Genomic DNA, 144,179 nt, shown 5'->3' with positions numbered 1-144,179 from the left:
TATCTTGAAAAAAATGTTTCTCAGCCTCCACATTATTAAATGGGACAAGTAAGTACGAAAATGGTATACTTCCGCCATTTTAAAATAATTCCGGCACCCGGTCTTGATACGAGTATGAGACGATAATGTCTCAACAGGCAAGTGGTATGAACTGACTAAAGCGCAGGGAACCTCTGTGCCCAGGGCACCAACAATAATCCATCAGGTTTTTTGCCATCATCACAACTTATATCTGATAGCTTAATGAGAGCATGTTGTACCTAATATGGATGGTGGCAAGAGATCTTTTATTATTTACTACATAAAAGTTTAGACTTCTATAAAAGACTAGCTAGAATAACGTAAGTTTTGGTTGATCTAAACTACTTGAAATGAATACATTTTAAGTTTCCCTTGTATAGCGGTTTCCGATTCCCTACAATTAACTTAATGTCTTAACTTTAAAAACATTGCTGCTCAAAATTCAATTAGTATTTTAACGGCAATGGATTTCCGAAATAAATAAAATAAAAGTAACCCGGGTAAGTAATCCTCTCTATATAATCCTTTTATTTTTTGTTAAAGTCCCTTAAAAAGAGACTCATACACATTCGCATAGAATAAGATAAAGATACAGAACCCATTCAGCCACTATGGCAGGCAGTGCATTGTGTCCAAAAACATTGAAAACGCCCCACGCACCTTTGTCTCACTTCACATCCGCGGAATGTTGTTAGCTCACAAACTTTTCCCATTTTATGGTAAACTTTTAGAACATAAGGGGTAAAATAACTACTATCAACTGCTAAGTGGTATGAATTGACTGACCGCCTGTTCGAAAAAGACTACTAAATTAGATTGGTTTGTTGATGCTTATAATTCTATGCACATAGGGTTTGTTTGTTTTTTACCTACATATTACCTACTTTCAAAAGCGGTGTACCTACAGAAGAATCGTGCACTTAATAGGTCGAGTATTCCGTAAAGTCTAGCCCCATACCAACGAAAGTTAAATAAGTAAATTTTAAACAAACCACACCGCTGCTTCGTAATTTCACTTTAGACTGCACTCTTGTAACAGACTGTAATATTATGATCCGCAGACTCACGCTTAAGTTTGAAAGTAATGTCGTTAAGTAGAACGTGTGCAACTAACTTTTAAAACACCTTAGTTTATGACTTAGTAGTATATCTTGGCAACTTTGCCGGCATACCAGAAGTTACAAAATACGTCTTGAACTGTTCAATACTATACTACGTGTTAAGGGTTTCGTAGACGAGGTATAGAGTCACTTACTCGTATTTAATTGAACAAATGTAATTATTTACAAAATTATATGGGTCGTGAACCCATCAGTGGCACTCTGTCAACGACCTCCCTGACATAGCGATGCCTGCTTTGGTTTTAAGTGGGAGGTCCCGGTTTTGTTTACCGGCAGGGACAATTTAGGACTTTTTAATTTTCATTGATCTGGTTTGCTGGGATGCTTCGCCTGTGGCTAGTTGCCACACTACTAATCACGTTCCGCAAAGCTATTAGGCGTTCTGCTACGATGTCGCGTAACCCATGCCCCCAATCGGTGTCGATTAGGGGTATAGATTTAATGTAGCCCCTAGAAAAAACCCCAGAATTAGGAATATGTACAGTGTAGTAGAATAAGTAAAAAATAATAATAGCGAAGTGGTAGAATTCTACACGTAGGTAGTTTAAAAATCGTACTAAGCGTAGGGGTAGTATGTACAGAAAACTACTTAAAATAATTCTAGGATTACCTATTTTTATTTACATTACGCACTCTGCATTTCTGATTAAACATAATAACTGTGATAGAAAATACTTCCCGCCTTTCTTTTATGTATAATCTTTTAATCTAGGGTATTAACCCTATATGTTTATGTATATTACCATCTGCTCCATCGCTTACTACTGCATCATCATTTACTAGCAAGTAAGATTGCAGTCAAGAGCTAACTTGTAGTGGAATTAAAAAAACTTCTTAATCACAATCCATCAACGCGTTAAGGCCCAGCTTCTAACAGGCCTTACAAACTACTTGAAATAAATAAATTTTTAGTAGCTTTAGTAGGTACTATTGAAACGTCATGACGGCCGACTGGGGCAGTGGGCAGCGACCCTGCTTTCTGAGTCCAAGGCCGTGGGGTCGATTCCCACAATTGGAAAGTGTTTGTGTGATGAACATAAGAGTTTTTCAGTGTCTGGGTTTTTATCTGTATATTATAATTATTTATGTATTATATTCATAAAAATATTCATCAGTCATCTTAGTACCCATAACAAAAGCTACGCTTACTTTGGGTATAGATGGCGATGTGTGTATTGTCGTAGTATCAAAAAATATATATGTATATGTATATATTTGTTCAACTCTTCCAACTGTTTCAAAGGCAGATTCTACGGAATCGAAGATGGCAGGAAACTCAGCACTTGCTCTATTCCAACATCAACAAATTTAACATTCATTATTCATCGGGTTGGAGATTTAAGCGGTACCGATTGTTTCTGAGCAACCTTGTCATTAAGAGCTTCATCAATTGTATCTCGCTGTAAAAATATGTTATAAAACGAGGTGTTTTAGAATGGTATATTATATATGTATATTTACTTAAATATATAGGTGTAGGGACCTATACATTTATACATATTATGTATATATTATTGACCCTTTAGCATACGATATTGTATCACAAATTTATGTCAATTTCTTGTGCCATGCAATTTTTTGGGAGGAGGAGGAGGTTCTCGAGGTTCAGTTGTATTTTTTTTTCATGGTAGCTCGGAACTCTGTCATTTATAAAACGATTTGAATTTTTTTTATTTTTTTTAGACGGTATACTTCCCATGCGGTCCTATTTTCATCAGGTCAAGATCAATTGAAGCGATCCTGGAGAAATTGAGGGACTCTTTAAATTATAACTACAGTGATTTTAGTATTTTTTAAAGTAAATTGAGCACTCGTCACAATAAAAGAGCTGATGGTGAAGTGCTGGGAGTACTCATCAAGCATTATCCGCGGCTTCGGGAAAAGCAATATTTTGTGGAAGGTTTTGAGCAGTTGACTAATAACTTAGATATGATTGCGAACCTACGCATTAAAAAGCTTGAAAGATTTTTTTTGACATAAAGTACCGACTTTTAAGCCAGTGCCAAGTAAAATGTACAAAATTTGTGGTACTATTACTAGCCACTATTTAAAAATGAATATGAACAATATGATCTATACATAGGGACTTTCTACATTTCACTAAATATTTATTTCTTGCTTTTTAGTTGTATAACAAGTCGATTATTTTTTGTAAAATAATAATTTTGTTGATTTTAATATTTGTTTTTCCTACATTATAAATCATTTTTATTATAAATATTGACATGAACGGAACTCTAGCTTATAACCTTATAACTAAGTTGACATGCATTTTAAGAACTCGATGTCTGAAATTCTGGTTTATTGACCGAGCGAAGGGATGTCTCAGAGTTAACTCGAGTGTATTTGAACAAGATATATTTTTTTCAGAATAAGAGTAGCTTTATTCTTTCCCCAAAACAAAAAAAAAACATTCAATACGTTGCTCCGTTGCTGCGAAAAAGAAAATGAAACCAACAATTTATGCGTTACGTCGTATTTTTAATTTATTCTCATTTATTATTTTGAATGAAGTAGTTGCAATAAATATGTCGAATAAATCATGTTGCAAAGTTAAATAATAGTTTTTCTATTTTCAGACCTCTGGAAGAACGTCCAGTATCTTGCGAGCTCTTAAGATTAACCTTTTAGCACGGCGTTCTTCAGCTGTGGTCAAAAACAATAAGAAAGACTAAATGCCGGACCATAACATGTAAAGGCCTTGTGTTGGAATGGGACAAAAGATCCGTCCCAAATTGCCTGTCATCACAAATTCAAAATCAAACCCAATGATTCCACATTTAAAACATCCCGTAATAAATAATATGTACAGAGTAGTATAAGTAAAGAAAAATAATACCGAAGTGGTAGAATTCTACGCGTAGGTAGTTTAAAAAACGTACTACGCGTAGATCGTAAATAAAAAAATCTACTAAGAAAAATTATAGCATTAACTATTTTTTATTAACATTACGTACTCCGTATTTATGATTAAACTTAAGAATTGTGATAAAAAATACTTTCCGCCTTTCTTTTATGTATAATCTTTTAATCTAGGGTACTTGCCGGTGCTCTATAAAGGAAAGGATAGATAAAATTATACTTTCATCTAGGGGCTATAATAAGGAAATAGGAAACGGATCCCTAGTGGCTTGGTCTTACCAGTAAATATGTAAGGTTATCCACAATGTTTTATGTCGAAGCTTACCACTGCCATTACGATAAACTATGATCCTAAGAGACTTGTAGGAATGGAAGTACTAGCTTTTGATTCGATGGTTTTTACGGTGTAACTATAAAATCTTCGTAAGAATTTCATTGTAAACGATTTAAATTATAAAGATAACGACTTTTTTTCACAAAATACGATAGCTGATAAGGCAGTGACATCGACGGTGAGAATTTCAATGATTTTGATGCGTATATAATATGAAATTTTTGAAAAAAGGCCATTATTCCACTAATCAAATCGTCCTCAAGTAAGATTTATGTTTACACGATAAAGTAAGCAAACACCAAGACAAGACCGTCTTTAAGTTTGAAGAACATGTGTTGCGCCGAGCCCAAATGACGTTTGAATAGATGAGGGCGAGAAGAAGAATGGTTATAGACTTAATTTTAACTACCATTCCGAAGGGGTACTTTTTTGTAACAAAACACAACGAATAATATCAAAATACTAGATGGGAACTTAGATTAACTCCTGCGAAATATATGCACGGCATACAAAAGATGTAACTATAAAAATGGTTATTTTTAAGAAAACTTTTAAATAAATTTTCTTTGTTAGAGGGAAAAGTAATCGTCACATCGTTACAAAGATAAATGTTGATACTGAATAATTTATAAGTACAGAAAACACCTCTGTATATATAACAATAGTATAAAAATCACTAGAGCCTGTTTTAATAATAATTATTGAAGTAATTCAACAATTATTTACAAAGATAACATCATTTTATTTCACACTCTACACCGCTCTTTTAAAAGGCCCCAGCTTTCTGACGCATTTTTTGACAAAAATGAAGATACCTCCTCATTGTTTTAATGTTACCATCTGTAAGCTCACCATACCCCCTCATACCTTAGCTTAGCTTAAGACTGATGATCACGCATTTAATCGAGCGTGTAATTGGTGTTATTGTAGTAAAGCCAGTGACGTATCTAATTTAAATCCAAGCCAAATGAATTAACGAGAAGCTCGATCAATTTGTGGAATATTTGTAATTTGCCAGCTTCCTAACGCCGCCGGTTCGAAGCTAATCAGTGGAAAACTGATCGACAGCCTGACCTAGGGCGGGACTGGCGTGATAGATTAGTTCGGTGTCTATAATTTAATTTATAGACATAATTGACGCTTTGCTATGCGATACCAATCAATTAGTTAATTAAATTTGTGTCATATTTTAACTACACTTATTTAATTCTAACTTGAAGTTATATTTTTTGTTAAGTAATATTTTTTAAGGTTAAGGTTGGAACTATTTATACATCCTTTGCACGAAAATCATCAACGAGTATTTTAAAATAATAAGAACGACATAGGGACGCCTCCCTATGTCGTTCTTATTATTTTAAAACCTCCTCCTAAACCGTTTTTCGTTAGGTTTCCGTTAGGTTAGCTAAAAGGCAAACAAATCGCAGGAGTGACTGGAAGTAACTGATTTTTTAAGCGGTGATAGCCTAGTGGTTAGACCTTTGGCATCTCTTTTACAGGGGGCGTGTTCGATACTTGGCACGCAACTTTAATTTTTCAGAGCTTTTATGCCTGAGAGTTCTTCAGAATGTTCTCAAAGGTGTTTTGAAGTATATCCATCAGCCTTGGCCAGCTAGGTGGATTACTGCCTAAGCTGTTCTCATTCTGAAAGAAGAGCTGTTCTCTGCATTGGGTCGGAAACGGGTTGATGATGTTTATTCATGATAATGAATTGATTTCCTTACCAAGAACAAACAACTGTGGTAAGTGCGAGTACGACTTGCTACCTGAGAGGGCTCTGCCATTAAGTCATTTATTAAGTCATCTGCCGTAAAGTCATAATCCTCCTTTCCGAACATTGACCCGCTACGCTGCTCCAATGTTGCTTGGCTAGCTTTAAAGTTTATTAACACATTTTTGTAAAAGTGCTGTCGATAACAGCATTTTTTAAATCGGCGCCGGTGCTGAGAATTTTTATTAAAAGGAAAAATCCATTATGCCTATTTCTAACGTTTCTTTGTCGCGCCCCGGATTCGTGTCAAACATAATTAATCGTTACACGGCTATACTTACACTGCAGGTACACGCGGAATTTAAAATTAATGAAATTACTCCGCCTGAAACTTATACTCCCATCGTGCTTTATTTCAAGATTGTAGATCTCTGAGAAGTATCCTATAAGTGTTGTAGATCACTCAGTAAGTGAGAGTTGTAGACTGAAAATCCGCTTTAAAAGACTGACAAAAGAACGGTATTATAAAACTTGTATTTACTGCCAATTTACGGTAGTTAGGTATCTTGTATTCACTTACGAAAATTAAGGTACCTTATTGTTATATTCGAATCGGTTTAGAAATTTAGAAGTTAACCACGACACTGTTTTTTTATATTTTAAGAGCATCTGATAAAAATATCTTTTGAGATATTTTGTCCTTGTACAGATCCTTACATTTATGTACTTAGTTTAATTTTATTTTTGGTACTAAATAAATGAAATAAACTTTACTTCTTATTTGTTATTTTAATTTACAGGGCAGCAGCGTCCTCTAATTTGCGTTTGCTACTACCATCTAATCTGATCACCCACCCAACTGACCAGCGAGCAGCGTTGTAACTGTGGACAAACCCTGCCGTTGGAAGGGGCCTTTAGTCCAGTAATGGAGGGATATATTTCTATTTAATGTTTTATTGGTATTAGTAGGTTCGTTTTTATTATGTATTTACTTTTTGTTCGGAGTATTACCTACAGTAATTACGGATACATACACAACAGGTAAATAACTGTTTTGAAATAAATAATAACAAGGTAACAAGCAAAAGCCCATCACTTGTAGATACTTATGAGTGCACGTCTTGAAACAAATTTAAACATAGGGAAGGCATGAATAATTAGAAACCATGGAATGTCTCAAACTCAAAGAGAAGAAGAAAACTGAAATGGTAATAATTCAATTAATTCAAGTATTTCAACAATTTATTGGCAAATTATTTAACTATAAATAATTATTTAAATTAAAATTTAGTCTGACTCTGTTCCGCGGAGAGCACTTAAAGTTATCAATCACGGTTATTATATATATATAATATATATATATACATAATAAGTAGAAGAAATCTATGTCTAATAAGGCAAATAAAGAATCATTGTTCAAATGCTTCATTCTGAATAAGTGGGTTTAACGATCATTGTCACTTTTAAGTAACACCTCGCAATAACCGTGATAAATATATATATATATATATACCGCAAAGCATTTCATTTATTCTACTTATAAATACGTCACAAACCTTGGTAAACAATCTATAACGATTAGTTAGAAAGTGACAGAGAATAAGGAACCTCGGTTTCTTGAGGAAAATGAGTTACTAACCGCAAAAGAATGTGAATGGTATAAAATATCCAGGTGGCATTTGTATTTGTGACTAAAAGTGTCTCTTCAAGCGGAGCGGGCAGTTTCTCTACATTTCTGGAATAGAGACAAAGTGAAAGGTCTTCGCTCGGCTCCTTACTAAATGAGGTAAGCATCTCAGATTTATAGCCTTATCATTATTAGAGACCAAGACTGTACGTCTTGTAGTTGCTCCTACCATGTGCTCTATTTTATTTCTCACCTTTATTGTTGTCTGCTATCTACTAGACATTTTTCATATGTACTTATTATTAGGTATAGGTCAAAAACCTAAAAAGGTCTATGTGCACAACTATGCATTAAAAGCACAATACTCATATTATAAATGAGCATGATTGTGCGGTACAATCATTAAACACTTCATCGGTCTCCGCGAAGTTTGGCGCATACATAATTTGCATAGATATGAAAACATTATGATACATTTTATCGCACTAAATTGTATTATAAATTATTTAAAAATTTTAACCAATTACTTACTGTGTTTTATCAGTATCATCGATGGAGCGGTTAAGTGTTATTTCACTTTTATACCCTTAAAAACCAACGAACATGAACTTACTTAATACAAAGTAAGTAAATACTATTACAGAAATTAAATTGTAACTGCACGATTTCTAAATAATAAACGGAATCACTACTTAACTAAATGTTATCTATAGGTACCAATATTATAAAGAGGAAACATTTTTTTGTATGCTTGTTGGTGCCTAATAGGCTCCAAAAGTACTGCACCGATTTTCACCATTTCTTCGCCATATGATAGCTAACGTAGTAACATAGGATAAACTTTATTAAAAAAAAATCTATACATTTCATTACTTGGCGTGCATAGAAAACTATTGATGTTACTTTAATATATATTATATAAATAAAATACTCTTTATTACTTCCAAAAAAATTTGGTGACAAAGGGTGTTTTATGACACTACCAATATTATATTATAGGTATTATTGAATTAGTCGCAAAAGCAGCTTTTGTATTCAAAAATTTTATTAAATCGCTGGTAGAAACAAAAGTGGGTTACATTAGTAGGTATCGCAGTAATAATTCTTATTCAAATAAATAGTATTATCATCAAGGGTATTTATATTATATATAAAAATATATAAAGCAGTAAATAATCTTAGATTTATTCAAATCGGACATTTAATTTATTAGTTATCATGAGTTTATAAAAGAAGCCTTCTTAGCTGATACGCACTTCAGGGGATAGGTACCTCGAGTATGTACCTCGGTAACATTACCAGAAGATAGAGAGCGTCTGGAGAAGATCAGTGGTAAAGTAAAAGGAATTATACCTCAAGGACGTAGCCCCATGCATTTATGCATTTGTTATGATAAAATCCGCACCAAGTGCCTGATCTGAGTATTGTACCTACTCGATCGCATGAAAGTTAACTAAATTTTGTATGAAATCGGAATAGCGCCATCTAGTGAAATACTGTTTTCCAGTATTTTATTAGATGACAATTTGTACCTATTGGATCTATTTAGCTAGACCAAATAGATCCAATAGGTAGCAAATCTCACTTGGCACACTGATCTAAACACGAAAGTACAGTGGGTCGTAAATAGCCAAATAGCACGACATTGTCCGGGAGGCCATCGGTGTAAGGGGTTACAACCATTAGCAATACCTACAAAGGAGAGAGAGAGATGAGTTAATATAAAATTTAACAGGCAAGTTCTATTGCCTCGAGAAATTGAATTTGTATTCGTGGTAAATATGCAGCCATAGTTTGGCAATCTGCCATCAATTTGCCGACTTTACGATTTTAGTTTAGATTGCTTTTTTGTTGTTATATATTATGTTTACGATGCAGGTTGATAATAAGTTCTAGGATGGCCTTAGTGATTAGATTTTATTTGGTGACACAAGGGCAGGTTTATTTTTTGCGCTAAGAATCTGCCTGTCTGCGCAGTGAGAAAATTCAGCATTAATTTTATATAGATTTATTATTTTAATTGATATTGATCCATATTGATTTATATATCAAAAGGTTAGTAACCGAAAATGAGGTGGCCGAGGTGTTTATCAAATTAATATTATTATTAAGATGCAGATGATGTAAACCTATTTTAGAATAAGCAAATGGGGTCTCGATTTGCTTTTTTCATTTCATATAAAACAACATCCTCATACATAAAACCTTACTACAACTAAAATATAGAATAAAATATAGATATAGAACTAATTTTGACAACACGGGAATTGAAATTATTGAAGTTTTAATATTAAATATATTAAAACTTCATTTCCTGTTAAAATATGCTTGGATATTAAACGAAACTTCCAAAAATAGAATCTTAGTGAGAACCTATTCTTTTTGACAAGGGTTTAAATGGACACAAAATACCTTTTAAGATGTAATGTGTAAACAACACTAAAAGTGATCGTATTGTGCAAATGGAAACAGTAATATCACGCTAAAATTTGGCATTACTAACTCTGAAACATGTACCTCTGGGGTATACCCAGGCTCAACTGATAGACAATTTGCGAGTAGGACCAGATCCACGAAACTACGCTCGAAACAGGCAAATAGCGCCAGTAAATCCACATTAAGTAGCGAGTCCGTCGCATTTGTTCTGATTTACATACTTCGTTAGCTCGTACGACGACACATTACACTCTTTTAGACATTGCCATTGAATAATTAAAATTTTTCGTAAAATTTCCAAAACGAAAAGCAATAAAATGTTATTCCAAATTTTGAGGCGAAGATATTAGAGATATTATTAAATAAAATAAGAACCTATGACATCTGAAATAAGTTTATTAACTATTTCAGTTAGATGTAAGTTTTAATGTTTACATTTAATTATAGATTTCTTTGTTTATAAAAGCTGATATATGGGTTTATATGCCTCTAATAAAAAACTTTAATATTATTATTATTATTATTATTAGTCGGTTACGTTATAATAAGTCGATGAATATCTTTTACAGTATCTCATACCTATTTCCTACATTGGTAATATTATCGATACAAGCCGATTCATCCGAGCTTGGCTAAACCGGAAACTACACACACAAAGTTCATGGTGGGTCCTATATTATATCCGAACAAACAAAGAGAGGACAAAGCTGTGAGCAAATCGATGTCACCTTTCCTATTTACCAGAGAAGCGCACTTTGGTTGTATCATTACATATAATAAGGACCAAACTACAGAGTACGTGTCCTGTAGGTAACATCACGCTAAAATTTGGCATTTTCGGCCCGGATCATTATAGGTCCACTAGAGGCGCAACTGATAGATAATTTGCGAGCAGAGCCAGAGAAACTACGCTCGAAACAAGCAAATAGCATCAGTAAATTCACATTAAGTAGAGTCCGTTGCATTTGTTCTGATTTAGAAACTTCGTTAGTCCAGACGACGACATACGCTCTTTTGGACCTCGCAATAGCCATTGAATATTTAAAGTGCTTCTGCATTTTCTAAAACTTGTACCCGAAGGTAAATAACTTATATTATTTATTACACTGAGGTTACGAGAGTAATCATTGATTTAACATGTATAAGTACCTAATATATTAAATCAATGATTTTTTATATTTACGTCCAGACATGCTCACTGACAATGCACCAATGCATTATTATCATATTGCATCGCATTGTGTCGCATCCTATTATAAACTTGAAATTACATAAAAACTATTATCCAAGATGTGACATAACAAATCTATATAAATTTTTCAATTTCCAGACTACCGGGCTACACTTAAGATTGCATCTTTATTTACCGTCAGGATAAGTCTGCAGAGTGCAGGCAAACACAAGCGTAAAAAAGATATAAACTATTGTAGTGAGGTACATTATACTCGAAGATTAATAGCATCTGCTAGGCGAGCGCAATTCAGTTAAGATAGGTATATATTTAGATATAAGCGAGACTAAAACAAGCCTTACAAAAATGTATTGGGAACGCGCTCTGCCACAGATGTTCTTGCTATTTTAACAGTTCGCTTTACTCCAGATATTCTGCTAGGGAATTGAAGATTTTATTAGAAGTATACGTTTAGCTAGGGAACTGGTTCCGGTAATTGCAAAAGTCAGAAGTTCGTGTGTGATGTGTCATCACTTATCACTCATTGAATATAGTGGATGCATAGACTTACTATATTATCGCGTGAAGGTTAAATATTATAAATGGGAACAATATTAACAATTACCAACTTTTGGATTGCTATCCCTACGAATATTATAAATGTGAATGTAAGTTTGTTTGTTACACTTTCACGCAGAAACTACTGAACTGATCATCATGAAACTTTGGAAACATATTCTTGGAGGTAATATAAGCAATATAGGATACTTTTTATCCCGAAATTAAGCTCAGTTACTTTGGGACAGGTGATGAAAAAGTTTGACGATTTTACACAAAGACTATATAAAAAATGTTAGAAATGTTCTTTGTTAACCTTTAGCATATAAATCAACTAACAATGCGATTTTGATTCGTCCTATAACGATTACTATTTTTTGTAACTGAAAGCTGAGACTGGTCAGACAGTTCGTTTCAGATATTGTTTATGCGAATAGATTTTTTTTTATATAAGAATACACACTTGTGTATCAAAAAACAAAAACAAACGCAGACGAAGTCGCGGGCAAAAGCTAGTAATATATACTTTTGCAGAACATTGTTTGTATACAGAAAATTGTTTGTAAATTATGTCGCATTTTCTAAAGCGTTTTTAATCAGAGTTACTTAAGTCCAATAAATAGTGCGTGTGTTCAACTACCAATGGTGACGTACTAGCTTTTTTGGCGCTTAACGCTTTTTCTATGAGCCTAATAGGTAATAGAACTCTGGATCCGTAACGGTGCTACTTATACAGTTCCACAGTTGTAGTAGCATCCAGCAGGGCACATATCCCGGATAAATATACGTTGTGGTTTCAAGGTGTGGACTGGAGCGGCGACTCCGGTTGAAAACCTAGCATTGGTAGACCTTACCTACCTAGATTACCTAGATTGATTTACATATATATATATATATATATATAAGGAAAGTTGCAGAAAACCGATGGACTCAAGCAATACGTGACCGGGTAGTATGGATGTATCTACAAGAGACCTCTATCCAGCATCCTACATCGATTATTCGTAGGCCAGCTATTTAAAAAGCGATTAAAGTACCATTGATAATATAACTATCCAAAACTATAGCTAGTTTAATCTTTAATCAATAATTAGGTACAACTGGTTTTAGTTGGAGTAATTATAAGTCTCTAAATTATACTTCTTCGTCTCTTATTTATATTAATATGTTAGATAACTTGCAAAACAAATTGTCTAAGCACTTGAGGTATCGTTTTTCGGGATCCAGGCAGAATCCATTTACTTCAGACTGTCTGAAACCCCTCCAGGCTCGTCGACAGGTTCGTGATATTGTTTTTTTGTTTAAAATTTTAAGGAATGAAATTGATACTCCAAAACTACTTAGTAGAATTGGTTTTGTTTGTCCAAAAAATATTATATCTAGGCGAAAATCCCCTCCATTTTATTTGCCCTTAGTCAGATCAAAATACGCTCTTAATAGTTATATTTATAGAGCTACTCAAAGCTATAATAATAATTTCTCGGATTTAGATTTATTTAATCTTACCTACTCTTGCTCAGTTAAAAAAACATCTTTATTCTAAATTCTAACTTCTAATTGTTCTACGTAAAAGTACTTCTTATGTTTTCACATATCCACTTTGATGGATATTGTTAATAAGGGTCTTCCCTTATTTACATTATCTGTCAATAATATGTGTTTTATACATATTCTAAAGTTTCATAATTAAGTTATAAGTTTGCTGTCAATTTTAATGTATTCGTTTGATTTATTAGTGGCTACTTAATTGGTGTATGTGTTATTTTCTTTGTACTAATTTTAAGTATTAAGTATACTGTTTGGGCCTTAATAAATAAAATAAAATAAAATACTGAGTATTTGCAGAACACTTTTTTTTTTATAAACGCCTATATAAACCTTGAAAACACTTTAATTATACCATAAAAAAAGTACAACACACATTTAAATAATTTAGGTATTTATAAAGATAATACTAATACGATACCCATAATGAAATGTAATAAAAATAAACAACGTGTTTTGAGAGTTTCAAATTTATTAATTTTATTATTTTACGTTGAAACTATCTCAATTAGGGATCGAATAATTTCTTAAAAATCAACAAGCTTAGGTAATTTTTGAAACCATCCGACGTTCCTTCAACTAGCTAGCATCGCACACCACACGGTTTCTGGTGCTAGCCTTACTCTATTAGTCTGTTGTATAACATAGGTTGATTATGCAGGCTGTAGCAAGGTGGAATGCGATTATTCTCGAACTACCCTCCTTGTCTTTAGATGCACGTGCCTTGGATGTTGATGTCGATTGTCGCGGTGCTGAAGTGCTGCACTTGATGCTTCCATCCAGATAGCAGTACCTACTGCGAAATGTATGCTCGATTGAGAGCACACACAGTAAGTATATTTGATACGACGAACTCAGTACCCCAATTACTGCTATTGCAAATATTATATCTCAGTAGTCGATCAATGGAAAAATGTTCTTATTTGTTTGTTTATTCTTCCTCCACGGCCTAACTAAGCAACCAATCGACTTGTTTTTGGCAAAGATTTAGTTGAAAGCACAGAATTAAGAATATACAGAAACCGCGTACGACTAATATTGAAGAGTTAAAAACCACTCCACTTTAGAATGGTTTCTCAAACAAACGATTAGGTCACTTCATAACATTTAGCAGATGACTGCAATTATTTTTCCTCTAATGTTCTTATGTTCTAAGTTTGTGAGATAAGAACATTCCAGCGGTGTAAAATGAGACGAGCGCGGGGCGGGGCGTATTCACTGTTTTTGGACACAGTGCACTGCAGTGGTGTGCATAGAAGGTATGCACATTGTATGCAGATAACATAAAATGATAAAAATCTCCAGCACGAGTTAAATAAAACAGGCATTGTAAGAGTTATAAAAAGCCTACCCTTAAGTTTTTACAACTCGTACTGGATAAATATAACTCATTTTATATCATCTGCATACCCTGTGGGTAAACTCTATGCATGTCACTGATGCATTGCATACAATAATGGCTGAATGAGGTTTCTGTGTGTAAAGGGCAAAGAGATGAAGGAATTGCAAAAACCCGAAGAACGTGGGTAACAGCTATTTAAATATATTAATATTTGTGTGCAACAAACAGCGAAAAAGTTTGTTTGCAGCTCAAGTTTGTTTCCAATCAGCAGTGAAAGCAGCTTGTTCACAAAAGTTGTTTATTTTCTAAAGTTGACAAAACTCATTGTTGAAATACTTAGAGTAACGAGTGAAAAGTTAACACAACTTCAATATGCATTCACGATTCAGGCATAGGTACTTAACAACCAATATTAATGGACATTTTAATTATTTTCAAATTGTTCAGTGTTAATAAACGTTTTTTTTTTTAAATTCAATATCAATGTGTAATCAAGCAACAAGCTTAGAGCATAGTTTTACTGCTGTACCCAATTCGTTTCGACATATTGATTAATTATTGTAGGTAATCTACTCTAACCGAATTTATTTATCTTTGTTATAATATATTAATAACATATTAAATCAATGTTTAATAATCACAAACAAATTAGAAGGCTTTGAAGGTGTATGAAATGGCAATTTATTAAAATACCGCCACCTAGTAAAATTCTGGAGTGTTAGATCCACCCAGTCCGTTGGGTTCTCTCTCCTACGTCACATCCTATAGTGCTTTATTTACCAGCATTTCTAACAGATGGCGTAGGTAGAATGTTAGGTAGGTTTTCTCTACCAAATGTTCTACTTACGCCATCTGTTACAAATGATGTAAATAAAACCCTTTAGGATGTGCTGAAATGAAGTTAAGGGCATACACCTTTCTAAATGCAACCTGGATGGCTGAAATGACCGTTGCATTTACTAAATTCAATAAAGCATACCTAGATGGCAAAACTGTGCACAGATCGATGTGTCTACGTACACACTTCAACACGTAGTCTTTCACGCAGTAATGAACTACCTGTGCTGTAAGCAAAATAATGTTTAAATGTAAGTGGTTTATTAATCTAGAAAGATTTCTAGATTGCAGTTTGCTAGAGTTCTTTATACCTCGTTTGCTAATGGTAGTGGTGAATAGCAATATGTTATAGATAAGTTGCAGTGGACGTATCTAAGCAATTTTTCGGGTAAGTATCCAATCGGTGCTTAAATGTTTTCACCAATTTCAGTAATAATATAGCTAGCTATTATTACTTTTCATTTTCTTTTTATTTAATTAAATTGCTGTAGACTTATACAGAAACGTGGAAATAGTGTAAAAGGCATAAACATGTTTGTTAGTGGACAAAGATATGTTATACAAAATGTCTTCTCAGTTTTGAGCCTTGAATGCATTGTTTCAATCGTTTACAGCAATTGAAGAGTACACAACGTTATTATTAGTCAATAGTGCCTTAGCCTAATCATATTATTTATCAAATCATAATAATTAGAACCTAGTAAGTAGAAGCTTTATAGGTTATAGTTACAACAGGTAGTTTATGCAACAAATCATGCCTAATTAAAGTGCTACAGTTGAACACTGGTTTCCTCTAATGAGAGAGGAAACCAGTGTTCAACTGTAGCACTTTAGTGTAGTGTATATCGAGCTTGGAACTCCTCCAATAATAAGACAATAGGTGATGTTTTGACTCTTCAGTAACAGATAGCTGTGATAAACCTAAAAACCTTTGAGAATTAAATTAATATATTTTTAAGTACTCGCCATTCTACCTATTCATTAAGTGCGTTTTTTCGGTTTAGTCTTTAAACTTATTCTGAATTTTTGCCACTAAATCCGTTCTTGGTGTATCTATTCAGCAGAATATAATAAAACGAATATAATAGAACGTTGTATTGGCCATGCTGTAGGTAGGTACTCGGAAAAGTTTTTCCACATAAAATTGTCTTGGTAACAAACAGACTCTTTTTTGAGAGTTTTTCGTTCTTTATCATGGTAAAATAGATCGCGAATGTTATTTCATCTGACTTGGTTTACAATATATGTACCTATATATTGAAATACTTTATTGTACTGTATTGTAAAGATTATGTCAAAATATTAAACTTAAATCTAGGTATTTTATAAAAGGCGGTCTTATTGCTGAAGTTAAACTATTATTTCTGCCTATTTTTATATTACTGCTGGTTCAAAAAGCTTTCTAATAGTGAAATGATTTTTAAAATCAGTTCAATAGTTCCAAAGTTTATCGATTAAAAATAAACAAACAAATCTATCTCTTTTATCATAATTCATTCATCAATTCATTCATTTCATCAAATCAATCCATTACCGGTCCACGGCAGGGAGCAGGCCGTGGTCAACCACACTGGCCCAGTGAGGATTGGTGGACTCCACACACCTTTGGGAACATTATGGAGACATACAGGTTTTCTCACGAAGTTTTCCTTCACCGGTGCGGGCTGGGACTTAGTCTGTTACCCACCAGTCAATCTCCGCTTACTCCTGAATGCATAACACAAAAAGGCTGCTTCCTCCTACCTGAATGCATAGCACAGAAATGCAGCATTGTGTAAAAATTTAATTTAAAGCCAATCTTTCTTCATAGTAAGAGGTTAGAGTAATTTATAGGTAAAGTTCTATCTGGGAATTAGTTTGCAATAATCTACCTAACCCACTTTGCAATCAAGGAGTACCTAGGCATGATTAATATAGTACTACTACACACTAGTAATAAGACAGATTAGTAGTAGTACTAATCTAGTCTAACCACCCCAAACACCCCAAACTAAAAACCACCACATGTCCATCTTAGACCCCCGGGGAAAATCTTGCCTACTCCTCATATCAATCTCTAAAGCTACTCTAATCTAACTCCTATAATCTATTATAAGCCTAAAAATTCTTAATACAAATGCAATAAAACGTCACGAGCCACATATAAGAAAAAATTTATTAATATAAAATGCAATATACTACATAACTCGTCCCTTTCGATGGGTTCACAAGTAATACACTTTCAAGTAAGTCTATAATCAGAAAAAAAATAACAGTACCCACTTTAAATGTATCACGGACATAATATTATTTCCATGCCTTATTTAAGTGTAAATAGGTAGGTATATAACTAATAATAACTAGATTAAATGTTTTTTTCAGGTATGTACATCGGTCCGGCTACGTAGATAAGTTAAAACCAACGACTTTAATTCTATAAGATAATACGGATTGTCTGAATATATAGTACGCTGATTTACATAAAACTTGCTTCTTCGTATCATATTAAAATAAGCTAATTGTGTCGCACATTCAGATTATTATAAAAGCACATTTAAAAAGAAAATGTATAAGTTAAAAAAATACACTTATAGAACGTGTAAATGTTAACTGAAATATTACTTCACAAGCTTTGGAGGTACATTTTTTAATGTCTCTGAGACTTATTTGAGAAACCGACACATTAATAGTTTTTAAAATAAACCACTGCCAAAGTTTCCACTGAAAGGAATCAGATACAGCCCTAATTAAAATCAAGTGACTCCTGTCACTTGCACGTGTCGCGTATCGTAGGTACTATGCGCTGTGTTGTTTTTTTTCGAAATGGTTGTTATTAGTTAACACTTAGAAAAATATAGAATAACATATAGATTTTAATATATTTAATATAAATTTTCTAATCCAATGGAAATGCAAAACTGAAGATCGAAGTCCTAAAAAAAATAATTTTGATCTTCTTATCCAGTTTGTTTTTAAATGTGCGAAAATTAAATGTTAGAAAATCTATGTTTCTTTACTTAATCCAAGTTTCTTATTTTAACCAACGAACCTACTGGAATCTACTGGAAATACGAAGAGCAATATTTTAATTTTATTAAAGTATGAGCCGATTGTATTGTACAGTGTCCCGATAAAAATATTACACCTTAGCATTTTACTTAAACTAATAAGTAATAAATTTAATTATTACACAAATACATTGAAGGTGTAATATTTTTTTAACATTTATATTTCCATGGATATTTTAAAAACAGATCAAAGTTTAAAGTTATACATTTATATAAAGATATTGAGGTCTCTATTTAACAATATTAAATATTAGCTCAGCATTGATTGGTACCTAGACGATTATAACTGCAAATTTATAGATACCTTATTTTACAAGAGAAGGAAATTTACATACACTTTCGCAACACAGGGCCCATGAATCTGTATGACATTGTAGCTTAACCTACGAAGAGATTTTTGTGAAGTATAAACCATTATACCATTACAAATAAGCAGCGGGTCAACTAGTAGAAAATCGCGCGGGAATTAAATAAACTATATTTCGGCTATGCTTTAATATTTAAGTTCTGTGTTTTCTAATCTAAAGAGATATATATTAAAACATCATGTTATTGATATTGATGATACCAATAATGATCGCCAGAGTTGGCGCCATTAAATAAACTGATTTCATTTGATTTACTTTTCATTTTACAAATTATTTATTTGAAAACGAACTGAAGGAATACACAAGGAAATAGTTTGCGCTAAATTGTTCAGAATTTTTACTTCATTTTATTAATAAACTATTCCATTAAAATGATTAAATTAATTTATTATTTCATTTAGTAGGCAAGTAACAGTAATTTTTAAGCTTAATTATGATTTGCTTTATTGTAAATATTGGTATTTTTAACAGGGAATTTACTCTGCAACTGATGCAACAAATAAGTCAAAAATTAACACACGACTACACGTCTAGGACTTCATTAGTTATATAGACTCGTAGAGATTTTCAAGCTTTAAAATGTCATATAGATTTTGCGCTGCTGCAAATTACTAAACATTTTGTGTTTTTGATCACACAGATATTAATGTTAGTAGAAAATATTAAGCTAATTTTGCGCGATTTAATAAATAACTTTACATTCACTTTTGTATTTTGTCCAGCAAAACAGGCGGTACCTTATAACTGGTATGTTGACCAAACATAAAGCATTATATTGACGATAATCATGATGGAAACCACCACTAAGGCAGAACTGACACAGTACCTACCTACGAGTACAATAATAACATTTATACAAAACAACAATAAATATAAAAAAGCAAAATAAAAAAATATGTGCCTACTTTAAAACATTATAAATAAATATTTTGTGATTTACGTTGCATAAACTCTTTGCTCTTTATAATAACTTTAAATATGATTTCAATACATACATAACGGAAATAAACACAATTTTTAAGTGGCTCAATTAAATTTATATGAATAACAAAGTAAACAAAGGTTTATATTTAAAAATAAATATTTTGTCAGACTTTCCTACCTACTACATGCAAAATTGTAAAGAACATAACAAAATAGGCAACAATAATATGTGGAAGTTATGAAATGGTTACTTCAACAAGTCGTCAATTCCGGGAATACATTCCTCACAAATGTAGCGACTTTTGTAAGAAAATCGCATTGAGTAATAAGAATTAATCATAATTTGCTTTTACTATTTTTGGCTCTAGTCAGTACGTACTATTATACCAACAGAATTTGACGCACTACAGTTATTATTAGTAAAGTTACGCTGTTGAGACAGCTCTATAAGTTTCATATATTATTTTAAGCATCTTTAAACACCTTAAGCATGAACCCACCGATTGAAGCACTGGAATGTAATACAATCGCGTCCCATCTCAATAATACCGTCTGACACTAAACAGTGGTTGACAGTTTTATTATGTATGTACTAATCATAGAATAATGTAAGAAACATAGTGCTATTAAGCGTCGGTATACGTTTCCGAATTATTAAATTTTATATTTTAACTAGAAAAGGTAATTTTACTGACTAAGATCTGCCCTATATCGTTAAAACCACTTTATAGGACATAATTAATAAAACAATCAGATAATGTACGTTATAAAATATTAGACCTATTTCAATGCCAATTGGTTAGGTATTTTATAAAACAAGATGTTAATATATTTCACATCAAAAAACGTTAAAATAAACGGTCTGTATGTTTGGTAGTTAGTATAAGTTTAGTCTGATGAATTCATCAGTATCGATTAATCCTAGTACGTCTAGCCATAGCAAATTAAATGCGTGCTTTTATTGATCGGTAGGTTTATACTTTAATAATATTGTAAAACCTATCTACAGGTTGATTCAAAAATACACAGCCGCTCTTAAAATTCGCTAAATTTAGTTGTAAATTTATTTTAATAGGTGGTACTTATACCAAATAACATCCATATTTTCACACATATTATATTTTTCTACGAATCTACTTTGCAGTTTCCAGCCATCGTGCATAATATTATTTAATAAATATATTATATCTAAACACATCTAAAACTTGCCTTTAAGCAAAGATATTTTTATACCACAAATATTCCAATACAATACTATGACACAATACATTTAACATTATCACTAGGACTGAATAACGTACGAATCACATTTATTAATGTGTTCTTTACGATTACAATTATTAATTTACCATTTATTTAAAACATCCACACATCGATCTACACTTCATTATTAAATAATATTATTTAAAATTTAATATTATTTTTAATATAGATTATAATGACACTGTATATTTCAAGTTGTGTTAATAACTTAATTAAATTGTTTGATTAGCATCAAACAAACACATATAGAGATAATTTAAATATTATATACTTTAAATTCGATTTGTTATACATTACAGTGACAAACAACTGGGTGGTTTAAGCTTGAAGAGGATCAGGTATCCACTAGACTACCCAAATATTGTAACATTATTAACGTCATACTGTAGGTACATACAACCACAGTCAGATTTCCGACACTTACGATCTATGTATATTTATCCGAAAGTTTTGTCCAGACGCATACTGAAGTTATGACACGAAAGGTCAGTATACTTCTAAATTAATGAATGTAGGAGATTTTCTTTTTTTTATAAATCAATGTACAGATACCTACCTATTTTGATTTTAAACTAGGTACATATATTTTATGAACAAAGTGTTAGTAATTTTCTAGAGATTTTGTAAAAGTACGGCGAAGGCCTTATCAAACTTTTCAATAAATATATTTTAGAAAGTTCCTACTATCTAGTATTTAGTTGAAAATTTTGTAGAAAATTAAGGATTAGATTATAGAAATTGTTCGAAACATTTGGCAAATATAGTTTTATTAAGTGGTCATCCTCTTATATCAAAATAGATCTAGCAGGATAGATGTAGTCTAAGAATTTACAGATTTTAGTTTTTAATTAAAGCATGATTAAAATTCCTCATGCTCAGTCTCAGCAAACATTGGTATTTGTAGATATTCAAATATTAAAAGTAAAAAAAATATGGGTTTAGCAAGTTGCAGTCAATTAATGCACAACGAAAACTGATGCTAACAGTAACGTTATGATCGCATAAATGTTAAGAATTTGTTTCATTTCCATATTAACGGTATGTTTTAATGTTTACAAATCAGTATAAAACCTATGTTTGCAGGGCTTAATAACGTGAGTACGCACATTGGAGACTGTTGAACGTTCAACTAAGCAATTCGAGTGCTGTAACCTAATATATGCTCGGTAATGAATCTGATAATCAATCTGTGTCTAAGATCGCATCGACTTAAAATCACATACTTAAATTCGGGAAGACTAATATCATTGGCCCCCGGGATGTTTTTTTTTACATGGGAATAGAACGAAATGTTGCACCAGTGTGAAAAGGTACAACTTCATTGATCACTTAGCTGATATAATAGTTATGGCAGTATTTTTTTTCTGCTGTCGTTGTACATATTATAATTTTATAAATTACTTTAGATACATCCCAAAAAGGATGCTCGCCGGAAACGAACTCAATTATCCAAAAAGTCTCCATTACATTATCATGAATCTAAATACGATGCATTATATAATTTACCACAGCCTGTATTGTATATAATTACATTATCAAAACGTGAATGATCGATTTTTTTCTGTTAGTAATACAAAAGTAGTAATTATTAAGAGCTATTAGGCCAGAATCATATTTATAAGTATTGATTGCTATTAGCTGGATGATTTACACACATAGACATACTTAATTAGTAGAAGGCTGCATTACGCGGTTATCGCATGCTTTCAGCTGCTATGGGACGATATATTTTGCTAGGTATATTTTATCAAAGTTCGTCACCAACCAATGAAATAGGTTGGTTTTGGTTTCAGCTGAAATTAGCTGCTGTAACATGCTCTTGCATGCTTGAGCACCCGTTCCCAATCTTCCTACGTTGACAATAGGCATGATGCCTATTTTGAAAAACTGCCCTTAGATTTTCGGAAGCATGTACTATATCCGAAAGATTATATTTTTGCAGAAATTAAAGGTTTCGTTGGCCGTTCTCCGTAAATCAGAGCTTTAGTAAGTAAATAAATAAATACACACACACGCAATGTACACATCGCAATCTAGCCCCAAAGTAAGCGTAGCTTGTGTTATGGGTACTAAGATGACTGATGAATATTTTGGGTAAGAACGGCCACTCGGCAGTCAATAGATCGCTAGATTTAATTTAATTTATTAAAAATAAATACCAATCTCACTTCGAACATAAATAAAAATACGTTTTTTTATGATGCATAAATCTTGAATTATTAGATAAATTCAATATTTTAGTTATTCTTTCTTACTGTCATCATGTATTTTATAATCATCCTTTAAAATGCAACTTCAACTTCACCAATTAACAAATAAATGCAAAAACGGAATCAATGCTAAAATGAAAATCGTTGCGTTGGTATCTTCATAGAAAACAGCCATTTTCTATAGATAAAATATTAATCGATGCTGACAAATGTGATTCAGGCCTAGAAATGATATTATTTTTTATTTTTGTGAATTTTGACTTAAATACTTTGAATGTCTAAGTTTTGTCTAATTCTAGTTTTTGATCAGCGATAGGTTTACTATTCCTGCCGACAAGTGGCTACTGTTGTTGAAATTTCAACGACTGCAATTACCGCTGATGTTGGTAATATGCCGTAACTTCGGCAAATTGTGACAGGCCATCGACATGAATAAGACAAGTAACTGCAACAAAAAATGGTCTAAACCATCGGCAGCAAGGCTGAGTGCGAACGGCTCTTTAACTTCACTCAATAGATAAGGGTTTTTAATCCTGTAATTGCGTCACATTCATTGTATTTACTAATATATTTTACATAAAGTATGAAAAGGGTACGTAAGCAGTACAGTAACCCGTATATTTTAAATATAGATAAAATAAAGCAACGAAATGTTCTTATTACACTACACATAGGTATACAATTCATAAAAACAGAACACTGCCTTGTCCGTATAACTGTTTTCTGTGAGATGTTTTTAACTCAAAGGTGATATACACCATCATTTGAGCGACAAAAGAACGTTTTCGTAGAATAAGAGATATTGAATCTCACGAAATTAAAAAAAAAATGACAATATATATACATAGGTCAAGTTTGTGATCAATCAAGTCACTGAATGTGTAAACGACTTTGGAGATTCGAAATTGGCATTGAGATTTTTTAATGCCTACGAAATCTTTGGTGTCAACTTTGGTTGACAATTGATATTATTAGTAATCATTGAGTAAGAGTTAGGCTATGCAACCAAAATAGCCAATTCTCATTGGAGCAATGGAGAATGGAGAATAAGGTTTAAAGGAAAAGGAGAGTTGGTACCCCATACCAAACCCTATTCTCCCCATCACCGTAAGAGGAATATTATATAATATATAAAAAATGCCATCCCTTACTACCCAAGCATTCATAAGAGCTGAGTCCGCCTATATCTTTATCCTAGCGATTTTACCGGGTTGCTGTTCATCAACGTCAGTCATGTACAGACTCTAGAGGTAAAACATCTCACTTCGGTTTACAGTAATACTTCAGCAGAAATGTGTAATACGAGTATATATATCTACTTATTAGAGATTCTCAAAACATTTTAAACTGTCATTGTAACTTTTGATTTTATGAAGATACAGTTTGTATTTTACGATTATATTTTTTAATTATTATGATAAAATATGGACTCTAATCTTACTATTTATAGTTAAAACATCAAATTTAAGAGTTTATTCAAACTAATTAGGACCGTCTGAGCGACTTGCTGAAAGTCTATATAGCTGAGTGCGCTAGCATGCTAGCAAACTACGTTGGATTGCGCGGTCTAGGTTCGGAACCATTACAGTTCTTGTATTTCAGTGTGATGTTACTAGGTGGCGCTAGTGGTACCAAAACAGTAGTCATATATTAAATCTTAGTAATTCCATTATATAATTACCTATATAGTTTACAATAACAGTTCTAATAAAATCACACTCATGAATTTACCTAAAAATACATATAATATATAAACTCTCATAAACAGCAGTTACAAAAAGAATGATTCCTTCAAAAGTTTTGTAACCTCAGAAAAACCGATTGGTCACAATACAAGTCGAACTTTTATTGCACGTAACTAAATCACTCCATAGCTTTTACTTGATATGTTGTAACTTAAGAGATCCCAAATCTTAACGTCCAAATTTGTAAGCTCTTACAATAACCATTTAATCTAACATTAAAAATTTCAATTCGGTAAATGCCAACAATAATATAATCCGACAATGCAGTCGAGCAAAACCTAATATATTAATAATCTAAACATCGCCGCGCTTTACTGAACCTGATAATGTGCATGCACTAATAATATTATGAAGCAAATCTTTGATCTTCAGCAGCAGTTATATCTTTTAGTATTTTCGAGTCAACACGCTCATCTCACAAATGCACAACTAAGCACCAAAATTAGAGACTGTAAATCGAGCTCTTGAACTGAAAAAGGAATGGCAACAATAATATTGTAATATAATTACTTCAATAGGGAACATCCGATGGACTGTTCATTTATGGAGCTATGAAAATCGCAGCAACATATTTAAAACATGGTGGATCAATATAGAGCAAAATTACATGCGACTGTTGATAAAGTTCTTAGTTAGATCTCAGATATCTGAAATGTAGGAAGACAAACTTTTGTCCTTCTAAATAACACAATGTACCTGCAGCGCAATCATAAGATTTTTTACAAGAGAACACTGGGAGAGGTTGCTTTAGTTAATAAGAATAGATTGAAGTCACCATAGATTGCTTGTAACAGGACTCAATCAGAGTGGCAGTCTGCGACGCCATTGTGTGAATAAAAGGATCCAACTATCCAACAAAAAAACAAAAGACTGTAAAAAGAAAAGAAAGTGATTAAAAGATAAAGTGAGAAAAGACTGTAAAGAAAATTTTACACCTAGTTTGCCTCTTTGCTTTGTTTTTAAAGCGAGAGAGAAGGATAGAAGAGCTTATTTTTTGTGGCTCGCCAAATAATAGAAGCCTTGCACTTGCTTTTTCTAAGGATCTACCAGGATCATCAATTAAATTATTATATGCAAAAAAAATATCTTGATACTGATTTTATCATCTTCAGTATCTTGCCACAAGAATATGCAATATGGAACTTGGAATATAATAAAAATCATTATTCAACATTAGAATGAATTAATGATCATCAATTACACTTAAAGACAAAATAACTGATGATAGGTGTTATGTAAACTGCAATCCATCTTATGGGCATACACAATGCTGCTAGTGGGTACCACTGATGTTCTATAGTTAACAAATAGCGCAGAAAAACGAGATGACAGAATTCTGCATGCGATGAAGTAACGATTTAACCACAAAATAACATGCGGTCCTTCAACAAGAATATGGACCTAACTAGTTAACTAAACAGAAACATATGCCATAAACCCATGTCAATAGTAAAGTTTAAAATACTGATACGACAAAACGGAACGAACGCTTTGCCACCATAAAAGTTTATACTACTCTTTATTTTCCTTACAATGACTAAAACGGTAAGTTCTACTTCTGGGGGTAGACCCGCAATAGATCCTGCTTCGACCGCAGGTGTGAGCGAGGAGTCTTATACCGCAATAGAACCAAACAAAAACAGCGACTGTGTTTTAGAATCAACTTGCTTAATATTCTAACACCTCTACACACTTAGCACATCGATGACAAGAATCGCTTAAATTATTTAATAATTTATCTAAGAAAAAGTAAATATCCTAAAGGTAGGTGTGTAAAGGCGTTGCATTGGATTACTACGACCAACAACACAGAGAACTAACATTATTCCTACGGCACCCATAACACCGTAAGCACCGTACATCTTACACAAACGGAATGAGAGAGTTAAAGAGAAAGCTTAAAAGTAAATATATCGCAGTATATGCGTATCTTAAAAATAAACATTATATAAAATAAACACAAGTCAACTTCTTAAAACAATCGCTCGTGAAATAATAAAGTTTAGGAATACATACTTAAAACAGCACATAGTGTACCTAGTTGGTTTTAACAATAGATAATGTTTCAAAAAGACATATTTGTAAGTTGAAAAAAAAAAAATGTTCACAGCAACTGTTTCAAGAAACTAACTTAACATCAGGTAACGCGCGACGCACATCCTACTTATAAGCATACGACTAACAAAAGGTTGTGCTGGGCGTCGGTGGGAATATTTGCCGAACATCCCGCGATCAATAAATAATATGTCACATATTTCAAAATGCAGGTTGACAAAAGACGCGCGGAAGCGTCGCGTGCGCACGCACGCCGCGCGTCCTCTGCTACGCGAACGATGGCACAACTGACGACGACGGACGCTTTGCGACCGGCCGACATAAAACAAACCTCTCTGTACACAAAGCTTAGAAAAAATCTTTTACACAATAAACAACGGCAAATATAAATCGCTGTCTTATTGCAACAAAGAAACACAGCGGTAGAGGCCGAAATATAAAGAGATTTTAAAGTTTATGGTCGATTAATGTAATCAAATAAAAATAAGTTTAAAGCATTAGGTGCAATGAGTGTTGACTCGGCTACGAACGTAGCGATATTTCTTTGGCTTGCAACGCTTCGCTAACCCCCACCCCCAACAGCGCGAGCCTCCCAACAAACAAAACTGTACTAAGCTAATAACGCTAATGCATAATCACAACTTTCAACTCATAATACCACGATGCACAATAACTACAAAAATAATCAGACATTAAAGAAGAGGCGCGCGCTGGTTTTAAAACGGCTGCTTCAATTTAGTGTACATTGGCAACTGGTAATAGAATTTCAGAGCGTTGGCTCTGATTTATCTTGGGAGTGGGTGGTGGGTTCTCAGGCTATGCGTGACGCTTCGCATGTAATGCCAGATGATCGGAGCGAGAGAAGCAGCGCTCGCAGTGGCGGCAGCGGAAAGGTTTCGCTCCCGTATGTTTGCGGTAGTGTCTAGTCAATTCATCTGATCGTGCAAATCGCCACTCGCAGCCTTCCCAAGAACACTTGTAGGGTTTTTCACCTGAAACATACAATTTAAATATTAAAGCTCAATGAGATAATAGGACAGGAATATTTAATGGAAAAACCTATAACAAAATTCTGGAAATTATAAAATAATCCAGATCTGGTTGTACACAAACATTATACATTAGGGTATGATATGTATAATATAGCTTTTATGTATAATTGAGAAAATTAAAATCCAAACGGATTATATAATGTTTTACTGAATTTCATTATAACACTAGCTTTGTTTTTTTTTCCTTCTATTTATCTGTTGGTTGCGTGGTATGTGTGCATTTGTAAAAAAAAGAACATTGTTATTCACGCCATATATATATACATATCCCCGCCATTTTTCTACGATATTTTTATTGCTTTATTTTCAAAAAAAGAGTGTTTCAAGTTTCGACAGTACCCTGCCAGATATTTTAAATATATATTTTTAAAAATAAAATTATATTTTTTGAATGCCAAAATGGTGAAGTGGTCAATATAAATATTCCGCCGAATACATCTGGAACGGGACCTTCCACCAACACTAAAGAACAAATTCTAGCAAATTTTAATAATTGAATTATTCAAAATTTGTAATTAATATTACAATAAATAATTATTTCAATAATAATTAGTTTAATATACCTACTCAGGAATCAATGATACTAGGTCTAGCTTTTTTAATGTTAACATTAAGCTAACTGTTTCAGAATCATTTGGAGGTTTCATATTATGGGATACAGTCGGTATACAACTGTTGATAGTGAGGTATCAAAATACTAATGTGATACTGTTATCATAAACCCACACTCGTGTTTGAATACTCTTTTTTATACAACAGTTTCATAAATAACTATAATATTATTTAATATATTTAAATTATTTGTTATTTAAGTCGACTAGTAATTAGATATCCCTTTACCTGTATGGGTGCGTTTGTGTGCTTTGAGATGCGAGCTCTTCGTGTAGACCTTATCGCATGCGGGGAATTCGCATCGGTGCACGCGACGCCTGGGGTCCGCAGCAAGCGCGTGAGGGTGAAGTCGCGGTACATGACGTCTTATAGCCACCGGAAGAATAGTCGGATTTTCTGCAACCGCATATCGTCATGATCAGTCTCAGGCTGTTACCTCCCTAATTATAAACGTGGCATAACGTTAACGGCAGAGGGTTATGTAGTATTCTGGTAACTCTTCAACTGACTGCATCATTCAAATGTCAGAACATGAGAACACCGCGGAACTATTCAAATTTATATTTTTGTCTTTTTATTGCACAAAGCGGGGTTTATGCTAAAACATTTTCAACCAGCTTTTATTTGCGTTTTAATCAATTAAAAAATCACTTTCTTCAACGGTGAAGGAAAACATCGTGAGGGTACGTGCATGCATGAGAGTTCTCCATAATGTGCCCAAAGGGGTGTGGTGTCCACCAATATTAATAGTCCGGTAATGTGTTGTTATGACGAAAGTAGTAGTAGTAGTTAATGTAAGCTTAGATAGTTGTTTATTTAATTTTTAGTCTAAAGAAACTGACGTGGTAAATTTTAGTAAATAAAGGCACCACATTCAAGTAGCCGCCTAATGATTATAATCACAATACTTTATCATGTTCGGATTGCTACTGCAGGCAGGGGCTAACTTGTAGTGTACTATACAAAGAACTAGATAGATAATTAATATCACCTTTTGGCTCTTCACAGTCGCTGATGGATTCGATCTTCACTAGTGGGACAATCGGGGGCAAAGCTGGTAGAGATGGTAGTGATGGTACTGGTGGTGCAGGCGGTAATGGGGGCAATGGTGGTAATGATGGTACTGATGGTACCGGTGGTATTGGTGGTAATGCTGGTAATGCTGGTAATGCTGGTATTGGTGGTAATGCTGGTAACGCAGGTAACGCTGGTAAAAGTGCTTTAGGTGGTGTTGAAGGCACCGCTGAAAGCCATTCTTGTTCTAAATCTGTACATCTCCACCGCGGCTCCTCTTGAAGGTACCTCTCCATTTCGTAGCATGTCTGAAACAAGTGAACAATAAACTTTTATTAGATTATCTTTATTGGATATTTCTTATTAACGCAATCTTTAGGAGTTACCATTGCCGCTGGCAATATGTGAAAATATTGTAACATTAAGGTTTCTGCAAAAGGCATATGACGGTAAGAAAGAGTCGCAAAAATAATGCATATATAAATAATGTATAATACTATAAAAAAACGTATTTTTATTCGAAAAACAGATTGGTTTGGATTGATGGATCTATATATCTATATATAATCTATAAAACATTCAAAATTAAGCACTTGAACTTCTAAGAACTCTGCGTATATCAAGTATTTTGTGATTTCAAACTATCAGTTGCTTAGTAAACAATATTTAAAAGGTATTTCTTAATTTAAATTTTAAAAACTTTAATACGGGGAAACATGACATTAATTTTTTTTTTTATAATTCTTTTTTTTATTGATGCCTTTTGATTAATGCAGGATTTGGAGTGGTAAACCAAGCTCCATACTTTAAAATCTGTATAAATAGCAAATTATGGAACGAAATAAATAATATGCTCTTTATTGCGTACATAAAAACGCTGTCAACATAAGTAAGACCAAGAAGCTCATTGTGTTGGTAAGAAAAAGGAATCGGGTGAACTTTTTATTCGTCTTTGAATAGGTTTAATCGTATAGATACGGTACTTACTGCACAATACCTCCCACTATAAACCAACCCACGTTTTACTACAAAGGTCAACGGCCTCGTTCAAGGCAACACGGAAGGTATAGGGCACAGTGCCTCTCTAAACTTAACGGTATATTGCGTACTTCAAATCTAACGTTTTAGTAAACAACCCTCGCTTTCTGGCACTGGGGTTTAAGATTTACGTAATCGATGCACATTGCAATGTCGAATTACGGGTGCTTTATTCATTCTTGCGACTTAATTCAAAATGCTTCGGTGCTTACATATTACAATAGAATTAAAATTATGTTATGCAAAATCTTGTTAGGGTGTAGTTAGTACTTTATTTAGTCTATTTTTAACCCAGAAAATTACTGTCAATTAGACTGGCAAACTCGCGGGAATTTACCATTTAAACGAAATCTAAAATGGCACAAACGACACAGTCCGTAGACACCTAATGGAGCTAATAAATGACTCGCAGTAGAATGATATCCGACTCGGTTTCAAAGCGTGGGACGCAGCCAAATATTTCACCCATTATGTCACATCAAGTTCATTGAAATGATCTAGGCAACCTCCTGCATACTTAACACACACACGTGCATATACTTTGTACTTTGGTGGAAGGAAGTTAAGTACTAGGCAACTCCTGCGTAATAATTATTATAGCACAGTGGCATTATAACTAATCATCATTCATAGCCTATAACAGTCCACTGCTGTACCAAAGGCCTCTCCCAACGGGAGGTTTTGGCCATGATCGCAATAGATGGGTGTAATAGTAAAGAGGAAGTTGCGGCCCGTGCGCCGTTATTTATTTATTATTTAGTTATTTTACATCTTGTTAGTACGTCAGGGCCACTTACACGAACTAGATTGAACTACATAATTTATGGAATATATTATACAAGACATGATATTAATAAAGTGTACAATAGCGACACTGCGAATATTGAAGTTAAGGTTATATTCCCTTAGCCGTCTTGTACAACACCCGCGGGAAGACGAGGGTGGTGAAAACTGTATTCGGATCTGCCATCACAACACAACACACTAATAGTCAGATTAATAACACTTGCGCGTGGCAACAATGAAGTACCCGAACAGATAGCGAGTAACAGTTGCTCTCAGTACGTAAATAAGGATGCTATGATTTGATTCTCTATACAAATTACAATGTGCCGGTACAATTTGAGCTATCTGCTTGGAAGACACTGTAGGAAAGTTGCTTAGCCATGTCCATAACAGTTCAAAGTAATTGATACATTTTTTATTTGAAATTGCAAGGCATCTTGGTAACAAATGTGCAGTTAGCGTCTAACATGACGTGTTTCTTGCTCGACATTAAAAATAAAAAAATGAACTATACAAGGTATAGCTGACTTACTAGCTTACTGTCAACTTCCCTAGCGAGTTGAGAGAGCTGTGCTTATTTGTTAACATTTAGAAGGCGCAGAGTACGTTCCCCGGCAATGTAAGAATTTACAATATCTGTATTTTTACTTTTTAACGTTAACATAACAGTCATTAAAAAAATAGTTTCAAATTGTTATGACATATAACATATATAGTTAATAACGTGAAATCGCCAAATAATATTAAAATAAGCACGAAACATAAAAAAATATCACTCGCATATTTGTTTGTAAAAAACATATAAAAAGAAGCAAATAATAAGTTTAAAATAAATCGCTAAGTTACACAAGCTATATCAAGGACACATTTGGAAATGGGAAATGTAGCTTTTGCGATATGAATTCGCAGTCAAATTTATAAAAATAAATTAATATTCGCAGAAACTGTTTCGCAAAGAAACTGAGTCTTTGATTATTTGCTATAAAAACAATAAGTTCGACCAGCGGTAAATATAAACACAAAATGAGAAATAATAATAAAGCATCCGGAGCATAAGCACAACACAAATAATGGAATTAATAAAAAATGTAATAAAAACGTCAATAAAAATAATTTCCAAAATCACAAGCTTGTCAACGATCACGATATTTTAATATATATGTAATTTACATTTAAATAAAAATTATGTTTTTACCACTACTGTAAACTCTCTGTAAAGTCATCATCTAATTAATAATCAGATAAAATAACATGATATAGCATTATCATATTTTTATGACAATCACGTATTACAATAAACACAATTTTTCGTAACCTAAAACAATCCTTGTAATACGAATTCGCATTGCTATAATACGAGGAACATTTGCAGCCATGTACACTCGCATGGTCATATACTGGGCGAGCTCTTGTATGTCTACAAGTTGCCGGTTGAGTAAAGAGTATTTATTGTAAAGTGTAATAATAATAAAACTTACAATAGTACATATTATTTAGTACGCGTCATTCATTACAGATTTAACAGAGTATTTATTTAGTAGATTTATCATTAACTTCAAAGATATGAAGAAAAATATCTGTTATAAAATTCAAAATGATTCAAATTTACGCTATTTTGATAATACCAAATTTGTAAGATGATTTTTTTAACAGTTGTCACGTGCGCGATTACGCTTTTTAATAATACTAGCTGACCCGTGCAACTTTGTCTGCACCAAATCGGTTATTACCGGAAAACACAAATTATGTGTCATTTTCTAAAAATGAATCCTAGCTAGATCGATTTATCGCCCCCGAAACCCCCAGTTGTACTAAATTTCATGTCTCGTTAAATCCATAAAAATGGTTGCAGCCGATTCTTAGATTCCAATTATATATATACAAGAATTGCTCGTTTGAAGATATAAGATTATATATGTACAAGAATTCCTTGTTTAAAGATATAAGATTATATATACAAGAATTGCTCGTTTAAAGATATAAAATAGAGAAGTATTAAAACCAACAAAGTTTAATTATTGTAAAAGCACAAAACACAACATATAATAACTAGCTGTTGCCCGCGACTTGCGAAACTGCGTTTGATTTTGTTTGTTGATGTGGCATTAAATTTAGTTGTAGATCTAAAAAACATTAAAGTATGTAGTATCGCTAAGCCTTAAATGAGGGGTTTGCTGCTGTCCGCTGAGGAGTTCTGTCCTCTATCTCCAACCACAGTTTGGACAAAATTAAACACATATAACCTCTATAGTACAAAAAATAATTATTTAAATCGGTTATAATTTGTCGGAGTTATGGTGTAAAATCGTCAAACACTCATCCCAAAGGAACCGAGCTTAATGTCGGGATAAAGAGTATCCTATATTACTTCTAGCATTTCCAAGAATATGTGTACAAAGTTTCATGAGGATCGGTTAAGTAGTTTTTGCGTGAAAGCCTAACAAACAAACTTACATTCACATTTATAATATTAGTAGGATTACATGATCACCAAATAACAGATTATCATCCTCAGATTACGAAAATCGCACAGCTAAGCACAGGCCTCTTCCTCTCTTGGGTGACAAGAAATTAGACCCGTAATGATTAACCTAAATCGAACTAAGAACAGGTTGTCAAATTCAGTCTTTGGCATAGAACGATACGAGTACATGAGAATTTGGAACGTCCGCTTAGACCTTAGACCATCAATGCTGACCCAATTAGTTAGAAGGTTAAAACAAAAGTTGTTTTAAAAAGTATATATAAAATCTCTTTAGTAGTTAAAATCAATAATATAAAAAAAAACGGTTTCGAAACGTGTAAAGAATCCATGCGATAATCCGCGCACCTGCCGATTGTAACCACACTATGTAAGCCGATGACCAACAACCATAGCAGTGTTTATTCCCATGCACGTTGACAGCTTCGTATTTTACGCAAAACCGCAATTCCCAGATACTTGAACATGGCCACCCTACAAAGTCTTCCGTTGCGCGTGAGCGACTTTCACAACCGCCTTTCGAAGTTTCTCGCACTTTTCCACGCTTTAAGACAAACGAATCGTGCATCGAAACGCATTTTTCACTATCTCATAGTATGGTAATCTTTAGCAACGAAGCCTTGTAAAACGAAACACCTACCAACTGGCAGGGATAACGGGAAATAAGATGGGATGAATATAAGAGTATAATGTAAGGTAAGGTTCTCATTCGGAGAAGAGACCAGTGTCCTGTAGTGGGTCGGATATGGGTTGATGGTTAGGTACTCATGTGTTAGTACAATGTTACTGTTATGTTAGCTTAGTTACTTTGGGTAATAAAGAATACATTGGTGGCTATTGTTCCCATATCCCAAAACGTAAAATGGTAAAAAGATTTCTGTATGTAGGCAGTGGCGTTCCTAGGGTTTTGAATTTGAGCAAGCCCAGTTACCTAAAGGAAAAATTTAACTCATCATGTAAGTCACCATTCTTGTGTGCTAAATATCAACAAATCTTTGAAAAACACTACGGTTAGGGTCAGCACGCGAATTATGATAAAGAAGTTTCTATGCAATGTTTGCCAAAGAAAAAGTAATCATAGTAATCACAAGTGTTTCTTTGAGTTCTGCTCTCTTTAATTCTTATGATACCTGGTAATTTATGTCGTAACCAGCCGCGTTCCAACCATTCTTTTCATTAGAAACAAAATATGCAAAAATTTACCTATTGTTCGCCAATTATTTTTTGATTTCGCCACAGAAACAATTTGCACACAAATTGAGCTCATATTTAACAATATTTACTATAATTTGTAAAAAAACAAACCAGTAAAAAGCACTATTCAACTCAAAAAAACAATAATAAACTCCTAACATAACTAGTCTAATCAATAATAATGAATCTGTCAAGTGTCAACTAGTTGTAACGCAAACAATAACACGCGTGAAGTTGTTTCAATTCGCTCGCTTGTCATCTTCACTAACTTCAACTCGCAATCTGGCATTTGATCTCCATACTAAATTATTAAATAATCTAGATTGTCTCTGCTAAATACATAGAAATTTCTATGAGAGAGAGCAGTAAAATAAAAGCCCCATATAAGCAAATGAGTGTAAGCGAGACAAAGCAGGGCCTCCGATCGCGTACGAAGACACGCGAAGAGCGCGATAGTGATAGTTCGGCGCAGCGCCGCGCCTTTCGGCTGGTTGCTACCACAGAGTCTACCTGCCAGAGTAACGTAGTGCTTGCAGTAAAGTAGACAAAGAGTATATACATTATTAAGCAAAAGTTAAAACATTGTATTTATATCCTCATAGCTATCAAGTTTAAATTATTTTGTTAATGTAATTTCGGAATAGTCGAGAAATATTTAAAAGAGATATTTATTGTAACGCAAGCCCGGCTTTTCGGCTTGTATGGTAGTACCGCCACTGTATGTAGGCCTGTAATAGTTTTAAATGTTTGTTCTACAGAATTGGAATCAGTTAGTACATATGATTATGTGGTTTAGATGCATAATTATTATCTTCTGCAATTACATTGAATTGTAACATCTGATTATTCTAGTAATATAGGCAATCTATTATTAAGCTCAGATGATGTTGACAGCTTCGGTGACCGAGTTCGATTCCTCGCACCTATTTAATTTTAATATCACCAGATTAGCGGCAAAGGAAAACATCTTGAGGAAACCTACCTACAGCCCTTAGCCAGCGCGGACTACTAGCTAAACCAAATCTCATTATTCTGAAAGGGAACTAGAGTGCCCAGTTGTGGGCCGATAATGTATTGATCATGATCTTCATTATGAATTATCATAATAATAAAGATTGCCTGTAGTAAACACGCACTATTTAAAAAATAAATTCTTGATCTGTGTACATAAACCCGTACAACGGGGATAACATCGGATTAGATTATTAATTAGGCAAAATATCTCTGAAAATTTTCCTCGTTGGTCTAGTGGCATTTTCAGCTACCGGACCGCAAGGCCCTGGGTTTGATCGATATTTAATTTTTCTTTTAATAATTTTCAGTACCAGCACAGAGTTCAAAAATTGGCAGTAGCACCCATGTCTCTCGGAGGGCACGTTAAGCTGGGCCTATGCTCTAAAACCACTTCTTCTATGAGAGCGGTCGATTAGTGAATGTTAATAGGCGGATGATGATATCCTACAAATCAGGGGGCTGTTAAAATTATTGTTGCAGAATTATAATCCTTGTTTTCGGTATGCAAAGGTTTGGCATATAGTTAGTTAATTTGAAAAAATACTGCTGAGGCGAAGAAATACGGAAGCCCAAGGACTTATTTTAATGAACTATAAGTACCTGATATAAGTACTATCCTTTCATTAGTATACCGTCTAGTTTGCCCCATTTATTCTGATGAATTCAAAGAGACTATATTGCACAGCGGACTTTGCAAACTATTAGCAATCAGTGCAATAGTTGCAATAGTATAAGCAGCTACCTACCTTAATAATAACCTTCAAGAGTTTCGTGTCGCCGAGAAATCGGCTTATTGTTTTGAACTAGCGGTCTGCGCGACTTCGTTCGACTCTCAAAGCCAACACCGTCTAAAATTTCCAAGATTTTTTTTCTACACAAATTTTCATCCGCTATTCCACACAATCACGACCCTCCACGTCGCATCGTCCGTTTCTTTACTTTACCCCACCTGACATGAATAATTAATGTCCCCTACACCGGTCCCATACAAAATATTCACATTCTCCCAAAATCAATAATAATATTCAAATATTAATCAATATATAATCGTCAATAAGTAATAATTTGATTTTATTTGAAAATTAATTTATTTTCCTACTCATAGATGAAATCCTTTATAACACTGTACTTTATAAGCTATTTTGACCCGAGTGTTATATTTTATACGATACTTGCCAAATTTGAAAACAAAAAGATAAAAAACAGCACAACACTTAATACTCATAACGTAAAAATTGCATTAATAGCTATTTATTGTACACTCAAATATAATACATACCTTAACGAACGAAACGAAACACAAAGCTTAACCTATACATTGCTAAAATCTCTCGCAGGCAAGGTAGTAACTGGAGTGGTAATCTATTTGGTTTAGAGTGATTTTCAGCACTGATCCTCTTAGTTATTCTACTATCTATATGTTCATGTATGTAGTTACCTAAACAGAAATGTACTCGTAGTTAACAACGGAACGCCTGCATTGAACCTATTGGTTTAGAAGCTTCAGTCCTTGTCTATGACACTCATTTTGTTATCCGGTGAACAAACAATAGGTAATAGATGCACAAAAAATCTTTTGAGCGATTTCACCGTTGTTAACGTTTTTAGTGAACGTAAATAATTTTAGTTAAAGAAACAGGTCACGATTTTAGAGGCCGCTTAGGAGCCGTTTCGGTTACTAGAAGCAATAACTGCTAAACGGTCGATACTGTAACTTTTATTGAACAAATACTGAATGATCTTTTGGGGTTTAAAAATATCTTTAAGATGTGTTTATTCGAAAGAGGCCGAGAAATTTTGGTTGAAGCGGGCGGTAAGAGGCGTGTTGTGTTTGGTTTTATAAATGTTTAGTAATTTGGTAAAACCGTGAATCACGGTCACGATACGCCGCAACTGTTGGTACGAATTGAAATACAAATCTCTAGTATGCAGTGGGTATGCTACATATTTCATAGCTTTGCGTAAACCAGTCTTGTTCTCCATAGTTGGATAAAAGGATACACGTAAGTCGCAGTTTTTTTACGTAATATCCCGTAAGTCACGTCACATCCTGACAAACAAACAATGAAACCGTTTAAAAATAATAAAAACAAACGCTAAAAAACTTTGTGAGGTTGAAAAAATTATTGCTATATTTATTGAAAGGAAATGAACATGAATAGTAATAGTCTTCATAACAATGAAAATGACCATATGAAGTATTCCTAATTGGCAATTAGAGCGATGGAAAACAATAGAGGTTCATTCATGTACCTATATATTATGAATCAGTGCCATGCGATGTATGAAACAAATGTTAGCGATGAAACAAATGAACGCACCACCACATCGCATAGTTAACTTTTATTTCATACCTGACAACTAACACACAACTACCTATCTACACAACACCACAAACCAACCCACGAATTGGTATCATTTCCGCGTTCCTGTTTTTGATTGTTCATTCATTATAAAACATCAAAGTACTGTGATGTTTGCAGATGTAGAAGAGAAAAGTTCTAGTGCGTACGAAAAAATCCGTAAGGTCTTTAATTGACTTGAAATTTCAACTTACAGGGCTCGGGTCTCCTCCCACAATGAGAAAGGATTTAGTAGTCCACTATGTTGGCCCAGTGCGGATTTGTGGACTTAACACACCTTTGAGAACATCATGGAGATCTCTCAGGCATGAACGAATGAATGAATGAATACACTTTTATTGCATACCACATAAACATATAGAAAAATTAAAAGTAAAAATTTAACAAAAAATATACAATTTGGCAGCCTTATCGCTACATAGCGTACTCTTCCAGGCAACCAAAGGCGTAAAACACAGCTCAACAAGAGAGGTAGGTGGTGCATATAAATAAACATATATATTTGCACAGGTAAATAACTATATATACATATATACATATAATAAGCTTATAATATGGCATATGGCATGCAGATTTCCCCACGAAATTTTCCTTCACCGTTAAAGCAAGTGATTCACATAACTTAATATCAGATCGCTAGAGCGAATGAGGGCCGTGTTCATTACGTTAGTTTTATTTGTGTCCGGTCCTTGGGAGCAAATACGCTAGTCTACCTATTAGTTCAACCTCGCTTTATTTAACCTGTAATCCCGGTATAGGTTACAAGTTCACGGTGGTTTTGGTACAACAAGTGGCATAGATTACTCCTTGCATAGTTTTGTGATAGTCCCAACGAATTTGTCGGACTCATGCCTTCCGTTTAGCAGTTTATAAAAGGTAAGCTTACAGAATAATTCTATTATAATATTAAGGATTACTTAAACGATAAAAAAGCTTGGGTGTGAATTGCTCTAGCTTCATAGATTAATATAAATTTACTGTGAGATGGTGATAACAAAAAAAAATACCCGGCTAAGTTTGTTGTGGACTCTTCTTAGACCAGGGCGCGTTTGGAACCCTCGTAGCTTTAGGTTTAAGTTGGCGAACAAAGTTGTGTTAACTTTGTTCGCCAACTACAATGCGAATAATACAATTATGTAAACATACATAATTGTAAGCCTGTGATAGGCCTACATGAATAAAGAAAATTTGAATTTAGTCTTATTAATCCCAAGTGAATATCCAACAATGCCCATTCAGCATTCTATAATATGCTACTGTAAGTTATTATACTCGTAACAACGATGCCAAAATGGAATGTAGATGGAAATAAAGGATAATAATAAAAATATGTTACGGATGAGCCAAATTCATTCTAAATTATGGTATTTTTGACGGTGACTCATCGATGATGCCGGTTCGTAGGCCCTCTGATAGGGTTGGCGCAACTATTTCTCGATTTTTTAAATATATTTTAATTTAATTTAATTTTAATTATCGGATTTTTTTATGTTATACAATACAAAAATCGCAAGAGAAACCCGTCTAAGTATTTTTATATCCTGACACCTTTGGTAATTTCATTTGCAAATTTTTAGCAAAACTCTCTATTCATAGTTATTATTGTAATAAAAAAACTATATAATTCATTGTAGGGAGTGCATATTCAAATACAAATTCCAACATCTAATAATGAAAACCGGAGGATGCGTAACTTCAAAGCCATTTTTCTAAATAACTATTTCATAATGTACCTAATGTAAACACATTTTTTAGTTTATTGTAAGTTACCAAAATTGCGAGTTACCAAAATTTACTAAGAGAAATACCGTCTATTTATTTTTACAGTTTTAGTGTACAAGCATAAATCATAGTTTAGGTATACCCCCTTTAGAAGGGGGAGTCCCACATAACCCCCTTCCTGCACAAGGGTTTGAGGTAACAATAAAGCTTTTCCACCACTCAAATATAAAAAGTTTTAAAGCATAAACATGTGTGCTAAGTTAACTTAAAATAGAACTGAAGAAAAATATGGGCCTATTACTAATAAAGAAAATAAAAGGGTCTAAGCACATTTTTACTGGCAGCCCTTACAAGGCCCAGCGGTCACAGCCCGGAGCGGTGATAATACACGCAACATTCACAAATAAAAGGCACCACAGACTGTGTTCATTTACAAGAATTACAAACTTCCAAAGAAAAACAAATATACTTGCAACAGTATTATCAGCAAAAGTAATCAAGCACGTTCCGTGTTTTTTACTCGAAACAACCAGCGATTCATCTGTTAAATTGTATCGCTACTGAATATTATAATATAAATTATGTGGCGAAATATTCATAGAGGATTTTTAAAATTAGAAAAAATTTACATACAGCCGAATTGAATTAGATGTTTGTGTGATTATTGTAGATGCTTAATCAATGAATTAATGAAATAAATAGCTTAATTAATTTAAACGCTTCATCACATCACTTTTGCATACAAATTAAAAAATACTAGTCCACAACATCGTAAGCGAGGAAATTTTGATGCGTATGTTAATATCCGACCTCTGAACTACCTCTATGCAAAAAAACACATGTCAATCATTTGCTCTGTGAAAATTTATCCCACAGGAACCCTACATTCTCCGGAATATCAAGTAGCCTTTGTGCTCTTCCAGACTTTATATCTGTCTCTGTGCTTAATTTGATCGAAATCAGTTCAACCAATGTGGCGTGATGAGAAGGAAACATTCACCCAAACTTCCGCATTTATTATAAGTAGGTATATTAAGAATAGGTTGTTAGAATAGAATATAAGGCGGAAAACCGCAGAAAAATATATGACTTCAAAACCAACGGGTAGATTTTAAATCCTTTTTGGTGTAAACAAGCTAAAGAACCATAATGAGAATTTCAGCTATTAAGGTCTCATTCTCAAATAAATAATTACAATTCTACAAGTTATTCTTACTTTATTTATTTGGTTACTTTATTTATTTGCGTAGATGCACAAATAAATATTATAAATATATATTGTATTTTTCTAAAATCCTATAATCTATAGTTAGGATGTCTGTTGTTTAAAGCTAACTTGATTTAAACGTAAAGCGCTGATAGGCATTACACAAATGCGCCGTCTTTGGTCTGTCGTCGCCTTTACAGTGCGATCTCATCGTCACCCACTTACGTGGACAGACAAGGCCGCCGCTGCATTTCGTGTGATAAAAACCACAGCCAGTGTTGTCTTAAACATTTAACGATTTCACATAAATGCATACACGCTCGTATAGATTAGTCACACTCGATACTTTATTGCAAAATGAATGCACGTCCTCTTCGAAACTGACAATGCTCAATGTTACTTTCAATGGATAATTTCGATGATGTATCATCAGTATAACCGATGTTCAGTTGGGTAAAAATATGGGCAGTAATTTCTTTTTTTTTTAGTATAGATAAATTAAAAGGAAACAGAAAGTTAAAATGATTTGCGAAATATTAAGGTCGATTTTCGAACAATATTTAAGAATGAGCCTCTTTAAACGAGGATTCAATAATCAAATTTACATGAATTAAACTTATTTAATCAAAAAAAAAACATACGAGAAAAAAACTCCAAAATTTTTCGAAAATTCAAAAGTTTATGTTCTTTGATCTTAGTGAATTACTTCTATTTTATGTTGACTGCGTTCGATGTGACTTCGACGTCCTGAAGCAATTCAGGTAGTAGGTACTCTCGTTCAAAAAATCCCTATTAGCTCTATTTCTCTTGCTGTTCTTGAGAAGCCGAGAAACAATATTTTAGAGACTTAGCAACAAGAGTAAGCTGCTAGATTTTAAAGCGAATTGAAACAAAAGCTCATTGGGATGATTTTGTTGCACTATCTAAAACAAATTTTCGTTGTTTTATGGAAAGCAAATATTTGAGAATAACCACCACAAGTGAAATTATTCCTTATCTTACAACGATTTCATTGATATAACAAGGTAGCGTCTGCTATTCCATACACAATATACCCAGACCCATCGCGTTGCGTCGCTCGCTTGGACAATTACTTTGTTTGTTCGCTTCTGAGGATCGTGGCGCAATGTTAATTAAGTCCATAACCTTACTTCTGAGCTGGCCTCGCAAATAATTGTAATTCCTGAGATTAATGCTTTCAAAGGAACAAAAGAACTTACTCTTCAGCCTCATTATCAGTAGTCAAAGCTCCAACAGTCCAATCAAACCGATCCTGGACATTTGAAGGGTGCTTCGTATGCACCTTTGATATGGATATGAGAATGTGTCAAAGAGCAATGACAAAGGTTGTCGATAGCACCTACCAGCAAGCTATTCTTAGCAAACGAGTCACAGACAACGTTGTCTGAGTTACTTTGATTTCTAATTTATGGAAAACTCTATAGAAACCTGAACGTAACACATATAATTTATAGACTTAACAAAATATCTATCTGGCTAAAGCAAAACAAGTGATTCAGTTTCAGAATAGTGAAAACTTTTGTCTTGAAGCTCTACTACAACTAAGGTATTTATAGAAAATCTTTATGTCATCAACATATTTTCAATAATGGCAAAACGTATTACCGGTTCTTCGTGATGATAAGAATAACCTATTAGTCTTTAAGGCACACTATTTCTGAAAGTTTTTTGTTGGTGTATCCCTATTTTATATATCCCCATTTTATGTTATAAAAGAGGGATACACCAACAAAAACTCTTTCTGATTCATAACAAGACTAAGATTAACTCCAACGTGACTTTATCCACGTGGAGTTTCGGGGTAAAAAGTTTCTCATTTGTTAATTTTTTAATCTATATTTTTCGATCTTTTAACGCGGGAAACATTAGTTTTCCGAGAAAAAAAGGTATATTCTATTTCGCTGCGCAAAATAAAAGATTTCTCTATGCAAAAAGGAAAATTCACAATTTATTAAGGGTTCTTGGTGATTCTTCTTTGAAATAAAGATATCTGGTAAGTAGGATTTAATAAAGTAATCAGCTTATGTAGGACAACCGCTTGCCTAGAAGATGACGGAACCACAATTCCGATGATATTTCTGTGAAATTTTAATTTAGTCTATACTAATATTACCACACATAAAATTGTGTTCCAAGAGATATATATATAAATAAAGAAATTTGGATGTTTGTTTTGTCTCACACGCAATTCAACTCTCTCCGAGTTAGAGTCGCGAAAGCAAGGACGAGGTACTCGGCTAGAGAAGAGATAAGTTTTCTACAAAAATAATGCTTAGAAATATCTGGCCGCGATGAAAAAATCAAAAGACTTTTAAGTCAACGTTATCGTAGGAAAATCGCAAGAGAAAGTCTTCGTTGCGCACTGGACAGGAAACACGAGTGCTACTAATCTGTTTAGCCTCATAGTGTAGATAGATAAGACTATATAATATAAAGGACTGAATGCGAATATAACGCTACTTGGAAAGGCATTTTAAGAAAACGAAACGATGTACTACCAAATAGTTATAAAGTATACCTACTAGTTTTTTAATGTCATCGAAAGTGGTTTTAAAATAAGCTTTAGTTTATGTAGAGATGTGTTTAGAGATTAATAACAGCTCCTTTCTATGAATGTGAATTTTTGTTAGCCTTGTTTATAATAGGTACGACACAGTATTATTGTGTATGGTATTCCCCACCCGGTACCGTTTGCCTTGTATTTGTCTATTAATAATGTTGGTAAATTTAAATTAAAAAATTTTTTTTTTGGTTTTTTACTTTGTAACAACTAAGCGTCATCAGGTTCTCGGGCTCGATAACCAGGTCGGGCCAAGAATTAATGGGTGTTTGATTCTCATTATAATTATATGAGTACCTTTAGTTACCAAACCAGAGTAAGGAAATCGGCACTGTCTAAAACCGTGCCTAGGAGATCTCTTTAAGTTTTCGTTCGCCTTAATAATCGTTAAAGCCTAAAGGGCTTTAACGATTATTAAGGTTTTTGGCTACTAACACTGAAGAAACGTCAAAGGTCTAAGCCCTTAATTGCCCTAAAAAATCCGACAGAAAAGCCATCATATGAAACAATTATTAAAATATACATTACATTTCATAAACAGAAAACACGCAGCCTTTTGATTTCTAACAGGCACAGTGCCAAAACACCATTTACTGGCTTGTTTGTCTTTTTTAATCCGCAAGCGTTTCAAAACTGCTTCACATTGAATGGAATTCCAATTCTCTCAGCTAGTAAAAAATAGATATAGACCTCTCTCAAAAAGAGCGTGGAAAATTTTGATAGGAATATTCGCAATACATTTTATACGTATTGGTGGTTACTAATTAAGTTCATTTATTTATTGGTTACGATAAAATCACTGTCGGTCGATATTATAGTCGAATCTTTTCAGTAGAGGCGAACATAGTAACATAAAAATCCAAATCTTGGATTGTTTAGCCGGCGTAAATTGGCCATACTTTTTACTGCAGCCTTTTGTTCTTTTTTTGGTGAAAATGGTTACTTTCGGTTTCAACCTCGCCCTAGAACCTTAAGTGGTAGCTATTAAGATAAAGAGCAGGTATCTTTGTAGTTGTCCTCAATATTAGATTTTATGGCAAAGGCAAATGGAGCAGGTTGTCCCGTGTAGTACGAGTAGGTACCTACTGGCAGCATGTATCATCATTTACGCCTGTCATAAGTCAATGTGTGCTGAATACGTTGGATATGCCGCCTTATACAATAGGTATACATTTTCCAGTTGTGGGAATCGAACCCACGGCCTTGGACTCAGAAAGCAGGGTCGCTGCAAACTGCGCCAATCGGCCGCCAAACAAGTCAAGTCAAGTTAAGAACAGCTAAGACTAAGCAAACTGATTTGGCCAATTTTAACCTATTTCTTTAGGTGTATTTAACCTATTTCTCAACTAGTAACGAAATGTTATCGGAATAAGAATATTTCTTTAAATCCTTGATATTTTTTTACATTACTGCGAGACGATTATTATTTACGTTCAGCGTAGGTACAACGTAAATAATTCCGTTTTCATTTAACCCTACCCCGCGCTTTCCCCACTCACCGTGACTCCACCCAGGTGGCCTTAAGTGTGATAATTTATATAGAAACCTTCCCAAGAGATACACTTTCCTGCAGTTTTTATTCGCATAGAACACTTGGAAAGTCCTATTCAAAGATTAAAGGATTAAAATTGGCCAAATCAGTTTGCTTAGTCTTAGCTGTTCTTAACTTGACTTGACTTGTTTGGCGGCCGATTGGCGCAGTTTGCAGCGACCCTGCTTTCTGAGTCCAAGGCCGTGGGTTCGATTCCCACAACTGGAAAATGTTTGTGTGATGAGCATGAATGTTTTTCAGTGTCTGGGTGTTTATATGTATATTATAAGTATTTATGTATTATATTCATAAAATATTCATCAGCTATCTTAGTACCCATAACACAAGCTACGCTGACTTTGGGGCTAGGTGGCGATGTGTGTATTGTCGTAGTATATTTATTATTTACATGATTACAAAAGTCAAAAACCTGGAAAAAGGAAATGTTTACCTCCGTTTAATATTACACATTTATCATTTGGAAATAATAACGACCCGTGCGCTCTTTCTCGAAGAGTGGATAAAATTGTGCGAGATGATAACTTTTTGTCCTTTCCCCGTGGAGAAAATATCTCCTGCCCATGCTAGCCGTGCAGAAGGACTATCAGAACTTTTAATGCCCTATAGAAACGAGAAATGCCCAATAAATGGATTCTGTATCTAAGCTAATACAGCTGTTTAAGCATTCGTTTTTCAGTTCCGGATCACAAACAAGCAATCTCAATATACTCGACACTACTCGACGTTTACTCAACAATATAATTCGTTAAAATATATATCACCCTTACTGAAGAGATTAAAAAATATCGCTCTCTGCGTTGCAACATCGCTGTACGCTGATGACTTGCCTTGATTGATTTATGTGAAAATACAAAAACAATATTCAATTAAAATCCACCATGTTAATTGGTTTTCGGAACCATCAACGTACCTATACAAAAAACAAATCCCGACACTATGTAGCCAAACCCTTCGGAGTGTTACTGTTCAATTTTCCAGCATCGCTACTAAAACTAAAAACGATTCGATTGAGATCAGTCAAGACGGTGTACGTTCTCATTATTTACGACCTTAGTCAGCGAAACTTTAGCCTTACACACGAGAGGATCCTAGTTCGTTTCCCGGTGATGTGAAAGGGTATATACTTATAGAAAGTCCCCAGCGAGCGTCTGTAATTCTTTATGTTCAGATTTTTTTTTAAATTGAAGAACCAAAGAATGGCCTATCTTATCGTAAGCGGAAAATCCTCGCCTATAAACAGAGCAACACTTCGCAGGTCATGCTAGCGACACCTCGTGCAACGTACCGCCCTCACACGGGCATATTGCTAACCTGACCGTAACATAGCATTGCAACAAAGATGCTTAGCGGCAGAATTAACCATGAAGGTTGTATGTACTTCCCCAGACGATTTCTGTCACAAGAAGCTCAAGTACTCAAATGCGAATTAACAAGTAAATGTTTTTTTAATGTGTTTTTGGTGTGGTCTCCTGCTATGGACATCTATAGAAAGATTTGGGTATATTTATAAATGCCTTATAGGTGCTTATTAATAATAAATATTGTAATTTTTGTCGCCTTGTCACCATTATATAAACTTATTACCGGCTCACTACAGGGCACGTGGGTCTCCTCCTACAGTGAGGAAGTGATTTCAGCCAAAGTCCAGAACGCTGGCCAAGTGCCGATTGGTGGACTTGACACGCCTTTAAGAACATTCCTCACAAAGTTCACATATAGCTAAGAAAAGTCACAGGTGCGTGCCGGATTCGAACTTGGCCCCTCCGAGAGTCCTAACCATCAATGCTTGAATTGTACCCGTAACAGACGCATAAGATTCTTGCTCGTGACTAAAGACGAAGGGTTCTCTATTTTAAAGTAGTAACCTTTCGAGAGAAAAAAGTTTTGCATAAATTCACCAAGTGAATGTAACATTGTATAAGAATTCTAGATAAAAGATCACTTTTTTTAAACAAAGAAAAAAAAAATGTTTTGTTTCACAATCACAAAAAGTATTTTTCACGAACAAAGTTCGGAAATTAGTTACTCGCAAAGTTTTTCGGGCAATGACCGAATCACCATAAAATTGCGTAACATGAAAAAAACTCCGGTTCAATTAAAAAATACCCATAAAACTTGACTATGACTAATGAAATGTTTACGTGAAATGTTCAGAAGTCGGTAAATTATAAAGTTTAAAAGCCACCGACAGAGTCAGCATAATTGCAGCACGTGAGAAAACTTGCAGCATCTAAAAACTTGTTTAGGTACGTTAAAAGTATTACATGCCTACCTAACTTTGACGACTATGAGAGACGAAAATTAGTACGATGAAAATGAAATGGTTACGTGAATCAGCATAAATGCAGCCCGTGAGAAAACTTGCAGCATCTAAACGAAACACTGGAATGGATAAATTAAACGAAAATATGCCTAGGTACCTAACTTTGTCCTCTATGAGAAACGACAAACATCGAAAAAAAATTGTGAGCTTTCAGTAACTTTGAAAGGGTCCTTAATTTGTTACAGCACGAAAACAAACCGCAAAAATAAGAATTTAAATACCTTACTTAGATGTTTAAAAACAGTAATAAAAATGTTTGTTTTTTGGGTGATTCAAGCTGCTTTGAATGTCATTAATTATAGAGGATAAATGAGATTCGTTGCGTACATACACCGTGTTTTTTAACAATTAAAATTTCAGTTAAAATGTTGTGATGATAGGTGTGACTATGTTAAGTCACAATCGAATTCCATAGCAAAATATAAATAAACCTACTAAAGAGGTTTACTGGTTAACTTACTATGAGCTAAATCAATACAAGTTCTTCACGCAAACTTAAGGGAGTACCTACTTTTAGTAGTGATAAAAGATCAGTTATCTATTAAAGTAGATATTCCGTGTTTTACGTTTATTGTCACAGTAATTATCCGCAGTTTAATCCAATAGCTCTAGGCACGTGCCGAATCTCTAATAGGAGACACGGATTTAGAGCTTAGACCATCCACAGTGCTCCAATACGGGTTTGCAGGATTTGCGATTATTACTAGTGATAATACCCGGTACGCACGGTTAAACATGTTTTGCGAGGCACAAAACACAAATTTCCCAAATCCAGGCTGGTATTGATAAATTATTGACAGAATACTCCAGTACCTAATATTTTTGGACCCAAACGTAAATCTAAATCGGGATTTTTTGGACCCAAACGTAAATCAAAATCGGGATTTCGTGATTTGTAGTCTTTAATAAAGCAGCGAAGCAGTTGCATTAATCAGTTTTTTAGTTTTTTCTCCTAAGTTTGCCCTTGACTGCAATCGCACCTGGTGGAAATTGATGATGCACTCTAAGATGGTAGAGAGCTTCAAACATTCAAGTATTGCAATTATATTATACCCATAGCTCTTATTGGTTTCTACGCGACATCGTATCGGAACGACAAATTGTTTTTTAGGTTCTAACCAAGGACCGTTTACAACTGCGCATAGAGGGCACTCAAAGTGGTTGTAGGATTTTTTAATGAAAGAAACTTAACACACCTATTATGATGTAGATACTATAATAGTTTATCACACGGCTTCCGAAAGAGTATGCATGTTATACAATCGCAAATAGATAGAACTATGAATCCATAGTGTTTATGTTTGTTTGCAAGTTTCCCTAAAACATATAATAAATGCCGTTAAAGATTTGGATGTATGGGATATTATTAGAATTCTCTCATCATCACAGTAACACTGACTGTAAAGTTTGTAAACTTTTTAATATATAAAAATTCGTGCATATATATTTTTCAATGTTATTAGTGACGTCCTTATTACTTATAGATCTAGCTGAATTTGTTTCACAATTATAATCCTAGTTTTTAGGACATCAAAGTATATCATTGAAACTGTAATTTAAAAATAATACTGCTCTTAGCGATGTAAGTAAGTCACTATGTCTACTATTTTCCATGGATTTCGAAACATTTCAGTGCACAATTATCCATCGTGATACAATGATCGACGCGGGCCCGATTGTTCCGGCGCGGCGTGAACACTCAAACAATTACGCAATCAGTGCTAGCCATTCCCGGATCCCATTTGACGCTAATAGACTTGCGGATACCATTAACTCTAAATGCGATAACAGGATCGATGGGTTACACTGACTTTGCAAAAAAACAAAGCTGCTTAGTGGATATTCCATTTATTTTACACATTCTACAAATTGTTTTACTATCAACTTTTATTAGAAAAATCTTTTCCAGTTATTACAACAGAAACCTAGCGTGCACCGCATCAATGGAATTACATCGAGGGTGTCTAAATCCGGGCTTTGTGGTTTGTGTATTCACCGTTTTCACAATGGGACACTTTTCTGTGTTCAATCTGTTTCTTTAAGCTCACAAATAAATATTATAGAAGTTTACGACTGTGTTTTAAACATAATACCGGTGTTTATTACTTATTTGAACGTTAGTCGTATGTCTAAGTCTCCGGGTAAGCTTTGGAACAGCCGAGGGTCCGTAAGTAGATGTCCGTTATTTATTAAACTATACTTATAATAAAACTGTAACTGGAAGATTTCTGTACATAATATATTTTGAAATTTTTGACCGGGGGATGCTTTATAATAGATACTGAGTCCAAAACAGATTTTTGTTTAATTTTTGTCTGTCTCTCCGTCTGTCTGTCTGTCTGTCTGTCCTTTTATCCCGATAAGCAATAAGTTTCCTCCTGCAAACGGGATTTTATCAATATTACTTCATAGCTCCGTTAAATTTGCACCGATTTTAATAATTATTTTTTTATTTGAAAGTGTATACTATCAAGCATGTACTGTCTAATTTTAATGAAGATCTGATAAATATTGTCGGAGATAAAGGACATAACTCTTCACAGGTAACAGCAAGTCGCAAGTCTGAAATTTGTAAGAGACATATAATATAGTCAGAATTTTAACAAATAAATCCAATCAAACCTAACCGAACTGGGCCATATTGACGTCACGTAAGCGCTGTGGGTTGTCTACTTAAAAAATAAAATAAATCACAATCTCCCAGGACAGATTATAAATTTTTGCTTTATTTTTCTGTTCTATCATAAAAATTTTAATAATTTGCAGATGAGGGGAAATAAATGTTTTAAAACCTGTAATAGCCGATTTGGTGCAGACGAAGTTGCGCGGGTCAGCTAGTTTATTATAACGATAAAGAATTCGACTTGATGAGGTTATAATAGCAGAGCCTAAAACATTTTAATAATTAAATTGTTTCAAAATCACAAGGATATAATATAGTACCAAATGAATATTTCATTTGAAAGGTATTATAGCTACAAAGTTATGTTTCAACGTCCAGCATAATTCGCCAATTTGCCTAATGATTCGTATATATGATTCCCCAACCTCATTTAGGATTTGCTCATTTTCAATATATTCAATTGTCATCGCATTATCAATGCTTCGTTACTAATACTTATTAGTTAGTTTGTTTGTAAGATTGCTTGAAGACCATGCGGCCAGAAAATATACCAGAATTATTGCTATATATATAACAATTACTATGTTATATCTATTAATTCATTTATTATTTTTCTTTTTTTTTTTTAATTATTAACAATGCTTAAGAATAAATTAAAAAACACTATTAAAAATTTATAAAAAAAAACTTCCACCCTCCGCTTGCGGGGCTTTTGAATGCCCAAGCAACCGGTGGCCAGGGCTCCAGAGTGAGAAACCTCCTCACAATACGCGCCGTTTCAAGGACTACTGCCTTCTGTATCCGACCCTTGATCCAACAACCAAGCGAAAGCTTCTTGAGATGTTGGTCGAAGCTTTTCGCGAGAAGACCATTGACTGAAACGACTATCGAAACAACAACGGTCGACTCAACACTCCACATGGCGGTAATCTCGTGAGCAAGGTCCAAGTATTTAGATACTTTTTCCTTTTCAGCTTTCACCAGATTATCGTCATGTGGAATAGTTATGTCAACAATTATTGCACGGCGCACTGATCGATCGACTAGTACTATATCAGGTCTATTAGCTGTAATATACCTGTCAGTGATAATCGTTCGATCCCAGTAGAGCAATGCACTGCTATTTTCAAGAACTGACGCTGGGTCGTACCTATAGTAAAGCATCTCAAAATCGATAAGGCCAAACCGAAGAGCAAGTTGATGATGAACTATCCTGGCTACTTGATTATGTCTGCGCAAGTATTCGCCGTTAGCAAAATGAGAACACCCGGAAACTATATGCCTGAGGGACTCCCCAGGACGATGACACGCTCGACATATGTCTAGAGTGCCATCTTTCATAATGTGTTTCCGGTAGTTTCTCGTCTTGATGACTTCGTCCATAATTGCACAGACAAAACCCTCGGTTTCCCCAAATAGGTCACCGAACTGTAACCAGGATACAGATGCGATTTGATCTACATCTGGTCCCGACAGGGCCTTGTAGAATCTGCCATGCAACTCCTTACTCTTCCATACCGCCACACGATCTGAGTTGCTAAGTACTTTTGGCTTGCGCCAGTTCTCTTTGCCAAGGAATAGTGGAGTAAGACCCTTATCTACTGCAACGACATCCTTACACATACCCATATTCATTCTAAGAAAATGACACATACAACAATATAATAAATATTTTATATATTCATTAATAATATTAATAACCTTGCCTCTAGTTTATTTTTGGTTTTAAATATAAAAGATATGGTAATACAAGTAATATATATATATATATATATATTGTAATACAATAAACAAGTAATATATTAATCGACAATTATATTATATTATATAGTATATTTTATGTATTTTTAATATTATGTGCTAGTTTAATTAACTACTAAAAAAAAACATAATATATTATTAAATAACGTTTATTGTAGACATAAATAATAAAAGACTGTACATCAACTGCGAGTACATAACGCAACTTCGGTTTGCCGATGTATTCATAATGGCAGACTCTGGGAGGCCTTAATACGATGCTAAATGACCTCAGCAGAGTTTCTCAATAGGTTGGCCTATGAATGAACATGAAGACGAACGAGACGAAGATTACGTCTAATGCTCATGTTCCGCTTCAACCAATAATCGTTGAGAGCACTGCATTCGAAATTGTCGACGAATACGGATACCTAGGACACACAGTCCAGTTAGGTAGATCCAATTTCTATAAGGAGGTGAACCGCCAAATACAAGTCTGATGGGCAACGTTCGGTGATCATCATGGCATCTTTTTCGATCTTCGTCGAAGATCGAAGTCTTCGAACAGTGCCTTTCATGGTCGCTGACTATAGGCCTCATTAGAAGGCTCAGAGTCACTCAGCGGGCGATGGAGAGAACTCGGAGTATCTCTGAGCTCAGCGATGGGCGGGGCAGATAGCTCGGAGAACGGATGGATGTTGAGGTCTTAAGGTGCTGGAATGGCGGCCCCGCACTGGTAAGCGCAGTGTTGGTTGACCACCAACAAGGTGGACAGACGGCATCAAGCGCGTCGTGGGGAGCCGCTGGACACAAGCGGCACAAAACCGTGGAATTTGGAAATCCCGTCAAAATACCTATGTCCAGTAGGCCACGTCTATCGGTTGATATGATGATACTGTTATATGCTGTGATTCTGCAACGATCATGTCAATCATTCATAATTATTATAGGTATATACGTTTTCTCTAGTCTGGTCTGGTGGGAGGCTTCGGCCGTGGCTAGTTAACACGCTACCGTCAAAGAAAAGTACGATTTCGCGTACCGGTTAGGGTATGTTTTAAAATATATATCTGCATTCTGCATACTTCCATTCAGGTTAGCCCGCTCGCTTTCATCTTAGACTGCATCAGAACTTACCAAAAAGTAACATTGCAGTCAAGGTTGTAGCTGACTTGTAGTGTAATAATAAAAATTGAGTTCGAGATTTTTTACACTAATGTAAAAAGCAATTAATTTACTAACATAACCGCACTTATTCGCATTCAATTGTAAAAACTGTTTATTGCACAGGTCAATAGGTCACTAGGAGGTGGCAGCTCATTTTACAATTAAGATTTAAATATTATTTATTTAAAGACCGAAGACTGCCACGGATATTTTACTCAATAAAAAAAATATATAAAGATGTCTGTAAGTATGATGTAAAAGCGCTATTGATCCATTTAAGTAAGGCATTAAGACTTAACTAAGGTATCCATATCCTGTTATAATCAATCTCTGATATCGTTTAATCTGTAGAACGCATGCGGTACAAATTGAATTTTCTCCATCATGAAGACTAACGACCAAAATTAATAACGTATTCATGTCCACATACAACGGAAATTAATAAAGTATCCGATTCTCTTAGATTTATGCATTTCGATAAGTCGAACTCCTATGTATTTTGAACATATCTGAAATATAATTATAACTAGAATCTGTAGAGATTTTAGATACATATATTATTGGTGTTAACTTTGGTCATCCATCGTTAGATGGTCTATTTTTCAATTTTTTGTTTCCGCTGATTATAGACTCGTGTCTAATCAAATGTACAAGCAAAGGCAGTTGGAAAACTCATACTTATCACTAATACTCGATTTAGAGAAGTAATTATAATTTAAAAAAAACAAAAATTCAAAATTCATTTATTTCAAGTAGTCCTACTATATAAGCACTTTTGAAACGTGAAGTATGTATGTTTGTAGTGGCTCTACCACTGGTTCGGAAAGTAGATTCAACCAAGAAGAGCCGGAAAGAAACTCTTGAGAAGTAGTTGCTCTTATCCAACATCAACATTTACAATCATTTTTCTGTCTTGCGGAAGATTAGAGCGACGCTGGCTGCATACAATCTACCTTGTCATTAAGAAATTCACCAAATGTTTACTATACCTTGCTGTATTAGATGTGTTTTAACACATTTTTAAATGTATGCATTGGTAAGTCCAGAATTACTGAACCCCAAGGAAAGGAGGTTTGCTTTTCGCAGACGATATGCAGATATCACTTATTTATTTCTGGTAAGTCGATTGTTAATATCAGTTTTTTGTTTATAAAAAGTAATATTTTGTCTCACAAAGACTACATTGTTATAAATATATTGCAAAGCTACTGTAAGTATGCCTAATTGTTTTCGTAGCGATTCGCGTGATCCAAGTTTATATTGATATATACAGCTCTTTTCGGTAGTACACATATACTTTCAATATTTGCAGCTTTTGCCCACAACAAAATCCCATAAGACATAATACTGTAGAAGTATGCTAAACAAACAAGCCTAGCTGATACAATATCGGTAAGCTGTCTTATATTCCTGATTGCATAGACAGCTGAGCTGAGTTTACTCGCTAAGCTTTCTATATGGGTACCCCACTGTAGCTTACAATCTATGTTCACTCCGAGAAAAACAGTGAAGTTTTCTATTTTAAGGGTTTCTCCATTTATTATGATGTATTTTTTTTTTACGTTAGATAAAACAAATTCTAAACACTTCGTTTTTTTTAGCTTTTAAAAGTAAATTATTAACAGTAAACCAGTTTGACACATGTGACAAAGCACGGTTTACTTCGTCAAAATTATCTTTCTATCGGTCTTAAAAATCAGACATGTATCATCTTCAAACAGTACAATGTCACAAGAGCCTCTGACATGGCGTGGTAGATCAGTTATATACACCAAAAATAAAAAGGGACCCAAAATTGAGCCTTGTGCGACACCCATTAAGGTAGATGATCCCTTAGACTTGGTGTCTAATACGCTTACTCTTTGAATTCTATCACTTAGATTAGGGGTAATTAAATTGAGTGCTACGTTTTTGATGCCATAGTGGCTTAGTTTTAATAACAGCATTTTGTGTTACGCAATCGAATGCTTTGGACAGATCACAGAAAACACCAATGGCATTCTGCGAACGTTCCCAGGCATCGTACATATGTTTTATAAGTCTTGCGCCTGCATCCGTTGTACTACGACCTCTAGTGAAGCTGTACTGCTCCGGGTGAAGAAAGTTATTTACATTAAAATAATTTAAAAGTTGATACAGCATATTTTTTTCTATGACTACTAAGAGTTGGCAAGATTAAAATAGGCCTATAATTATTAATGTCATTTTTATGACTGGATTTAAAAAGGGGTATTAATTTACTACATTTCATTAGGTTCGGGAAAATACCCATATCAACACATTCATTAAAAATTACGGCTAGATAAGGGGCAATAAAGTCAATAATGTTTGATATGACTATCGGCGACATACCCTGATAGATCACTGGTTTTCTTCAAATTTTATAACCTGAAATTCTTTAAAATATTTATTGCAGAAATATGTTTACAATTGAATAAAACGTTCCAAATTATCTCTCAATATACGCTGAGCTACTATTGGTGAAGAGCTTAGAGAATCTGTCAACAAAATAGGAACAATCTGAAAAAAAAACGAAAGTATAAATACAACCTCACTGTCAGATGTCATTTGACTGTTATTAACAATAAGTTCAAAGTCCACATCACGAGATTTAGTTTTACCTGATTCGTTATGAACTATTTTCCAAGTTGTCTAAAATAATATTTAATCCAGAGTTCGTGTATGACAAAGAAACTGACAGCCCTAAGTAATTTTAATGACTTGAAATCCCATTTACAAATGTATGTGTTAGCGTATGAAAAATGAACATGTCTGTTCATTACAGTTTTGATATTATATCTGATTATATAATTTTTTTAAGCGGCGATAACCTAGTGGTTTGGACTTCGGCTTCATTTTAGGGGTTACCTGAGATCCAAACTCGGGCCGAGTTTGAATCTAAATTAACGTTTCTAAGTTACGTGCGTTTTAAGCAATTAAAATCTCACTTGCTCGAACGGTGAAGGAAAACATCGTGAGAAAACCGGCATGCCTGAGAATCCTGTATAATGTTCTAAAAGGCTTGTGAAGCCCACCACACCGCAATGAGCGAGCGTGATGGACTACGGTCTAAACCCTTCTCATTCTCATTTAGTGTGCCGGTAACGGGTTGATATGATGAGGATGATGATATACTTTATGCTGTTGTCACAGTAATCTGTAATCCTATTTTAGCACACCAACTGATATTAAGGCTGTCACTTTTAATAACTTTTTACAGATGTATAGTAATATTGATCTCCAGAAAAAGTTACGGCACAAAAGTATTTCTATATTAGGTATAAATCCTGTAATACCGCACGGCTTAGTAGCTCGTTTCCAACTAAGCTTCGTACATTTACTTTAGCTAGCAATACCATAGTGGAAATAAATACTGCTTATTAAATTGAAGGACTATTTAAAAGAACACCTGAGACCTGATATTATCCGTACTAACATAATAAATCCGTCTCTGTTTATTTATTTGTCTCAGCATGAATCCAAAAATCCTTTGTAGGTACTTTTTAAAATTATAAAGCCTGAAAAGATGCCGGGTTTTTATTTCAAGTTGCAGCAGCTATCTGGCCATATTTTCCGACCTGGCGCCCGTAGAAAATGGTCATCTGATGCCATGGCCCTAAAACAGGCCCGAAGCTATGCCACTATGCCACAGAGTTTAATGGAATCTTATTCCGATCCAGTGATTCCCGGGGCTTTTAATATACTATGTAAACACTAACAGAGGGAAATGGATTAATTAGCATTCCATTCCGACCGCAAATGAAAAGATTCCTGGGCTTTAAATTGTAAGCTTGATTTTAGTCACTATTGTCTACAAATTAATAGTTCCTAAAGGTTTCTTCTTTTTTAGAATCTCTAAGACTTTTTGACCGGCTTAAAAACTGTTGTTGTTTTATCGTGTTATTGCTTACTTTGACATAAAGGTTAATCATGCCGTGTTAAGTGTACCTATCAGAAATAATGGTATGGATTCTCATCATCTTCATCCGCGTGCGTTGATTCATAGTACGTATATGTAAATGATGTATACATATGTACTGCAAGAATATTTGTCTTAGTGTATCTAAGAAAAACTATGCGAAGTCGTTTCCTATCATCATCATCCCCAACAGCCTATCACAGTCCACTGCTGGACTACGATAACCACGAGGAAAACTGAGGTCGTGACAATTGTATTGTGATCTGCCGTAGCCACACGGCACATTCCCTATCATACTCAACTCTTAAGTCCCACGTTCTTATGATTTAATTAAAGTAATAAAAGTTGTTTAGTGCCATATTCTTAGATGATGTAAAATTAAAGTATCGTACCGTTGTAGGACGTGCGAGTTTACGTCCGGCGGCGCATAACTAAGTTATAATAAAATATTATTTACTACATATATATAAAAGCGCGAAAAGCTAGTTCTACCTACATATAATTTATTTTTATAAACAGTCTTTTTTTTGTTTTTTAATTATTTAGCCTATTCTCCTCTTCTTTTTTCCTAATTCAAAGGTTGCCTGGCAGAGATCGCTATTAAGCGATAAGGCCGCCTCTCGTATTCTACTTCTTTCTTCATGTTTCTGTTTTTGTTTTATGTCTGTATATGTTATTGATGTGGTATACAAATAAAGAGTTAAATCATAATATTAGAAAATAAAATTGTTACTTGAGAAACTAAGCAACACGGAAACGTGTCCTGTGTTACGAGATAATCTTAAGAGATACCTATTAATTTCTTTGTAATTTATATAAGAATTTAAATTAGGGATGTGTATTGCCTTGATGCGATTTAGTATAGCTTGATAACTGATAGAGATAGAAGGCAGAACATCTCAAAAGACAAACAGTAAATCACTTGCAATTGCAATCACAGTACAATAGTAAACTAGGGCAGATTGAAGTCGGAGTAGGTAGATAAATTTGCTGCTCCTAAATTCATCCGAGTTATTATGTTTTATTATTTACCCACTTCACAAAAAATACTGCACAGAGACAGGAATCAACGTACCTATAGTATTGAGTGAAAGGTTGACAATATGAGATTTAAAAAAAACTGAAAATATGTTAATATTATTTCATATTTTATAACCGCCGATAAAATTATTCATAATTAAGAATAACTCTATTGCCCTTCTCAATGGGGTAAGAAAAACAAAAATAGCAATATCAGATTACATAACAGTTATGGCAGATGGCCTATATAACTCAGCATCGTACTTTTCATTGGTGGCAACGCTTAGCTTTGATTTTCATTTTGCTCCAGTCTCAGTGGAACTGCACCGTTCAATGCAAACTACAGTAGTAGTTTATAAACAATTGGAAACTGAGTATGTATACTTGGTTTAAAATTTTCAAAAAAATATTCAACTTGTAACATTACAATAAAACGCAATATTGACCCGCTAACACTAGATGGCGTTAGTTGTAGTTGCGTGAAATGTAAATCGCGCTAAAGAGATTTTTCCCACTAGTACAAGACGGTGCCGCGGCCAACCATGGTTAATCACTAGCGGTACCTGTCTGCAGTGCTTCAGCAAACGCTTTCCTCTCGGAGACTCTTGCCGGACGCTGTAGTTAGGAAACTGGCTAGTGGAGCCTATAGGACGTGCTTCCAGCTATTGCTTTGACTGCGTGGGACGTTAGCCAGGGACACTGATCTTGACAGTCAAGTAATTCTAAGTGCACTCTAAATACAACTTTGATCTTCACACCTGTATTATAATTTCGTCGCCCCGTCCCTTTTGCCCAGTCACGTAGAATTGGTTACAAATTTAAAATAATTATATGAAGTAAAACGAAACAAAGAACTAAGTTAGCATGTATAAATGTACCAATCTGTCTGTTGCCTATTATTTATTAAATTTTAATTTTTACAATAATTATTCTGATTTCAGCGGGTTTTAATGAATATCATTAAACAAGCTCAGTCAAACCAATCAACAACATTGAATAGTTAGACGCTAGAAGGTACAAGGAAAATGCGTTCTTAAATCCTATTATAATTTCCAGATTTGTGCACGGACCCGCTGCATCGTAAGCGTGCAAACAGTTATGCAGTCTGAGTGTTTCCCATTCCCGGATCGTATTCGAAACTCGGTCTTTTGCTGAGTATCTATTGCGGTAACTCGGTCACTCCCGCTTCCCCGTAATTCGTGCCGCACTGTTTAAACACAAACATTGGAAGTGGAAATGGAATGGATTAGTGGGGTACGTTCCGATCGTGCAATATGGGATTCCTAGCGATTGGTTCGTAAATGGATATGAATTTTACGAGTTCTTGCAGCGGCACGCGTCCAGTATTATCATTTCATGACCCGATTATTCAACCTAGCATCGCTTCGACAGCTTCATTAAGTTCTAGCTCTTTAGCTTGAGTGTATTTTCGCATCATCTTTTAACTAATGATAGAATTATATAAGTTGCTGCATTAATATATCTAATGCCAAATAAAAATGTTTTGCACGTTCAGTGTTCATTATTTTAAGAACAAAGATACTTTATAAGCATGTATTAAAATCCATTGTGCCATTTAAAAATTAACTAGCTAGCTTAACCTTACTAATTAGTTAGGTGTTGCATGAGTACTTCCTAATTTTTTTTGGAATACAAAAATGCATAAATGCCACACACAACAAATAAACTTTCAAAACTATAATCCATACTTATATTATAAATGCGAAAAAAGCTCTGTACGTCTGTCCGTTTGTTGTTTACCTTTTCAAGACTAAATGGCTAAACGGATCTTAGTGAAAATTGGCAAGGAGATTTGTTGTGATTATGTTCTGGAGATGGACATAGGCTATCTTTGGTCTTAAGAAATAATATTGAAGGGGGTGAAATAAGCAACGAAAGTTGCTAAAGTCCTATGTTTGTTATTTTTATTTTAGGGCAAATTAAAAATATTAACGCGGACGAGGCGGCAGGCAACAGCTAGTCTTTTGAATTGGCGAGCTTGATTACAGTGTATCTGAATCAGTCAGTGTATATTTACAACACTGAAAATGGCTAGGTAGTACGGCATAAATTGGATTTGTGAAAATTAATTTTAATACAAAGATAAATTTAATGAATGCACGGGACAGTAATTACATCCTATCGTATATCTTTATTATTAGTACTTGTGCTGTAGGTGCCGACCTCAATACAGATGATGTTACCAAAGCAAAACTAAAAAACATAAGACTTAAGAATCTAATTAAGAGGTAAACACGGTTCTTGCGATATGGCATTAAACACAAACTCTTACGCCTCAGATCTAAGTTCACATTAGGCTATTTATACAATGACATGGAGATGTGAGTTTTTAGCAACAAAACATACGCAAGCAATTGTATGACCAGTAACATTCTGGGTAACCCGTCAATGCTCTTTTGACAAGACTTCTCCTGAACTCCTGATAAAATTACTTTTTTTGTTTAAAACATATCAAGCCTGCTAAAACTTATTAAATAGACGAAGCGTTGTTTTATTTGTTCTTCAAGCTGAACTATATTAAATGTTACCTATGAAATGAAAATAGTTCTATCTATCTATAATAATAATAAGATGATTTTTTTTTTCCACGCGCTAATCTCCGGAACAGTCTGATTTGAAAAAATCTTTTTTGCATGTGATGCCAATTTTAACGGCAGGCTATAGAACTTTTTAAATTTTAGCCCATAAGGGTATATAAAATCATCATCTTATTAACCGATTACCTGTCCACTACAGGACACGAGTCTCCTTTTTCAATGAGAAGGGTTTAGGTTAGGTTAGCCAAGTGGGTTTAACACACCTCTGAGAACATTATGGAAATCTCTCAGGCTGGCAGGTTTCCTCACGATGTTTTCCTTTATCGTTAAAGCAAGTCGTATGTTATTGTCTAAAATGCGCAACACATTGAAAAGTTAGAGGTGAGTGCCGCGGATCAAACTCGGCCCCCCGAAAGTAAGAGCGAAGTCCTCGCCGCTAAGCTATCACTGCTTCGGTGTCATACAGATAATAAAGCTGAATAATTGTATTTCATATGTTTGCTTAAACGCGTTTATCTCTATTTAATTTTAAAGACCTATAAAGGGGACGAAATTTTATACGTGTGTGTACTTTGAAATTTTTTTTTTCAAATTGACAATTTATATGATTAGGGATTTATAAAAAATCTACACCCCAAAGAGGTTAAATATTTATTGGAGGACAAATACAAAGTGTTTTTGTTCTCCAATAAACGTCTTAAACGTCAGCAAACCTAGTTATATAATGCTCCACAAGCGCTCATGATAACATGTAAAAAAAATAATTAATAACCACCAATCTGCATTAGAACAGCATGGAAAATAAAGCTTTAAATGCCTCTAATGAGAGAGGCCTGTGAACAGCAGTGTAACATTAATAGGCCGAGGATGCTTATGTAGATGACCTGTAATTCGATCGACTCCATTCATGTAACAAGAAACACGTGATAAAAATAGCTACCATGATTTATCAAGTTAACAACCTGCTCTAGCTAAAACAATATACGTATTTGTCAGAGATAAAACGGAATAAAATAAATCGATTTTATTACCCAGGGCAATCTTCTCAGGCCCTAGGTTACAGTATGGTAAGTACATAAGTAATTTACGTATGTTACGTTTTTTGACTGAACTAAAAATTAGCCAGTAATTCAATTTTTTTAGATTTTCTAAAAATACGATAAATTTGATAATTTTTTTATGGAAGGAAGTGAAAAGGAGGAGGTTAAGAATTGTTAAATATTTTTTCTGCACACCTCTCAATTTTTCGATGGAATATAGAATGAAATGAATGATGGAATATAAATCTCCCTTCAAATAGATGGAAATACATTATCACTACCAATTTCTGAAAAAAATTTGTTTATTAATTATTAGCGAGATAGAAAGGAAGAAAAAACATTAGTCTGTGGTATTTTGAAGCTATGCGAAACTGCGGTCCTGTCTCACGTCCACCAGGCTTCAGCGAACGTGTACAAACAATTTTATTTTGTTCGTTGTCACTTTGAAATTGAATTTTTAAACGATTTTTTTATTGAAAGCTATATCGTTTCAGAACTCCGAGAGTTTCTAAGTGTATGGTTAGTGGCTATTCAGTGGCTGGTCTATGATTTATGTTTGCTCTCGTTATCTGGTCTACTATGACTCAAGCGTTATTCATCGACCTCTCTAATGTACATGTATTAAGGTAAACATCCAGTTGCCTCGCTATGTCAGTAAAGCATCAACTTACGCTTCTAATACTATTTTTATCCGACTGCGAGACCCAAATGAGGATGTATGTTTGTTCCTTTGTGCCACTCAATAGACGGAGCGGGTCGTCCAATTCTGATCATTCTTGCAGCAATGATTCGTCTTATTCTTGTGAATGTCACTTAATATGAGTTTCATATACTATAGTAATTTTTTTTTAACCCACAACGCACTTCTAATTTTTTTAAGTAATGTGAGTTTAAGGCAATTAAAATATCACTTGCTTCAGCGGTGAAGTAAAACATCATAAGGATACCTGCTTTCATCCTTAATGTTTACAAAGGCGCGTGCAGTCCACCAATCCGCACTAGGCCAGCGTGGTGGACTACGGGCTAAACCCTTCTCACTAGTAGGCCAGTAATGGGTTGGCACGATGATGATGATTATTATTAACGAGTAATTTATGTTGTACTAATGTAAATATCTTAAATGTTTTGAAAACATACTGGTGACAAAGAACACTTGAAAACATTTATTAAATTTTAAGACAGGCACAATAAAAGACTATACCTAATAATACAGTAATCATCAAAAGTAATGCTGGAGTAAACACCGACGTAATATTTTTATTACGTAAGTGGAGTAAAGAAATATCAAAGTAATGTCAATGAATTTGCAGCAGAATACTTGTAGGTCTTTCTTAATCATAAGTTTCAAAAACTTCGTTGCATTCAGACATTAGTTTTTGAAGTATGTATTGTATTAAAAGAACACACGAACAAGAATTTGCAGTAGAATATTTATAGGTATTTTTTAATCATAAGTTTCTCAAACAATTTTGCCTCATAATCTTCTATTTTTGTGCTTCGAAGTGGATTTTAATATTGTATTTTGAAGTCATCTTGTATTATAATGAACACACAGTTCATAACGTTAAGTTTATTAAAGGAAAAAATACATCTCACATCCAACTTACTTAATTTGATATTCCATAGTTACACTTGAATTTAATCAACCTACTAGATGGCACGGGTGTCCTCCATCACTGAAAAGGGTTCAGGCTTAGACGTAGTCCACCAGGTAAGCCCAGTGCAGATTGTGGTACTCCATACGCCTATGAGAACATTATAGAGAACTCTCGGGCATATAGGTTTTCCCACGATGTTTTCCTTCACCGTTCAGCACGTGATATTTTAATTGCTATAAACGCACATAACTTAGAAAAGTTAGAACTGCGTGCTGTTCTGAGATGTGCACCTACTTGATGTGTATTATGCAATTCGAAATACGAATAGAAAACAATATCACTATACGAACTATTTATGCGATACGGGTTCATTTTATTAACACTCTCACTTGTAGCTGCTGCCCTACGGAAGAGGAGGCCTTTGCCCTGTTGTCGAACAGGACTCTTTAATTTACCACTTTTATAATCAATTCGTTATTACGAATATAGATAAAAGTATGGTACCCTGTTCCTATTACTTCTGTATCATAGCCTATCAATAATATATATCTGTACATAAAAATATAAAAAAATATAAAAAGAAAGCGGACTATATCAATATAAATATTAGAATTAAAAATAAACTTGTAGTTCAGTTTACGAGGCTGCATAAAATTAGTTATTCATTTAATTGTATACCATTTTTAGATGAAATCCTAGAGATGTCTCTCATTAAGGATTACATGTATGATAATAAAGAATTATGAATTGCTGTAACTTCATAGCAAAATATTAATTCGACTGTGAGATGGTGAAAATATAAAAAACCAGGCTAAGTTTTTTGTGGGCTCTTCTTAGACCAGAGCGCATTTGAAGAAACCCTCCTAGCTTTAGTTTTAAGCTAACGAATGTATTTACCACCATCACCTAACATAGGCGTAAGATGTTATATTATGTATGAACGTGTCATAAGTGCCTGAGATGTAAACCTTCTACATGAATAAAAAAAATAAATTTGAATTTTGAATTTTGAATTTTGAATTCGATGAGCCGCTCATACAAGAAATTTTATCAAAGGGAAGTACAATTTATTTTTATTTAATTTAGTTTCATATAACTGCCATCAGAGAAGGATTTCACCCATTTTATGCCATTTTACATCTTTATGCTTACCCTGTTCCAATTTACTGTCCACGCCACTGCCTATATCTACGCTGCTTAGGTGGACGAACACCAAGTAGTAGGTATTCTCTTAACGCCGAGGTGCCATCTTAACCACATTATACTTCCTAGCAATATAGCTTTGCGTGAATGCTTTCCACTACAAAAAAAAACCGAGCAGAGGATAACGATGATGATAGTATAGCCTGGTGTAGCTGAGTGCATGAGTGATTAGCCTTACGGTATACAACATTGTTTTTGTTCTGTATCTTAGTTACATGATAATTGCTGTGGCTATTTACGGTGTTCCATTTATCGTACGAGTATGAATGGAATGCGGCGGCGCTAAAATTGTGTTTAACGAGAGCTTTAACGAACTATTCTAAAAAGAATCTATCAACGTTAACAATGTTTAGGAATACGGAATCTACTGGTAGCTTAAGATGAAAAATACTGCTGGATTCTAAAGCGAAAAGTAATGTAGAATTGAATAAAAAATATTTTACTGCTTTATAATTCTTAAAACCCTTCATAATAAATCTTTTTACTGAAAACAGAATTACCTACTGCTATACTAATGTAACCCACTATTATTTCAAACGGTTCATTTAATAAAACTTTAAAACCCAAAAGCTGCTACTGTGACACAAAAAAAATCTTTTCTCTTTATAATATTAGTATATATATGCACTTATAAGAAATAGTGTTAATAATACTAGCCTATTACGATATAGTTAATAATATGATCTATCTACCTGTGTATAAATAAAGCCAGCCAGCCTTGTAAAAGCCGATATACTGTTTGATTAAACATATTAATATGTATCGGTAATAACTAATACCCAACAACAAAGGAGATTGGAAGCCCTGAATATAGCTACGTCTTGTGAATGGCATCAACTCAATCCATTTGTATTAGAATACGCGTCGATTAACCTAAGACGTAATAATAAACGTAGTTTGTACTAAGTGTATTGATTGAGTAGGTCTCAATAAATTTACGTGGCGAAGTGTATAAGTTCTCCAGTATATTCCAAGCGTTAATTATTTTAATTATAATGCAGAAGTTATGTAAATTTATAACACAAATAAACAAGTGTTTATTAGAGAAAGATCCAATAAATTGATTTATAAAAGAAAAGACAAAAATTAAAATTGGAATTTCCTAAATGTTGTCTGCGACTTCGTAAGCATCAAAATCCCGCAAGAACCTATCCTATGGCCCTCTAAAGAAATACCAACAATTTCTATACAAAAATTTTATCAGATTAGTTAAGCAGTCAAGCCATTCATAGGTAACAAATGATATTATTTATATCCTGCGGGTTACTTTTACCAGCAACTTATTCGGGATAAATATTATCCTATTCCCATCTCCAGCCAGTTTAACATTTGAGCTGAACATAGGAAATAAACAAACAAGCAACCAGATATATTTTTGCATTTATAATATTAGTATGGATTTAACTAAATTAACTAATCTTAATATATATAAATCTCCTGTCACGATGTTTGTCCGCGATGGACTCTTAAACTACTTAACCGATTTTAAATTAAATTGGCACACCGTGAGCAGTCTGGTCCAACTTAAGAGATAGGATAGCTTAGATCTTTAATTATAGTTGCAATTTTATTTTATTGCAAATTATTTGTCTATAATTAATTGACAGTCACATGTTACATATTTATATATATATATATATATATATATATATATATATATATATATACTACTATACTCATTTAAGGCTTAGCGATACTGAATACTTTAAAAACAAAATCAAACGCAGACGAAGTCGCGGGCCACAGCTAGTACGTTATATATTCCAGTAGTTCATGGCAGTTCATGTTGGTTCAATAGTGGAAACAGCTTTTATTAGTTTATTAACTGTATCAATAATTGCTTTCATTGCAGTAGCAATTATCCTGACGCCTTTGACGTATAATAGAGGATAGATTCAATTGAATGTTTATATAGTTTCCCAATCAGTTTTCCAATATTTAATTACAACAGATGCCTGGTATAAATGATGTGCGTGCTATGTTCAAAAATAGATGCTATCCTACTTCCCATCCTATTAATATGGTAGTCTCGAAACTGTGTAGATTTTTTGGGTTAGGTGTGATATTAAGTAACTCAACATAATTATTTAACATTATTATTTTTTGAACAACAATAGATATAAATAATAAAACTTTATATTATCCTAACAATGGATTTCCTATCCAATTTTAGGAACATTGGATTATTCAAAAAAACAAAAATCATATTAATGCCGACTTTTTTTTGTAAATAAAAGCCTACCAATTATTAACCTAGGTTAAAAGAGCTTTTGTTTTAAAATACAAATGCACATTCTAGGTTTAAATATAATACAAACAAAGTGAATACTTATTTAGAATAAATTTAGGCCGTCTACCACAATTTTAGTCATGCCGGTTCTTCACAATGTTTACCTTCACCGTTAGAGCCAGTGAAATTTTATAGCTAAAAGTAAAATTATATTTAAAAACGCACGTAACTCGAAAAGTTAGAGGTGCTTGCTGGGGACGACGGACATTCAAATGTCGATGCCAATGGATCGCTCTACATGTCAAATCTACGCCTTTATACATAGCTCAATGTATAAATAGCTATTATCGGTTAAAGGCGTGCATTGAATACACTATTAGCTTGAGTTTTACACTTAAACGGTGGGGAAATGCCTACTTATTACCGCCACTATAAACCTCGATAGTTTATTCTAAAAATGAAAAATACGCTTGCTTTTAAAACTACTCTTTCAAAAATCGATTTCAGTTTAATAATATACAAGTAAGAACCTTATAAAAGGACTCGTATTATTTCTGTATAAGTTGATTTTTTACCAAGTATTCGTATCCCACATAAACGATTATTTTTAACGCTATACAACGGAGACTTTTTGTTCGTCTTATTATTTTTGGTACAAAAATGCATGAATAGTTTAGTCAATTAGAAGCATCCTATATTGAGTGTATAATTTCACACAATTGGGTCGATTAATGCAGCGGAGAGAAATTTCGAAGTGGTAATTAATTTGATCAGCTGCTGCTCTTTCGGTTTGAGCCCTAGCACGCATCTCTAACTTTCGGTGTTATGTGCGTTTTAATTTAAGCAATTAAATAAAGTGGTAACATCGTGAAAAAACCTGCACGCCTGAGATGTTATATGCCATGTCCATAATGTTCTCAAGGGCGTATGAAGTCCACCGATCCGCACTTGGCCAGCTTGGTGGAATAATGCCTAAACTCGTTCTGTGCTGAGTGGGCCGTTAATAGGCTGATGATGTTTTTTGTTTTTTTTTTAAAACACAAATATGTATTTTCAGATATTCCGATAATACCTAATGCTTATAAGCGAAGTGAATATTGTTTGTATGAGCACACTATAAACGGAGCTATAACTTATACACGATACCGTTATCAAAGAAAATTTGAGAATTCAGTAGTTCACAACTATTTTGCATGATGAATTTCTCCTATGAGTTTTACGCCATAGTACGTTGTACTATGGCGTAAAACTCGTATTAACCACATGAGCACACTCGCGTTCCACCATTGTTGAATAAAGTATTTCGTATACTGAGTGGAAATTACAGAGTTTCAATATTCATCCATTACTAACAAGTGAATTTTAAAAAGATACTCATAACGATAGTTATTTGAGTTCAGTAATACCCACTACAGAAAAGAGCTGCGTGATTGATGTATAAACTTAGATCACGCGAAACCCTCCGTGCCAAAATAAAAAAAATAGGTATACTTACAGTAGCCTCGCAACATATTTGTAATAATACTAGCGGACCCGCGCGACTTCGTCCGCGAATGAGTCAACTTCAAAAAGTAGTCGTATGTTGTCGCGGACTGTTTTATAGAACTTTAAAGAAACAATTCCGATATACTTACTACATATTTCCGTCGTTTGGCATAACGTTTACCTTTCACGCATCGCACGCATCGGAATCTTTCAAAAAGGATATTTTGACGTGACAACGTCTTATAAATTGGTTTGCCGGGTGACACATCAAGAAACTGCGTTACGCTCCGCTCACGTTATGCGCTCACAATGAGAGCGAGTGAGAGGCACGCGTCCCTTCCATTCGGGCATGGTTAGCCCGCCTAAGAGCGAGAGAGACAGACATAAAAAGTGAAAGGCACGCGTCCCTTTGTAGTAAACGCTGTTTAATTGTACGCAAATGTATTGCAAGTTATTGTATGTATATTTGTATATAAATACGTATGTATGTGTAAAGGTAAAAATAAAATTTTGTTAATATGAAATTCAGTGCGAGATTCTTTGTATAAATTAATGTTTTAAATATAATTCTTTGTATAAATAAATGTTTTAAATTGTTACTATTATTTCATCCTTCTTCCTACTATACGAATGAATATTCACATTAAAATTATTTTACCACTCAAAGTCGTTGTCATGTAAAACTTTCGCCCGTATACCGACTTTACAGGCAACCAATTTTTTTTTTGTCGTAGCGTGATGTTATACAGCCTTAATTGATACTACGTACCAAAAAAAACCGAAATCGAAACAGCATTTTCTGAGATTAGCCCGTTCAACCAAACAAACTCAAAAGCTTGATAATATTTCAACTGTGCCTATCTTAAAAAACCACGTTAATCTAAAACTCCGTTGCGCGGATTTTGAAAGACAAATGCGGAAAAAATGGTGATCCTATTCTGTAGAAGCTGTTTGCTTTTCCGGGATGAAAGGAAGCCTATGAGCTATTCCAAGATGGTACGCATGCATTCGATCGTTGTCCCATATGCCTTGCGACGCGACGTGCAGAGCTATGTCCTTTATCTCGGACAATATTTGTCAGATCTTCATTAAAATTAGACAATACATGCTTAATAGTATACACTTTCAAATTTAAAAAGAATTTTTACAATCGATTCAAATTTAACTGAGGTATGAAGTAATATTGATAAAATATTTCATCCCATTTCCCGGAGGAAACTTACTCTTTATCGGGATAAAAAGTATCCTATATGTTGACCCAGTATATCAGCTAACTAAGTATATCAAATTTTATTTGAATATGTTCAGTAGTTTTCACGTGATGCCCGGACAGACAGACAGACAGACAGACAGACTAAAATTAAATAAAAATCTGTTTTAATCTCAATAAAGCATCCCCCGGTCAAAATTTTCAAAATATGTTAAAAGTACAGAAATCTTCCAGTTACAGATTTATTATAAGATAATCTTTATTCAACAAAACATAAGTAATTATAAACAAAAAGTCTATATACACAATTGGCTTACTAGAAACGGACATAAATTAGTGATATCTGCATATCGTGTGACAAAAGTACAGAAATCCTTCGTGGGGATGGATGGGATAGAGGGATGGGTATATGCTTTTATAACATGATGACCGAAGGTAATATTAGATATGATAGGGACTAGATTAGATAATAATAGAATATATACATATTAAAACACATCTAACTAATCGTGATAACTAATTCCTTAACGACAGGGCTGCTTGGAAGCAAGCCATCTGGTTTAAGTGCATCTCTCACCAAACAGAAAAATTGTGAAGATTGTTAAGAAATAAAATGATGTTAGAAAAGAGTAATTTGCTGAGTTTCTTGCCGGCTCTTCTCAGTAGAATCTGTCTTCCGAACCGGTGGTAGAGTCACTACAAACAGAATGACTTGTCGTTTCAAAATTGCTTATAAACTAAGCCTTCTAGAAATAAATTAATTTTGAATTTGAATCACATTGATCAAAAATTCAATTGCAAGTGTAAAATATTAACGTCTAGTATTTAAGAGGGTTCTCGAATTAAAGTAAGATCAAAACAAATGTAGGTTGTTGTTGTTTAGGAATTCAATTGTTAAACTTATAACAATTGGTACTTGTACACTCGTAACAGATCTCAGATCTTATAAAAATTCAAGGAATGTTTTAAACTTACAGGAAAAATGAGTATAATGAGTAGAATGAGTAACATAAAATGCTATTATACTATCGTATTGTACTCTTGATGTACACCGTCAACCTCAACCTCAACCTATTAACTGCTAGGCGACGGCCTCTTTCTCACAAACAAGAGATACTCGTAAATTAGAGCACTGACCCACCACCTCCAATACGGGTTGAAAAAATGTTAATAAAGGCGCAGATTCCAATTAGGTACCATTATGATTTTATCCAATCTAAAAACCTAAGCCAATTTTTGTATCAAACAAACCACGTGTTCATGTGAACACTGAACAGAACCTGCAGGTTCTTTGCAGATCATTTTATGTAATTATCTTTGGTAATGGATACTGAATAGTGGTTTCCGTATCTGATATTATAATGCCACCCCATTGTTTATCGTCCAAACAGTTTCAACAAGAGAAAGCTGCGGTCTAAGTAATTAGCACAGCTGTTTTCATTTACTTTCCGTGGTGCTTTTCGCACGATCGGTAGACAAAGGCATCACTTTTATTATTAAAGATTCTTTGTTCTTATTACTCTCAGCAAAACAACTAGGAGAATTTTACTTATGGGTATTAGTATAATGGTAAGACAAGTAGACAGACTGTGGTCACTTTGGTTTATAAAACAAACTCCCTGGTGCACCGCTAAGCTTTTAAGCTTATACTATATTACTAGCCATCCGCCCCGGCTTCGCACGGGTGCAATTCTGATACTAAATATACTACAGAATATACAACGTTGTATATAACGTTCTCAGCTCATATAGGCACACGCCGCCGGGCCTCCGCGTGGCACCGCCGCAAACCTTTGCATTTTAAATGCATGCTCTAAAAGGCCATATTGATCTATATTAAATTTAGAATTTATTTGTGGAACTTAATTCTGTTTTGCTGAAAATCGCTTCGAATAAGCCATTATTTTTAGTAAAAAGTAAAGGATAAAAAAATGTTTTTCGTCGGTTTTCCTTAAGAGATAGACATACGTATACCGTCGTTGGCGCAGTGGGCAGTGACCCTGCTTTTCGAGTCCAAAGCCGTGGGTTCGATTCCCTGGGTGTTTATCTGTATATTATAAGTATTTATGTGTATTAAATTCATAAAAGTATTTATCAGCTATCCTAGTAACCAAAACACAAGCTACGCTTACTTTGGGGCTAGATGGCGATGTGTGTACTGTCGTAGTATATTTATTTATTTATTTTATTAATCAAACCTGGTATCCTTAAATTCAGAGCGCTCACCGTTGCACCAGGGAGGTCGTCAAAAAAAAATTACTTTGGTTCATATTATTTATTGATAGTGATAGTGATAATGAAGTGGTTTAGTGATTACAAGCAATGGTTGATTTTTAGTATAAGTAGCCATAAGATACTGGTTACACTACTGGCACGCTAATAAAAATTTAAGAATGAATATATGGTTTACTAGGTAGCTAGGTACTGTAATGATTTTTCTATATCAGAGGTAGATAAGTTTATAATACTTTTTTGACATTATTGACTCCATAAAAATATCAACATAAAGATACCCAAATTTAACCTTTGACTTTAAACAATAATCGTATCAAGAACTTTCAAGACCACTTACATTTTAAGCTTAATTTCATAAAACGTCTAGACGCGACGTCGCAAAACAAATCGTAAGCCATTTATTGCTGTTCTAGTAAAAGTGCTTACATCGATAGTTACTTCGTCCATGCAGAATTACTGCTTCCCCACGGTATCGTACGCTGGACAATCTTTGGGAAGTCTTCTTATTCTCCTTGCAGGGTATCCTACATATAAAAGTCCCAAAATAGAAACACAAACATAAATGTTCTTGGTTGGAGGTATGTATTTCGAGATCAGAGATTGCAATTGTATTCATGGTATAAATATACACAACGCCATAATGCCACAGTAAAGCAACAGTCAAGCGAAGGTTAACATTAGCATTACAGAAGATATAGGTATATAGGTACTTATTCATAAACTATTATAAATTTACGCACAAACAATAGGTCACTCAAAAACATTTAGTCGACTAGTTTTTTGTTTTAATACTAAAAGGAAAAGTCTGTTCGTATCACTTGCTATTTGGTTAAATTGAACACATTTTTTAACAGAACTAATTAATTGCACGCCTCATAAGCGAAGCGTTGAGGTTGTGCTCTACTCTCGACATTTCAAAAAAAGGCAGTTTTCTCGAAACTGAAATTGATTTTTTGTTATTTATATTGCACTTACAGGTTAATTTGAGTACACTATTATCAAGTCAAATAATTTGTCAGGCACATAAAATACATTTCAATAACAATTTTTTTGTTTAACATAGTAAATAATAACATTAAATATAATCTTTTCTGGACGTCCGTGTATGGACGGGTGTATGTGGCATCAAAATTGGTCGAAAAAATGATCGTATCGGAATAATTTTTTTTTTAATTATCTAAAGTAACACGCCATAATTTCTTAGTTAATATGAGCGTTCAATTCACTGTCGTTAAATTTCCATGTAATTATTCTAGCTAATATTAATTGTAACTTTCAATGTGCAATCATTATGACATTCCCGTTCCCGTTCTTGTTCTTGTTTACAAAAAATGAATAATAATTAATATGAAAAAAAAAATTTGTAATGAGCATTGAAAGTTTCAGTTAAAAAAAATTCAATTTTATTGTGAAAAAAATGAGATTATGAGGCGTGCACTTTTGGATTTTCCAAATTTTATTATTCATTTTTTTACTTTTATGACGCTACAAAAGTAAAAAAATGAATAATAATTATCCCTTAACTACTATCTCACCCCGTGGTAAGTGATGATGCAGTCTAAGATGATAACAGCTTACCTGTTAGTTATATTAAAACCATAACCCTAATCGTTTTGTACGCGACATCGTACTAGAACAACATCACTTGATGGCAAGTCGCTAGGGTGGTAACCTAACTAGCCACGGCTAAAGCCAGATCAGACCAGAGAAAGATATATAGTTTTTAATTCCCAACCGGGAATTCAACCCGCTCCGCCAGGGAAGACAATTAAAATATATAATCAAATTGTTATTATATATTATGACGAATTGTCACGACTGTTCGCAAGTGAGTATTTTGCCAAAAATAAAAGACTGATGACAAGTATGATGATTTTATCGTTCTCCTCCAATCATACCTCTACTAACTAATGATCAACATGACCTATAATAACTAAGCTTGATTTAAAAATAATTGCGAGTCATATGCCGTTGAGTTGCCATCCTTCTTCGAAAATCATTACCTTTTTAGTTAATCACCAAGCCCAATTTATGAAATAAAAATGGTTTGAAATTGTTGATTTTTCGGTATTACGATGCGCATGGAGTATAAACGATGCTCATCTGGAGCATTCGAATACGTTTAAGCGTTTCGATACGCGAAAACGAATTCACGGGGCTCATCTCATGGCGAGCTCTCGCGCTTGCACTATCTCCCGAAGACGCTGTTACAACTCTTAAGGTGGTTATCAGCTACTATCCTTCCGAACAAAAAGTTTTTTTTACGGTACGGTATACTTCCAAGTTTTAACTTTTTTCAATTTGGCTAGAATCTAATGGTAGGATCCCGGAGAAATCGATGGAACTTTTCAAATAGTATGTATGCACACAAAATTTGGGTTTTCTGATTATATATTGGTCAAGTAAAACCGATACTGCCCTTCCAGATGGCCACCCGAATTATGTGTGCTCCAGGTGACTATTACTGTGGTAATGCTAATACCAAGGGTTGCACTTTAAGTTTGCTAAGCAGTTTATACTTTTACCTTCGCGTTCATGTAAGTATGCTCGCAATATGTATCAAATGCTCCATAATATCACAAGACTAAACCGTACTAACATAATTGTGCTTAGTTTTTCAAGCACGAAGTTTATTACAATAAGGATGATTAGAATGTGGAAATGCAGGATTGTTTTTCAATCACCATTTTAAAATGACTGCACTCTTTATATCAAGCCAGGCAGCGTTTTCAATTCGTCTACAGTGTGTACTTTCCTTATTGTTTGTGAGTTTATTCATTTGTGAAATAGCCCTTCAAGAGCCGAGTACTTAAATGAATTTATGATATGAATTTTCGATATTTCTCTTCACAATTTTTCTCAAAAGCACTTTCCAAAAGCTAATTATTTTAGTTCAAGGACTATAGAACATGAATAAGCGAGGGTTGAAATATTCGAGGGCGGTTTACGTTATTAACTAGTTTGGAATTTCAAATCACAATGAAGTTTTCTGAAAACAGGATTTTCATCATTATTTTTAATAGATTTGCCTACTGGGAAAGTAAATCATTTATATAGAAGAAAGTGCTTTACGAGTAAGTCTATATTATGAACTATGGTATGTAGCGTATTACGAGTAGTAATGCTATGTAGATAATTATATAATGAACTACTTTCGTACTACATAGAATATATTAGTACTCGTAAGTAAATCTGCCGCATGCAGAATTTTATTGTAGGCTTTATGCAAAACTCAAGCGATCAATAATATAATCAAGTCTCTGCTAGCGATATAGCAAATTTAGACACGATGGTATGAGTAGGTACCACAATGAAAATTAATAATATAAGTAGGCAAAAGATTACCTCATTGCAATTTATGTAGGGTATTTTAAAATGACGACCAATTTCCTGCATAACGTTCTCATACATCTTTAAATAAATTATTCGGTGGAATATCATTTTTATCAATTTTATTTTAAAATAGCATTATTAGCCGGTAAAATAAAACGGATGTGTGATTAATGAAAATTTATGGCACCGTAACTTTATCGTTCTCTATGGTAAACATAAAGCTCTGTGTCACTCATCTGGCGATGCAGATAGCTATGCTTTGTCTGCCTTACGACATCAAAAATTAGGAGATCTGTGCATGAGTTAGAGATGCCGATATAGCTCAACAAGTCACAAAGCTAGTTAGTGGCAATGGGCAGGGCACATAGCTAACATAACCGATGTACACTGGGGTGCCAAGATGCTGGGTCAGTGACCACGCACCGGTGATAGCAGCACTAGTAGACCATCGACTAGGTGGACAGGCTACATCAAACGAGTCACCACAACCCACACCCCATATTGGTTTCTTCGCGGCATTGTCGTTCCGGGTTCGTACTGCGGTTGTACCGTACGCTTGGCGGCACCTCTTCGTTGGTATAGTGGTAACTACCGACGGCCGATTCCGAATTTTCTCTGCACCCCCCTGCAAATTCGTAAATTATAAATTCCCAAATATACCGCCGGGGAGAGATACCGGCACCTCAAACTTAGATTGATTAAAAAATCCGCACAGAAAATTAATCGGATTGGCCACCATAACTACAGAATAATAAGAATTGCACGGGTTGCGATTCGCAAATGGTATATGGTTCGTATGTTATTATGCTCGTCACAATGAAGCTGCTTTAACGACCTAGGTTCGGAAAAAGAAATATTTTGTAAAGCCGCAATTTAACTTTGCCTTTTAAAACATTTTCATACAACGTTATACAACTAAAAAGCAAGAAATTAATTTTATAGAACTCGGTGCCAAGTAAAATGGTGAAAATTAAAAAAATATGTGGTAGAAATACGAAGTATATAATCTATTATCTATATTTGGTGATAACAAAGTCGATTTTTTAGTTAAGCAATCGTTTATGAATATTCGATGATGCTATATTAAATTTTATATTCATGCAACTGACATTTTTTCTCATATGCTCATGTCTTATGAAGTAAGTAATACCAAAATTTACGAATATCCTATCTGTTGTATTTTATTCAAACAAAATGAAGAACAAAGACCTTTGTGACGTAATCTATTTATTTGCAAATATTTAGGTAAACTACAAAGCTTACAATCTTTTCAAGGGCAAAATTAACGAAATTAGATTGAACATAGCAAATAATTAAAGAAAATTTTTCTTGCTAACGACCTAATCACAATTACTCTTAAATGCATAGGGCCTAAAATAACTAACAACAATAGTTACATAAAAATATAAAATTAAAATCAATAAAACAATAACAAGTAAAAGAGATCTAAAGTAGAGCAATGAGGTTTTTTAAAAACGTAGTTATATATACATTCCTTACAATTAAATAGGTATCTTACTTCCTAAATATATGTATTTTTTTAACCCTTATTTCTTATTTCTTACTTCTATTTTGCACTTAGTAATATAATAATGCCATTATCGGATTTATAATATCTGAATTACTGCTATGGTAAGGACCGCCTGAAGTCCTTGCCATCTTGGCATCCTTGTATGTGACCCGACCCGCCTATCCTTTAATTGCAGAAGTAGCTTTCTAGCGTCCTTTGCTTTCGCCTTATCTCAGAGCACTGACATAGTTGGTTTCAGCCCAACTCTACCGGTCTACAATCCCTTATTTGATTGTCCTGATTGTCAAAGGCTAGGACTGACTTGCATAGGTAAGACCCATGTCAGATAGCATATACGCATGTTTCAAGCGCTCTTTTTTTTAATTGTTTGGGTATATCTGCTAAGGTAACGTTTTTCCACGTCATTGATGATTAACTAATATCTTACCTATTAATGTTTTTACTCCTCTTTTTTTTTTAAATTTTTTAATGTGGGGTTTAATTTTTTCTGTTATTTTTACAACAAAGTTTTTCTAGTTAAATTTAGTTGCTAGGATATGTTAAATTAAAATGATGACTATTTCCTTGTTGAATATAATCCGAATATACATTCTTCCTATATTTGCTAAATATCTCAAAATTATTATTCTTAATAATATTAATATAATAGATAACTAAGCTTTTCATTATGTATTTTGAGAACTTATTTAAATAGCTACATGACTATAGTAATAAATAACGTGTACCAAAGCTTTTACTTTTATGATTTCAGACCATAATACTTTAAAATTCAAATTTAGCACAAAAAATAGAATCCACGGTTTAATCATAACCTTTCATAACCTTGTAAATACAACAAAGTTTTACTATTTTGGTGTTCATTAAATTCTTGTTTTTGGTCAAGTGCTATTTCAGAGTGTATAAATATCAAATACATAATAATATAGCTTAATCAAAACTATTCAATTTGTGTACAAAACGCAAACTATAAAAACTTTTTACTATATCTCGGTATTGTTTAAGGCTAGTGGCTTTATTTGAATAATTACCGAGATCAGACCATTCCTTGTATAGGTTGAACATCCGAGACATACTTAAACTACCATCTAAATACAATATTGGTAATCCTTCTTTATTGTAGCTAGTCTCTAATGGACTTAAAGATTTTACATGGACACAGACGGACATTCTCATTTCATCGTCAATAATCGTTTCATGTTTTCTCCTCATATCTTTTATTTCTAAAGAATCTCTATAATATTTATCCCTAGCTGTCCGTACAACTCTTTCACTGATTGAATAAGTTCTCAAAAACATTGTTTGACAAACTTCTACTACTGTAAAGGGTTTTGGCAAAAAATAATTGTAGATAAACTGACGTCTACCCTTTAAATCTCTACGAGGTGCACTTTTCAGTTCCTGTCTAATGATATAACTTCCAAGATGAAGCCATTGCTGTTCCCGATCACCCAATTTCCAAAACTTGTCGAATATCAGCATTCTTTCTTCTTTTGTAAGCTTAGTGGCACATTGTTTTCTACAGTTGCAAGGTCTACCTATAACTTTTGCTATATCGTTTCCCCGTTTTGTGGTATTATATTTCCAGCTACTGAAATGTGGAGTTGGAGTGTCTACTGGAGCTAAAACTGAGTTCATATTTGACAAGGACTTGTCATTATAATTATTAGTTTCATCGATAGGATATTTTAACACAATATGATATATGGGTATAAGACGATCTTCACTACGAGTATTAACGGTTAATAATGTGTTCGGGTTGGAATGATCTTCATAATATGTTGAATTACCAAGATGAATGTTTCCTTGTTGAATATAATCCGAAAATACATTCTTCCCATATTTGCTAAATATCTCAAAATTTGGCAATGGTGAGTTGCGTTCTGAAAAATATCAATATAATTGATAACTTAGCTCGTTATTTGAAAAACTATTACTAAAATTACTAAAGTTATAAGAAAAACTATGACTGTTCAATGACATGCTGCGATGTCTAATTCTTTAAATAATTTTATTGTTGGTTTATTTTCTGTTGAGGGATTTCAGTACCAGCCCGGAGTTCCCCGGACTCGGGTATTGATAGTCATGATAGTCATGAAAGCCCAACAACCCGCATTGAAGCAGCGTTGTGGGTATATGCTGTAAAATCGTCTCTCCTATGAGAAACTAGGCTTGGATCTTTATAGGCGTTCTTTATCTGCTTATTGTATGTAAGTGAATCTAATAAAAAATAAATAAAAAAAAGGAAATAACAAAGAATTAATTTCATTATCAAATCGATATATTTCTACAAAATAAATAAAAATGACTGTTTCCATCCTCCGGTGACCTCCCTGGTGGTTTTTTTAGGGTTCGATTTCTGCAGGGTATATTTATAAATTCTGACATTTCAAGATTCGATTGTTGGTATTTTGTTGCCAAAAAATGTGCTTACAATAACGTCGGCTGTGGTAAGTCGTCAAAATAATAAATGGAGTCATTTTACAAATTTATAAAATCACCTAAAACTATTCTCAAGAAAATAATTTATGTAAAAATAAATAAAAAAAGTGCATCCGAATATAGGTTATACTTTGATAAGTATATCTAACATATACGTACTTAAACTTGTTTATCCAGCTTACCTAGAGACCTTGGTATGCAATCAAAATCACTGTAATCCTCATCTTGATTGGAATCTATTATCATTCTTGACTGCTCCTCCGTATCTAACATCACCATAAGTTCAGGGCTTCCAGATTCCATATTAAGGAGATTTTGCATATTTTAAATACTAAATGGGACTCCAATAATAAATTGCGTCTTCAAAAAGTCAATCTGGTCAATATACCACGTACGACTTCACTTGAACAGTGACAAGTGAATGAATCCGCCGGGTGCGGGAGGAGGCGGCTGGAAGCTAGTGTAACACAAAGATGCATAGATACCTACATAATTCTTTACCTATGGGCGTTTATCTAACCATCAGTGTACCTACTGAGTAGTGTGTAACTAAATAGACCAAATGAATAGAAAAAATAAAAAATGGCATTAAAAAATAAAAATGCAAGATAGCAAAAATTAACTTTGGGGGCTTTTGCAATCATTAAGATTTGATCTATAGAATTACCCAAACTTATCTTTTAAAATTTTTATCCGGGATTGTTTCCATGTCAGTTAAATATGACCTTCAACTATGACTTTTACAGGTAGATGTTTATAAAATACAGATATGTAAACATAGATAGAGATAATTATAAAACATTTCAAGACTTATTCTTACCTCAGTAAAATAAAAAACAGACCTTTCAGTCACTCCCAGCAGGTCAAAAGTCTGTTTTGATGTTTCTAAGATTTTACGTAAAAGGCACATTTTAATGAAATAATATTTCAAAACAGAAAAAATATTTTAAAAAATGCCGTAGTCCTTGGCCACCATAGTGGTGATGATTATACGTTGGCTTTCAAACAGTACCAATTATTGTGATCGCGTAAAACTATCAACTTAATGGTAGGTATACTTACAGTTGCTTCGTAATAACCTGCTTGTTATAATAATGATATCTTTGTAAAATAAAACATTCTTAGTCTTTATAAACAAAAAGTGAGCGTAAACAATCCCATTACTCGGAATTGGTAAACTTCTTGATATAAATTAATTGTGAATTATTTGGAGGCGCTTTACGAAATTAATTGATTTCATTTATTTATTTATATCCTCAGTCTACTTACAGCTAGTCAAAACGTAAACCGAGTCAGTTTCAGTTTCATGAATGTGTTTTTCAGCGACATCCTTTGATGTCATCATCATATCAACCCATTACCGACCCACTACAGGGCATGGATCTCCTCCCACAGTGAAAAGGGTTTACGTTGTTGTCCACCAGTGAGCATTGGTGGACTGCACAAGTCTTTGAAAATATTATGGGAAATTCACGGTTCGCTGACGATGTTTTCTTTCATCGTTGAACAAGTTATATATCTTGATTGTTAAAAACGCACATAACTAACAAAAGTAAGAGATGCGTACTGGGATTCGAACTCGGCCTCTCGATAGTGTAGCCGAAGTCCTAACCACTGACTAGGCTGTCAACGCTCTGATGTGACTCGCTAAATGTCGACTGTCTAGTAGGGGTTCTACCCACGCTGTGTTTTCCGATGCGTTCTCTAACAACTTGGGACTCCAACGTTTATAGGTATTCCGAGCCCTGCCACTCCTCACTGCAAGTTCTATGTATAGAGATGGACCATTTTTAACTTAACTGGGTAATGCATATTCTACTTTTTAATACCAAAAAAGAGTTTATATGCGGTTAAACATATTTCTTACATGAACATTTATTTTGGACCTTCTCAATTATAATAAATTAACTTTTAATTTAATCAAATTTTTCACAATTCATAACGAGTTGTTATAAATACGAAAATATTACTTTTATTATTTATCGAACGATTGTGGCTATACTTCGGTACACCTTAGTGCGTCAAAAAAAAATACCGTCACGCCATTTTCCGTTATTAATATTTTTTGTTATTATTTTCGCTCCGTGGTTGATTATTAATAATTTGAAAGGTCCAGTTTAAATTGCAAAGCAGATCAATAGACGTTAGATTTCACTACGCTGGGAATTCTAATTGAAGCACGAATCGGAAGTGAATAACCCATTTCCACGAAAATCTAGAGAGCGGCCTATGAAACTTTCATATATTGGAAAAACAGCAAAAAAAAGGGTCAATGTTTTTCGGAGAACGTATTTAATTTATGGCTCGAGATTATTTTTTTAGACGATTTGTTCTTTTTAAAACTAATAGAATATATATTGGGTGGAATAAGCATGATCGCGAAGCTTACAAATATGCTCTACAAAAATATGAGCTTTGGCTAATAATAAAAATATACATAGTTAACCATATTCTGGTGAGATCTGGGATGGAATGCGTTGCGGTAAGTACATTTTTAGAAGTATATTAAAATGGTGTCAGAAAAACCAGATCAAAATAAAGATGGATATTATGGCATCACGGAGGAAATATAAAGATTTAAAGCAGTTATGGAAGTCTGAGAGGGCGAACAATTTTAAAACCCATTTTGACCGTCAAGTAGAGGTGCCGATGCTCAGTCCAATTCAAAGACTGTTAGATATATGAGCGTTAAGTCTCCAGGACATGATTACCTCAGCATTGAAAACCTTAAATATTCTGGCTCTCAACTTCTTTGAACTTTGGCCATATTTTATGCATGTGTCAATATTGAGAGCGGTATATTTTGTCTATACAATATTATACAGGGAGACGAACACCCGTGTACGCTTGTTATTTTGGATCTCTCGAAGGCATTTGACATGGTGTCGTACGATGTTCTTTGGGAAAAGCTAAAGAAAGTTGATTAGTACCATTGGGGATAAGGATAAGGTATCATCATTTATTAAGATTGTGGTACTTAAACCAAATGAACTACTTTAGATGTCGTAGTGCGTTTTTCCTCGATTAAAAGCTAGAGTGCGGTGTAAGACTAGGAGTTTTAACCTCGCCTATCTTTTTTAACCTTTTTGTGAATGACCTAATCGTTGAACCGAGCAGCCGATGATATTGTTCTGCTGAGTGTATTGGTTAGGTCAGAAAAGATTTGTTAAAAATCACCGAGGAGTACGCAGACAGTCATGGGTTCATATATAATGTCAAAAAGAGCGAATACTTACATAATCTTTAGGGCGAAATATATATACGATATAAATATATATAAGTATACCAATAGAAATTCTTATTCTCACATATACACAGATATTTTAATTATTCTTTTATATAATAGTGTAGATGGGTCATAGTTACAAAATAAATCATTGTTATTAATATTATTAATTGAAAGTTTAGCTTTCTTATTTCCGCGGAAGAGTGATGAAAAGACCCGTATGAAGCGCGTATTGTGCATTGCTTATTACGCCCTCGGCTTCCTTATAGCTCGCGCGCGTAATACCGCCTCGACTGTAATATACAATGCTCCGTACTCGTTGCATAATGTCCTATTATGCGGATAGTGCTAATATGTTTACTTTTAACTAGCACCCGACTGGTTTTCGATACAGTTGCTATATTTTTACAGTTACAGTTACTATTGTTAAAATAATTTATTTTAGGCACTAAAAACAAAAATTCTTGGAGTTCATTAATTACAATTATTCAGAGACGGTTTCTTTTTGTAATTGCTCTACAACTACTAACTAAAAATAAGAGCAAATCCTGTTACGTGCCGAATGGCCGGACATTTTCATTAATGCTCTACCCCTTCGCTTCGTCGATCTATATTAATACCAACTGTTGCCCGCGACTTCGTTTTCGTTTATTTTGGGTATTTCAAAATTTCACAGGAATTTATTTTTCCGGGATAAAATGAAAACAATGACCGTCTCAAGGATGCAAACTATTTACAAAAAAGTGCATATTTCTTTAAGCCCGCGGGTAACTTTTACCGCCGCTTTACCGGGATATATATAATGTTTGTTTGTTTGCTTGTTTCCTTATTTTCGGCTCAAACGTTGAAAAAACCTTGGTAAAACTTGGCGTGCAGTTTGCAAATATTGACATAGGATCATATTTATCTGGGATTTTTACATTGGAATAACTGCCAACTAGCTTAACTGCCAATTTAAAGCAATCTATGTCGATAGCAAAAATAGCACCCGGCTATCGATTTTGTGAGCATCTTAGACCAGCATTCTCTAAAATGGTGTAGAAAATATTTAATTCGTGCTTTTCATTTGTTTAACAAGGTGGTAATGTCATATATTTTTTCTAAATAAAGGTACTCGTAGATACCCGCAATGATTGCTGCCACAAACTCGTCTGCCATGTTTGCCCTTTCTGGAATATACTAACGTGTTCGCCAAGTATGTTGATTCCCTGTTTGTGTTGGTTGATTGTGGTCACTGTTCAGCAAGCGTGTGGATGGGCTATTAGAACACAAAACACCCTATTGCGTCTTACCTATGATACATACATAAACTCCCTCGCGGACGTTTTTGTAGGTATTATTGGGTACCTACTTAGTTATTAAATAAAAAATTGGCATAAAATTACTCTGAATGTATTTTGGTAGTAAGAAAATGTTTTTAAATTACTCATTTAATTACTGTGTCCAAAACTCTTAATAAAAAAGCGAAATATAATTTATGATGAATTGAAATTCGCAAATCGCAACTTTGTATATGGCACTTAAATCGATATTATAACAAGTAGGTATATTTCGAAAATCAAAAAAAAATCTTTGTTAGGCTTAGGATAGGCTTTATCACAGGGATCTTTTCTTTTTTGTAAGACGATATGGTATTGGGTTTTCTTGTCTGCGGCAGGTTTCGGACGCGGCTAGTTACCTTATTATACTGACAAATAATGCCGCCAAGCGATTTAGCGTTCCGGTACTATGCCGCTTAGGGATATGGGTTTAAAATAACTGCTATACCTACCTACCCTTTAAAGCTTAGCCCGCTGCCACCTTAGACTGCATCATCGCTTAGTATTGTGCCTATTGAATCCATTGTAAATGACAATTTATGTACAAAAGTGGCTGCAACAATTTTAGCATAGATAATATCATGCTATTGGTAAAGTAAGTCGATAACAGTCGAGAATAACAAGTATTGTTATTGATAAGTCTTAAAGCAATGTTGATAAGGATGACAATACATGATATTTTAGCGTCAATGCTTTTCAAATACACGCATAACTGATGACCAACAACTTGAATAAGATATAAACTTGCGCGCTAACAAAATAGTACAAAGTATACTAACGCCATCTATTTGAAGGATCATAAACTTTTCCGATACCGAACGAAACATACTAGGTCAAAGATTAAGCTATAGGAAACAGATGAGTCAACTAAGCGATTGTTGAAATCAATACCTATAAATACATCACTTGTTAAAATACATGTTAAACATATTAAAAGTGAAACTCTAAATCAGAAAAGCTAATCTTGACAAAATTTTGCATAGAAATAGCCTGCATTCTGGTGACAGATAAAGGATACTTGCCAAGTAAAAAAACAGATACTCGCAAGATTTTTTTTACAATCAAAACAAACGCGGATTATGTCGCGAACAGCTAGTGACGTTAATAAAATATGAATTGTATTTCTCCTTTTCTTGTAGGTTAAATATTTAAGCCGTGGTAACATACGATACGATATAATCGTTACTCATTATATTATAAAACAGTTTAGTTAAACTTTATGTCGTAAGATACCTGTATTATTTACCACCATAGATCCCTCTATTTTTAAACAGATTGAATTAAAAGAAGAAAGTACTCCGCTCCATCATTTACTAACCGACATTAAAAGTTTTTCTAAACTAAACTTGAAAAAAAATAAAAAATGAAAATGTTAAAGTTTTTATGTGTCTGTCTGTTTATTCCGGCTAATCTCAGAAACAGATGACCGATATAAAAACTTCAATTGGCGGATAGCTGTTGTTATAAAGAGTATAACTTATGCTACTTTTGTTTTATAAACAAAATCTGCATCCCAAGCAACAAAAGTAAAACCGAAATTTTATTGTGAACTACTTCTGATTTAGACCGGAAAAATTACTCCTACTATAATAATAATAATTAACAATGAAAGGTTAAAGTTATTTAACCGCTTCGCTTTTTAGGTAATTAAAAGAAAAATGTTTGATGTTTAAAGAAGTATAATGCAATTCGCAAAGGTTTGCAATGTTCTCAGTTTTGTTTGCTTTTAGAAATTCCGTAGAATTGCTGTGCTGCCATTAATTAATAATGCAATAAACACTTTCTATGACGACTGCAAATCGTGCACTTAATACCCATTCATTGCGTTGAATATTAATGAGTAGGTACTATGGGATCAATTTGTGCATATAAATCGCACAAATCATTTGAGACTAATAAATAATTTCCTTTATACTTATGCAAAATGTAACGGGTTGAGATCATCATCATCAGCCTTTTAGAGTTGCTATAGTAAATACCAATGCTCACTTTCTCGCAGAAGAGATATTTTCTTCTTCTTTATTTCATAGCATTGAACCAACACGCTGCTCCAATGCGGATTGGCGGGTTCTAAAGATTATATTATCACAAAACTAGAAGCGACTTTTTAACCTGCTCCACTGGAGAAGCGGACTTGAACAACGCCAACTTACTTTCTCCGATCAAGTAGTTACCTATTTAAAAGTATCTTCACAGATAAACTTAATAATATTTATTGCGATCCGAGAGTGGAACCCAAGACCTTGTTATCATTCGAATACAATAACCACCAGACTAACAAGGCAGTTTCCCGTAGGAGATATAAATTATGAGCTTAAACCGTCTATGTTTTTCCAATACAGCTTGGTTTATCGATTATTATCATATTATTTTTTTGAACAAAAAAAATAGTTTTTGACAAAACTTTAGGTTTTTTATAATTTAAAATCTCCAGTTGAAATCTTCTTAGATTAAGAGACGTCGGAAAATATAATAAATTTATATACAAAAGAATAATCGTTTTTTTTACCGGTATCCACAATTTAAATAAAAATATTATTGAAATTAAAGTTAGTCATTGCATTCATTGGAAGATTCAGACCTACCTACTACCTATATTTCGCATTCGTTAGGTATTCAAATATTCAACAAGTTTGAAGTTTCGACATTTGATCCTTAAACTAAGTTACTCGTTTTCGACGCAAATAACATTCATTCATTTCTATACCCGTTGTGAAATGAATGATGAACCTAAAGATTGTTGAAATAACACCTCGCATAATAATTTTGCTGAGCGGTTCTGAGCTTAAGGACAGTGGCCGTTACATGACGTAATGTTATTCTGCTGGAATGCCGCAATACAAGTTCGCCTGCAAAAGCCGACAAATACACGCTACTATTAACATAAGCGGCCAAACTAAGTAATGAACCTTTAAAATTTAAACTGAAATATTATTTTAAATTCTTTGATTTCTCTAAATGTCTGGTTGTTCGAGGTAACCGTTGTTTAAGGTTAGGTGTACGAATATGAATAAACAGATTCCTGGTTGTGAGCGTTTTAATTTTTTGGTTTTTGCACGACTCATGATGCTAAGCATCAGAGAGTGCTTTACGATCGAAAAATTTTTTTCGCCTCATTTCGGCGGCTATTTTTATTATTATAGCCTTGTTAGTTCACAGAATCAAGATATTTTGCATACTATTGTCGAGATAATTTAATGGAGATTAATTCCATACTTTTAAAAAATTGATTTACTGCAATAGAATTGGAAAAAAACACCAAAATAGGTCAAAAAAATTTCCTGTCCGTCATGTGTGAAACCCGAAAACACTCTAACTTGTGAAAAAATCCATTATTTGAGTTAATTTTTTTTTTTTTAATTCTAATCGACGATTGTAGGTCACTGAATGCGATAATTAATTAATTCAGTGTAGTTTAATTGCAATTAATAAAAAACGAAAACTGCAAGACTGTATATCTATATCTATCCAGGTAAAATTAACATGGATGGTGATATATCTATATCTATAGATATTATGTACATTTTATTCCACCAGGGGCGCCTGTGCATCACTTTCCTAGTACAGCTGTTTAAAAATTTTTTTTTAAATTTTTTTTTTTGTTTTTATTTTGAACGACTCATGTGTTTTTTTTTCCTTATTTATTGACAAATAATTGGATAGCTATTTTATTCAATTAAAAAAATGAATACTATTAAAACAAAATATAAAAAAAATTTTAACGAATGAAAATTTCACATATTTACATCTAATGTATTGTGTACATTTTTAACATTACAAGCGGCTGCGCATTATTTCCTCAGTATATTATGTACATTTATTCCACCAGGGGCGCTTGTACAGTACCTTCCCAGTACAGCTGTTATTTCGGCAACTAATTTTGAACGACTTGTTTTTTTGTTTTTTCAATATTTGATAATTAAATGAGCATTATGAGTCGTGCACTTTTGGATTTTCCAAATTTTTTTTTTGTTTCTGCCAATTATCTAATGTCATTTAAATAATCTTGAATTCAGATTGTTAACTATACCTGCTAAAATAGTTTCAAAAGCTATATAAAGCAGAACGTATTTTCTCATATTGCGATTATGTCATAACGTCATCTCACACAAATTTGGTGAATTACATCCAATTGCAACAATGCAGCTACCTCAGATAACCTCGAGAGATTTACGAGACGACGACAAACAAGGCGATAAAATAGATAACATAATGTTTAAAAAAACGCGTTTTTTTTAATTTAATTAAAAAACAATATTATCTACATACGAAACTTGATTATAACCATTAGAATTCGAGCCTTATCCAATATAAAGGAAACATATTTATTTAAAAAAAGAAATGCTCATTTAAATATATTAGATATATAGATAAGACATGCGGTTTCACCTTCGTCCAGGTACAAGTTCTGTTAAGTTTTTGATACAGACTTCATCCGGTATTCCCCAACCTACCGGGACGCATTTTTGTGCCCGCTCTAATACTTCTTTTGCTAGGCCCGTAAGTGGCCCAGCGTGATGTCTAATAGCCTCTAACCTCAGGGCGGTCAAATTTGATAAAATCAGATTAGTATCCAGAGATTGGAAACCAACGAACAAATCAAACTATTTTTAGTTCGATTCTCGATCGATTCGTTCTCAGAAAGCACTTTTGCAAACACAAATTGTAGAGTTTCGACTAAATTTTTATTTGGTTTTGATTTGACGACCTCGACTAGCGCAGCGTTGAGTGCTGCAGTTTTAAGTTAAGAGTTAAAGTTGAAGGTCCCGCTTTCGATACCCTACACAAGCATACTTTTTGAGTTTTCTAAGTAGGTAATAAAGTATTTATACCGACCTTTTCTAACCCTACGTTGAAACAATTAAAATATGTGGAATCACACTTTTTATCAACAACAATTCACATTTCGTCAACTAAAATTGCTTTTCGTCTTACGCATCTTTTCCTTAATGGCATGGCTAAATTTATCCGTATAAATTTAGTACGCTTCCTTTCATTTTTTTGTGTATATAATTAATGGACCAAGCACCTGCTTAAGGCAATTCCATTGTGTATTTATAATTTTTTAATTAGAAAGAAGTAATAATATTAAAAGAAATTCATGGTTTTTTTTATGCTTTTTGAGCTATTTACAGTCATCGTCATCACCATAATTTTAATCAATGGACGCCCACAGCTGGACATAGGTATTTTGTAAGGAGTTCCACAATCCACGGTTCTGGGTCGCTTGCCTCCAGCGGCTCCCAGCGGCTCGCCTGATGTCATCTGGCCACCGGGCCGACCTACGCTGCGTTTACCGGTGCGGGGTCGCCATTCCAGCACCTTAAGACTCCAACGTCCATCGGTTTTCCGAACTATGTGCCCTGCCCATCGTCACTTCAGCTTCGCGACTCGCTGAGCTATGTCGGTAACTCTAGTTCTCCTACGGATGTCTTCATTTCTGATTTGATCACGTAGATATACTCGTAGCATAGCTCTCTCCATCGCCCGCTGAGTAACTCTTAGCCTTCTTATGAGGCTTTTTACAGTATCGATGATAAATCTTCAACGTAACTTTATGACCTCAACGTTTCAAGTTACCAGCCTCAAACCTCCTTAACCCTTAAAGAGCCTCTATGTTTAAACTTACCAGGTGCTTACGTATGCAAGAGCACCAGAACTCAGCTAATTGCAACTATTCAGTGCGTATGCAAATAATAAACGAATGGAACGCTGGGGAGCATTCAATAGCCTTATTATTTATAAATATACTCGTAGCATCTTTGACTAACGATGCGAATAAAGTGTGACCGAAACCACTCAGCTAAAAGCGAATCCATATTAACAAATGTGATTTCCGTCTTGCTCTAAGCCTTTGATATAATATTTAAATTTAAATTTATGGATCTATAGCTTTAATTTGCTTTGATCTATAAACGAAGAGAGAAACAAATTTATTATAACAATGTTGCAGCGGCATAAAAAGTGGTATGCACAAAAATATTGGTTTTATTATGCCCATTAACTCATCCGCTACATTTTCCTAGAAATCATTTAGGATCTTATTAATTATGAGAAGTGTTTAGGCAGTAGTCCACCACGCGGACACAGGACCAGACCCAGGACGTTAGACTTCACATGGCTTTAAAAAACGCTATGGAGAACTCTCAGGCGATCTCGCGCTGTTTCACAAAGTAGTTATATTTAAATTCCTTAAATAAAATGCGCGCATAACTTCGAAAAGTTAGAGGTTCGAAATGCAATAAATTGCCGCTAAGTTAGGGTTAATAACTTGGCCTTATTCTGAATTTAACATATTTCCGATTTCTCTTGTAAGGTAACGTAGTTATAGGAATTATTAAATGTGTAGGTATAGTATTTTACATTTAATAAATAAATAATAATTAGCATCTCTTGTCCACCAATCCGGACTGGGACCTTAACACATCATTCCGGGAAGAGACCTATGCCCTGTAGATCGCCGGTAATGGGTTGATATGATGAAACATCTCTCCAAGGCAGTAGCAATTTATTTGTTTATTTTATTAAAAAACTTAGCCGCAGTTAGCGAAATTTTATTTTTAAATGATCTTTTGGACTGTATAACCTACACCGACTGTACTATCGGAACAAAAACCTTCCCCTTTTTGGAATCGGTTAAAATGAAGCGCACTGCAAACGTATGAATAGCCAGAGGCATCATAGATATTTTTAACAGGATTTTGGGACTCATGCTTTAACAGTTAAGTGTCAATTTCGAGTGGCCAGTGCAGCCGCTTGGAGTCTAGTCACGTAAACACACAATACCATTGATTGTGGATACTTGGATGGAATGTTTTGGCGTCACACCGATTCATTTTAATAATCCATTGTGTAAAGACAATGACTCAACGGTGCGAGATACTTATTTTATTACTTATACTCAAGAGTTAATGCATCTTTTTATATTTATAACTGATGAAAGTGTAGTAGAAGCTCACTTAGTCTACGTCGCCGTATGTACGCCGAAATAACGCTATAAAGTGTATTTTATTGAATATATAATAAAGTGAATGGCATAATTATCTATTTTTAATCAAAACGCATAGTGTACGTTATAAACCAAACTACAACTGCAATCTTTGGGCCAATAATTACATAGGAAACAAGGCCACACGGATAAATCGTACTCGCAGCACGCTACTAAAGTCTACTAACACAGCACTAAAGCACACAGTGTGCCTATGTTATATTGAAATTACAAACATCCATATAACATACTAATTCATGTAAATGTTTAAAGCCTAAATTAATATGACATATTATTAAGTAGCGGCCACGCGATATCACACCCAATTCAAGCAAAATTTTAGTAGCATTAATGTATTTTGACTTAATTACTAATATTTAATGTTTTTAGATAATGTAACGGTATATGAAAGTTTTGAAAGTTATTTCAGTAAGCTTTCTAGCGTTTGATAAACGATTCCCTTTGTAAGGACTGTATCATCTAGGTTATTGAATTTTAAAGAGTGGCGAATTTATATGTCATCGCAAAGTTCTTCTACAAAAACAGCGTTGGTAAACACTCTAATACCCGTTTTCACTACCGACGAACGAGGCAATACTTAATTAAGTAACACTTAATCTAATCGATAGAGATTCCTAGGCATTCATCAACCGTTTACTAATAGTTACCATAGAAGTTGGTAAAAGATTTTTTTCTATAAACATCGCCAAATCATTAGTAATTCGACGATGCCTATTCCCTACATTTTGTGAAAACGGGCAAAAGTATCTTTTAGAATACCATAACAAAATTATCAATTTAAGGCAATACTGAGGTGCTGGGAGCTGCTGAGAGCCGGGTCACTTAGATTTTTTTTTAACCACAGCGGGTCCTGGACGCTTTACAAATTCCGTTTGTTATGAAGAGCAAATACTAGGCAAACATTAAAGATGAGTATCTTAGGTACCAACCTACTCTTTCATATAATAGACTAGCTGTTGCCCGCGACTTCGTCTGCGTTTGATTTTGTTTTTAAAGTATTCAGTATCGCTTAGCCTTAAGTGAGTATTGTAGTATATATATACATATATATATAACACTAGCTGTTGCCCGCGACTTCGTCTGCGTTTGATTTTGTTTTTAAAGTATTCAGTATCGCTTAGCCTTAAGTGAGTATTGTAGTATATATATACATATATATATAACATGTGACAAATAATTTGCAATAAAAAAAAAATTGCGACTATAATTAAAGATCTAAGATATCCTATCTCTTAAGTTGGACCAGACTGCTCACGGTGAGCCAATTTTAATTAAAATCGGTTAAGTAGTTTAGGAGTCCATCGCGGACAAACATCGTGACAGGAGATTTATATATATTAAGATGTGACAAATAATTTGCAATAAAATAAAATTGCGACTATAATTAAAGATCTAAGATATATCTTAAGTTGGACCAGACTGCTCACGGTGAGCCAATTTTATTTAAAATCGGTTAAGTAGTTTAGGAGTCCATCGCGGACAAACATCGTGACAGGAGATTTATATATATTAAGATATATTCTTAATTTTTAGGGTTATGTAAGGCACCCTATTACTAAGACTCCGCTGTCCGTCAGTCTGTCTGTCCATTTGTCACCAGGCTGTATCTCATGAACCGTGATAGTTAGTTCGAGAATATTAATCGAAAAACAGAATAAAATATATATTTAAGGGGGTTCTGATACAACTTCTTTTTTTCCCTGTACCTTATCTGAATCTCACTGGCCGGTTTTTTAACCCAATAACGACTTACTACAGGGCACGGGCCTCCTCTCAGAATTAGAGGGGTTTAATAGACCGTGTCAACCACACTGGCCAAGTGCGTATTGATAGTAGGTATGTATACACACCGAGGTCGTGTGCGAAAGCGTTCCCGTAACCCACTCACCAGGCGACATGTTTAGTCGGTAAGAGTCCGACATAACCATTGCACCTCCCCGGGTATGTTGGTTAGGGTAGGTTAGGTATCCATGAGGATTCCCCACGTAAAAAAAAAAAAAGGTATGTATACACACGCCTTGTAGAACATAATGGAGCATTCCTCAGATATGTACCTAGGGAACCTTCCCTCACGATGTTTTCCTTTTCAGTTATAAAAGGGCACATAACTCTAAAAAGATAAAGGTGCCCGGATTTGAACTTTGTCCCCACGAGAGTGAAGTCAAAATCCTAACCACCATATCATAATGGATGTAATATAATTTATAAATGTGTGCATCCCGATTGATTTCCTCACATTGACCTCACTAGGCCTACTGAGAGCTATAGAAATATTTCGTACCGGGATCCACATTGTTAACCATATCAGTAGTAGATGTATTATAATTCAAAAGGACACGCTGCCCACCGCAACTGTTTGTATGACATTAAAATCTTAATACACTCGTAACATATTATTACTGTATGATTAGATTTAAATCTTGACATCATTAAATCTATTTTGAGCTTGGTTACAATTTCAGAATATATAATCACGGCCCTCGATTCGTATAATTTTTCTTATGTCAGATCCGTATATAATTTTTTAAGTTATACGGATGACTAATTTTATTAATTATGGCCTGTCTGCCACAGTTGTAAGGGCTGAAATCTTTTTCTATAAGTGGTAGGGCCCGGGTTCGATACCCGGCGGGAGCAATTTTATTATTAATAATTTCCAAATTTTCTCTAGTCTGCTCTCGTGGGAGACTTCGGCAGTGGCTATTGTCACCCCTACCGACAATGCCGGGCCGCCGAACGATTTAGCGTTCCGGTATGATGCCGCGTAGAAACAAAGCCTTGGGGTTAAGTCTGCCAAACTCCTAAAAAAGCCAGATGAGTCACAGTCCAGGGCTAACTTGTTATAGTACCTTTATATCAGAGAAAAAATATAAAGAATAAACTAAAGAATAAAATAAACTAACCGTGCTATAGTTTATTTAATCTGCTGCTAACTACATTAATACTTTTTTCACTTCGTAGAAAAGGCAAAAACCGTGAAATTGAGATAATTATAGGTAATATAAAAAAACCAGTCAGCCGACATAAAATGTCTAAATTAAATAAATGACGGGCTTTTGGTTCTATTAGTACCAGTTCTGATTTTACAGAACAGATTTTACATTTTTTTTAAACATTACTACGGTATTATGGTACATTACGGTAGTATGAAATTATAAAAAACTGAACCTTTCAAAACGACAAACTTGAACAGTTCTATTTTCAATTTTATCTTTAAATAACTGTTTCAACGTTTTATATTGTATGCACTAAAGCTTCAGCAGTATTCATTGTTCCTTTATTGATTTTTCGCGATGGAAGTTTTTACTAGCTCGCAAATGGAATCAATGAATTTCATTTCATTGGTACTTAACCGACAGATCGCGGGATCTTATACCTACCTTATTTTATTGTATTCATGTAAAAAATATATATCAAATTAATAAATAATAATAAGCATATTGAATGTAACTGCTAAGTAATTCTTACAATCTTCATAAATCTATCAATCTTCAATAACCATTTTGAATTATATACTCATTACAAAATATTGTTAACCCCTTAAATCTATGCGTGAACTCTTAATCCATACAAAGCAGAAAGCGCATTAAATATTACGATTAGGCAAATAGTGCGAATTTAATCTAGGCTCTATCATATTCTAAACCCGTGGCCGGACGGTGAAGAATATCTTTTATGGATTCACATGATTAAATATAATAATCTGATTTGTGGTTTCCAATAAATTTCATTCAAGTTATAATACAAAAGCAAAATGTTTAACCAAATATTTTAAATTTTTGATTGCGCTTCATTTGTCCAGATTTCTATGCTACGCGACATGTTATCCGAAATATTTCCCAGTACCTCCATTTCAATATTTTCGCCCTCTGTCCATGACCAAAACCTTTTATTTAAATAATCCATTTACTCTATGTTTACAGTATTGAAATCGTATTTCATTGTGATCGATTAATTTTAAAAAGTCCTTCAATAAAACAACGTATTTTCTGAATTTATGAGGTACATATTTCATGATAGACTGTTCAGTTATTACTTCATCAACAAAGTCGATTAGATTTCTTTGATAAGCTAAATCAGCTTTAACAAAATCTTTGCACTTTTAAAGGGATTTAATATTGGTTTTCATTGTCTACATATTATGCTTTTTCAACAGTTGATAAATTAGAGTAGTGAATTCTTTAAACTTAGCAGTCTCCATATTTAGAATATGTCTCAAAAATTCGACCACATATTCATTGTATTCTGATTTTGGTACACATATAGAAAACTTGTGACAAATGTTGACTTCTATAGTGTTAATAATAATATTTGTTTTATGTCTCAGTATGGTGTATTTCAGCAAATGCCTATACCATTTACTCGGAATAAACAACTTTCTTTTAAGGTTGTGCAAGCTGTTCTGTATTATCGTTTGTATCAAATAATTAGAGAAATCCGTGAAATCCAACAAAAATATTTCAGGGGAATTATATTTCAATTTTCTCATCATATTGTTCAGATATTTTTTTAGAATAATATGATATTGATATTTGTTTGAGCCGAACGCCGCTTCAATTATTTTAATGTCTTCGGCATTTATATAATAATTTTTGACGATGTCATTTTGGGCATTTTGTAATAGCCACATCGAAACATTTAATAAGAACGGAATAAAAGTATCATAAAGATTAATTCTAGCTTTAGTTGAAATATTGGTGTACATGTCGCTCACAAGCGTATTATTGGTAGATATCGATCCATTATCGAACATTCTGATAGGGAGATTCCTCAGAGCGTAGGCGTTCGATACAGTAACTGAAAGCGGTAGGGGAGGTGATACAATATAAAAGCAATTTAATAAACGAAGTAATTTAAAAAATTATACTCACATACTAAAATCACACAGCACTTTTGCTCTATTTTCACAACTGTTGCTTTTTCTTTATTTTCCTTTACTATTATTACTTTTATCATAAAATACCACAAATCTTAAATAAGATACTAAAATGTACTAAAAATATTTTTATGTTTTTAATTTGCGTGTACCTTTGAAAATAACCTTACGAAAGTTATCGAGTACACTCGTCTACACAACGTTATATTTATTTTTTATTTTATGTATTCCAATAAAATTTGACCAAATAACTAAATTTCCTAACTGCACATATGAAAAAAATAATAAAGATTAAAACAGTGCGAAAGTGACAGATGTTTATAAAGTTAAATTTATTACAAAATGATCTGTTTGTGGCTCGATGCGAGGTAGACAGTAAATCTAAATCTAATTATCTATTTGGTTTATCTTAATATGCTTCAGCTAGAAGGCGCTCCTTGGGAAATTATATTATTGCCTGGAGAGTAACCCGAACGATTTAACAATAAATGGGCCTTGTGAAACTACTCATAGGTCTTGGTCGGGTTAAGTCGGGTATAATTGAACTGATGCATTCGTGATGCTTTACCTTATACTTACTCGTGTGGATATACGTAGAGTTAAATAATGTAGACACAGAAAATTTAGTGGTATATCTATATTCTAATAAAGTCGCGGTGCATAAATAAAAATTAAATAATAAATGAGTTTGAGCAACGAAAATCAAATAAAAAACAAACTTACCCATTACGATCATTCGGTAAATTAAAAAAAAACCGTCCAAGTGCGAGTTAGACTCGCGCACCGAGAGTACCGTACCTTGGAAGAAAAGTATAATTATTATTACTTATTCAGTTAAATTACTCGAGAATATTCTAAACAACAAAATTATAATATAAGTATAGATTCTGTTTGGTATGCCATATTATTATTTTATTTAAGTTATTTTGTGAATGATTATTAAGACATCGTGGTTCACACCACACAAAAATAATCGACTTTCTTATACGACTAAATTATTTTTTATAAAAATATACTGCCGATCACGTCCTTCTTTTTTGTAAGGCGGTTAAAAATAATTCTTCTTAGATCAATTATCACAAATTCATTGGCGTTATTATTTTAACATAAATAATTCTCGTTTAATTTTAAATACTCAAATAAAAATACAAAAAAGCCTAAAAATTTAATAAATTCTATTACGGGCCAATTCCATTCTATTGTGAGGTGAAAAGGTGATTGCATCATTAATCAACTAAGGCCAGTAACTGGGATTCCAACCACGCCCTTTGCCATATATAGCATATATTAGCTTCTGACACAGGGGTAGTAATACTACTCTTAAAAGAAGGCTTCAGCGATATATTGATGCCACTTTGTTTCTTACGGATTTTTTTTTTTTTTTTTTTTATGTTGTGAGCGTACACTATAGAAGGTACCTATAAATCTTTAAAATACATATTACCGAGATATGTGTCCTATGAATCTATTTTAAGGTGATTTAGGTATAAAGTCACATCGCAAAACAGACGAGGTACCACTGGGAAGTGGTTATCCGGTGCAATCGCATTGGAAATCTATTTCGCATTTTCCGCCCTAGCTTCAGCAATCTTCACGGTATTCTAGATTAATTACCTGTCTCTGCTCAATTTCTTTTTTACCAATATTCGCTGAAATAAACGTACTATCAAATGATATTTCATTTATTATACCAGTAAGATCTCGGTTTTTGATGTTATAGAACCCAGGTAAAGGGACACGATGGACTTATAAATAAACTCAATTATAATCAATTTATTTCGTTAGTTTATAAATTTAAAATGTATAAAACTGCCGACTTCAATAATCTTGTCCATAATTTTACTAGATACTTATATTGAGGGAGTTGAGAAATAAACATGTAAGCCGCTATTTTATGCCGGCAAACATGTACCCTAAACTAATTTAAATCAATTTTTCTTCTAGAAATCGGTTCCACTGTTCGATGGCACAGAGACACTCACTCACTCACACACACACACACCCACACACACTCACACGCCAAGCTAATAAAACCCTGTCGTGTTTGCGTCGTAAAAATCATCCAAACCTACTGAAACATAATCATTGGAGACGAATTTATTAACGCAGTTAAATAATTTATCAGTGAATGCTGTATGTAATTTATGTATTTAATATTTATTATTAAAGGGCTAATTAGTATATAATTATTAATACAAAGCATTGTCACTAAACTGCTTCGTCGGTCCAGCGGTTAACATGTTTAACTTCGGATAACGAGGTTCTGGGTTCGATTCGATGCTTGTCGGTCCAAGAATTGATAGGTATAATGAGTTTTTCTGTTAACATTTTTATGTTCAGAAGTTTCAAATTCCTTATAAGCCGGCAACACATTGCTGGCTCATCTGGTGCTGCATGTGTTCGTATCACTAATACTCGTATATGCACTCGACCCGCATTTTAACCCCACATAATATGAGTGAGTGGCTTGTTACCAACAGTGGGACATTAATAGGTGATGGTGAAGAACTAAACTATGAGTTGCAATAAGGTGAGAAATAATGTGTTGGCAACAATCAATATAACCTAAATGAGCTATTTATTGAGCATATAATTATAATATTTATAACTTGTCCTCCGCTATAATCAAAATCTGAAACCCAACCACTGGCCTCTATTATTAGGTTACAACAGAGTTTCCATCACAAGCTGTATCGTCTACACAAACAACAAGGGCTCCGTAACATATCCAACCACAAAGGTATAAGCTTATTGTATGCAACACTGCCTTTGACGCGGCGTGTCATAGCGCCAGGTGTGTCATGCTGAATATAGTAGATACAATGCCTGGGGGGGGTTTATAGTCGAATGATATCGACAATATGACGAGCGCAGTGTTTTTGATTAGCTTACACTACTGCACCGTTAGCTGAAATACGCAAATAGTAATACATTATTAAATATACGTAGCAATTTTCCATTCCATAGATATGATATCAAAACATTACCGGCCCGCTACGGGGCACGGGTCTCACAATTTGAAGGGCAGTGCGGATTGGTGGACTCCACACGCATTTGAGAACATTATAGAGAAATCTTAGGCACACAGGTTAGGTCTTAGGTTTCCTCACGATGTTTTCCTTCATCTAAGCAGGTGATATTTTAATTGGTTAAAACGCACATAGCATATAGAATTTAGGGATGCGTGCTGGGATACGAACTCGGCCACCCAAAATTGAAGTCGAAATCATACCCACTGGGCTATTACCGCTTTAATTTTCATTTTCATCTTCAATTTTCCATTTATCATCATCATTAAATCAACCCATTAACGGCCCACTACAGGGCACGGGTCTCCTGCCACAATGAGAAGTGGTTAAGGCCGCAGTCCACCACGCTGGCCCAGTGCGGATTGGTGGAATCCAACACCTTCGAGAACATTTTGAACATCTCTCAGGCATGCAATGTTTTTCTTCACCATTGAAGCAAGTGATATTTTAATTACTTAAAACGCACACAACTTACAAAAGTTAAAGGTGAAAGTTAAAAGTGCTGGTTTGGAACTCGGCCCCCGAAAGTTAAGTCGAGCTCCTAACCAATGCGCTGTCATCGATTTCATTACCGCTTTAATTTTCCATTACCTGAACAATTATAAAGTTTCCAAACTAAAATAACGAATCTCAAGTAAAAAATTGTTTTCGCAACATATCACATGGCATATTTGCTATCATGTTTATGGAGAGCAGCGATCCAATATTTAGCATGATATAATCACATTTTGCCTAACTGAAGACTGTGTTGTTCTAAATGCAAATCGAAGAAGTAAACAAACTTCATTCACGGTGAGGTCTTGTAAAACGCCTTCTACAAAAAAATAGCGCTCTTGCATGTCAGACGGAAAAATATACAGTTTTCCATATGTTTAGGAAATGGCACCCTTAATTTTTTGATCGTCAACGTCGACAAAGGGATCTGTTTTTCAAATGCGGTTCGAGTTTATTTATGCTACTGTTGGATAATAAGGGGGATTTAAACAAGAATGTGGGTTTAATATTTTATTATGAACAGTTGCATAAAAGACTGAATCTACTTAATATTAATCCTCTGTAAAAAAGATGACTGAAACAGTAAGCTCACTGGTACCATTAAAACAGCCAGTCCTAATAACCTTATATCTTCAATTACAGAGAATATACAGACAAAGTAAATATTAGTAAAAGAATTATTTATTATAGTACTGATTAACATTTTGTATAATGCAATTATTAAAAAGTATTTCTTCAGAAAATTTTTAAAAGGTAGTAAGTAGTCTTTGATATTTTCCAATGGATATTATTTTTTTGTAAACAAAACTATATCAAAGAATAATGGCGGGGATTCTAATAAGCTTCTTACGGCGTGCAGCGTTCTGTTAGTTAAACGCGCGTGAATAACAATGTTCTTTTTTTGAAATTAATATAGATACCACGCATCGAGCTGAGGCTGAGGCAAGAATGGGGCTGTCTGTTGAGTCCTATGCGCGCAGAAGGGATCGAAAAAAACCATGGAATGTAATTATGAAATTCAGTACAACATTATTTCATCCGTTTGGATTATAATATTATGGATATTAAGGACATTGGGTATTTTTATGTTGGAAATAAGCTAACTGATTTAGAATCTTTTATAGAGAGTAGATAGATGTTATTATTGGCCTTTTTTATACCAGGTGACTTTGATGCACTAAATATTTTAGTTATTTGTGTTCCACATGATATAAAATTGTTACAAAAAACTATCATATCTGTATGATAATGATTTTATAAAAGTTGTTTTTTTTGAAGTAAATGATTTAAAAAACTGATGAACGGGCCATTGAAATCGCATTCAACTTTCAACCTTTCTGACATTTAGTTAAATATCTGCATCAGAGTATTTTTGTATCGAAAACAAGATAGAAGTTTGATAGGGAAAATATTGTTGGCTATTTGAACTACCTCTGTATATCAAATATTGACATTTTCTCGAGGGATAATCTAAAATTTTACACATGCTAAATCACCACAGATTACACGGTGAACCGACTTAAGAAAATATGGTCTGTCTGTATGTTATGCTTCTATGCAGATAATGCGCTAAGACGGTAATATTTCTTATGGTTGATTAACCACTCGATTTGAAAACAAAGTAATAATGGTTTTATTACGTTTTGCTATACGTTCAAATGTTAAAACTGCTCTGATATACTGATGAGCTTATAGCTTTCTTAATAGACACACACACACACACTATAATGTTATCGTGCACTATAATATCTCCCGCAGATTTGGAAAATCTCTCTGAAGATTACCGCCGCGCCATGAGCGAAATCGGTCGGGGAAGCTGTTTTTTAATATGCTATCGGCTTAATATCAACTTTCCAACTAACCTTGTTTTATATATACCTACTAATAATACTGTATAAACATGGGTCGAATGAACCAATGTACAGTTCTGCCACCCGTGAAATATTCGAATGCACCGACCCGTCAAATTCTACTTGAACCTCTCATCAGTGTGCAGCACTGCTTATTTTCCAAGTGCTTTACCAAATTTCGCAAAATCTGGCTCATAGTAATTAAAAGCTTGACTCAGGGTTCGTGACCGTTTAAATTTAGGTAAGTACTCAAACAAAGTCGCCACCCGATCTTAATAAGTCCAATTGACGGTCAGATGTCGTGACCTGAACAGCTGACCGCCTATACTCGCGAATGAGTCATTGAAATAAATGTTATAATATTCATTCTGGAATGTCACACCTTGTGCGTGTCTTTTGTAATAATTATATATTTACTCGTACAATTAAGTATTTAGAATTATACATGCACCTTTTCTATTAGTTGAAATGAAACAGTATAACAAATGGAGCAATCAATAGCAGTAAATGATAGTCTGAATCCTTTTCAATAACGTTATATCAATACTCATTCATAATTGGCAACCTGTGATATTGCTATTGTTAACATTGCAAATATAATATTATTTAAAGGCAACTTTGAATTGAAGGTATTCCTATTACAAAATTTTATCGTGCATCACGGGATATCATGCATGCAGGGAACTAGGTTATGAAAGCCAGTGGCATCAACTTTATACATGCATAAACACACTGCCTGCGCTAAAGATTTTTAAAAAGTGTTTCGGAAAATAATTTATCACATCTCTGCCTAATGCTTCCTTAGTGCAAACTATTGAAGAAAGTCTAAATACATTCTATGTTCATAATGTTGTTTGTGAATAAATTATCTTATTTATGTATAGTTTGAATAAATGTATGACGATTAGTAAAACACTCATTGTCTATAGCACTCACAAATAATGTGGCCTTATATTGGTAAGTGGTAATAAAGAATTTTCAGTAGATTCAAAGACGGAGTACGGATTGATAAACTGTCACAGCAGCTGTCCTTAAAACCAAAATATTTTTTTCACACGTAAATAAATTTGTATTTGATACAGTACGAGTAGGTACTCAGTAGTTCTTAGTTCATACCCATTGATAAAAATATAGCTTGATATGTCCGCTTATTAAAAATAATTAACCGCCTGTATGCAGAAAGTATAACATACTTTCTGCAACAAAGGGTATTATGCTCCGCACTTGCCTTTTCATTGTATTCGTAATTAAAGCACAAAACTGAAAAGCTTTATTGTAATACGTCAAGTACCAAGAGGACGTCAAATTATGAGAGGTGAATATCTTGAAGGTTTGTCGTCTAAAATTCGGTTACGAAAAGCTTTCAGATACACCATTACATTGTTTTAATGTCAAATCATAGCGCGACAGATGCACGCAAGATAAACTGCGAGTTTGTTTGTAAAGCGTCAGGAAAATAGCTTGAAAATTTACATTATTTTTACTACGACTACTACTAAGCTATATATATTCCACTCCAATCTATGTGTTAGTGTCTAATCATCCTTTAGTTCCCTGACTGGGAGTGGTGTACAAATAAAGAGTGTAAATAAAATAAACAAATATATTATTTACACCATTCATAATTATATATAGGAAATTAACCGCCTATTACATCAATTTTAGTAGCAGACGTAGGTGTCCATTCTGTTGCACACAAACCTCTAAACTTAATTGACATGTCTAAGTGCTGTCACTTCCACGCAGTATCCCCTGGAAAACAATATAGCTATTTTGAGACGTGTCAATTGAGTTTAATTTCGAGATATGTAAACGACAGGTTTGATACCAATAGGTAATACTACCCAAATAACTATTATACGTCATCGTCATTATTACCATTATTCCACAGCCTTAGTCAGATACAATAATGTCACTTAGTAAAAAATTATAAGATAATTATTGTCCTAATATCTTTACTAATATTATAGAGAGGAAAGATTTTTTTGTTTGTTTGTACCGAATAGGCTCATAAATTACTGAACCGTTTTAAACATTTCTTCACAAAAATATACCTAAATTACAAGGAGGCATAGGCTATCAGTTGTTTTAAAAAAAATGCGAGCTTTAAAAAAATTACAGTAAAGTAACCCAAGTATCAAAATTTTGTCTTTAAATTTATTCATTGGCATGCGCTGAGAAAACTATTGGTGATACATAAAAATTATGCACTCCATGATTTAAGTTTTAATTATTAGCTACAGAAAAAATCTGTAAGGAAGTACATCTAAGTCGTAATAGCAGCTTTCGTGTTCTACGTGTTTCGTTTCTGCTAATTTAATTTTTGTCTTTAATCTATATTTGAGTCAACTAAGTGTACGATGTTCTCTCTTAATTAAACGCTTAATATTCGTTGTAAGTGAGAAAAGCTGACATCGACGTAGGATTAAATTCTACTTGAAACCTCCAAAGTGGGCTCTTTCCATTTACTGACTCCAGTTAACTGGTACCCAACGCAATGGACAATTTTTTGTGCTACTGCCACATAAATATGTGAAGGCAAGCAGCTGCAAATGAACTGTTCCTACGATGCTTGAAAAGGAAGCACAAACGCGGACGAAGTCGTGGACAATGCCTAGTATTATATTTGCCGTGATTTGTCACGCATTTGGTACTGTTTTAAGTGAATATCTTTTTGAACCCAGTATAATAATGTGAAATTTAAAAAAAAACTGCATGCTGAATACAAAGAAACAATTTCCAGTCCCGAATGAAAAGACAGGGTTTAAATTAAGGCGTGGAGTATATTAATTATGCCACGAAGTGAAGCTCAAGTTAACAAAGGTTTTAGTTTCACGAGAAACTACTCTGCCTATTATCGTGCTATTTCCCGCAAGATAACAGTTAATTGAAATTGAACGGATTGATAAACTGTCACAGTAGTTTATCATTATCCTGAAAATCAAAATATAGTTCCTCTGCAAACATTATTTGGTATTATATATTTTCCTCTGGTTTGAGTGTAGTACTTCCAACTTTACGCGACTTCCAAGTAAAGGAAGGGTTACCAAATCCAATTTTATTTTTGACAATGACGTCAAAAGTAAGACGCTCCTTCACGGCATACGGAAAATTTATCCTTATGCAAATAAAGGAAAAACCTTTTCCCTACGTAAATCTTTTTCAGATCTAGTGCAGAAAAAAAAGAAAAACAAACATAACCCAGCGATCAGGTAGGTACAAATTGGTCGACACCATCTAGTGAATATCATTGGAGGTAGCGGAAATAAATCTTCAGCGGGCAGAAGCAAACCACTACAGAACTATTTGAGACTTAACCCTTCTCATTTTTGCTAAAAACTTCAGCTTTACAGTGAACAATTGTTTATTTATTTATTTATTATGTATGTACCATTAATTATTGTGATTGTGAACATAAGATACATGAAGTGCACAAAGGTTAAGCTTATCTTAACGATTGTTCATTGTTAAGTCAAATTAATCTTGGATATCATGGAATTCCGCAAAGTAACGCCTGATTCTATCCAATATTTACAGCTTCAATTTTTCTTTTCAATATACTTATAAATAAAATCTATTCAGCGAATATATTTAAATATACCCGGGCATCCGCTAGAGCGAATTTGCTCCGCGATTATCGAGTTGCTAGGATTCTTACAATTTCAGCTGAAACGGTGTTTTTTCGCTTCATTGAAACTATAATCCAATGAAATCGCAGGAAAATCACGAGAAATATCTTTTTTCCCTAAAATTTCTATTTAATAAAATAGAAATTAGTATTCGTGACAGTTCTCTGCGAAACACGTCAGTGCCTACTGCCTATTAACTAGGATTGTGTCTGCTGAGAACTGAAAACTTCGCGGTCTCATGATTAGTAGAAGAATACTTCCACTAGTCAAAGAAATTGGTCTCGAAACAGTGATGCCAATTATTTCGCACACATATCTCTGAACCAATGCAAATTCAAGCAATGCAATTCTATCCCTTTGCACAAAGAATGCAATGACAGACTCTTAAGATTTGTGTTTTTACTTTAGATTTACTTTAGTTTAGTGTGCATCAGCACGAATATGTTCTTTTTAATCTATAGTTATAATTGATGGTATTTATAAAACGATCGCCTTTAAGTTATTCTAATTTTAATTTTAATTAATTATAGTTTTTTTTATTTAATTATTAAATCTGAGTGTCTTTTATATTTATTTTGTTTTAACCTCTCAATTATGTATATGGGCCCCGACCTAAAATATTTTTTTTATTTTTTATTTTATTTAAACAGTGCAAAATAGCTGAGAGAAAAGTTCTCTGTTCAAAACGCTCCCTGGTGAGCGCTGTGGCTTTGAGTAGGACGTCCCGGGTTCAATCCCAGGCAGGGGCAACTTGTGAATTTATAATTTCAGAATTTTCTTCTGTCTACCTGGTGTTACCAAACCATCCAGTTAGCCCGTTACCATCTTAGACTGTATCATTTCTTACAAGCAGTTGAGACTTATGTTGAGGGCTAACTTGTATAGTTATCATCACTACATAGTATAAAACAAAGTCGCCTTTTCTGTCCCTATATCCCTATGTGCGCTTAAATCTTTAAAACTACGCAACGGATTTTGATGCGGTTTTTTTCAATAGATAGAGTGATTCAAGAGGAAGGTTTATATGTATAATACATGCATCATATACTAAGGCAACATTGCTAATTTTAGAGGTTTCTAACGTGATGTCGTAAATTAACCTATTTTTTTGGGCTTATTTAGCAATTTGGCAAAAACGCTGCCTAAACCCTACGAGTTAGATCAAATTAATGTACCACAGTATTGTACACCATAAAAAGGTCTACAAAAAAGTCCGCGATGGTATATGTTTATATTTTAGGGATATCCCACATTAACCATTTTTATTGTTTACTTTTTACGTGAAAAATGGCTTATTTACGAAGCTTTTTTAAGCAATACGGCATTAATCCTTATCGAATTAAGTACCTTAAATACAGTGTGCAATTAATATAGATCAATATGGTTCCTTACAGCATGTAAATTAAACAAATATTTTCGGAGATATTACAAATTTAAAATTTGCGTTTGCGGCGGGCGGTACCGGTCGGACGGGGCAGTGCGGGGAGGCATGCCTATAAATAGCGCGTCGGAGGCCGCGGTTCTCCCTGTAGCACTTTGAATTTAGCAGCAATCGGACGCGTTTATTATCGGAGCTCTCTAGCGAGGAAAATAACAGTACTTGATAAAAACGTGCTTTTCAGCGCGACAACGTATCAGTTAATAATTATAAGTTACGATAAATAATAATCAATTAATTTAATAATAAGGAAATTATTTTCAAAAATCTTAAGTAAGTTCAGAAAAAAAACTTAATAGAATATAGCTATCTTTTGTTCTTGATGATTGTAGATTATCTTTTGTTTTTAGTCACACGCATGGCAAATAATGGTTTAGGTGTTTTTAATTTAATTAAAATCGTATTTTAAGTTGATTTCATTAAAATCGTAGTTTAAGTTATTTCAGTAAAAAAAAAGAAAATAATAGAATAAATGTCTTTTGTTTTTTATGATTGTTGATTATCATTTGTGTCTAAATGGTAAGTATTTAGATGTTTTTTACTGCGGCACATAGGTACCAATAATATGGCAATTTGTTCATAGGTAGGTAATCATACATAAGTCTAGAACTGAGTCAACTTTGTTCAGAAATTATAAAGTCATGTCTGGAAGACGTCGTCGTTCGAACATAGGTCGTAGTTCAGTGAATGCTAGAAGAGTACGTTCACAAAGAGATGAAGAATCGTCAACAGAACGTGAAGCTCGACTCAGTCAGCTTAGGGATATATAGAGCTGAGAGAGAGAGATAATCTTCAATAGAGCGTGAGGTTCGCCGCAGCCGGGATCGAGATAGGCATTCGGTTCAGAGAGATAGAGAATCGTCAGTAGAGCGTGAGGCTCGACTCAGTCAGCTTAGGGATAGATATAGAGCTGATAGAGAGAGAGAATCTTCAGTAGAGCGTGAGGTTCGCCGCAGTCGAGATAGGGATAGACATCGAATACAGAGAGCCAGAGAATCATCAGCACGAGTTACTAATTCATGGGTAAATAAAGAAAATTCTGCCATGAATTACGATCCTTCGATTTCTTACAAGGACGATCGTATAGTATCAATAGGTACTATGTCAGTAGTATGTGAATATTGCTTGGCATTGAAATTCAAGGACGAATCAAAAGGCATGTGTTGCTTACAAGGAAAAGTCAAATTAGAAGAAATTCTCCCTCCACCTGAACCACTTCACTCTCTTCTTACGGGTGATCATCAGAAATCCAAACAATTCATGCGCAATATACGCCGTTATAATAACGCATTTCAAATGACCTCTTTTAAGAGTAAGCAAGTCGTTGAGCGTGGGTTCATGCCTACATTTAAAATTCAAGGGCAAGTGTACCACTTAGCTGGGAGCTTGCTACCACTTCGACCCGATGATCACAAATTTCTGCAAATATATTTTATTGCAGATCCAGACACACAAGCATCTACGCGGTGTTCAAGTGTTGCACAACCAATTGATAGAGATTTAATTAGATCTCTGCAAGATATGTTACATTCTCATAATTACTATATACAGTCTTTCAAAACTGCGATTGAGAGTATTCCAGCAGATACTCCTGACTTTAATGTCGTAATCCATTGTTTTACTCCAAATTTAATGCGTGCAGGCCAAGGGCAGTAATGAATGAATCAAAAATACTGGATCGATTTTAATCATGTTTTCATTGAGTGACATAAGCATATATATTTTATGCCCGTGCAAAGTCGGAGCGGGCCGCTATGTTTTTATATACAACGTTCATAGTTTTTCTGTAGTGTATTTAATTTAGTATCAGCATTGCACCCGTGCGAAGCCGGGGCGGGTCGCTAGTAAAAAATATAAAAAAAATTTTTGAACTATGTGGCTGGCTAATAATTCTTTTGTTCACGTTTTTTTATAGTGGTTTTAAAAATTATATTAATTTTCTTTGTAAGTTTATTAATCTGTCAATCTTTTCTATAAAAAAACCTACTGAAATAATACCGATAAAGTTTCATACCATTTAGTTTAGATTGAAGCAATATTCTGATACTACATTTTTAATACATTTTGCGTTTCAAAATAATTTGAATAGACTTTTTGAATATAAAGTACTAGCGACCCGCCCCGGCTTCGCACGGGTGCAATGCTGATACTAAATTAAATACACTACAGAAAAACTATGAACGTTGTATATAAAAACATAGCGGCCCGCTCCGACTTTGCACGGGCATAAAATATATATGCTTATGTCACTCAATGAAAACATGATTAAAATCGATCCAGTATTTTTGATTCATTCATTACTGCCCTTGGCCTGCACGCATTAAATTTGGAGTAAAACAATGGATTACGACATTAAAGTCAGGAGTATCTGCTGGAATACTCTCAATCGCAGTTTTGAAAGACTGTATATAGTAATTATGAGAATGTAACATATCTTGCAGAGATCTAATTAAATCTCTATCAATTGGTTGTGCAACACTTGAACACCGCGTAGATGCTTGTGTGTCTGGATCTGCAATAAAATATATTTGCAGAAATTTGTGATCATCGGGTCGAAGTGGTAGCAAGCTCCCAGCTAAGTGGTACACTTGCCCTTGAATTTTAAATGTAGGCATGAACCCACGCTCAACGACTTGCTTACTCTTAAAAGAGGTCATTTGAAATGCGTTATTATAACGGCGTATATTGCGCATGAATTGTTTGGATTTCTGATGATCACCCGTAAGAAGAGAGTGAAGTGGTTCAGGTGGAGGGAGAATTTCTTCTAATTTGACTTTTCCTTGTAAGCAACACATGCCTTTTGATTCGTCCTTGAATTTCAATGCCAAGCAATATTCACATACTACTGACATAGTACCTATTGATACTATACGATCGTCCTTGTAAGAAATCGAAGGATCGTAATTCATGGCAGAATTTTCTTTATTTACCCATGAATTAGTAACTCGTGCTGATGATTCTCTGGCTCTCTGTATTCGATGTCTATCCCTATCTCGACTGCGGCGAACCTCACGCTCTACTGAAGATTCTCTCTCTCTATCAGCTCTATATCTATCCCTAAGCTGACTGAGTCGAGCCTCACGCTCTACTGACGATTCTCTATCTCTCTGAACCGAATGCCTATCTCGATCCCGGCTGCGGCGAACCTCACGCTCTATTGAAGATTATCTCTCTCTCTCAGCTCTATATATCCCTAAGCTGACTGAGTCGAGCTTCACGTTCTGTTGACGATTCTTCATCTCTTTGTGAACGTACTCTTCTAGCATTCACTGAACTACGACCTATGTTCGAACGACGACGTCTTCCAGACATGACTTTATAATTTCTGAACAAAGTTGACTCAGTTCTAGACTTATGTATGATTACCTACCTATGAACAAATTGCCATATTATTGGTACCTATGTGCCGCAGTAAAAAACATCTAAATACTTACCATTTAGACACAAATGATAATCAACAATCATAAAAAACAAAAGACATTTATTCTATTATTTTCTTTTTTTTTACTGAAATAACTTAAACTACGATTTTAATGAAATCAACTTAAAATACGATTTTAATTAAATTAAAAACACCTAAACCATTATTTGCCATGCGTGTGACTAAAAACAAAAGATAATCTACAATCATCAAGAACAAAAGATAGCTATATTCTATTAAGTTTTTTTTCTGAACTTACTTAAGATTTTTGAAAATAATTTCCTTATTATTAAATTAATTGATTATTATTTATCGTAACTTATAATTATTAACTGATACGTTGTCGCGCTGAAAAGCACGTTTTTATCAAGTACTGTTATTTTCCTCGCTAGAGAGCTCCGATAATAAACGCGTCCGATTGCTGCTAAATTCAAAGTGCTACAGGGAGAACCGCGGCCTCCGACGCGCTATTTATAGGCATGCCTCCCCGCACTGCCCCGTCCGACCGGTACCGCCCGCCGCAAACGCAAATTTTAAATTTGTAATATCTCCGAAAATATTTGTTTAATTTACATGCTGTAAGGAACCATATTGATCTATATTAATTGCACACTGTATTTAAGGTACTTAATTCGATAAGGATTAATGCCGTATTGCTTAAAAAAGCTTCGTAAATAAGCCATTTTTCACGTAAAAAGTAAACAATAAAAATGGTTAATGTGGGATATCCCTAAAATATAAACATATACCATCGCGGACTTTTTTGTAGACCTTTTTATGGTGTACAATACTGTGGTACATTAATTTGATCTAACTCGTAGGGTTTAGGCAGCGTTTTTGCCAAATTGCTAAATAAGCCCAAAAAAATAGGTTAATTTACGACATCACGTTAGAAACCTCTAAAATTAGCAATGTTGCCTTAGTATATGATGCATGTATTATACATATAAACCTTCCTCTTGAATCACTCTATCTATTGAAAAAAACCGCATCAAAATCCGTTGCGTAGTTTTAAAGATTTAAGCGCACATAGGGATATAGGGACAGAAAAGGCGACTTTGTTTTATACTATGTAGTGATTTGGAAAATATTTGGGTCATCTATTCATTGGCAGATAGGACTACGGATAAAGGCATTGATTGTCTGTCTAGGCAAAGAGCGCATATATAGCTGGGTTGACGCACCTTTATAACGGCGATTGGATACTTGTGGGTCGATACAGGTTGCGTTCTATGAAAAGTATTATTTGAAACAGATTAGGTTATTATTATGGATAGGTAGAATAACCTATCCAAAATAATAACCTAATCTGTTATGCGAACAAAACATTTTTTAATTTAACTTTGAATTTTTGAAACGCTTTATTTTGCTTTGAATCCACTTTCTACTTTTAATAAATAAAAGAGACACATGCAATTTTTAGATATATTCCAATTAATATGTTCTCTTTTTATCAACAGTTTTATATTGGAAAATAAAATGTTCAGGTATTTTTGTTTTGCTCTTTTCATGCAATCCCGACAAACATAAATAAAAACCAAGCGACTCCTATTTTTGGTTTACATTGATATTTGTCCAAATATTCATTATTTGTATTCGGGCTTTTATATTAGAAATATAGCTAAAAGTAAATACTGCATGTTTGGTCATAGGTTTGAAATCGAATTGCAAACTAAAAACTTTCAGTGCATATTTACCTGGTGTATACGATACGGTGTACGTTTTTTGAAATTTGATAGACAACACGTGTTTGCTCTTTGTCCGTAACGTTTCAAAGAGCGTTGTCACATTTCCCTGATTTGAACATAGATGGGAGTGCTAGGGCTTCAAGCAAAATAAAAATTTATTCACACATAATACGGCTTGCTTTCCTTTACGCAGTCTAGGTGATTCATTCGTTTTTACATTGCCACAGTTTCCTATACCACAGGGTATAAAAGTACCTACGCCAAGTTAGGGTTGGGGTGTGATGGTAAAGGGGTCAAGGATCGATTTTCAGGGTTCATATTGGACTTTCTCGTGTTTTCCGCGATGTCATTTGCACTACTAGGTTAGATATAATGTAAACACAGATATTTTAGACGTAAGGTAACTCAGAATACTTATCCTAGCCTCTTGTTTTTAGGGTGGGCTATTGATAACCGGTACTCAATTTTGATTATATTTCGAGTTTAGGGATATTGTACAAGTTAAGCTTAAGCATTCGTTCAATTTTTAGGGGCCCGAAATGCGTTTTTAATTATTTACTATAAATATAAATTTCACAAATTTTCGTAGACTGAAACGCAACTCTGTCAATTATTATCTAAAGTACTCCAACCGGAAACCGCTAAGTTTAATTAGCTTAGCTTAGGGTATGGCTAAACAGGTACGCCTAAACGAAACACTAATTGAACGGTTAATTAAATAAGTAAATAAATATACTACGACAATATACTAGCCCCTAAGAAAAGAATGTGTTATGGGTACTAATATGACTGCATATTTATACGAATAATAAACATCAATACTTATACAATACAGATAAACTCCCAGACACATTTCCAGTAGTGGGAATCGAACCCACAGCCTTCGACTCAGAGAGCAGGCTCGCTGCCCACTGCGCCAATCGGCCTTCAATTATTCTTACTAATTAATTATACTTTCGGCACCTGTAACTTTCGAATTAAGAGTTCATCATTTCGTATGAAGTCTATCAATGCGCACTTGGCCAGCGTGGTGGACTACAAGACCAAAACCTTCACATTTTAAGTAATGTTATATTGATGACTAGCGGTCCCTCGCGACTTTGTCCGCGTATGGTTCAACCTTAAAAGATTGTCGTTTCGGCGTAACGTTTACCTTCCACGCGTCGCACGGAATCCTAGAAAGGATATTTTTTGGTCGTGTTCGTTTGGTGTCGCGTACTATATTACAAATTAAGCTTTATTTTTGCAAGAACAGCAACATGTAATGTTATTGTTTGTAATAAAAATATTAGAGTCCTTTAGGAGTTCCGACGCAGCATAAGCCAACATAGATTATCTCTAAGTAATTGACCAAAAGAGTTAAGTAAATTATTTTATACTACTTTTTGTTCCTTAAATATAAAAGTTATACATATGCTTTGCCGGACTTTTTGGTAGGCTTTATCAGCTTTATCAGCCCTTCGCCATGTCTATAGAACTCAATCATATATCTCTTATCGTTAGGACAGCGTTCGAAGAAAACTTTTCGTTTGACCGTTTTTTCTCCGACTTACTTTGCAAATTCGACTATCACGAAAAGTTATTTTTAGTTTGCAGTTTAATATATATGCACTCATCAATAAATTGGCTTTTTATTGGAGAAAAAATTTTCAAAATCGGTTCAGTAGATCTATAGATTACCCCCCCGACAGTGTCAAAAACTTTATTCTTACCTCTTTACAATATTAGTATAGAAGTATGATCAGTGGCGTGCATAGAGGGTATGCACAGGGTATGCAGATGATATAAAATAAAGAAAATCTCGAGTACGAGTTAAAAATACTTAAGGGTTGGCTTTTTATAACTCGCACTGGAGATTTTCTTAATTTTATATCATCTGCATACCCTGTGCATAACCTCTATGCACGTCACGAGTTTGATGATAGATGATAAGGTAAGGTAATAACAGACCTCCATCATTAATATCAACTCTTAACTAATTTCAGTCACAAAAGTGGATACTTATAGACCGCGCGTTCAGTAACTGTAATTAACTAACACTTCACTTCATCTACAAAGAATTCCTTTTTTCCTATTTCCCGCGGCATAAATAAGTTACTGTAGAACACTCCTCGCAGAGTCCTATATTCCTACAGGTAATTAGGCTAGAAGGGAGGCGGGGGCTTCGATTCGCTGTACTCCCGCCTCTGCTGCAGCATTTAGGTTAATATTTTTATAACTGTTCGTAAAATCTCACCAAGAGGTTTACAAACAGCACGACTAGCGGGAAACATTTCTCCCAAGGGAAAAAAACGTAATAATTAACTTTTCCAACTTTTATACTCCTCGCATTGAGGGATGGGTGAAAATAATAACCAAATAATACCTACGATATGAAATTAAGCTTAATTTGCTATACTCCGCAAACAGCAGGAGAAACTGTATGGTGTTCGCGGAGAATAGCAAATTAAGCTTAATTTTCATAATATATTATGGATTTCCGCAAAGTAACGCCTGCTTCTATCCAATAACCAAATAATAGATACGCTGCCGCCAGCCAGCCAGCACGCAACTCTAACTTTTCTAAGTATGTGCGTTTTAAGCAATTAAAATATCACTTGCTGCAACGGTAAAGGGAAACATCGTGAGGAAACCTGAGAGGTATGCAGGTTTCCGTAATTTTCTCAAAGGTGTGTGAAGTCTAGTCAATCACCGCACTAGGCCAGTGTGGCGGACTACGGCCGTAACCCCTTATCATTGTGGGAGGAGATGATGGTAACGATGAATAGGTTTATCTACTTACTCAAAATGTTAAACGGGTGTTAATTTGCTTCTTTCCGCTATGCAGTGCTTTAGAAAGTGGAGAAGTAATTTTTATGCCTTGTATAAAAGGGGGATAAAATTTTTATCTCTTGGTTATGCTAGCCGTGGGGGTGGATGACCTTTTTTTACTATTAGGATGGAAATGTCATTAAGTCAGGTGTCAAAGTGGAGGTAGAGAGACCAGGCTTATTTGGGGATGGATATCTCGAGTTATGTAATTTATCCTCCGCAAAGATTGGGAAGCTCCAGGATCTCCTATGAACACACCACTGCTTCCCTTACGAGATGGCCATGAGCCTTACCTCGGGAAAACGGTACCCCAACCTCTTTCCCTCTTTCTTTCAGGGGTCGCAAAAGAGAGCCAGCCGGTAACCTACTCTGCTACTCTCGATAGCTACGACCCCAAAGTCCAGCCGTCCGGGTCCCAAAAGTTATTCCCGGGAATTAAAAAAGCAGCATTTGTTACCTATGTATCCGCTTATATATAGAAGCGGATACATAGGTAACGCTGACCGCTTAATTGGTCTTGGTGAAAATTTTAATAGAAATATTTAGCTCGAATTGAGACGGTCGTAGGATACATTTTATTTCGGGAAATGAAGAGTTCCTGCGGACCTTTTAAAAACCCAAAATAAACGCGGAAGAAGTCGCGGGCAACAGCTAGTCAGCAAGGAAAGAATCCGAATAAATATCAGTTCATACGATTTGAGGCTAAAATGCCACAGAAATACAGATACACGTCTTTGCATCTGGCTTTAAAAATTAAGTTTCGTAACATTATATCTTCGTATACCTACACGTTTTCATAACATGGAAAATTCCTCATTGAAGTATAAAAATCCTTTTTCAGTGAATACCTACTTATAATTGAATATTCACGAGGATAATAGAGGTCGTTTTGAAATACGTGTATAATAATGTTTGGAGTATCAGTTTGAAAATGAGGAAAGATTTAAATCACGTTTATGTCAAAGATTTCAAACGTAGACATGCCGTACTGCTATAACGCTATACTAGTATTATGTCTATGACAGTAACGTCCGTCGTCACTTACCATAGTTCAAACCTTCAGATAGAATGGCAGTTTATTTAATCGATATGATTATCGGTTTAATAAGCTGTATATGTATACATATATTCGTTACATTGTTGTGAACAACGAGACACGAACAACAAACAAGAGACTGGGCTATGTTACTTCGCAAAAACTCATAACAGTGGCCGTTATTATTAGATACTAACATGAGCTATTATTTGATAATAATCAATATAGCTAGCCAATTCGCAAAAGAGCAGCGTGGTCCAATTGTGCTCCAAAACTCTCTGTAAGACGACATCACTGGCACAGTGATCGCTTTGCTCCTTTGCTCCCGAACTCAAGTCTCGGGTTCGATTCCAAGCGGGGGCAAATTGGAAATTTATATTTACTTAATATAATCTGGTCTGGTGAAGGCTCATATTTTTAACAGGGTAGCCCGCTACTATCTCGAACTGCATCATCACTTACCACTAGGTGAGATTGCAGTCAAGGACTAATTTGCAATGGAATAAAACAAAACTAAGCGTGAGGATCCCTGGGCCAATTATCATCATTTTTAATCAATTACCGGCCCACAATAGGGCACGGGTCTCCTCTCAGAGTGAGAAGGGTTCAGGCCGTAGTCTACTACTCTAGAAATGCGGATTGGGACTACTGTGCCCATAAATGGGACATTATTACTCTAATAACCAAATTTCGCTAATATAGTTAAAGCCAGATCACAATAATTAAGAACACTTTAAACGTATGGTAGGTACATATTTCGAACGGGATAATACCAACACATTGCTTATTTGAGTTTGTTACTCGTGTATCAACAACATCAAAGTGACTAAAATATTTTAGGCGCTCGCATTGGAGGTAATTTTCATACCAGGAATGTTTCAGATAAAGGCAACTTTGTTATTATTTGCACACCGCGAATAGTTCAAATAGCGGACTAAAATCAACTAGAATGTTGCAAAACCAAATGCGTAATTATTTACAGAATATTTCAATGTTGTACACATTAGAATATTACAGTAGCTAGTTTGGCATTATTTTTTTTTAACGATTTGATGAAGCGGGAAACTATTTTTATTAATTACCAAATTTATCTTTTCTTAAATTACTGATGATGTGACAGCACGTTTCGTTTTTAACAGGAAAATACCAGCTTTTATAAGTATCTAATCGATTTGACGGCATTTAGCGGTTTCTACAATCTTTGTAAGAGGTTATAAGGGAACTGCTAGGATTTTGTCGAACATAAGATATTCACAGAACAGAGGACATGTGCCGATTTTTTCAGACGGTCATGAAGATAAATCGATTATTTTATTTATCAAGTCGCCTAGTGGATGTCAACTAAGCCTCTAACTATCGGTATTACGCTCTTTGAACATAAGAACGGCTTACGTTAAGTTTTGCACTCACATATTGCCGACTTGGCCCAGATTAAAGTACCCGCACTTGAGCGGCAACTTCAGGGATACTTTTCATAATTTTAAAGCTGAAATCAATTAAAATTTAAGAAAAAAAGAACTGTATGCCATTAAATTGAAAAGGAAGAGCTGATTTAATTTTACCTTACTACCGCTTCAGCATTTATTCAAATCCTGGATACAAACACTTTTCTGTAATAAAATTCATTAATTTAAATTTGGAACGTTGCACAAGACCATAGATAAACTATTTCATTATTTCGTCAGAACTTTAACTGCATAAAAACTTAATCGCTGTTTACCCAACAATGCAAGGTGACTTGATTCGGGTGAAAATCGTGAACAGGTTGGAACAGCACTTTGTATACTTCGACTACGTAGTTTTTTTGAATAGTAATAAAAGTTATAATTACACGAATAGCTAACATATCTTTGTTTTAGTTTTGATCGATCATTAAACAAGCACTACAAACCACGATGAAAGACAAGCAAACAACAATAGAGACCCTAGAAGCCAATAAAATAAAATAAAAACTAAACTTACTGTCGCCTGAGATATTTTCAAAATCAAATACAATAATTCTTCATTCAAGTAGGCCTATAAAAGGCACTTATGAAGCATTAATATATATAAGCTTACATAATTGTAAGGGGATAGTGATAACTATGTTCGCCAAATTAAACCTTAACCTACGAGGGTTCCAAGCGCTCTCTGGTCTCAGTAGAGCCCACAACAAACTTAGCCGGGTAAAACACTTGAACAACCTAAATCAATTTTATTTTAGTGCTGGTCGTTTAAAAATAGGAGGTACATAATTATTTAATCACGTTTAACTGATCGTCATCTTATACCTATTAGGCTCGTACGAACAAACCGGCATCGAATTCCTAGGTTCGGTCTTAAGCTTAGACTGATAATTATCCGATAACCATCTCAGACAGGCCAGACAGATTTACGCTAACGTGAAAGTTAAGTTAATTTATATTAAAACATACACTAGGGTTACTACCTCATGGACAGTTTATTAATACTGGCCTCAATGTCCTACTGACTGCACTTGCGTTCTCTCTTATTATAAAGAGTGTCTCACGAGCTCTCCGAGGAAGGGTTGCCGACCGCACTCTCTAATAGAGTGTTGTAGTTACTCTATTTCAAGTAGCTTTTCGTTTAAATCTATGATACTAATAGAGTACGCTAAAATACTTTTACTTATACATTTATCCCTATCCTATACGAATATCAGACATGTTATAACCCAACATATTCACTATTAACTGTAAATATGTTGGTAGCCCCATTCCCCAAGCCAATTCAGACGCTTCTGAACGCTTCCACAACAGCGTTCCACTACCAACGGGGTCAAAATGTAGATTGGTATATGAACATACCTACCTAACATCTAAGCTTTATTATATATTATAGTATCTCATGTTGTTCTGTATTCAAACCCAAGATCACACGTAAGAATAATGATAAATAGGTAAAAATAACTCTAATAACAAAATAAATAAGAGGCGAGCAAAATTATATCTAGATGAATGACCTTGGGACGAATCTGAGTTAGCGCGAGACTAAATTCATGACGAACAATAAAACTAAACTGCAAAGCACTCAATGATGTCATGATGTTCATAAATATAAAAATCTTTCAACTGATACAAAATCATTTCTGCTAAGCCCATCGCAAGTTTGTTGCCTAACTTGCGAAGAAAGAAATATACAACGGTGATTCTTGGAGGCTGCGTAGCGATCTGTGTAAATCATTATCAGCCTATGTCCCCCAGCTGCGCACAGTTCTTCTCTCTTATAGAGAGAAGGTTTTTAGAGCCTAGCCCGACCAGGCAGCTCGTAAGGGGGTTGACAGTTTATAACATGTTAGTGAGTTGAATAAACTAGTAGGCCAGGGAGGGAACAGCTGTAATAACCCGGACTAACGTGTTCTTCAAGGTACGGAGATTACCAAGGTGGATACCACCATTATTTTAATTCTTGAACGGTCGGGCGACCACGGGAAGGAATTATTTTACTCCCGAGGAAAAGAAGAAAAATTTTATCTTTACTTACAGGTTTATTAACTTTCCAAGCGTTCCAGTGGAAATCATATTTAAATAATATACGTTATATAATAAATAGGGTTAATTTTCTCCTAGTCCTTCTTGCCGTGCTTTTGCAGGTGAAAATTTCAATTATATACCTTGTTAGCGGATTTAAATTTGGTCTCCGGCTAGCCGTGCTGGTACCTAAATTTTCTAAGATGAATAACCACCACTCTTACGAGACAATTGTTCTATTTCTTTGTATGGATTAGTAATACCAGACAATTCATCTAGTACATAATCTAATCTTATCTCATCTAATTTGTATGAAGAGCAGACAGGTGTAATGTCAGGCAACGTTGACACAGTTAACTATGACGGCTCTACCGTGTCACCGCTTCCGCTCCGCTGTTTCGAAAATTACGCAGATATGCACACCCTTCTCGTTACCATATGTGTAGAACATGATGCTTGATTATGGCTGAATCAAGTCCTGATTCTCTATGGCATTCAAGTTAGGGCTTGGAAACCGCAAGAATTACATACTCATTTCGGTTCGGTAATAATTTCGGCATATAATGCGTTAAATAAAAAGCGGTTTATAGAACCTTCTAAGTTTAGCAGAACAAAAGAGAAATAAGCGCCAAATATCAAACAACATTGAAGCATTAATTATTAATTGTTAGAAAATAAAAATAAAATTACTCAAGTTATATAAGGTATCAACTTCTTGCATATCGTGCAATCAATTACCCGGTTAAACTAAAACAATAACCGGTAAATTAAAACTGGTCCCGAAACGAGTTAACCTGATTCATTAAATTAAAAAAGAAGGAATCTCTGCTTGAATATAGAACACTTGTAATAAGTAAAAATGAGTATTATTGAAGTCCATCCCCACGTTCGCTAACCTAAGTGGGCAAAACACACCAAATGTATAAAGACTAGGTAGACATCTTTAAAAAATCAATGATAGCAACTTAAGTAATATACAATTTCAGTTGTATCTGAACCGGAGAAAAATGGCGGTTTCCTATTTTTTTTTTCATTTTGAAATCCTTAACCAATCTTATTGAGGGCTATTATAGCCTAATATAATAGATCATGCATTAAACTTTAAATATTCTAAGTTTGTAATCCAAAGCGATTTATTCAATAAGAGCAATTAAAGAGCTTTAGAAATCTAAGCATCTTTAAAGTTTTATCTGGTCCCAGCTGGGGTTTATCCCTCCCTTAAGGGACTCAGACAGCTTCGACTGTCCATGTTCTATTCGTTTATAATATCTAAAAATAGAAGAAAACAAGTAATAAATTGAAAATAGGACTAAATACTCAAATATTATAATTTTAAAACAGCGCCATTTTATAAATGCGATATTTTTCTTTAATGAGAAATAAAACAGCAAGGTTACTTATTTCTACCATCTTTTGTCTCTTTCCCATGTAGGACCCAAGCTTTTTATATTAAGTCCTATTTTCCTGACAACCGAACTGACTGACTAATCTGCTGTAAGTCTATCTCTAATAAGCTCATTAAGACTTTTTACGTGATCACGTGCCTACATAAACTCTGTAAACTTTACACTTCTGTTTTGAGCAGTCATGTAAATAAATGTATGAATGCTTCATAGATGCCTGTGATAGGCCCATTTGATGAATTTCTGAATTACTCGTAGCATTATACTCACAGCAGGGCTAGCTAGCGGGCAGGAGATAAAAATTATATCCCTGTCCACCTGCTAAAGCATGGGAACATGGAATAGAAGTTTACCCCCATTTATAATTACACATTTGTATTATTCGCATATTATTCCAACTGGTGCGCCAATGCTCTGAGAGTTGATAAAGCTGTGGGAGAAGATAAAGTTTTACCCTTTCCCCGGGGAGACAATAGCTATCGCTGAATGCTACGTGCAGTAATACCTACTCGTAATATAAGTTAATACAAATACTGATCTTGAGTAATTGTGTTAACAAATTGAAGCATGAATCATTTTCGACGTATGATTCAATACATCAGTTACATAATCACGGTCGTTCAGTTCATGTTTCTAAGCACATGAGAACAGCTGATAATTTCATAATATCATCGCAGACTGTCTCGAACACGTCACGAAAAAGCAAATGGGTACCGTTCCGGCAAAGGTAAATATTTGTTACCTCTATAAGCTGTAGCAGCAAGACCGAATAGGGTTATTGAATTTTCAGGTGAGGTGTGGCACCTACTTACAGTGGCGTGCATAAAGGGGTATACACGGGGTATGTAGATGATATAAAATGAAGAAAATCTCCAAATCGATTTATAAATACTTAAGGGTAGGCTTTTTGTAACTCGTACAATGCCTTCCCTTAAGTTTGTTATAACTCGTACTGGAGATTTTCTTCATTTTATATCATCTGCGTACCCTGCGCATATCCTCTCTGCACGCTACTGCCTACTTATCATATTATTCCAATAATATATTTCACTCATATTATTCTAAATTTTGTCGTGTTTGCAGACTTCGGTTGTGGCTAGTTACCACCCTACCGACACAGACATGTCGCTGAGCGATTTAGATTTCTAGGTTAGATGTCGCGCAGAAATCGATTAGGAGTTATAGGCCCGCTACCATCTAAGATGCATCATCATTAATTACCACCAGGTAAACTTGTAATGGAGTAATCGTAACGATACTTATCGCTTGCTATCAAAAAAGTTGCCTATGGCATCAAAAGATACATATATTCTATTGCGTAAAATGGATGTGAATGAGCATCAAAAAGGGCCTCAAGCTCAACAGAGAGCATCTCTGTCAGTCGGTTTGTATGCGCTGATCTTTTCGATCCATCCCTTTGTAATCAAATTATGTTAAAGACTTATCTTATCAAGTAAGGTACCTACTCCTTGTGGTCCATCCAGACTCATCGAAGTCACGGCCGCGTCAGTGTTCCTAGGACTAGAAAAATAATTTGCACACAATTTTACGAACTAGTTTGCACATAATTGAATACCCGCGTCTTCAATGTTCCGGTACCTAAAAAGCATGACGTTAATCCTTGGACATGCACTCTTCTTCCAAATTTATATTACCCTTACACATATTATATATACTTATTAGTATAACGAGTAGTTCAAATCAAGAATAAATGAATATATCTGCATCGGGTGTGATTGCAGTCAAGCGCTTGTCCATTTATATATTTTTTTAAATGCTTATGCTCTTAGATCCAGAGCAAATTTGAGAAGACTAACGCCGATTTCCCTAAGATAGGTAGAACCGACGGCTTTTTCCTAATGAAATTCACGGTTCCAATGACGCTCGGATTTCTCTGACCCGGAAATGTCTATATGGGCCCTTATTTGATTACAAACAAAAAAGAGACATATCTGTTTATGACAGCTATCAAATCACAGTATTTATTTTATATTACGTTCATAATAAGTTTTCCTATTGACACAATAAAATTAGATGTAATTTCCACTAATCTATTTACAAGCGCAAAGTATAAAAGTAAACTGAAATGATACCTGTCTTACAAGAATTTTATTTTACAGGCTATACTGGACAGACAAGTGAAATATATTGACTTTATCGGGGAATTGCAGTTAGATTGCAGTACATGAAATTTTGACATCAGTAGGGATTTACCTTTATCGATGAGTCGATATCGAGAAATAAACTGCAAGTTATCGAGATATATATTTATCGAATAGAATCGAAATATATAATCGAATAAACTGCAAGAAAGAAAAAGGGCGGAACATGAAAATAGAAAATGTCTCGACATCTTATATCCATACGTGGTGACGGGAACTGTCTCTTTAGATCTGTGTCGTACTGCTTATTCGGAACACAGGAAAGGCATCGAGAAATACGATTGCGAGTAGTAGATCGAGTGGTGAATAACTGGCAACGTTATAAGGATTTCATAATTGGTGACCGATCATACGGACTTGCCATACGAGATGCATCGGACTACCGTAATTTAATGTCTAGAGACGGAGAATATGCGGGCCATGTGGAGTTACATTGCGTCAGTGAGCTATATCCCGACGTCACTTTTACGGTCCACAGAGATGGATGTTCTAAAACTATAATCTACGGACAGGGGAGTACGATGAAACATTTATTATTCTCTGGGTATTTGGATGCCGGGCATTATAGCGTTTTAGAGTACTCTTGATTCGCGATGCAGTTTATAACAAGTTTTGTGAATAATTTAGGTACTTCAGTTACCGCAATTTTGGTTTTCTTAACCTTTATAAAAGAACTACTTTAGGTACTGTACAAAACCAAATTTATCAATATAAAAGCTGTGCCCCATATTTCACCCGCGTTATGTTAAAAAAATGTATACAAATTTTACTTTATAAACGTTTTGAGAATGATTCAAACTTGCTAATTTTTAATGTGTAAAAATATTCCAGTCCAAATAAAAACCAATTTAAGAATACACTATCATATAATTTGTCAATTACGCAAACAATATACTTCCAATTTAGAGTCTTAAAATAATGACTCTTTTACTAATATATTAGTTTCCCTTTTTTCCTTTTTCCTTTTTAAAATCTCGCCAAATCATCCCAAACGCCCGATGTCACTTTTTTCACGTTATCCTTTCTTCTTTTTTCCCCGCGTCGCTTTAGTCGCCAGTCCTTCCAACTTTAAACGTGCCAGCACCTTCTTATCAAATATAAATACTCCAAATCCATTACTGTTTTTATCAAAAGGATTCATTTTATTGATTTGCATATTATCTCGTATTGATAATCTAGCTTAGAATGGCATTTATCTGTGACGAAAATTCAAGTAACCTTACAAACGCTTCTAGCATAATAACAAAAAATTTAGCTTAATATACAAGCAATGCTTCGCAATTATACCAGAGTTAAACTGTCTATAAATAAACCTTTACTGGGGGATATTTGAAGTTACATAACGATCCTTAAGGTTAGATACAATTCGTGGAAGAACTAATGTATTCATTCAAAAATGTTATCTGTATAAAATACAGCTATAAACCACCAACGGATCTAACTAAATGAATACCAATACGGGCTTATTCAGTTTAAAAGCCGGGGGCAGATACTTAACTTAATCAGTGGGTGGGGTCCCTTAACTCGATTGTTAGTAATTCAGTGAATAAAGCGGCACGGATATGTGTACAGGCAATGCATTATTAAGTCCCTGACAGTTTTAATTTAATATCATACGAGCGAAGCAAAATCAGAATTCCTGTGTAATGAACACATTTTCCAGCTGTACCTACTATATGTGAAAAGAACTCACGATTGATATTTTCATCTTAACTAGTAGGTACTGGATATAATGCGGTAGGTAAATTTTATGTTCATAATCTAGCAAATTTCGTTTTATTTTGTTTCGTTTTCAAATAATTGTTATCTATACGCATAATAAAACGGTGATAGCCTAGAAGCAATAATCTAGCGGTTAGGACTTCGTCTTCACTTACGGGGGGCCGAGTTCGAATCCCAGCACGCACCTCTAACTTTTCTAACTTATGTGTTTTAAGTAATTAAAATATCACTTGCTTCAACCGTAAAGGAAAACATCGTGAGGAAACCTGCATGCCTAAGAGTTCTACATAATGTTCTCAAAGATGCGTGGAGTCCACCAATCCGCACTAGGCCAGCGTGGTGGACTACAACCTTAACCCCTTCACATTGTGGGAGGAGACCCGTGCCCTGTAGTGGGCCCGTAATAGATTGATATGATGATGATATCTTTACTTAATATAAGATATTTCGTCTATTTCATTGCATTTTGGACACTGAGCACGAACATGTTGAATTTTTCACTGGAAAAGTAACGAAAATACATTCCCAATTCGTGAGTGAATATTTGTGTTCACGGACACTGACGTCTGACAGCAAATCATTCAAAAAAATTGATATTGATCGGAGTGCCGTTACAATCTGAATTAAAACCTCTAACGCATTTCAAATATAAGCGTGGATTTTTAAAACGCAAATTTTCATAAATTCACGATGAAAATTGACTACAGATTCCGTAAAAACTTTTTTTGGGAGTAACAATCAAGACACGCGCCCATTTAGAGCCACTTTTGCCCTCTAAATAACTCAAAATTCTATTTAACATGAATCATGCAATTTGGTTTAAGCCCCTTAGATTAACTAGAACTGCAAATTGCATAATTGCAGCTCAAACGGTAATTGAGATCTAAAAATCTGCATTTTTTCTATTGACTGACATATTTCATAATTAAAAGCTAACTTGCTTCCAGATAACCTAGAAAGTTTAAATTTGGCGCACAGCTTGGTAGTAGTGTGTACACATGAAAGCGTGACGTTTCAAGTGGTTATATTAGGCCTACTTGAAATTTGAATTTTTTAAAAGCATCATAAAGGCAATAAACGAATTTAAAAGTTTAGTAGAATTAAATTCGTAACAATTGAATTTTTTTCAACAGATAGCGCTTTTTAAATACCAATTAATAGCAATTACCTACGTGTTTCGTTATAGTTATTCTTAGGGTTTAAGTATATATAATTGACCAAACGAAGTGAGGTCTAAGAGTTAACTTGAGTGAAATCGTGAAATCGGTGAAATCTTGTCAGAGGCCTGTTTACTATAGAAAATTAAATTATAAAAAAAAAAAATCCTCAACTATCAATATCAATCAACAATCCTACTAATTAAATGCGAAAGTATATAAAGACGAATGGATGGAGGTTTATTATTACGTTCTCTTTCAGTCAGGCCAGGCAGGATACCCAGATAGCAGACCCGTAAAAAATCTGGACTAGGAGCGGCGATAAGTATGGTTAAAAGCAAAATGTAGAACATTGTAACACTAAATGTATGGTAGTTTAGTAGGGCTGGGAAGCCACGGTTAGAAACTATCTTTCAACCGTCGAAAAAATACGATATTCGCGTGCGCGTGTCGTGCAGGGTGTTGAGAAGCACACACTACTGTGTAAATTTGGTAAGTAACAATTTGGAAACTCGGAAAATTTCGGAAAACTCCCAAAATTTTCCAATGAAAAAAATATTTTCACAGCAGGGCGACGCAAGAGGTCAGGAAGCACACCCCGATAGCGGATTCGTAAAAAATCTGGACTAGTAGCGGCGATGAGTATGGTTAACAGCAAAATGTAGAATACAGAATATTCACTCATTAGGTGAGACAGTCTGCGTTTATTACCGTTTTTTACAAATCCCGTGGGAAGAGTCTGTTTTCCCAGGATAAATAGTTGCCTTCGTTACTTTCAACTATCAACTATCTTTATATTTCTAATGCCGAAAATCAAATTCATTGGTTGCTAAGTAAGACACGTCTTTGTCTGTATGGTGGTAACTAGCCAATTCTGAAGCCTCCCACCCGAGGATATTATATTTCAAAAAATATTACTTCAATGATAAATTACTAATCACAACTTGAAACATAGTACTTTACGTACAACCTTTTAGACCCCACTTTACCATCATAAGGATTCTCGTAAAATATTTTTATAACGGATGGTTGGGCCCTTAAAAGAACCTAAATTATAAATTCAAAGTAGGTAAAAGTGCTTTAGGCTGTGCTTTGATACGTCAATCAGTCAGCCAGAACAAGTATTTAGAAGAAAATAGTGAAGGTACTCAGGTAAAATGAGCTCATAAATTAAATTATCGCCTCAAGCATTTGATACAAACAATTATGTCTAACTTCAACGTTAATATATTTAGAAATCGTTTGTTTAGTCTCATTAAAAACAAAGCAATCACTTGATACGTATCGTATCGAATAGTTTTAGAAGTAAATTAATTTTCTAATTTTACGTAACTTAATTGGTTCTATTGACATTATAATTTACATAAACGACACCACCCCTATTTTCTCGAACACCTCAAATATCAATTGTCAGCCTATAAAGGAAAATGATTTTATCGTAGTGGCTAGCGTATTGAACCTATTTATCATATTTACACATACATCCTTTATTTAAACAAATATAACCGAACGCTGTACATAGTTATACTTTGGTTGTGTGTATATCTCCTCGAATCTCTGTATCAAATAGTATGTTTTGCTAGGTTCAGCAGGTATAACCATAATAAAAATGATTAATGAATGGCACACGCAGCATACATATAAACATAGAGTGAGATATAAAAATTCACCACTTTTTTTTTCTGGAGTTTCTTGCCTGACTTTCAAAAAGGTGGCGACTACAAACAGACATAGGTTACGTTGAATACGGATGTATAAATATTATTTTGTCTTTGTAACTTCGGGCATAACTCCGTGATATATGGAAGGATTAAAAAAGAAAAAAAATAACAAAAAATAATACAGCTGTGGAGCAGCCAGGGAGGTAACTAATTTTTTATAAAGACTAATCAAATCGCGAGCCTTTGGTGGTAGTTTGTTGGTTGGTTACCTTAAAACTCTTTCATTTCAATTTCATTATAATATACATATAAATTTAAAAATTTGTACATTATTGTTCTAGTCATGCCCTCTCATTTGATAACCATATTGAGGGAGTGGTGAAAAAATATGTAACCCGCCGTTTTGTTGCAGCGGCCATTTCAAACGATTTTCAGTAAACACACTCAACTGATTCAAGTTTCAACCAAAAAACACACACACACACACACTCATACAAACGGACATTTTAGGCGTCGGAGGTTAAAAATCGGTTATGAAGTTTAATTTAAATCAAAATAACGGGCAGACACCATATAACACACATACTTTAAAGATTCATATTATATTGCATTACGTACAATGAAGTCGCTTTATATTTTCTTTCAAAATGCCATTATAAGAATAATATTACCTAAAGTGCTTTAATGTTATTATAACAGTATGAATCACTATGTCATGACTAAAATTAGTATAATTGACGTTCAGTTTTCCTTGTTGTTATGAATCAGACTCAAAGATTTTACGTACCACCTAACTACTTTATTCTCAATGGTAAATTCGAAACGGAAGGGATAACTATACATTCGAATTTCAGTAGAGTGTATGTTTTACTGAACGCAGTACTCATCTATACTATTACGGCCCATAGTTAAACGGTGGTGAAACCGCGTGAAACAGGAGATAACTATATAGTTACCTCGTAGTTGTTGTGTTGTATACTAGCTATATAGCTATTCACAACAACTATTCAGAAATATTATAAGATAAGTATAGTACCTATAGATACACACCATATAAAGTTTTTAAAATAAACGGATTCGTTTGGTAATATATTTTTTTAAGAATTAAATGGCAAATAGCTTATGCAATTTGATATACATTTGAATATCAAGTTTACTCTTGTTTTGTTCTTATAAAGTTATTTGCTCCGCATAAGCGCAACATTTGTAAGACTAGCTTCATTCACTTATTCACAACAAAGTTAAATACTAATACAACTAAGCAACAATAAATCTAACTAAATCGTTTTAATCTACTAAAGAACCCAGACTAATACAACAAAAGTCGCATAAACACAAAATTAAATGTGATTACTCTCTGTATTTCATACAAATTTTGCTGAATGCATTTCCTTGGAGTTAAGTTTAGCCAACGTTCGGAATATTGCTGGAAAACTTTTGATACATAAGTTGCAGATTTGCAGTTGAGTTTATCATATTGAAGTATTAAACAGAGAACTTTTGTAGCAAATTAGGACCGTCTAGCGTTCTTAATAATCAAGCTGAAGTAAAAGTCAGGTAACAATCTTAAGTTACAATTAATAGCAATTCATAAACATTACATATGTATGTTCCAAAAGTATACAACAAAATTAAAAATACAATGATATCTTTGGATCTTTTCTTGTTTTTTTTTTCTTCATGAGTTCATTGCCTCCAAGGTGGTACTGTATACATTATGCGAAGACCTCATGTATGTCTTCGGAGATAGATAAACTCATGCGATACGTTGGTCATTCTATAAAACCTTTGTAGCATTTTTCGTAAGTGTTCTTTGAAGATTGGCATTGGATGAAAGCATCAATAAATATTAATAGGATAGCGGCTGAATGGATAAAACAGTCGTGTTTCTTTACACATATCTACTCTTTTATCAAAATGTGTTTTTAGAATTTTTACTTAAAGAGTTTTTTTTCTGAATTTTCTTGGTCTTGTCTGGTGGGAGGCTATGTCCGTGGCTAGTTACCACTCTTCCCTACTTTACCTAACTTACCCTGTTCTACTCAAGGGCTTACTTGTAGACGAGTAAAAAAAATAGCCCACATACCTCCATTTGCAGACGCATCTACTTTAAGTTCACAACAACATCATCACGTTTGCATGGTAATGAATATAGGCAATCATTATGGCATCGTAAACAGTTGTAAAGGTGAATCATTATAGTATACTTACTATACATGGTGAATCATTCTAAACAAGCGCAGTGAGGCGTTAAGCAAACTACTTAAATATAAGCTGTACATAGTGAACCTTATTACACGAATAAATAAGTTGAACTACCTATTGAGTGCAATATTTTATATTTAAAACAGCGATTAAGGAATCTGACTGCTACTTTTTGACTTTGGATTACATAATACATGGGACTTATAATCGAACCTTTATACATATATATACAAATAACAATTATCTTTGTGCTATTCATTAATAAAGTTATTTTTATAAATAACACTTGACTCATTGTGCATCTCTGGTGATTCATGGTTACAGACAATAAATAACTTTAATCTTTGTTACTGATTCGATTTTTATTCAATATTATGGATAAAATGTGGTGGTTGTTGTGCTGGAAATATGAGATTTAACACAAAACTAAGTTAAATTATATCCATTATATACATATCATCCACAGCCTATTAACGTCCCACAGCTGGTCACTGGTCTCCTTTCTTATAAAAGAAACCACGCTGACCCATTCGGGTTTGGTGGGCTTTAATGACTACTGTTAGAACTTCAGCAAGTTACAATAACCGAGGCACGTAGGTTGACAGGGCCAATTTCTAAACTACGGGCTGATACTGAGAATTAAATAGAGAAAACAAAATCCCTAAAATTTGTTGTGTGTGTAATAAACCAACGAGGTATTCGGATATTAGATATACCATAAGTTATTTTATATCTAATTTTATATATAAAAGAGAAAGTATGTGGGTATGTTCCGTATAGGCTCCGAAACGGCTGGACCGATTTCAATGAAACTTTCAGGGAATCTCCGGATTGACTTGGCGAGTAATCCTGTAAAGTTTGGTGACGATCATGGCACTCCTATTTTTGAATTGTCAAACTGTCATGTATTTGCTTTTATTTACTATGATGATATTGTATTGTTGGGTGTACATGGCTGTAGATAATGATCTTCACCCGCTCGAGAAGAGAATAGAAGAGAATGAATACGGAGAGAAATAAATGATTTAATATATTATGAGACTGAAAATAAAAATTTAACGATGTAAGTTTATTGTTTAAATAAAATAAAGCAAAATCTAGCCCGGCGAAGCGGGCTGGGTACGCTAGTACTAAATAATAAGTTTTGTAATAAGTCATATTCTAACTTCTAGCGTTCATAAACACAATATGTAGATATACCTACGGGAAGCTGTGTCCCGAATAGTGATACTTTAATCGCCGACATTGTTACCGGCTACGTTCACGTTTTTTGCAGTTCAAATTGATTGTATTATTGACATCGAGTCTTAGTAGACTAAGACTCGATGTCAATAATATAATCAACCCACTCTGAAATCCTAAAATATCCGATTACATTTATAAATGTAACAGAGAAGGATAGGAAAGGATAGCGCTTCTCAATTAAATCTGCCAACAGATTTTAGATTACCAGAACTTTCGTGCGCATATTTTTTCATAAAACTACTCGCACCATGTTTTTACTGCAAAAATAACATACGCAGATTACATTTATCGAACGTGTTAATATTAAAGCCGATGAACTTAAGCGTATTTGGTTTTGCAATATATAAAATTCAGATGTGGAAACCGCAACCATTTGTTATTTACACGAATAAAAACGATTCGTATGAACGCTTTTCCGCGTGAAGTTAAATACAGCCATATGGAAAAATCGAAAAACAAAACGATATCGGGAACTTTACTGTTCTTAGTCGGTTAGTCAAATGTACTTCTTCTTTAAAATGCGTGAGATGACTCGCACGCATTTTAAAGATGAAGTACTTTGATAACCGTGCTTCGTTCAGTAGTTTCCTTTTCTTCTGGTAAATAAAAAAAATCCCTAGTAAAACAAAGAAAAATTATCTGGACTCGAACCGGGGTCTTCCGGGACCGCCCGATTTCCCACCTGAGCTATTATAACCTCGTAGATGGTAGCGGAATAAACTTTCGTATTTCAAATGCTTTTGTTTTTTGGACGGCCGATTGGCACAGTTTGCAGCGACCCTGCTTTCTGATTCCAAGGCCGTGGGTTCGATTCCCACAACTAGAAAATGTTTGTGTGATGAGCATGTATGTTTTTCAGTGTCTAGGTGTTTATATGTATATTATTCATGGAAATATTCATCAGCCATCTCAGTACCCATAACACAAGCTACGCTTACTTTGGGGCTAGATGGCAAGTGTGCATTGTCGTAGTACCTATATAAAATGCTGTTGTAGCAGTATTTCATTGCCTGAAATCGATGAAACGATGTTTTCTAAAAATGAAACCTAGCTAGATCGATTTAGCGTATCCTTAATCGTAAGAGCCTATTCCGATTATATATAGGTATTATATTGGATAAGAGGGTACAGTTACCAATGTAATCGATTCCAATACCTACCTACCACACAATTACAGACTGCGACATCACCGCCGCAGTTAAGGAAGTTATTATGTTGACGGATATAATTTTCCATATCCAATGACTGAATAATTCCCCAATTAGAATAAAAACACCCGTGAAAACCGCAATGCTTGAAAGTTTTTTTTAATGAAAAACGTTTTCACCGCAAGTTGTCACAGCGAAGACGGGCCCACAGCAGCCTTTTATATATTTCAATTAAAAACCTGTCATATGCAGTGGCAGAACTTGAATGGAATATATATAACTTCATAAAACCGAGGAGAGTTTGCGTCCAATTCCAAGTTAAAATTGGAAAAGTGCAGGTAAAAAACAAGTAAAAAGTGTGGCAAACAACTTTGGGATTTCGGCGTGCGTGTGTTAACGTGTTGGTTTATTGCGTACATATTAGAATGTAGATTTACAAAACATCGTAAAAGTATTTTATGTAATGGTAAGCGTACCTATTATAAAAATATTGGTATTTAGTTGATCCAAGAAAGTCTTTTGAACCATATGCCACAACAAAGCATTTTATATGGAAAATAAAATTTAAAGGTCATTTTTATTGGTCATTATTATTGATAGATACTCGTAATTAATTAATTTAATTAAATTATTCATAACAAAAAAAAAAAGAATTTTACTTTTAATACAATCTTTTGTACCTTTCACAGCATGTAATTTGGATGCAAAGTTAAGGAGATAATGAAAATATTAATAAAAGGTTTGGTATAGTCATCATTGTTAGCCCGCTACACCTTAGAGTCTAATGTATAGCGGGCTAACAATGACGCAGTCTTAAGGTCTAGACTGCAACATCAGTTAACATCGGTTGAGATTTTAGTAAAGGAAAGACTCTTAAGATAGGTATTTTTAATTCCAGAGCAACAAACATAAGTAATAACTAATAACATAACTCTACATAAGTTCAAACACGGATCACGAAGTCCTGTCAAATACCGGGTCGGGCTAAAAATTATATAATTTATTGCTCCATTGCGGACCTCGAACCTCGGAGAGCACGTAAAGCCGTCCCAGTAATAGCATTGGAGCAGCGGGGTGGCTGTATGCTCTAGAACCGTCTCTCTTATGAGAGGTGAGAACTGTTCTCAGCAGTGAGACGTTAATAGGCTGCGGATGATGAATTCAAGAGCAGTCACAATACAGGAATTTCTAAATGATATTTATATATGGTTTACAAGGTGAGAGAAAACGAACGTCAGAAATTGACATCCCTTTTATGGTTACTACTTACTCGCTGGAACTAATGGGGAACATGCTAGCTTTTGTATTCAACGTGTTGTTGTGGTAAACTGATATTATTTTTCCACTAGAGATGTGTCTCTACTTATATCTATCGATTTAATAGGAGACGTTATTTATCAACATTATTTGTCGACCCAAATAACATATGTACCTAACAGAAATATGTACCTGTACAGGTGCAGAACTAATATTGCTTCTTCAAAATTGTAAATTTAACTTTATATAATACTAGCTGTGTACAGCGGTAGATATAGGTCCATACTTTATATTATAAAGTATAAACCTATAGATATCTACCACTTTACTAAATATCATTTTATATGTATACGAAATGCTTATCACCTCCAATACTCTGAATCAAAATGAATGTATAACGTTATCTGGTTATCGCAAATTCTACACATTGATAACACTTATACTTAGATATGTGTATCATGTATAGTAACATATAATACAATCAGCTGATTTTATGTTTTGGCCGTTATGTTGACTCGTATATGTAATATGTTTTTTTAAGACCTGTGTTCTCTACCCATAAGTTTATACGTGTAAGGTTCTTTTGAAAATTAAGTAACTGGTAAGGAAATTAAATGTGTTCGTTAAATAAGTTCTCGCCGACAAAACTACACCTGAATTTAGTTAAGTTATTTTTTATTTTTATTTTAACTTTTAGCTTAATACTATGTCTAACACCTAACCGTAATCGAACAACTATAAAGAAGCTTAAACTGCAGATTTCATATCCTACAGATATGAAACTCCTGTTTTCGCGGAGCGCTAGAAACTATAGGTATCATTAAAAGCACCGTAGCAAAACAAATGGCCTGCAAAAATTATATAAGTCGCACAGTTACATTACCTTACAAACAGGGTCGCATAAGGTTTACTCTTCCTAATTGTTAGTGTTCCGATTCTCTAAAACAACTCTAACTTTGCAAGCGTGCATATCGCATACCAACTTCCCAAATATTTACCTAAATAACTAACCAGATAATCAAAAACTTCAGATCGAAGGATAAAGTTAGTAGATACAGCCATCTTTAATAAAAGGGAAACTTAAACCTTCTACTAATCGTCAATCAAAAATATTCGTGCGATTAGATCGAATATAAATCAAGTCTAAACTTTCTTCACTCAAACATGCGTATAGCTGATAATTTTAATACTTTCGCGATACCAGCGACACAAAACACAGAAACATACTCGCATTATTTTGACTTCTTTAAATGTATTGCTCTTAAAATACGATAAGTACTAGGCATATACGATATCGCTTGTATACGAGACGTATAAGTTTCAATATCAGCAGCATCCATACAATAATAAAACCCCGGTTAGCATAATATCTCTTATTGAGATAACTTATGAGAGTTATTTGTTTAGGAAATAAATTATCACTAACACCTGCTGATAACCTTCAACCTTAGGTGGAAACCTATTTTAAACTTTCATATATCTTCAACTCGTCGAGGTTTGTTTGGAATGTTATAAAAACACAAATCTATGAAATTTTATGTCCTTAATAAAATTAGTTAAAGGACTTTATATTAACATAAAAACACTAATGGGCTCTGCTATACAGTTTCCATTAAGGCTCATTTTTCGTAGAACGAACGTAAGGCTATATAAAATTCTATAAGACCTCTGATAAATCAGTAGTGTCTGCGTTCTACCTTGAAGGTGGGTCATATGACGCTAGGTAGCGTACTACTTGATATATTTTGTGTTTTGCATTGGATTGATTGTTACTTAGAAATAACGAATGGCGAAAGAATAAACTCCTTACTGTGATTGAATTAAAGACAATTTGACTCATATCCTAACCTACCTATTAATTGATACGAATTAACGTAATACGACATGGGCTATCTTGTAGGAATGTACCTACTGTAGTTTCTTAGTCACATAATACACTAATCTAATTGTAAATATTCAGATGTATTTCTGAGTCATTTTAGTAGTATTGTAGAGATAACTTAATAAACTGTTCAATAATAACATAACAAGTGACAGCATATGCGGAATAAGTTAAACTTCTCTCATAAGCTCGGATGATTGTATTGAACACTAATGAAAAATGCATGCAGCACAATGCTGAGCTGCCACTTTTTTTCTAGGTTGGGCCACACATAACAGACGTGGTGATCACGTAGAGATACTCCTAACATACTCGTAGCTTTCTCCATCGCCCGCTGAGTGACTCTGAGCCTTCTTATGAGCTCGATAGTTAGCGACCATGTCTCTAATCCGTAAGTGGCACTGGCAACACGCACTGTTCGCAAAAGTATAACGTTCTATTTAGTATAACGTTCTTATACCTAACTAAAACACCTGACTTATTTGTTTCATCCACTACATGTTAGTCCTAGACTGCATTGCCACCTGCCAATTGATGATGCAATCAAAGATGATATCGAGCTAAGTAGTTCAGGAGTATGGCAAAATGGTACCCATACCTCTAAACGGCTTTGACACGGCGTCATCCCGCCGGACCCGAGAAAATTCTATCAATAAATTTTCAAACTATGATTCCCGGTGATCCAATCCAGTCCCTATCATTAGACTATAGCCCTCACGCCACTGCACCAGGGCGGTCAACATCATCATCATCATCATAGTTAAAACCGGCATATTAGCGGCCTTAAGATGGGGTTAAGGCCGTAGTCCACTAGGCTGGCCCTGTGCGATGACTCCACGCACATTTGAGAATTCTTAATTGTTTAAGATATTTCACAAGTTACATCCACAAGTATTTTATAGCTTTCGGATAAATATGAAGAAGTAAGTTTTATACTTTTCAAAAATTTCAACCTTGTTTAGCGCAAGATGAAAGTTCGTGGGTGTCTTCTCACAAGGATTGTTTAAGACCGTAGTCCACCACGCTAGCCCAGTGCGATTTGGTATTGTGGAGTCCACCTATCCGCGTCTTTGAGAACATTATGGAGAACTCTCAGGCATGCAGGTTTCCTCACGATGTTTTCCTTCACCGTTGAAGCAACTGATATTTAAATTGGCTTAAACGTCTATAACTTGAATGATTAGAGTGAAGTTGAAGTTCTACCCACTGGGCTATAACCGCTTCCTAAAAATCATGACAAATATATTTGTATTACAACTTGTCTGATTTAACTAAGGGTTACCATTCTCATGTCCGACGACTGACTGGTAATAATTATACATAGTGGTACCTACTCACCCCCGGTGTAATGTGTTCCTGGGAAATGCTAATACAAAGGCGTCTGTGACCGCAAACCACTACGGCTAATAAGGGGGGGTTCCGTCAAACAAGAACTGTTTTAATTAAAATTTTAATGAGTTCAATGCATAATAAAAAAGGTACATAATTTAAACATTACGCTGAAAGCTAGGGACAGGAATAGGAATTGAAAATTTTGCACACGTAAGTACTTTTGACTAGCTGTAGCACGAGACATGGTTCGCGTTTGATTCGTTTATCAATAATCCCGCTGGAACCCTTTATTTCATCTAAAATAAAAAAAATACCTCAACGTTAAGTATGAATAAAAACAAGCATCTTTAGAAGATGTTTTTTTAATATACTTATAGAGTAAAACGGTACTTGCAAAACATCTCGGAGGTTACTGGTCCATTTTAGTGATCCTTATTTCAAAATTTTGGCGAATTTTCAACTAGCTTCAAATACCTGTTAATTTCTTCAGCGGCTACTACGCTCGCGCAGAATTTTCATTTAATATGTTAATAACGTGTCGTGCATATGAGTTTCCAGGTAATAACATAATATTAACGCGGCTATAGTTTTTCAGACATATGACATATAACGTTATTTTAAAATAAACGTACCTCGGTACTTAGTTTTTAATCATAACACCTTTATCTTGAAAGTATCAAGGCAAATCGGCTCAACGAGAAAACGTAAATATTTGAAGCATTTGCAATCTCGAGACGTGAGAAGAGAGGAAGAAAGTTCGTATGAACGTCCGGCATTTCTTAAGTTATATCCATAAAACTGTATTTGGGCCTTTAGCTAATAACGAGAAAAAAGTGTTTTACAGTTTTTGAAAACACTACTTGGGTGAAAAAGGGAATGAAAGTTGTAAGAAAATTCTTAATTGTTTAAAATATTTCACAAGTTACATCCACGAGTATTTTATAGCTTATAGGATAAATATGAAGAAGTACGTTTTATACTTTTAAAAAATTTCAGCCTTGTTATGCGCAGGATGAAAGTTTGTAGGCACGGCTGTCTTCCCACAAGGAGTGGTTAGGACCGTAGTCCACCACGCTAGCCCAGTGCGATTTGGTATTGTGGAGTCCACCAATCCGCGTCTTTGAGAACATTATGGAGAACTCTCAGGCATGCAGGTTTCCTCACGCTGTTTTCTTTCACCGTTGAAGCAAATGATATTTAAATTTCTCGAAACGCACGTAACTTAGAAAAGTTCGAGGTGCGAGCTGCGATCCGAACTCGGCCCGCCAAAAGAGAAGTCGAAGTCTTACCTTACAATATTTAAATTACTTTTATTCGAATATGCGTACTTTGTTTGGTTTGGAAATATATTTAAGGCTCTCGCCATCAGTCACACATTGCTTTCGTTGCGTATCAATGTAGACAGGTATGACAATTAACATGTAACTATTTATTATTTATAGGAGGCCCTGATTATTTATAGGACCTCCATCTGAGGGTGATTACTACTACTACTATTGTCTGTTTTTCAAATCCAAATTTTTGGCCTCCAAAAAAAAAAGTAAATAAATAGTTCATTTTAATTATAACTTTAATTAATTTTAATAGCAATCATCTACCAACTTTTACACTTAGGCACGTAGTATAACCTAGAAATGCACAGTTATTTGCCAAGTTTTCTCTACGTTCCAGAGAAGAAAAGTATTGGAATGGTTCAATTATATTGTAAATTTCATTTCAAGATAGGAATTTATTGAAGTAGGTATATATTAGATCATACTTTATATATTGGAAGAGCACTTTTAATATCCGTTACATATGTCATTGAGATTCTAAAATAGATGACAACCTTTACTTCATAAACTTTTTTCATCTCTCAAACTGACTTCGTAATAATTAACAAAACAAAACTTATTTATTTCAATCTACTTAATAAGAGCTATCTATGGAAACATGAGCCTGTCTGTTGCAGTAACTAACACTTTGTTAGTTTTTTTAGTAAGTACTACTTTGTTTGTGTTCGGAAGGCAGACTCTGCCAAGAAGTAGGCAAGGAGCTCGGCAGATCTTTTCTAATATAGACAACAATCATTTTCTTTAGTGCGGGAGATAAGAGTGGAGCTGGCTCTAAACAACTTCCTCATTAAGAAATGTATCAATAACTGTATTGTAAGAGATGGTCAATTAATTACGCGACGTCAAAACAATTTTTAACGTAATTAATCTTTCCTTAATTATTTTTATGCCAGTCAAAAAGAAACCGCAACCTTAAAGTCTGTCTGAACATTTTTATGTCGGTGCGTGATTTAATTAGATTATAATGTGTGTAATAAATATGTTTTAGTAAATAAAGTTTAAACTTGAGTTTTGCGGTATTTTAATAAAAAAATTATCTTAACTCAGTAACGGACTTCTGTGCCTTTCGAAGACGATATAAGCAAATATCACTTTTATTTTATTTATTTGTTACAACAACAAGTTAGTTTGAAGAGAACAAATAAGGCTGAGTTTAGGTGAACCTAAATAACACATTTTGTCTTGAAAATAAACAGGTTACATCACGATTTTTATCTTTATCATTAATTGATAGTGATATCTGCAAAACTGATATGTGCCTTAACATATATTGTTTTTTTTTGTTTACAAATTAATTTTAATACTTTTCAAATATATAGAGACAGAAGTTCAAATAGTGATAAACAAAAGAACATCATCGAAAAATTTAACTCACTGAATTGGAAAAAGTGCTGGTTGGCTTGTCTTTGACTTTATCAGTCGATTGCATGAGCAACATTGACCCAAATCGTTATAAGAATGGGTGATCGATTCTGGCTTTAATCTTTATCTTTATCCATGCCTCGAAGGGCCCGTTGTATTGTGTATATTTTCTTACTTCGAATCATCAAATTCCTCCTAAGCATATCAACGTCCCTGTATTGAATACAGGCTTTCTGTTTCAAAGGTTTCACTTTTAAAGCGGTTTTTCAAAACGGAGTACCTACAGGGCTTGGAAACCGGTAAAAAATTCAAACTAGTTACGATGATCGACGTTATTTAGGTTAAGGTTTGAATTCTGTCGATTTAACCGGATAAATAGAGTAAAAGAAGCTAATACGGTTTCGATCAATTAAAAGGTGTTAGTTTTTTTTACCACAATGGCACAACACTTTTATTTTTGATTCTTGCATCATAAACCGGTTAACTTTTTAATTACTTCGGTTGCTAATAAATCAATCCAATCGATTACCCGGTAAATTAAAACAGGTTTTTAGCCCTCGGAGCAACCAACTGTAATGGTAGCATGACATTGTCATTTCCGTCGATATGTGCGAAAAGCTTTGGATGAATCTTATATACACGAATGCCGATAATCATCATCCGCAGCCTATTCATGTCCGTGGGTGGGTGGGCGGCTGTGTATGGGTGTGTGTGTGTGTGTGGGTGGGTGGGTGTGTGGGTGGGTGTGTATGGTTGCGCGTGTGTGTTTGTGTGCGCTTGTGTGTGTGTGTGTGTACGTGTGTGTGTGTTTGGGTGTATGTGTGTGCAAAGTTGTCGATTAGCTTCCTGTATAACCTCCACAGCTTATGGATGTCTTTTGTGGTACTACTGCCGTTTTTGAAATCGTGAAACTAACGTGCGAGACGATACTATATGAGAACAATCGTAGACATGACCCACCATCGAGATGGGTATTTGATTTTTCTGCAAGGTATTCACAATTTTCTGAAGATTAACCACAATTCTTTATCACATTAGATCATGCCCAACTGGCAACCAAATCAGAACTTATAACATCATTAACTTCTACTTGATCTTGTAAACTTAAGTGTATTTGTGGGTCTATAAAGGATGTCCTCATAATGTCTGCGTTTGCTCGCTGCTCGATACGATATATCTCATCCCCCCGATTAGCTCATTTGTTACAAGCCAATTCAATAGTTCAATGACATGCCGGTAAGAATACACGCTATGTACTATATCACAAGTGTTGAGAACTATAACAGAGATTTAACTTCGTTTTAAAATATGTGTCAGGAATATTAACATGATATTAATTAACCTTCTTAACTATAAGATGCGATGTTTTCGGGAAGCGTGTTGTTTAAAACCTATTGGTTTTATACAACACGCTTTTGGTAAGCAATAAAATACGTATTTTTAATAGGATTTGATTTAAATTTTTAAAAACAATCAGGTGTTGAAAAGGACGTTATCTTTATGAACTGCCTGTCGGTTTGTATGATATTATTGTAAATTTTGAAATTTCATAATAACTTTCGAATTTTTTTATTGTAATAGGTATTAGACATTAAATTTAAAACTTTGAAGATAAACCCACGAAAATTCCTTTTGAGTTGAAAAATAATTAGATGCGCTTTCAGACGCCATTTTATGGGGACTTTGGATACCTAACCCGCAGGGTGATTACGTACGCCGTTGCAACAGGCGTAAATCTTGTAATCTTTGCTGTCAAACGTAATTTTTTTTTTTATTTGACGCATAAGTGACGTTTGGACGCAATGAGCGCTAGCTTTACGCCTGTTCCAAGCTTGTTGTGAGATACGTACCTACTCACACTGCCGAATGTCTACGGAATTTTTATGTTATCAGAAAAGTGCATACTGCATACCTCCATCCAAAATGCCTATAAAATCGACTGCACAAATTCAGTCCAAAAGTTGCATAACGTTGCAGGTCTTGAAGAGGGAAAATCGCATCTCTTAATAAATGCTGGGTATATTTGATTGGTAGGCATAATGCCCAACGGCTGTATGTTAAAAATTATTACTATTATAGGTAGCTATTATGATACTGATCATGATTTTATCTACACAATAACTTATCTTTGAATATAAAAGGCAAAGGAGACCTATCAAAGTACAGCTCTAACCCTCATATTTTTATATTAGCAGCAAGACTTTTTTTTAAAACTTTGTAGTTAAAATTTACCAAATCAAAAATTGAACTTAACGTGAGCGAAGCCGCGGGCAAAAGCATAATATAAATTATCATCATCATCACCGGCTACCTAGTACCAGCCTACTGGGGCATGGGTCTCCTCTCAGAATCAAAGTCAAAGTCAAATTCAAATATTTGTTTATTCAAATAGGCACATAGATGGCACTTTTGATGCGTACATTATATGTAAAATATGACATAGGAGTGAGTTTTTGGCGATAAATAAATTCGTCAACTTAAAACTAAAGCTACGAGGGTTCCAAACGCGCCCTGGTCTAAGAAGAAGCCCACAACAAACTTAGCCGGTTGGTATTTTTTTTTTGTTAGCACCATCTCACATTGTCCTTTAAAAAATCAACGGTGTATGTCATAGAACATCATGCTGGCCCAGTGCGGATTTGAGAACATTATGGAGAACTCTCAGGCCTTTAGATGTCCTCACGATGTTATCAGTCATTATTAAATTATAGTATATACCTGTATACCTAGTTTGGTGACGATCGGAGCACTCCTATTTTTGAACTGTCAAACTGTCAAATACAGCTTTTATTTACTATGATGATATTCTATTGTTGGGTGTACATGGGTGTAGATAATGATCTTCACCCGCTCGAGAAGAGAATAGAAGAGAATGAATACGGAGAGAAATAAATGATTTAATATATCATTAACATCGTTCTTATCATTACTGGCCAACTGAAGGGCGGGAACGGATTTTTTCTCAGAATGTGAAGGGTAAAAGCCGTAATTCAGCACCTAACAAAGTGCCGATTCTTTGCATTCGGAGACTTCACATCCCATTGCTCGCAGGCATGTACCTACCTAGGTTTCCTCACAAAAATTCACTGTTAAAGCAAGTGACGAAATGTACGGAACAAATGTCCCCGGAACAAACAAAGGAAGGCTGAAGTGTTAACCACTGGGCTATCACTGCTCCCCATATAAGTTTTAATCTAGTGGGAGGCTTCGGTCGAGGCTAGATACCACTGCCGCTAAGCGATTAACGTTCCGGTAAGATATCGCGTAGAAACTGAGGCTTATTGGTTTATTATAAATGCCATATGCCTAACAGGTTAGCCCGTTACCATCTTAAGACTGCACCACCACTTACCAGCAGATGGAATTTAAAAAAAAAGTTTTTTAATAATTGACAATATCAGCGTTGAACCTAAATAAATACCTAGGTGCGGTAAAAATTAATCGGCACGTATCGATTAAGGATAAAACACATAGGAGCGCTTTCAGTCAGCATGCCAAAAAGGTTGGCATGTTGACTGACATCTAAAAATATACTTATTCTTTTTTAAAAAAGGCATTTGACCCAAGTCATTCCCGCCCCGGGTGCTGTCGTTTCGAATTTTTCGTATACCTATCCCCATATTTACTACAAATTATACCTACTTTAACAACCAGTACCGAGACTATTTCCGTTAATTTACCTAACTACATAATAACGCCTTCCATTGATGATGAACTCCAATACAGGTTTCATACTTAGGTATATTTATGCTTATCAGGTCCGCCATGTTGGATTTGTCATGACGTCATAACGGCCGATAGTCCATGACACACGAAACGCCGCGCCGAGTCGAAGCAAGCAATTTGTCAAAACTAATTGATACTTACTATACCTAAGTAGAATTCTGTGAAATATCCCCTTCCATATCCGGATACAAACCTAATTTTGGTTGGATCCCCGAAATGACCAACTGTCAACTTGCTTACCCACAAGTTTAAAACTTTTCATAAATTTTAAACTAATCAAATAATCAACAAGACGTCATGAAATTCATGAAAAAAATATAAATAGGATTTTAATGTACCAAAAGTCGGTTACCCCAATAAATCGTATAGCCAAACCTCTTAAATATACAACTAGGATATTTTTAGTTATGGCGTAAGCACATTCAGAACTTGTGAATCGCGCTTCGATGTACATCCCACAGCGACAACCTTCAGCGCAATTGAATCGGAAGTTAAAAAGTTTTCATCTAATCCCAGCGTGTTATATTTCAAAAAGACGATCTTCTGGTTTAGTTTGAAGATCCGTTGAAAATCGACCGCGAGAGCCCACGCAAGCGCGACGCTACCCCACAGTGAAGATTCGAAATTGTTAAACAATAATGCGCCAACTCGCTTGCTTGCATAGCATGCCACAGGGGTTTAAGTCATCGCGCAGCACCACTTACCTGTTGCCAGTAATCTTCAAGTGATAACTTCCATTCAAAATAACCGGTGTCTGTGACATCTTGCAGCTCGCGGAAGAGGTTACCGCTAGGAAGAACATCCATCGCGTTTACATGTGACGGCGATCGAACTTTTGAGCACAACACACGTGATCCGACGCCAACAGAACGCGCACGACTGATTTGTCCGCGTACTACGGAACGCGCTCAGCACCCCACCCGTCTCCTCCCCCGCGAGGATCCTCAAACGTAGACTACTAACGAATAGAGGATACGATAACTCTCTTTCGTATCCTTACAGGATATGGCCTCAACCAATTATTATCATTTTATAGCTTAAACAAATACTGTCGGAACGCAAGAATAAATATTCTGTTAGCAGACAACAGTAACGGTCAAAATATGTGAAAAACTAGCTTTAAACTAGATTGCTAGGAATGACTTTCCTACTTCGGTACAACGAAATATAATTAGTAAGAAATAAAAAGATCTTCTATTGTATATAGTAGATTTTTTCACAAGAAGAAAACTAGTAGTAGGTAGTTGGTTTTCTTGTTGGTATCAGTTAGATTCGCTCTCTTTGGCAATGGAATATTTAATTCACATAATTTCCAATTGGTTAAGAAATGTCAAAATCTGTTTAACTTAATTTAATTAAAAATTTAATTTAATTAAAATTTAATAATTTTATTTCAAAAACCTCTATCTATAACAACTATAGATTTGATTTTTGTAGTATACTATGCGGAGTAATAAGTATAAAACCCAGGTGAGCTGACTTAGTAATAAGTTGAACATATTATTTAATATAAAAATAGTTGTCAAAGGTATTAAAGACATTTAAAGTAAGATAATAAATGCTAAATAACACTTGTAAATTAGCCTTTATAACACATTCCATATTGTAGTAAGCTTTATGATGTTACGAAATATAGTTAACACGGGTCGAAAAGCCGTGAAAAAATTAGTTGATTAAAAAAAACATTAGGCAAAAATTAAACGAATCGAATTTAGAACCTCCCAGATATTGATTGGGATCGAATTAATTATTCCATGCTACTAGGAATTAATACAAAATCTGAAACAAAACTCTACATTAAATTACATAATCTTTTCATTAGTCAAAATTATTAAATA

General features: G+C 34.3%; 1 protein-coding gene across 1 annotated transcript; it reads right to left on the bottom strand.

Moving 5' to 3' along the window:
- Window positions 1-26,318: 26,318 nt before the first annotated feature.
- On the bottom strand, window positions 26,319-143,198 carry LOC120636156 (Krueppel-like factor luna). The gene is made up of 4 exons (XM_039907488.1): window positions 143,046-143,198; window positions 29,833-30,163; window positions 29,070-29,237; window positions 26,319-28,169 (listed from the first exon to the last, which is right to left on the bottom strand). Exons 1-4 carry the CDS (start codon window positions 143,145-143,147, stop codon window positions 27,994-27,996), a joined length of 777 nt encoding a protein of 258 aa, XP_039763422.1. The 5' UTR covers window positions 143,148-143,198; the 3' UTR covers window positions 26,319-27,993.
- Window positions 143,199-144,179: the final 981 nt, after the last annotated feature.

This window comes from Pararge aegeria, chromosome Z (assembly GCF_905163445.1).
Source record: "Pararge aegeria chromosome Z, ilParAegt1.1, whole genome shotgun sequence".
Lineage (NCBI taxonomy): Eukaryota > Metazoa > Arthropoda > Insecta > Lepidoptera > Nymphalidae > Pararge > Pararge aegeria.
The sequence above is the reverse complement of the archived record's forward strand: the minus strand, read 5'-3'. Positions and strand labels throughout refer to the sequence as shown.

Coding starts and splice junctions, on each gene's coding strand:
- LOC120636156 (XM_039907488.1), bottom strand. CDS start 143,147: ATGGATGTTCTTCCTAGCGGTAACCTCTTCCGCGAGCTGCAAGATGTC. Junction 30,164..143,045: donor TTGAAGATTACTGGCAACAG/GTAAGTGGTGCT, acceptor CACTTGTTTCAG/ACATGCTACGAAATGGAGAG. Junction 29,238..29,832: donor CGACTGTGAAGAGCCAAAAG/GTGATATTAATT, acceptor ATGCGGTTGCAG/AAAATCCGACTATTCTTCCG.